At 45.3% G+C, this 125,219-nt stretch overlaps 1 protein-coding gene and 1 pseudogene across 2 annotated transcripts; both read left to right on the forward strand.

The window, feature by feature from the left end:
- Positions 1-13,020: 13,020 nt before the first annotated feature.
- Positions 13,021-121,377, forward strand: LOC311220860 (ceramide transfer protein-like; the record flags this gene model as incomplete). Its single annotated transcript, XM_084304500.1, has 11 exons — positions 13,021-13,086; positions 23,375-23,491; positions 41,940-42,047; positions 42,873-43,011; positions 44,627-44,710; positions 87,114-87,271; positions 113,041-113,133; positions 114,585-114,671; positions 115,714-115,806; positions 116,393-116,467; positions 121,276-121,377. The coding sequence occupies 11 exons, from the start codon at positions 13,021-13,023 to the stop codon at positions 121,375-121,377; spliced, it is 1,122 nt and encodes a 373-aa protein (XP_084160626.1).
- LOC311220837 (very low-density lipoprotein receptor-like) lies at positions 71,008-73,595 on the forward strand (annotated as a pseudogene). Its single transcript has 2 exons — positions 71,008-72,230; positions 73,460-73,595. The product of its transcript is annotated as a very low-density lipoprotein receptor-like (transcript).
- Positions 121,378-125,219: the final 3,842 nt, after the last annotated feature.

Raw genomic sequence — 125,219 nt, forward strand, 5'->3', positions numbered from 1 at the left:
TTATATGGATGACATTCTGTTTTGTAGGCCAGAATGCTTCCAGGATTGAGATTTAAAGTTTATTCAGAATACGCTGGAAGCAAAAGGGTTGAAGATAGCCCCAAAGAAAGTTCAACAGAAACTGCCATGGCTATACTTAGGATGGAAAATATCAGACTCTACCATTCGTCCACAGAAAGCTGATATATCTACGGTGTTACATAATTTGACAGATGTACAAACATTCCTGGGTAATATTCAGTGGGTTCAGCACATTGTAGGGATTACTAATGACGACTTAGCTATATTATTACCTTTATTGCGAGGAAGAAGTGCAGAGCAGGAGGTTAAATTAACCAATGAGCAACGGCAGGCTCCTTCACAAATAGTTTCTAAGGTTGCAGCTGGCGCTGCTTGCAGACATATAACAGAAGTTGCACTCTCCTTACTAGTTAGCAATCGTGTCTCATCCATTTGCGGTGCTTGGTCAGTGGCAAAAAGAAAAGGGGGAGAGTAAGGGGAGACAAAGACAGAAACAGTATCAGGAAGATGCCACTGACGTTAACAGCACTGGTAATAGGAATAGCATAAGTGAAACAGGAGATAGCAAGAGCAGAATGATAGGACAGGATTTTTGAGTCCTAGAGTGGATTTTCCTGCCGATTCAGCCAAAAACGAGTGTTCAAACATGGGCGGAAGCTATCACGGAGTTAGTACGTAAGGGTTGCTCTCGGAGTATTGAGATCAGCGGGCAGGAACCAAGAGACATTAGTCTGCCGATGGCTCGGAATCATTTGGAATGGTGTTTACAGCAGTCCATACTGCTACAAGAAGCTGTGTTAGGTTACCCACGATTGGTACATTCCCGAACTCCAAAGGGGCCTCTCTAGCACGTTATAAGATCATATAAATGGCAGGTAGTACCACGACTCTCATCCCGACCAGTGGTGGGCTGTACTGTGTACACTGATGCAGGTGCAGCAAGTGGGAAGTTGCTGATGGTGATTCTAATACTGCCATCAGGGCTTGCGCTCATGACAAAGTTCGAGCCGCGACGAAATCTGTGGGTGACATGGGCTAATCAGACTGGTATATCAGAATTTTGTCTGTCCGTGGCATCGTCCACGGATCCATTCAGGACTTGCCTCATAGGTATATTTGTGTATGACCCTTCTGAGTTTGGCCAGTATGCTACCAACAATTGCTGCAGTGCCTCATCTGTAGCTGCATGTTCAGCGAAATTGATAAATTCGCTTAATGTCTCGTTGCCCTGGGATCCACAAGAGTTACAGTTACTTGGGTCTCAGAGGATCTGGAACACATCACAGAACTGGACTCAAACATGTTTTGTGTTCGGAAATTTACAGCAAAAACTGAATCATTTCAAAAAACACAATCTAATAGGGTGGGGTGGACAAATGTGACTTCAGAAGGCCCATACAGGTACAGAAATACAAATAACACCTGTGGTTGCAATGACACTGCTAGGCAGGGTTTGGGGGCCTATGGCGCGGAGACAAGGGGTAACAACTATAGCATTTGGAATAATTGTACAGCTATGGCACTACCTCCTGATGTTTTTCTTATTTGCAGGGATAGGGTCTGGCAAGGTATAATGCAAATGCTATCGGAGGTCCATGTTACTTAGGTAAACTTACTATATTTGCTCCTAGCTTGTCACAGTTGCGTAAGATCACTAGACATAAACGGGCATCGCTCACACCAGATTGCAATGATAATGTGGAGTTGCTTGGGGTTGCGGCTAGAGCGGCATTAGCACTTTTCATGCCAGGAGCAGCAGCTGCGGACGCGCTTAATAATTTAGAAAAATTGACATGCTGTGCCGAGAAGCAAGCTAATGCCACAACAGAAATACTTGAGATGTTACTAGATCAAAATAGTCTGTGACATGCACTTTTACAGAATCGAGATGCTATTGACTTTTTGCTTTTGGCTCAAGGACATGGGTGTGAGGACTTTGAGGGTATGTGCTATATGAACCTTTCTGAACACAGTGAGTCAATTCACAAATCCATTACTTTCTTGAAGGAGCACATGGGAAAGATTCAACACAATATTAGTCCTTTCGATCAATGGCTCACTGACTTGTTTGGGACGATGCCTAGATGGTTACAGGGATTAATCAAAGAGGGATTAAGGCTTCTGTTTATTGTGGTGTTAATTATCACTGCATGTTGTATTGTGATAAATGTGGTTAAAAAGTTACTTGCAAAACTGTTACATCAGGCTTGGTTTGCTCAAAAAGAGAAAGGGGGAATGGTTGAGGAATTTTTGAAACAGCAAGGAGGCCATGACTTGCTGCAGCTGAGCAAACCAAGCTACCAGGACGACTATGAGGAGTTGCCATAATGATGTTCCCTTATCGCCCAACTGAGGAATTAAAAATATTGTTGCAAGCAGCTGGCACTTCCTTCAAGGACGGGATCTACGTGACTGCTAACCACAAGGGGGTTGTTTTCTTGCAGGTGGGATTGTTTTCTTGTTGTTGTTTGTCTGAGTGCTTTTGACCAATAATCTTTTGTGAGACACTATCTGCCCCTGCTAGATTGCTATAAGAATCAGTCTATTCGTGTAATAAGGAGAGCATGATCTAACCGTATTGGTTTATGTCATGACTTCGGCTGTTCTTTTGACGACACAGCTATACTATTTTTTTCTTTCTTGTATTGAAAAAAATATTGGCATCTCAAAACCAATAAAAAATATGTCAGAGCTTCAGGGGTAGTTTTGTACTGCTGAATTAAGTGAACACAATGTTTGTCTTCACTAGGTTTGTATATACTATAGTGTATAACACTGTTGTATTGCAAGCTGCAATTATCTTCATAGCAGTACAAAGCATTGTTTTGTTAATAACTGTGAATCAGTGATGCTTAGATAGATAACAGCCTCATACTTATGTCACATTTATGGTAGTGACGTTACTGTCTGAGAGAGAACTAAAGAAAGGTGATTATTATTTTCTGTGGGCCTGTATTGGTTGTCTAATCATAGAATCACAGAACTGTTTAGGGCGTGTTATAAATTCGCTCAGTCCCAAAGTAGGATTAAATAAAAAATAGGATTTATTAAAGGAATAGAGGTAAGCAAACAGCGCTGGGTGCACCGGGAGTCTCCGCTCCACCAGGACGCACACCAGCCACATCAAGTAGCTGATTTTTATACTCCTAGGCTGATACATATTCGTTACTACTTCTAAAAAAAATAGGTTATTATAATTAGCTTCTGGGGTCCAGTCCCTCCTACTGGAGCATGTGCATCAGTCTCCAGTGGTCCCTCTGGGGGTCTCTTTCATGCTGAAGGCTCATAGTCTTCCTCCAAGTTTTTTTCTTGTCCTTCCCCTTTGTACTCCTTGGCAGCATGTCAAGCTTACACAGCGCCCCCTGCAAGTTTTGTCTCCTAGCCGTCCTTCAGCTTCTTTTTTTTCTCTCCTTAATCTCTTGGCCACCTGGCCAGATATCAGAGGCTTGCATAGTATCCCATAACAGTCACTAGTTGTTATCAGTTGTTCTGAAACCCCCAGACATCAAAGACTTCATACAAACACAAATAGCTTTCTTATTGACACTTCACGAGTAATTAAAACATTCCTCACCAGCCATTCACAGGGACAGTCACACCTATAGCAGTGTTATAGCACTTGCAGGGCAAGCAGGTGATCAGGCCCAGTCAGCATGGGTTTATGAAAGGCAGATCCTGCTTGACGAACCTGATCTCCTTCTATGACAAAGTGACGCGCTGGGTGGACGAGGGAAAGGCTGTGGATGTGGTCTACCTTGACTTCAGCAAGGCTTTTGACACCGTCTCCCACAGCATTCTCCTCAAGAAACTGGCTGCTCTTGGCTTGGACTGGCGCACGCTTCTTTGGGTTAGAAACTGGCTGGATAGCCGGGCCCAAAGAGTCGTGGTGAATGGAGCCAAGTCCAGTTGGAGGCCAGTCACTAGTGGCGTCCCCCAGGGCTCGGTGCTGGGGCCAGTCCTCTTTAATATCTTCATCAATGATCTGGACGAGGGCATTGAGTGCACCCTCAGTAAGTTTGCAGATGACACCAAGTTAGGTGCATGTGTCGATCTGCTTGAGAGTAGGAAAGCTCTGCAGGAGGATCTGGATAGGCTGGACCAATGGGCTGAGGTCAACTGCATGAAGTTCAACAAGGCCAAGTGCCGGGTCCTGCACCTGGGGCGTAATAACCCCAAGCAGAGCTACAGGCTGGGAGAGGAATGGTTGGAGAGCTGCCTGGCAGAGAAGGACCTGGGAGTGATGGTGGATAGTCGGCTGAATATGAGCTAGCAGTGTGTGTTCAGGTGGCCAAGAAGGCCAACGGCATCCTGGCTTGTATCAGGAACAGTGTGACCAGCAGGGCTAGGGAGGTGATCGTCCCCCTGTACTCGGCTCTGGTGAGGCCGCACCTCGAGTACTGTGTTCAGTTTTGGGCCCCTTGCTACAAGAAGGACATCGAGGTGCTTGAGCGGGTGCAGAGAAGGGCGACGAAGCTGGTGAGGGGCCTGGAGAACAAGTCCTACGAGGAGCGGCTGAGGGAGCTGGGCTTGTTCAGCCTCGAGAAGAGGAGGCTCAGGGGCGACCTTATCGCTCTTTATAGGTACCTCAAGGGAGGCTGTAGCGAGGTGGGGGTTGGTCTGTTCTCCCACGTGCCTTGTGACAGGACGAGGGGGAATGGGCTTAAGTTGAGCCAGGGGAGTTTTAGGTTAGATGTTAGGAAGAACTTCTTTACTGAAAGGGTTGTGAGGCACTGGAACAGGCTGCCCAGGGAAGTGGTGGAGTCACCATCCCTAGAAGTCTTCAAAAGACGTTTAGATGTAGAGCTTAGGGATATGGTTTAGTGGGGACTGCTAGCGTTAGGTCAGAGGTTGGACTCGATGATCTTGAGGTCTCTTCCAACCTAGAAATTCTGTGATTCTGTGATTCTGTTAAGTCAATCTCGAAGAAGACAAAAAAAAAGGCTGTAACTGTTAGAAATAGGAGTTCAGAATAACAAAAGCAAACAGGTTCATAGATTTGAGGAATATTTTCTGACACAAATTCCTTTGCAAGGTACAAGAACTATATACATTAACCATTCTGTTATTCTTAGACTTGTGGTTATACAAGGGTATGTAAGACAAAAGGTCACATTCATCATACCATGCGGCCCTAGCACTGTTCCATACTGACACGAATCAGATGAACATATATAACAGGTGGAAGGGACCTCTGGAGGTCATTTGGTAAAACCCCCCTGCTCAAGCAGGGACACCTAGAGCAGGTTGCCCAGGACGATGTCCAGGTGGCTTTTGAAGGAGCGAGACTCCACAACCTCTCTGGGCAACCTATTCCAGTGCTTTGCCACCCACACGGTAAAGAAGTGCTTCCTGATGTTTAGACAGAACCTCTTGTGTTCCAGTTTGTGCCCATTGCTTCTTGTCCTGGCACTGGGCACCACTGAAAAGAGCCTGTCTCTGTCTTCATTGCACCTTCCCCTCAGGTTTTTGTAGACATTTATTAAGATCCTCCCTGAGCCTACTCTCTTCTGGGCTGAACAGTCTCAACTCTCTCAGACTCTCCTCATAGGAGAGGCGCTCCAGTCCCTTGTTAATCCTGGTGGCCCTTTGTTGGACTCTTTCTAGTATGTCCATGTCCCTCTTGTACTGGGGGCCCCAGAACTGGACACAGCACTCCAGGTGCAGCCTCACCAATTCTGAGTAGAGCAGAAGGATCACTTCCCTCGACCTGCTGGCAATACTTTGCCTAATGCAGCCAAGAATACTGTTAGCCTTCTTGGCAGCAAGGGCACATTGCTGACTCATGTTCAACTTGGTGCCCACCAGGACCCCCAGGTCCTTTTCCACAGAGCTGCTTTTCAGCTGGCTGGACCCAGCATGTACCAGGTGTACTGGGTCTGGCTGGGATGTTAACTTTCCCTGCAGCAGCCCATACAGTGCTGTGCTCTGCACTTATAGCTAGAACAGCACTGGTATCACACCAGTGTTGTGTCTGCTGCTGAGCAGTGCTGGCACAGCATCAGGACTCTCTCTAACCCTCCTAGGGGGTGGGCAAAAAAGTGAGAAAGGAACTTCACCAGGGCAGCTGACCTAAACCAACCAAAGGGATATTCTATACCATATGATGTCACACTTAGAAATAAAAGGTGGAAAAAGGAAGAAGAGGGGAGGGGTGGACTCTCGTTGCGAAAATGTCTGTCCTCCTGAACAACAGCTACGTGCATTGAGGCCCTGCTTCAAGGATGTGGTCAAGCATCGCTCATTTGGGGGAAGTATGAGATTTTTGTCAGCTTACCTTTCCAGCCTGTCAGGGTCCCTCTGGATGGCTGCGCAGTCCTCTGGTGAGTCAGCCACTCCCCCCAGTTTCATGTCATCCATGGATTTATTGAGGGTGCACTTTGCCCCATCATCCAGATCGTTAATGAAGATGTTAAACAAGACTGGACCCAGTATTGACCCCTGGGGTACTCTCCTAGTTCCTGGTATTCAACTAGACTTAGCACCACTGATCACTATCCTCTGTGTCGGTGCCTTGAGACAGTTTTTGATCCACCTCACTATCTTCTCATCCAGCCCATACATCAACAGCTTCTCTATGAGGATCTTATGGGAGACAGTGTCAAAGACCTTCCTGAAGTCCAACAAGACAATATCCACTGCTCCCCCCTCATCCAACAGGCTGGTGATTTCATTGTAGAAGCTTATCAGGTTGGTCAGGCATGATATCCCCTCAGTGAATCCATGCTGACAGCTCCTGGTGATTTTCTTGTCCTTCATGGGCCTGGAAATGGTCACGAGGTGTTCTGTTAAAGGGTAAGGAAGTTTGGCAGGACCTAAACCCCCTTGCGTTCCAGCTTGTCCTCAGATATCAGAGGGGCTGGGGGTGGCTGGTGTTAGGTTCTGAGTGATGCCCAATTCAGCATTAAAGTCTGGTCTCATTCAATTTATATTATTTCCATGATCACAGATGCACAAATAGCGCAATACACCTTCAGTTGATTGATGACTAATCACTAGATTAATGACTGGTGTAGTTTATTGAAGCAACAGGAGTACAGGTTCTTTTGGATTGCCAGTGATAAATACACTGTCTGCAAAGCACGTGCAAATACCAAGAATATGACTAACACAACCAACTACAAAAAAGTTAACTTATGAAACAACTATATAGAGAATGTTAGGTTTCCCAGGGAAGCACTCAGTATAATCGAGGGTTTGAATCTCACCGAACAGGCATCCCTATGGGAGATTCAGTGTGTACCAAGGTTCAACCTTCATTCCCCAAGGTCAGCAATGTCCTCCCAACTTGTCTGCAATGGTATCTTCCTTAAACTTTTTCCTCTCCTGATCCATTACTATTTTCTAATTTTTAGGTGGAGCTGGAGTGACCCTAGTCATACGTATCTTCATTATGATTGATTGTCGTGGTTTAACCCGGCTGGCAGCTAAACACCACGCAGCCGTTCGCTCACCCTCCCCCCTCCCTCTCTGGGACGGGGGAGAGAAATGGAAAGTGAAGCTCGTGAGTTGAGATAAAGACAGTTTAATAAGACAGGAAAATAATAATAATAATAATAATAATAATAATACAATGATGATAATAGTACTACTAATAATAATATGTACAAACAAGTGATGCACAATGCAATTGCTCACCACCCGCTGACCGATGCCCAGCTTAACCCTGAGCAGTCCCGCTCCCTCCCCCCGGCTAGCCACCCCTATATATTGTTTAGCATGACGTCAGATGGTATGGAATACCCCTTTGGCTAGTTCGGGTCACCTGTCCTGGGTCTGTCCCCTCCCAGCTCTTACTGCACCCCCAGCCTGCCTGTTGGCAGGACAGAGCAAAAGTCTGAGGTGTCCTTGGCTTGGTATAAGCACTGCTCTGCAACAATTAAAACATTGGGGTGTTATCAGCACTCTTCTCATCCTAAGCCAAAACACAGCATTCCACCAGCTACTAGGAAGAAAATTAATTCTGTTCTAACTGAAACCAGGACATCTATCCACCCCTTATTCCATACCATTTATGTCATGCTCAGGTTACACTCTTTTCCATACATTCTAATTAGTCACCTATAGTAGTCATGGTAGTGGTAACATACAGTATTATATAGCAATTAACATGGTACAATTCAGTTCATGGGCTATTCTCACCCAGTATTAAATCTCCTTGAGGTACACACCGGACCTCTCCGTTCTTTTGCATCACCCACCAAGTGTATCCAGGTCCCTGAGCGAAAACAATTCCACGAATGGGTTTGCCTTTTCCTGAGGCAGGAGTAGCCCAGACTGTTTTACCCAGCATATTTTTTACATGCACTACAGGAACTTTATCCCCATCTACAGTACGTAACAGGTTTGATTGGGCAGGTCCAGCTCGGTTGGCAGATCCCCTAGTATTGACTAACCAGGTGGCCTTTGCCAAATGCGTATCCCAGTTTTTGAATGTCCCAGCGCCCATTGCTTTCAATGTAGTCTTTAACAGTCCATTGTATCGTTCAACTTTCCCGGAGGCTGGTGCATGATAGGGGATGTGATACACCCACTCAATACCATGTTCTTTGGCCCAAGTGTCTATAAGGTTGTTTCGGAAATGAGTTCCATTGTCTGACTCTATTCTTTCTGGGGTACCATGTCGCCATAGGACTTGCTTTTCAAGGCCCAGGATAGTGTTCCGGGCGGTGGCATGAGGCACAGGATATGTTTCCAGCCATCCGGTGGTTGCTTCCACCATTGTAAGTACGTGGCGCTTGCCATTGCGAGTTTGAGGGAGTGTGATGTAATCAATCTGCCAGGCCTCTCCATATTTATATTTCAGCCATTGTCCTCCATACCAAAGAGGCTTTGACCGTTTGGCTTGCTTGATTGCAGCACATGTTTCACAGTCATGAATAACCTGTGCTATAGCGTCCATGGTCAGGTCCACCCCTCGATCACGAGCCCATCTGTATGTTGCATCTCTACCTTGATGGCCTGAGGTGTCATGGGCCCATCGGGCTATAAATAATTCACCTTTATGCTGCCAATCCAGATCCACCTGAGCTACTTCAGTCTTAGCAGCCTGATCCACCTGCTGGTTGTTCTGATGTTCTTCAGTAGCCCGATTCTTGGGCACATGAGCATCTACGTGACGTACTTTCACAGCCAGGTTCTCTACCCGAGCAGCAATATCTTGCCACAATGCAGCAGCCCAGATGGGTTTGCCCCTACGCTGCCAGTTGTTTTGCTTCCATTGCTGTAACCATCCCCACAGGGCATTTGCTACCATCCATGAATCGGTGTAGAGATAGAGAACTGGCCATTTTTCTCGTTCAGCAATGTCTAAAGCCAGCTGAATGGCCTTCACTTCTGCAAACTGACTCGATTCACCTTCTCCCTCAGCAGCTTCTGCAACTCGTCGTGTAGGACTCCATACAGTAGCCTTCCATCTTCGATGCTTCCCCACAATACGACAGGACCCATCAGTGAACAGGGCATATTTCTTTTCATTCTCTGGTAACTGGTTGTACAGTGGAGCTTCTTCAGCACGACCCACCTCCTCCTCGGATGATATCCCAAAGTATTTACCTTCTGGCCAGTCCATAATCACTTCCAATATTCCTGGGCGACTGGGGTTTCCTATTCGAGCCCGCTGAGTAATTAGTGCAATCCACTTGCTCCATGTAGCATCAGTTGCATGATGCGTAGAAGAGACCCTTCCCTTGAACATCCAGCCTAGTACTGGCAATCGGGGTGCTAGGAGGAGCTGCGCTTCAGTACCGACCACCTCTGAAGCAGATCGAACTCCTTCATATGCTGCCAGTATCTCCTTTTCAGTTGGAGTATAGCGGGCCTCAGACCCTCTGTATCCCCGGCTCCAAAACCCCAGGGGCCGACCTCGAGTTTCCCCAGGTTCTTTCTGCCAGAGGCTCCAGGTGGGGCCGTTCTCCCCGGCTGCAGTGTAGAGCACATTCTTTACATCTGGTCCTGTTCGAACTGGCCCAAGGGCTACTGCATGGACTATTTCCTGCTTGATTTGTTCAAAGGCTTGTCGTTGTTCAGGGCCCCATTCAAACTCATTCTTCTTACGGGTTACTTGGTAGAGCGGGTTTACAATCAGACTGTAATTTGGGATGTGCATTCTCCAAAACCCCACAACACCTAGGAAAGTCTGTGTTTCTTTTTTGTTAGTTGGTGGAGACATAGCTGTTATTTTGTTGATCACATCCATTGGGATTTGACGACGTCCATCTTGCCATTTTATTCCTAAAAACTGGATCTCTCGTGCAGGTCCTTTGACTTTATTTTGTTTTATGGCAAAACCGGCTTTCAGAAGGATTTGGACTATTTTCTTCCCTTTCTCGAAAACTTCCTCTGCTGTGTCACCCCACACAATAATGTCATCGATGTACTGCAGGTGTTCAGGAGCTTCCCCCTGCTCTAGTGCAGACTGGATCAGTCCATGGCAAATAGTAGGGCTGTGTTTCCACCCCTGGGGCAGCCGATTCCAAGTATATTGGACTCCCCTCCAAGTGAAAGCAAACTGTGGCCTGCACTCTGCTGCTAGAGGGATGGAGAAAAATGCATTAGCGATATCAATTGTGGCATACCACTTGGCTGCCTTCGATTCAAGTTCGTACTGAAGTTCCAGCATGTCCGGCACTGCAGCACTCAGTGGTGGCGTCACTTCGTTCAGGCCACAATAGTCCACTGTTAGTCTCCACTCGCCATTAGACTTTCGCACTGGCCATATGGGACTATTGAAAGGTGAATGAGTCTTGCTGATCACTCCTTGGCTCTCCAATTGACGAATTAGCTTATGGATGGGAATCAGGGAGTCCCGGTTAGTGCGATATTGCCGCCGGTGCACAGTTGTGGTAGCGATTGGCACTTGCTGTTCTTCGACCCTCAGCAACCCCACAACAGAGGGGTCCTCTGAGAGACCAGGCAAGGTAGATAATTGTTTAATGCCCTCTGTCTCTAAGGCAGCTATACCAAAAGCCCACCGGAACCCTTTTGGGTCCTTGCAATATCCTCTTCTGAGATAGTCTATGCCAAGGATACATGGAGCATCCGGGCCAGTCACAATACGGTGCTTTTCCCACTCATTCCCAGTCAGACTCACTTCAGCCTCCAATACAGTCAACTGCTGAGATCCCCCTGTCACTCCACAAATATAGATGGGCTCTGGTCCTTTATAGCTCGATGGCATTAAAAAACCCGGAACTCCACGAACTGCTCCCTCTCCGTCTTCACCCACTCGGGCTCGTCGGTGTCACCGTCGTGGCTGTACATGTCACCGATGTACTCCTCCAGGTCGAGTATTGGACATGCTGGTCTGAGTATCCCAAGGATATTCAATATCTTGGAGAGCTATTGTAATAAACTCGGAGGATAAGAGGGTGGTGAAGGAGGAAGGGAGAGTGATCAAGGAGGGTACAGGGGTGGTGAAGGAGAAAGGGAGAGTGATCAAGTAAGAAAAATTATCTTCCCCTTTCCCCTCCACAGATTGACTCCCTAATGAAAAAAGGCAACAGATACAATTGCTAATAGTTTCCAAAATACAGTTTCCAAAGTATAGAATCGAAGATGTTACTGAGTACAAATACCAGGTTAGAGTCATGGCCAGATATTTCATCATCTCATAAGCCACTGATACAACACACAGTACCATAATGGTCTGAAACCAGGGCCCGGAGAGGATAAACAACATGACAGAGAGCACATACGGAAAATAACGTGCTATAATACTCAATTTGGAAAACAGGCGCAGCACAGTTGAGATTAAAGCAATCAGCATTATGACAAGTGACTATTAAGCAGGTCTAATACTTATACCAATTTTAGTTTAACACACTCTGGTCAGATCTGCCGTTATCTCAACCTTTCGTGCCCCACGTTGGGCGCCAAAAAGACTGTCGTGGTTTAACCCGGCTGGCAGCTAAACACCACGCAGCCGTTCGCTCACCCTCCCCCCTCCCTCTCTGGGACGGGGGAGAGAAATGGAAAGTGAAGCTCGTGAGTTGAGATAAAGACAGTTTAATAAGACAGGAAAATAATAATAATAATAATAATAATAATAATAATAATAATAATAATAATAATAATAATAATAATAATAATAATAATAATAATAATAATACAATGATGATAATAGTACTACTAATAATAATATGTACAAACAAGTGATGCACAATGCAATTGCTCACCACCCGCTGACCGATGCCCAGCTTAACCCTGAGCAGTCCCGCTCCCTCCCCCCGGCTAGCCACCCCTATATATTGTTTAGCATGACGTCAGATGGTATGGAATACCCCTTTGGCTAGTTCGGGTCACCTGTCCTGGGTCTGTCCCCTCCCAGCTCTTACTGCACCCCCAGCCTGCCTGTTGGCAGGACAGAGCAAAAGTCTGAGGTGTCCTTGGCTTGGTATAAGCACTGCTCTGCAACAATTAAAACATCGGGGTGTTATCAGCACTCTTCTCATCCTAAGCCAAAACACAGCATTCCACCAGCTACTAGGAAGAAAATTAATTCTGTTCTAACTGAAACCAGGACATCTATATAAAATTTTCTGGCTTTTGCTTTAAAGGTATAGGCTCAGAGAAATTCAGAGCGCATGCTCAGTGAGGGGTGGTCGCACCTTGGAGGCAGGTAGCCTTTGGGATGAAGGTATATTTTGGCTTTATAATGCGATTATAATGAGAAAAGTTTACTCAGAGGACATGATTTTATTATCAGTTCTGCTCAGAGCTGGCCATGCAATCTGTCAGTTCCATAGTACCATCAAGTTCTCCATCCGTGCAGCGATATCACAGAGTGTGGCTGCGGTGTCTTCACTCTGCTCCACCCTCTGTGCTATTTCTCTCAGAGTCAGCACACCAAGATTCCCTGGTGTTGCCAAAATCTAAGGTTGCAGGTTGAGTTGCCGAGGGAACTATCATGGAACAGATTCCTTGCATATCTGCCGCAACTCACCCTGGAAGCTTCCTCAACGCTGAACCTTCTCTTAAGATGTTGACATACCTTTAGTCTCAATGAGTCACCTCCAGCAATTATTCCACACCAGGATTAGCTGCTCCATCACCTTCCTAGGGATCAAGGTGAGTCTGATGGGCCTGTAGATCCCTGGGTCTTCCTTCTTGCCCTAGGAGGGACATTTGCTTTCCTCCAGTCTTTGAGCACTTCTCTCAGTTTCCATGATCAAGCAAAACATATAGAAAGTTTCCTTGCAATCACATTTGCCAGCTCCCTCAGCACTTGTGGGTACATCCTATCAGGGTCCATGGACTTGCAAATGTCCAGTTTGCTTAAGTATTCTGTGACCTGGTCCTCTTCTACTTGCTCTAGCCATTCAGCCTGGTCTCTCGAACCTGGTATTCCTGAAGGGTTTTGTTCCATGGTGCCTTCAAATCATGTATGCATGCTGCTTCAGGCTGCTGGGGCTTGGAAGCAGGGGAGGGAAGCAGCCTAAGTTCTCCTTTTATTTGCTCTTGGTAAAATGCATATTAGAGAACTTGACTTTCACGTTCAGTGAATTCTAAACCAGGTCCTAGAGTGTTCTGTCTTTAAAAATAAATAAATAAATAAACATTTAAAAAATAGGGAAACATCTGACACATACGCCATTTAGTGTGCAACTAATAAACTTGTTAAGAATAATTGGCTGGAAAACAAAGACAAGAGTATTCTAATGTGAACTGTCTGTGAACTATCCTCATTATAATAGTAAAAAACACGTCCCTAGGCTGAGAGACCCCTTCTCCTCTGAGGATGCACAAAATGATTCTGTCATGTCAGCAGTATGCTAACTATGTAACCAATTAGAAGTTAGAGGACTGTACTAACATGTAAATGTAGTGATAAGAGATTGTATAAAGTGTGGTGTGAAAAATCTTTAGGTGTGCCAGCTTACCAGGAAACCACATGCTACCCAGATTGTGCAATTCTGAAATAACCAATATCTCAACCTAGTGTGCAAATTGGTGTATTGCACAACAGATAATGAATCTGAACTTGTTACAGGCAACAATATCTGTTGGAGGGACAGCACACCAGGGCACAGGCAATCCTGGAATGCACTAATGATGACTTCTTTCTCCAAGTGACAGAGGAGCCAACGAGGAGAGGTCCTGTGCTGGCCCTCATTCTCACCAACAAGGAGGGGCTGGTGGGGAATGTGAAGCTCAAGGGTAGTGCTGGCTGCAGTAACCATGAAATGGTGCAGTTTGTGATCCTGAGAGCACCGAGGAGGGAGAATAGCAAGCTCACTACCCTGGACTTCAGGAGAGCAGACTTTGGCCTCCTCAGGGATCTGCTTGTGTCCCAGTTTCGTCTAGGATAGAGTTAATTTTCCTCCTAGTAGCTTGTAGGGTGCTATGTTTTGGATTAGGATGAGAAGATAACTTCCTGGAAGCTATCCAGGAAGCTACCCTGAACTGGTGGAAGGGGATGGGGAGCAGAATGTGGCCCTCACTAACCCTGAGGAAATGGTTGGCGACCTGCTATGGCACTTGGATGTGCACAAGTTGATGGGGCTGGATGGGATCCACCTGAGGATACTGAGAAAACTGGCGGAGGAGCTGGCCAAGCCGCTTACCATCATTTATCAACAGTCCTGGCTATCGGGGCAGGTCCCAGTCGACTGATGGCTAGCAAACGTGATGCCCATCTACAAGAAGGGCCGGAGGGTAGACCCAGGAAACTATAGGCCTGTCAGTTTGATCTCAGTGCCAGGGAAGCTCATGGAGCAGATTATCTTGAGTGTCATCACGCGGCACTTGCAGGGCAACCAGATGATCAGGCCCAGTCAGCATGGCTTTATGAAAGGCAGGTCCTGCTTGACGAACCTGATCTCCTTCCATGACAAAGTGATGCGCTTGTTGGATGAGGGAAAGGCTGTGGATGTGGTCTACCTTGACTTCAGCAAGGCTTTTGACACCGCTTCCCACAGCATTCTCCTCAAGAAACTGCTCATGGCTTGGACTGGCGTACACTTCGTTGGATTAAAAACTGGCTGGATAGCCAGGCCCACTAGTGGCATTCCCCAGGGCTCGGTACTGGGGCCAGTCCTCTTTAATAACTTTATCGATGATCTGGATGAGGGGATCAAGTGCACCCTCAGTAAGTTGTTGTTGTTGTTGTTATTATTATTATTTTCCTTTCTTTTCTGTCCTAATAAACTGTCTTTATCTCAACCCACAGGCTTTCATTTCTTTCTGATTCTCTCCCCAGTCCGAGAGAGGGAGGGGGGAGGGTGAGCCAGCAGCTGTGTGGTGCTTAGCTGCTGGCCAGGTTAAACCACAACAGCTTGGTAGAGTCTCAAGGGGCAAAGCCCTGGAGGGCCCATGCAGCAAGGCCAAGTGCAAGGTCCTGCACCTGGGCCAGGGCAATCCCAAGCACAAATAGAAGCTGGGTGGAGAATGGATTGAGACCAGCTCTGAGGAGAAGGACTTGGGGATGTTGGTTGATAAGAAGCTCAACATGAGCCAGCAACGTGTGCTTGCAGCCCAGAAAGCCAACCATATCGGGCTGCATCAAAAGAAGCATGACCATCAGATCGAGGGAGGTGATTTTCCCCCTCTGCTCTCATGAAACCCTACCTGGAGTACTGTATCAGCTCTGGGATCCCCAACACAAGAAGGTCATGGACCTCTTAATTGTTCAGGACACTGGTAGGGAGGGTCCCTTGGGAGCCAGGGCTGATGGGCAGCAGGGTCCAGGAAGGCTGGATGTTCCTCAAGAAGGAAGTTTTAAAGGCACAGGAGCAGGTTGTCCCCATGTACTGTAAGATGAGCCAGCAGGGAAGAAGACCCATGTGACTGAACAGGGAACTTTTGCTGAGTGTCTGGGAGAAAAAGAGTGTCTGGTGGAAGAAGGGACAGGCAACCTGGGGAGAGTACAAGGAAGTTGCCAGCACATGCAGAGAAAAAAATCAGGAAGGCTAAAGCCCAGTATGAGCTCAACCTGGCCACTATGGTTAAGGATTACAAAAAATGTTTTTATAAATATATTAACAGCAAGAGGAGGACCAAGGAGAAGCTCCATCCTTTGCTGGACTCAGGGGGGAACATGACTATTGAGGATAAGGAAAAGCAGAAGAACCACCCCCCCTCCAATTCAGGTGGAAGCAGTTAGAGACCTGCTGCTCCACCTGGACTGTCACAAGTCCTTGGGGCCAGAGGGGATCCACCCGAGGGTGCTGAGGGAGCTGGCGGATGTGATTGCTGGGCCACTTTCCATCATCTATCATCCATCATCTGTCTTCCTTCAGAGGGGGGAGATTGTTGGGTGTAAATTGGAACAACAGAGTACCATCTATGTCCTTTTGCAGTTTAGACATTTTAATACTACCCACAGTAATCGTCATGATTTCATTATTGAGTGCACCCTCAGTAAGTTTGCAGACAATACCAGGTTTGGGGGAAAGGTCAATCTGCCAGAGGGTAGGAAGGTCCTGCAGAGGGACCTGAACAGGTTGGATCAATGGGCAGAGGCCAATGGGATGAGGTTCAACATGGCTAAGTGCTGGGTCCTGCACTTTGGTCACAACAACCCCATGCAATGCTACAGGCTTGGGGCAGAGTGGCTTGAAAGCTGTGCAGAGGAAAAGGCTCTGGGGGGTGCCGATTGATGCTCGCTTGAACATGAGCCAGCAGCGTGCCCAGGTGGCCAAGAAGGCCAATGGCATCCTGGCTTGTATCAGGAATAGTGTAGCCAGCAGGACCAGGGCAGTGATCGTTCCCCTGTACTCTGCTGTGGTGAGGCCGCACCTTGAGTACTGTGTTCATTTTTGGGTCCCTCACTACAAAAAGGACATCAAGGCCTTGGAGCGTGTCCAGAGAAGGGTTACAAAGCTGGTGAAGGGCCTGGAACAAAAGTCTTATGAGGAGCGTCTGAGGGAAATGGGGTTGTTTAGTCTGGAGGAGGCCTAGGGGAGACCTTATTGCTCTGTACAATAAGTAGTCAGGCATTGGAAGGGGTTGCCCATGGAAGTGGTGGTGTCACTGTCCCTGGGGGTGTTCAAGGCGAGGTTGGACGTGGTGCTTAGGGACATGGTTTAGTGGGTGACATTGGTAGTAGGGTGATGGTTGGACCAGATGATCTTGGAGGTCTTTTCCAACCTTAATGATTCTATGAAGCTGTCTGTTCTATTAGAGTGAGTCCAGATGAGGGCCATGAGGTTGGAACACCTCTCCTATGAAGACAGGCTGAAGGAGTTGGGGTTGTTCAGCCTAGAGGAGAGAAGGTTTTGGGGAGACCTTATAGCAGTCTTCCAGCACCTAAAGGGGGTGTACAAAAAAGCAAGAGAGGGACTCTTTATCAGAGAGGTAATGATAGGACGAGGTGTAATGGCTTTCAACTTGAAGAGTGTAGATTTAGATTAGATATAAGGAAAAAATTCTTTACTATGAGGGTGGTGAGACACTGGAACAAGTTGTCCAGAGAAGCTGTTAATGCCCCATCCCTGGCAGTTTTCAAGGCCAGGTTTGATGGGGCTTTGAGCAACTTGGTCTAGTGGGAGGTATCCCTACCCATGGCAGGGAGGTTGGAACTAGATGATCTTTAAGGTGTCTTCCAACACAAACCATTCTATGATTCCATGATTATAAGTGTGGAATCAGGAATACCTCAGTCTTTTAGGATCAGTTTTGGCAAGGCTTTCTAACTGGAATGACCATGTAATTGCTTTTAACTCCTCCCAAAGTGCTTCAGAGACAGAGAGAGATATGAAGAATACTTTCACAGCATGAAAAACTTTGATAGCTAATTCCTCTGTATGTCTTTTTGTGAGGTTTCTGGAAGAAACTTTGTTGTGGTTTAACCCCAGTAAAAAGCTAAGCACCACATAGCTGCCCGCCCCCCCCCCCCCCACACACACACACCAGCAGAGGATGGAAGGAAGAGAATTTTAAGTGCAAAAGATAGAAATGGGTTGAGATAGCTTGAGTGAAGCAAAGTAAAGTGAAGCAAAGTAAGCAAAGTAAAAGAAGGAATTCATTCACTACTTCCTATCAGAAGGCAGATGTTCAGCCATTTCCAGGAAAGCAGGGCTCCATCACACGTAATGGTTTCTTGGGAAGACAAAGTCATTACTCCAAACATCCCTCCTTCCTTCTTCTTTCCCCCCATCTTTTATTGATGAGCATGATGTCATATGGTATGGAATATCCCTTTGGTCCGCTTGGGACTTAACATTGCAATGAACTCCTCACCTCACCCCTGCTCCAGCCTGGGCTTGTCCATTGGTCACAGTCCCTTAGAGGTGTACTAGTTCTGGCCTGGCCTTATTCATGAACCACATTCTACCTTCTGTGTTGTGGACATATCCACAACCACTTCAGTGTGTACCTGCTCTGACATGACCTTTTCCATCAGCCCCAGTCCCTTCAGGAGTTCCTTTCCAACACCTGCTGTGTCATGGACATAGCTATGAGCACTTTGAGGTATTCCCACAAGGCCTTATCCATGATCACTGCAAGATGTGACTGCTGTGGCACGCTTCTCCACAACCTCTCTGGGACACTTGTGCCAGTGCTCAGTCAACCACACAGTAAAAATGTGCTTTCTGATGTTCAGATGGAGCCTCTTGTGTTCTGGGTTGTGCCCATTGACTCTTGTCCTGGCTCTGGGCACCACTGAGAAGAGCCTGGCTCCATCTTCTTTGTGGAAATCCTTTGAAGATAATTCTCACTCAGCATCGTGGAATCTTGCCTGACCCAAAGGACTAGACTTGTTTTTAGGTTTTCTTTTGCAGAGTGTTGAATGTGTGATTCACAGTGCTTTAGCTGTCTGCAAGATGAACATATCACATACTGTGGTGGTTTTACCTCGCTGGGCAGCTGAACTCCACCACAACCACTCTCTCACTTCCTCTCCTCCTCAGAAGAGGGGGGAGAGGAAAGTATGCCTGAAAGAAAAAAAAAAAAGAAAGAAAAAAGGCTTATGGGTTGAGATTATGGGTTGAGATAAAGATAATTTAATTAAAGGGAAAAGAAAGAGAAAAACAAAACAACACAACCAAAAAAAAAACAACAAAACAAAACAAAAAAACACAAGCAAAGGCCACGCGGAAGCACAGAAAGAGAAAAACTATTCTCTACTTCCCATCAATGACTGATGTTCAGCCACATCCCTGACGCAGGGCCTCAATACGCATAGTAGTTGTTTGGGAGGACAGACATCTTCATAACAAGAGTCCCTCCTTCTCCATCCCATTTCCCAGTTTCCCACTGTAGTGGTTTTACCTGGGCGGCAGCTAAGCACCACTCAGCCATTCACTCACCCTCTCACTGTGGTGGTTTTACTCAGGAGGGCAGCTGAGCTCCACCACAGCTGCTGTCTCCCTCCCTCCCTCAAAGTAAAAGGGGGAGAAAAATACAATGAAAAGGGTTCAAGGGTTGAGATAAGGGCAGGGAAATCACTCAGCAATTATCATCACGGGCAGAACAGACTCAGAGTAGGGAGACAGTAAGATTTATTGCTTGTTACTAACAATCTAGAGAAGTGAGAAACAGAGGCAAGATCCTGGCAGATAACTGACAGAGATAGATAACTGGCAGAGAAGATAACTGACAGACTAGAACAGTGAGGAACTAAAATCAAACTCAAAACTTCCTCCTCCCCATCCACCCATCCTCTACATCCTGCCCTGAGCAGCGTAGGGGAATAGGGGCTGTGGTCAGTCCATAAAACTTCATCTCTGCCACTCCTTCACGGTCACCCTCTTCCCCTACTCCAATGTGGGGTCCCTCCCATAGGATGCAGTCCTTCACAAACTGATCCTGCGTGGGCTTGCCAGAGGCAGCAGCTCTTCAAGAACTGCTCCAGATATGGGTCCATACCACAGGGTCCATCCATAAGGAGAAAGCTGCTCCAATCAGGGTCCCCCACTGGCAGCAGCTCCTGCCAGGTCACCTGCTCCTGTTGCGTGGTCCCCTCTCAGTGGGCTACAGGTCCGGCCCAGAATCTGTTCCTGTGGGTGTTCTTCGCAAGACACAGCCTCCTTCAGGGCAGATCCACCTGCTCCACCGTGGTCTCCTCCACGGGCTGCAGCGTGGAAACCTGCTCCACTCCGGTACACCATGGGCTGCAGGGGGACAACCTGCTTCACCATGGTCCTCTCCACAGACTGCAGGGGAACTTCTGCTTCAGTGCCTGGAGCACCTCCTCCCCTTCCTTCTTTACTGACCTTGGTGTCTGCAAGGCTGCTTCTCACTCCTCATTCTCCCAGCTGCTGTTTTTCAGTTTTATTTTTATTTTTTTCTCTTAAATCTGCTCTCACAGAGGCACAAACAACATCACTTATTAGTTCGGCTCTTGCCAGTGGCTGGCCCCTTATCTAACATGGGGTAACTTCTGGATTCTTTTCACAGAAGCTACCTGCAGCCCCCTGCTACCAAAGCCTTGCCACATAAACCCACTACACCCCCCCCCCCCCCCCCCCCGTGGGATGGATGAAAGAACTGAAAAATAAAATAAAATGAAAGCTTGTGGGTTGAGATAAGAGACAGTTTATTAGGACAGAAAAGAAAGGAAAATAATTAAATAATTATAATACTACTAATAATAATAATGTGTACTAAACAAGTGACGCACGATGAAATTGCTCACCACCCGCTGACCAATGCCCAGCCTATCCCCAAGCAGCCGGCCCCCCTGCCCTGGCCAGCCCCCCCATATTAATTGTTCAGCATGATGTCATATGGTATGGAATACCCCTTTGGCCAGTTTGGGTCAGCTGTCCTGGGTCTGTCCCCTCCCAGCTCCTGCTGCACCCCTAGCCTGCCCGCTTGCAGGACAGTGTGAGAAGCTGGAAAGTCCTTGGCTTAGTGTCAGCACTGCTCTGCAACAATTAAAACATCAGTGTGATATCAACACTCTTCTCATCCTAATCCAAAACACAGAACCATACCTGCTACTAGGAGGAAAATTAACTTTATCCTAGCTGAAACCGGGACAACCACCTTCTGTTGCTGAGCGTGATGTCATATGGTATGGAATATCCCCTTGGTTTGTTTAGGTCAGCTGCCCTGGTGATGTCCCCTCCCTACCTCTTGCCCACCCCCAGCCTGATGGCTTTTGGGGGCACGGTTTGAAGGGAGCCCTGTTGCTGTGCCAGTCTATTGCGTTTTATTTATTTCTCATCAATAAACAAAACATGGGTATTGTTATAAGTTAGACCACACAATTTACTGGTCTATTGAAATTATTTTATTAATCAAATAAGCAGACACAAGCAAAACAGCGCTGGGTGGCTGGGGAGTCTCCGCTCCACCATGGCACGCAGCTTCCCCTTTCCAGTGTCGCTGTTTTATAGCATTGAAGTTCCGGCTTGTCGAGACTTGTTGAGACCTGTCGAGACCTGTCGACTTGTCGACTTGTCGAGACCTGTCCTGAGACTGCGCAGTCTGTTGTTGGGGGTCGTTATTCTTCCTCCAGTGATCATGCGTTGTGCTTGTGTTCAGGTGGGGGCAAAACAGGATGTCTTGCGGTGGGTGGGTGGTATCTTACAAAATCTTTGTTTTAACAAGGATGTTCACCCAACCCCCCTTCCCCATTTGTCCCCATGTTACAGTGCCGTGAGTTGTGAAACCTTATCTCCTCAGTAGATTCTTTAAAGTCTCAAGGACAATGAACAAACCCCTACTAATTTATCACAGGTATATTACCAATGCTGTTCCAACTACAAGTGCAGAGCACAGCACTGTATGGGCTCCTGCAGGGAAAGTTACACATACCAGTACCGGTACACAGACCAGTTCTTATATTTCCAAAGATATTATTAAAATATTATAAATTAGTTTTTGTGGCCCTTCAGATTGCGTAATTTTTCTTAACCTTAAAGCTTGTTAACGTCCTGCAGTAACTTCTACATTTAATATTTATTGTATGTAGCAGAAAATTAAAAAATATATTCAGGTATACTTTTGTTATGTTTCTTTAAGAATTGTTTTCAATATAAAGGTAAACAGTTGTGCTTTGTGTTGGAGGTTTCTAAGGGACTAACTTTGAACTGGCGGTGTCATGGCACAGAGGAGATTAGATTTTTTGTTTTGTTTTGTTTTCCCCTTATACTTTTCTTACCATCTTCGTCATAATGCTAGTAAAAGGTTTTTAGTATTATATCTGAAGTATGTGAACTGAAAGTTAGATGCATTCAAGTGGTTATATGGGGAAGGATTGAATGTACCTCCCAGTTATCTGACATTCTTGTAGATGGTTGTCCTGGTTTCAGTTAGAACAGAATTAATTTTCTTCCTAGTAGCTGGTGGAATGCTGTGTTTTGGCTTAGGATGAGAAGAGTGCTGATAACACCCCGATGTTTTAATTGTTGCAGAGCAGTGCTTATACCAAGCCAAGGACATCTCAGCCTTTTGCTCTGTCCTGCCAACAGGCAGGCTGGGGGTGCAGTAAGAGCTGGGAGGGGACAGACCCAGGACAGGTGACCCAAACTAGCCAAAGGGGTATTCCATACCATCTGACGTCATGCTAAACAATATATAGGGGTGGCTAGCCGGGGGAAGGGGGCCGGACTGCTCGGGGTTAGGCTGGGCATCGGTCAGCGGGTGGTGAGCAATTGTATTGTGCATCACTTGTTTGTACATATTATTATTATTTTCCTATTATCACCATTGTATCATTATTATTATTATTGTTATTATTATTTTTGTTATTATTATTTTCCTGTCTTATTAAACTGTCTTTATCTCAACTCACGGGCTTCACTTTCCATTTCTCTCCCCCGTCCCAGAGAGGGAGGGGGGAGGGTGAGCGAACGGCTGCGTGGTGTTTAGCTGCCGGCCGGGTTAAACCACAACAATGGTAAAAGTAGTTGGAGGCAGAGGGTGCCACAGCTTCCTTTAGTTCCGTGTCTTCCTTGTTGCTTTGCTATGGTTTGATTTTATGGTTCTATCTTGGTACTTTTTGCTATGATGTATGCATTCCTTCCATGTAAAATCAATTCTAATAGCAGTTAACCTTAATCACTTTCTTGCTTTGAAGTTAAAAATAATTATTATTATTATTGTATTGATGTACTTTCCTAGCTGTGTGAACTAGTTGCTAAAGGATTAACTTGGAAGTGTGAAGTTTTTGTCAATGTTTGCGTGGAACTTTTTCATGATAATTTTGTTTAATAAGAATGTATTAAACAGTTTGGTTTTGTATTTGAAAAGTCTGGCATTTTTCATTATGAAACTGTATGTTACTTCATTATTTGAGACCACTACAGAACATGAAATTTACAATCTAGGTTGAATTCAAGGCAATATAGAAGAATTTTTTCTATAATGACAGTATTTTAGAGTGTCAAAATATTCTGGAAAAAAAAGAAAAAAGAGTTGATCATTTTGCTAATTCTAGCTCTTCTTTCACTCTTTTCTTTCACAGCCACATGACTTTGATGAATGCAGATTTGATATCAGCGTAAATGGTAGTGTTTGGTACCTCCGAGCTCAGGACCCAGGCCACAGACAACAGTGGGTAGATGCAATAGAACAACACAAGGTATGTTTTTTTTTCTGATTTCCTTTCACACTCATTAGATTTGGTGGTTGTAGAGAGTTGTAAGCTTCACTGTACAGTCATTAAATACTCAAAGTATATATGACAGATAAAAGTTGTGAGATTGAAGCACTGTGATAAATATGTTCTAAAGGAATTAATTTGCTTATCCTTCATTGCTAAAATTGTAGAGAACTGGGAGCTAAAAACTGTAAACCTTTCTTGAGTTCTCTAGCATGAAAAAGAAAAGGCTTGCATTAGTGGCTTTGTGTAATGGCTTTATCCATCCTTTCTCACTGACTGTTGATATTAAACTTGTTAGTCTTTGATTCCATTCTCCTAGGTTATTCTGTTTTTAGAACAAGAATCATCATTTAGAAGAACAAAATCATCATTTAGGAGTTGGACTAAAATCATCATTTAGAGGTTGGACTAAAATCATCATTTAGAGGTTGGACTCGATGATCTTGAGGTCTCTTCCAACCTAGAAATTCTGTGATTCTGTGATCTGTTCCATTATTTGGCTGCTTTTACTGCATCTGATTACTGGCTCGTCTCCTTGTCTTCTAAGATTGATTAGTATTTTGGCTCAGTTTTCTTGATCTATGCTTTATCTCTTCCAATTGATACCAGTAGATAGTTAACTCTGTTATGTGTAAAAAAGATAAAAAATATGTACTTTGAGGAAAGGTCAAGATGACCCAGGCCTTGGAGATGTCTAAAGGATGATTAACTGAGATACTGCTAACCAGGAAGATCATTACGTTGACATTCTTGAGGGAAACATCCTGACTATGCCTTTGAATATGTCACCAATCAACTTAATGTGAATAGTTAGTTGTATTGGGTTTATGTGGTAAGGTTTTGGTAGCGGGGGGCTGCAGGGGTGGTCTCTGTGAGAAGAATCCAGAAGCTGCCCCATGTTAGATAAGGGCCTTGCTGCTGGCTAGAGCCGAGACAATAAGTGATGTTGTTTGTGCCTCTGTGAGAGCAGATCTAAGAAAGGGAAAAAATTGCTGCACATCAGCAGCTGGGAGAGTGAGGAGTGAGGAACAGCCTTGCAGACACCAAGGTCAGTGAAGAAGGAGGGGGAGGAGGTGCTCCAGGCGCCGGAGCAGAAGTTCCCCTGCAGCCTGTGGAGAGGACCATGGTGAAGCAGGTTGTCCCCCTACAGACTAATTCTTGTGGTTACTTGAAGGGATGAAAGACATGGACTCCTGATGGCTCTTGAACAGGAGACATTTATTGCTATTTTTCTCCACTACATATACTTGCCCCATATGCTGTCCACATGCCTGAATCGGTCATACAATTGGTTAGAGACCCTCAGACACGTGTCTCAAGCCAGCCAGCAATTGGACACTGCACAAAGCTCATATTTAACACTGCAGCCAAGTTATTTATCTTGACCTTGCTCAAATTTTTGTTTCTACCACTTACTTCCTCATTATATCTAGTTCAGGGACGTGTGAAACAGCGCAAGGCTATTTGCGAATTCCTTCCCCTCAGTTACTTGTAGCTTCCAGTCTTTGTAACAGATGCTTGCTGCTAGAGCATTTGTGATGATAAGGTGAATCATACAATCATAGAACAGCTTTGGTTAGAAGGGACCTTAAAGAACATCTAGTTCCAAACCCCACTGCCATAGGCAGGGACACCACCCACTAGCTCAGGTTGCCCAGGGCCTCATCTAACCTGATCTTGAACACCTCCAGGGATGAGGCATCCGCTACTTCTCTGGACAACCTGTTCCAGTTCGCCACCCTCCAAGAGAAGAATTTCTTCCTGACATCTAATCTAACATCTCCCCTCTTTTAGTTTAAAACCATTCCTGTCATTGTCTAACTGAGCAAAAAGTTGCTCTCCGTCTTTTTTATAAGCCCCCCTTAAGTACTGAAAATCTGCAATAAGGTCACAGAATTGTTATAAATGAAGTCTCAACTCAATCTGAATTTAATAATCTTTATAAAAGAATATTTATAAAAGGTTTAAAAGGCAAGTAAACAGTGCTGGGTGTGCGGGGAGTCTACACTCCACTAACACGCACACACGAACATCAAACATTCTAAATATACAGAACATTGCTTTTACATACTAAACCCAAGTATGCCTATACAATCAGAAAAGGTAACAAACAATCCTTTAAGTTCCATGACTTACTAAACTCGAGTACGCCTATACATTTGTAGAATCAGAAAAGGTAAACAATCCTTTAAGTTCCATGACTTAACAGTCTCCGTTTTCCATTCCTTTTCAACAAGGCTCCCCTCTTATACCCTTCTCCCCACAGCAGTCCTTTTCAAAAACAACTTTTCATTTGTCAAACAACTTTGAATGTAACAACAACAGCAAACACCCAGAAACTTCCATGCCTTAATGGCTGGAGAACAAGCAACCCAAGACTGCATGGAGTCTCCTGAATCACCCTTCTTTGTTCCCTCTAAACTCTTTTACATTCCTGATGGCCTCATCGTTAAGAGTCTGATGTTGTCATCAACCACGGGGCTTTCCAACCCCCATGGCCACACTCCCACATCTCCCCCTTCTTTATTAATATCAACCATTTTCTCAACACGAATTACCACTCCATATATAACAGAATCATAGAATATCCAAATTGGAAGGGACCCACAAGGATCATCATGTCAAACTCCTGGCACCACACAGGTCTATCAAAAAAAAAAAATCAGATCAAGTGTCTGAGAGCATTGTCCAAATGCTTCTGGAAATGCAGGCTCATTGCAGTGACCACTTCCCTGGGGAGCCTGTTCCAGTGCATGACCACCCTCTCAGTGAAGAACCTTTTCCTGATATCCAGTCTGAACCTCCCCTGTCGCATTTTCAAGCCGTTCCCTCATGTCCTATTGCTGGTAACCAAAGAGAAGAGATTAGTCCCTGTCTCTCTGCTCCCCCTTGTGAGGAAGTTGTAGATTGCAATGTGGTCTCCCTTCAGTCTTCAGGCTGAACAGACCAAGTGACTTCAGCCACTTCTCATATGTCTTCCCCTCTAGACCCTTTACCATCTTTGTTGCTCCCCATTGGACACTCTCTAACAGTTTAATATCTTTCTCGGCACACAGTACTCAAGGTGAGGCTGCACCAGCACAGAGCAGAGCAGGATAATCACTTCGGTTGGCTGGCTAGCAGTGCCGTTCTTAATGCACCTCAGGATACAGTTGGCCCTCCTTGCCATGACGGCACACTGCTGGATCATGTTGTAGTGGTTTTCCATGGCAAGGTTTTGGTAGCGGGGTGGACCATAGGGGTGGCTTCTGTGAGAATAATCCAGAAGCTGCCCCATGATAGATAAGGGGCCTTCTGCTGCCCAGAGCCGAGCCAATAAGTGATGTTGTTTACACCTCTGTGAGAGCAGATTTAAGAAAGGGAGAAAAATGCTGCACAACAACAGCTGGGAGAGCAAGGAGTGAGAAACAGCCTTCCAGACACCAAGGTCAGTGAAGAAGGAGGGGGAGGAGGTGTTCCAGGCACTGGAACTTAAGTTCCCCTGCGGCCTCTGGAGAAGACCATGGTGTGGTGGTTTTACTTGGGTGGGCAGCCAAGCTCCACCACAGCCACTCTCTCACTCCCACTTCTCAAAGGGGAAGGGGGAGAAAATGTGACACAAAGGGCTCAAGGTTTGAGATAAGGATGATTTAATTAAAGGGAAAAGGAAGAGGGGAAAAAAATAAAGTTTGTCTTTATGAAGGCCTCGTGGAAGTACAGAGAGAAAAGCAATTCCTCTCTATTTCCCATCAAACAGTGATGTTCGGCCATGTCCTGGGAAGCAGGGCCTCAATACACGTAGCGGTTGTTTGGGAGGACAGATGTTTCCATGAAGAGAGCACACCCTTCCTTCCCCTTTCCTACCTTTTATTGCTGAGCATGACATCTTTGATTGGTTTAGGTCAACTTCCCTGGTGATGACCTCTCACCGACTCTTGCCCACATCCAGTCTGCTGGAGTCCTGATGCTGTGCCAGTATTGTGCAGCAATAGACAAAACACTGGGGTGATACCAATGCTGTTCCAGCTACAAGTGCAGAGCACAGCACTCTATGCGCTACTGCAGGGAAAGTTAACTCCATCCCAGCCAAACCCAGCACACGTGGTGGAGCACGTTGTCCTCCTGCAGCCCATGGTGTAACATGGCAGAGCAGATTTCCATGCTTCAGCCCATGGAGAAGACCACCGTGGGGCAGGTTGACCTGCACTGAAGGAGGCTGCAGCCTGTGGTGGACCCCTGCTGGAGGAGATTCCAGGCTGGACCTGTAGCCCGTGGAGAGGGGACCCCACAGGAGCAGTTGACCTGGCAGGAGCTGCTGCCCATGGGGGACCCCAGTTGGAGCAGTGTGCTCCTGATGGATGGACCCTGTGGTCGGACCCATATTTGGAGCAGTTCTTGAACAGCTGCTGCCTGTGGGAAGCCCACGCAGGATCAATTTGGGAACGACTGCATCCCGTGGGAGGGACCCCACGTTGGAACAGTAGAAGAGAGTGATTGAAAAGGAGCGGTGGAGATGAAGTGCTATACAATGAGTGCAACCCCATTCCCTGTTCCCCTGCGCTGCTCAGGGGGAGGAGGTGGAAGAGGGTAGATGGGGGGAAGGTGTTTTTGGTTTCTTTCCTTTGTTTCTCACTTGTCTACCTTGTTAGTGAGAAAAATCTCAATTTTCTTCAGACGGGATCTTCTGTGAAGCTATTTAATTCACAACTGCAATGTCAGACATCCTGCCAATTAGGAGCACATTTTAGTAAACATATCATAACCTTTTATTCCCTACTAACCGACACCTGATCACCTCCCCTGTTTCCTCATTGGCTGAGTACTACAGATTCACAAGCTACTTGACTCTCCTCTATACCATATATGTACAATTTTTTTGATCCACCTTTTAATTACTCCTGTTTCCTTTTTTTTTTTCCCTCCTTTCATATGTTTAGAGAACTTGTGATCTTTGTTTTTTTTTTTTTTTTTTTTTTCTGTTGTCACACTGCTCATCCTGTTTTTCTCAGTCTTCTGCCTTATTCTGGAACAGTGAAGCCTCCTACTGTCCACTTATCTACTTAGCATTTCTCTTTGTTATGACTACACAACTACCTTTGAATACAGAAGGTTAGTTTTCTACTGCAAAAACACACTCTATTTCCAAAAGATGTTAGACTGCAAAAACACAACTTATTTTCTCACAGTAATAGGCAATAAATTTTACTAATCTCCCTATGCCGAGTCTGTTTTGCCCATGACAATAATTGTTGAGTTATCTCTCTGTCCTTATTTCAACCCTTGAGCCCTTTTCATCATATTTTCCTTAGCTGATGTCATCGCAGGAACTCTCTCAATTATTTTTCAATGGTCTTGTGAATCTGGAGAGGTCTCAGTTGACTAGAAGCTGGCAAATGTACCAATTTTCAAGAAGGGAAGATGTAGTGGGTTTACGTGGCAAGGTTTTGGTAGCAGGGAGCCATAGGGGTGGTTTCTGTGAGAAAGATCTAGAAGCTGCCCCATGTTTGGGAAGGGCCCCATTGTTTTCCAGATCCGAGCCAATAAGCGATGTTGTTTTGCGCCTCTGTGAGAGCATATTTAAGACAGGGAAAAAACGCTGCGCCACACAGCAGCCGGGAGATTCTGGAAGGGGAGTGAGAGAACAGCCTTGCACCAAGGTCAGTGTAGAAGGAGGGGGAGAGGTGCTCCAGGCGCCGGAGCAGAAGTCCCCTGCGGCCTGTGGTGAGGACCATGGTGAAGCAGGATGTCCCCCTGCAGCCCATGGAGTACCACGGTGGAGCTGGGTTCCACGCTGCAGCCCGTGGAGGAGACCACGGTGGAGCAGGTGGCCCTGCACTGACGGAGGCTGCCGCCTGTGGAAGACCCCTGCCGGAGCAGATTCCGGGCCGGACCTGTAGCCCGTGGAGAGGAGCCCACGCAGGAGCAGGTGACCCGGCAGGAGCTGCTGCCCGTAGGGGAGCCAGGTTGGAGCAGTTTTCTCCTGAGGGATGGACCCCGTGGTACGGACCCATATCTGGAGCAGTTCTGGAAGAGCTGCTGCCTGTGGGAAGCCCACGCCGGATCAGTTCATCAAGGACTGCATCCCGTGGGTGGGACCCCACAGCACAGGGGACGAGAGTGACCGAGAAGGAGCGGCAGAGAAGAAGCGCTGTAGACTGACCATAACCCCCATTCCCCCGTTCCCCTGCGCCGCTCGGGGGGAGGAGGTGGAAGAGGGTGGATGGGGGGGAAGGTGCTTTTGGTTTTTTTTTCCTTTGTTTTCTCACTTCTCTCGCTTGTTAGTTGTAGGCAATAAATCTTACTATCTCCTTATGCCGAGTCTGTTTTGCCCGTTACAATAATTATTGCGTGATTTTCTCGTCCTTATCTCAATCCTTGAGCCCTTTTCACATATTTTCTCCCCATTCCTCTTTGAGGAGGGGGAGTGAGAGAGCGGCTGTGGTGGAGCTCGGCTGCCCACTCGAGCGGAACCACGACAGAAGAAAGAAGATCCTGACAATTACAGGACTGTCAGTCTCCCTTCAGTGCCTGGTAAAATTATGAAGAAGATTATTCTGGGAGTTACTGAAAAACACCTGAAGGACAACGCAGTCATTGGTCAGAGACAACATGGGTTCACAAGGCAAAAGTCATGTTTAACAAACTTTATTTCCTTCTATGACAAGATCACCCAGATAGCTGACCAAAGAAAGCTAGTCGATGTAATCTTTCTGGATTTCAGTAAAGCTTTTGATACTGTCTCTCACAGTATCCTTCTGGACAAAATGACCAGAATGCAGTTAGATAAAAGCATGATAAGATGGGTGAACAATTGGCTGGTGGGTTGGGCCCAGAGAGCCTAATGGGGTTACATCAGGCTGGCAACCCGTCACTGGTAGGGTTCCCCAGGTCACTCCGGAGCCTACTCTTCTGTAGGCTAAACAGCCCCAGCTTTGTCAGCCTTTCTTCATAGGAGAGGTGCTCCAGCCCCTTGATCATCTTTGTAGCCCTCCACTGGACCCGTTCTAACAGGTCCACATCTTTCTTGTGCTGGGGGCCCCAGACTTCAATGCAGTACTCCAAGTGGGGCCTTACAAGGGCAGAGTAGAGGGGGACAACCACCTCCCTTGACCCTGCAGCCGCTCCAGCTCCTGCAGCCGCTCCAGTTGCAGCTCCTGCAGCTGCTCCATCTCCTGTAACTGGGTCAAATAAACGAGCTGTAGCAGTGCAAATTGCCCCTGTAGACAAGGTGAAAAAATGGTATAGAGATTCAGGTCGTTTAGAACGCAGAGGCTTCTGCTAGGCCTAAGTATAGAGAAGACGATGCTGGGCCATCAGGGATTCAGGAGGAGGAAGATGAGCATGTTGAAAAAGCAACAGTAATCACCCGAAAACCCGAAACCTATACCAACGTGAGCTATGAGATGTGCGAAAAGATTTTGTTCGCTTCATAGGTGAGCAGCTTGTCACCTGCCTGCTCCAGTGCTGGGACTCTGGAGCCAATTGTGTGGAATTAGAGGGCAGGGAAGCCAGGCGACTGGGATCCCTTGTTAGAGATGCAGGCATTGACAAACCAATTGGAGATGGAGCACAATTTCACAGCCTCTGGAGGCGTCTCCTCTCAGCTGTGAGGGAAAGGTATCCCTTCAAGGAAGAACATGTAAGTCTACCAGGCAAGTGGACCACTATGGAGAAGGGAATCCAGTACCTGAGGGAATTAGCCGTATGGGAGGTGATTTATGAGGACCCAGACCATGGACAAACATCCACAGATCCAGATGAAGTCAGGTGTACACGACCCATGTGGCGGAAGTTTGTATGGAGTGCACCATCATCGCGTGCCAGCTCATTGGCAATAATGGCCTGGAAAGAGGATGAGGAACCCACAGTGGATGAAGTGGCTAAACAACTCCGGCAGTACGAAGAAATTCTCTCTTCTTCCTTACAGGCCTGCGTCTCAGCTGTGAAGAAACTTTCTGAAGAGTTCCACCAACTTAAAGAGAATTTATCTTGATCCCCACCTGAACCAACCAGTGTCCACCGACCAAAAGAGAACACTGTGGAGAAACTTTCTGAAAAGTTCCACCAACTTGAAGAGAGATTATTCTCCTCCGCACCTGTACAAACCAGTGTCTCAGCTACCAGGGGTAAGCGTTCGTCCGCACAAGGAAGACGATATGGTAGGTACTCACCCCATGCCACCCTGTGGTTTTACCTACGAGACCATGGAGAGGACATGAGAAAATGGGATGGAAAATCTACTGCGACCCTAGAGGCACAGGTACGTGAGTTGCAAAAGAAAACAATCAGGAAAAAGGGGTTATTTGAGAAGCTTGCTGCTCCAACTTCCAGCAGGCAGTCCTTCAAACACAGAAACAAAGAAGATTCTGACCAGGACTAGAGGGGCCCTGCCTCCAGCCAGGGGGAGGAAAGGGACAATCGAGTTTATTGGACTGTTTGGATTCGATGGCCTGGCACGTCAGACGCACAAAAGTATAAGGCTTCAGTAGACACCGGTGCACAATGTACTCTAATGCCATCGAACTATAAAGGGCCAGAACCCATCTGTATTTATGGGGTGATGGGGGGATCCCAGCAGTTAATTGTATTGGAGGCTGAAGTGAGTCTGACTGGGAATGAGTGGCAAAAGAACCGTACTGTGACTGGCTCAGATGCTCCGTGCATCCTTGTCATAGACTACCTCAAGAAAGGGTACTTCAAGGATCCGAAAAGAAGAGCATATTTCAAGGACCCAAAAGGATTTCGGTGGGCTTTTGGCATAGCTGCCTTAGAGACAGAGGACATTAAACACTTGTCTACCTTGATTGGTCTCTCAGAGGACCCCTCTGTTGTGGGGTTGTTGTGGGTTGAAGAACAGCAAGTGCCGATCGCTACCACAACTCAGCACCGGCAGCAATATTGCACCAACAGAGACTCCCTGATTCCCATCCATAAGCTAATTCGTCAATTGGAGAGCCAAGGAGTGATCAGCAAGACTCATTCACCTTTCAATAGTCCCATATGGCCAGTGCGAAAGTCTAATGGCGAGTGGAGACTAACAGTGGACTATCGTGGCCTGAACGAAGTGACGCCACCACTGAGTGCTGCAGTGCCAGACATGCTGGAACTCCAGTACGAACTGGAATCAAAGGCAGCCAAGTGGTATGCCACAATTGATATCACTAATGCATTTTTCTCCATCCCTCTAGCAGCAGAGTGCAGGCCGCAGTTTGCTTTCACTTGGAGGGGAGTTCAATATACTTGGAATCAGTTGCCCCATGGGTGGAAACACAGCCCTACCATTTGCCGTGGACTGATCCAGTCTGCTCTGGAGCAGGGGGAAGCTCCTGAACAAATGCAGTATATCGATGACATCATCGTTTGGGATGACACAGCAGAGGAAGTTTTCGAGAAAGGGAAGAAAATAGTCCAAATCCTTTGGAAGGCCGTTTTTACCATAAAACAAAATAAAGTCAAAGGACCTGCACGAGAGATCCAGTTTTTAGGAATAAAATGGCAGGATAGACGCGTCAAATCCCAATGGATGTGATCAACAAAATAACAGCTATGTCTCCACCAACTAGCAAAAAAGAATCACAAACTTTCCTATGTGTTGTGGGGTTTTGGAGAACACATATTCCAAATTACAGTGTGATTGTAAACCTGCTTTACCAAGTAACCCGTAAGAAGAATGAATTTGAATGGGGCCCTGAGTAACGACAAGCCTTTGAACAAATCAAGCAGGAAATAGTTCATGCAGTAGCCCTTGGGCCAGTCCGAACAGGACCAGATGTAAAGAATGTGCTCTACACCGCAGCCTGTTGTGGTATAACCCCGCTGGCAGGCAGCTAAATACCTCACAGCCGTTCGCTCACCCTCCCCCCTCCCGCTCTGGGATGGGGGAGAGAAACGGGAAAGTGAAGCCTGTGAGTTGAGATAAAGACAGTTTATTAAGACAGAGAAAATAATAACAATAGTACTATTGCTTTTTTCGTCAGGGAGCCAATCTGTGGAGGGGAAAGGGGAAGATATTTTTTCCTACTTGTTCACTCTCTCTTTCTCCTTTACCGCCCTCTTATCCTCCGAGCTTGTTACGATAGTTCTCGAAGATGTTGAATATCCTTGGGATACTCAGACCAGCATGTTCTTGTTGTTATGTCTGCTGAATGCACTTCAAGTTTTGTTTAAGGTTAAACAACTACTTAGGAATGCCATCCAGAGATCTGTCCTGAGGCAGGATAGTTGTGAATGGCAGGGAGTGTGGGAGGATATGGGCAGGTTTCTAGAGCAGTGGGTACCTCCAGTGCTTTGAAAATTCACCTCTGAACAACTGCAAAATCCTAAAAACCTGGTAGAATGCTTGAAAAAGGGGTGTCATCACTCTGGCAATTCCAAAGAGACACAAACGACTACAACTTGCTGGAAATTGGCCTATGCTTACTGGGCCACAATCAATACCACTCCAACCCCTGTGTTGGACCCTGCATCCATTACAACCCCTGTGACAGGCCCTGCAGTCATTCCAACCTGTGTGACAGGCCCCAAGGCTGGGCCAGGGAAACAGACTGTACCAATGTCAGTTGCATCCATAACCAAGATGAAACAGTGGATGAGAAGGTCAGGTCTCTTAGAAAGCAGAGGAACTCCTACTCAGACTGGGGAGAAAGAAGACGAGGCAGGCTACTCTGAAGTGGCTGGGCCATTAGAGGAACAGGAATATGAAGAAGAAGGTATCATAAAAGCATCAGCAACTACCCGAGGCCTATCCTAGTGTGAGCTACAATAGTTTTTGCAAAAAGATTTCAGTTGTCATCCAGGTGAGCACCTTGTCACCTGACTGCTCTGGTGCTGGGATAGCAGGTCCAATAGCCTGGAATTACTGGGCAGGGAAGCCAGACAGCTGGGATCCTTTGCTAGGGAAGGGGACATTGACAAAGCAGATGGAAAAGGTGCACAAATCTTTACCCTCTGGAGGCATATCTGTATCTGAGACTAGGTGTTATATCTAAACATCTGAAGTGTTAAGTTAATTCATCACTTTAGCATTCTGTTTTTGTTAGACTCATTCTTGGTCCACAGGCTAATATGAAAATTATAGAATTGAGTAGTGCTAGTCTTTGTGAACCAATTCTTGTTTTCCTTTAACTTTTAAAAAATGTTAGTACATCTATTGTGTATTGGGTATATTGGGTATTTGACTGAAGATCTTAAAAATGTTTCCTAATGTATGAGCTTTTTTCTCCTTGTTATGCAGAACATATATATAGTTTGCTTATATAGTTATTCTTTCAGAACTTTCATTGATACTTGCTAGTATGTTAATCTTTTGGAAAAAAAAAAAAAAAGAAATTGCTATCTGACAGAATTACTGCTTGGTTAGTTTGTGCTTAATCTGTACTTTGCCAATTTGATGTATGATTGGAAATGGGAGTAAGGCTATCCTGCAAGATGGCAGGATTCTGTGTGCATAAAGAGCTTCTAAACCAGACCAGGCTTCATTTCTAAACAAATTTTGACATAAACAGAAGAACTATTTCTATGAAACTTCTACCCTGGCCAACTTCAGTAATCTGAAGTTATGTCAGGAACATGACAAAAAGATGAATGTCCTAAGTAGTCCCTTATTTCATATAACCATTTTTGTTCAATTCTAATGGGTGCAGTGAGCCTTTCTTGGTATTTGGGGAGTTTTGAGGGAAGTGGGTGTTAAGATTGATAAAAACAAAGGCTATAGCAAAAAGGAAATGGGAAGAATATGGAATAGGATTTGAAAGCCAAGTAAAATGTGTTAGATTTTAAGATATAAAAGATATATGGGATTTAATATATAAAATAAGCACTGTGTTTGTGTCGTGGTTTAACCCGGCTGGCAGCTAAATACCACGCAGCCGTTCGCTCACCCTCCCCCCTCCCTCTCTGGGACGGGGGAGAGAAATGGAAAGTGAAGCCCGTGAGTTGAGATAAAGACAGTTTAATAAGACAGGAAAATAATAATAACAAAATAATAATAACAATAATAACAATAATGTTACAATGGTGATAATAGGAAAATAATAATAATATGTACAAACAAGTGATGCACAATGCAATTGCTCACCACCCGCTGACCGATGCCCAGCCTAACCCCGAGCAGTCCGGCCCCCTTCCCCCGGCTAGCCACCCCTATATATTGTTTAGCATGACGTCAGATGGTATGGAATACCCCTTTGGCTAGTTTGGGTCACCTGTCCTGGGTCTGTCCCCTCCCAGCTCTTACTGCACCCCCAGCCTGCCTGTTGGCAGGACAGAGCAAAAGGCTGAGATGTCCTTGGCTTGGTATAAGCACTGCTCTGCAACAATTAAAACATCGGGGTGTTATCAGCACTCTTCTCATCCTAAGCCAAAACACAGCATTCCACCAGCTACTAGGAAGAAAATTAATTCTGTTCTAACTGAAACCAGGACAGTTTGAAATAAAACTCACTCCTCATCCCCCCACACACACACCTTTTCTAAATTACTGTTGTAAAATGGCAATTTAAACTGAATAATATGTTTTCCTTTAGGTATAGGGTCAATTTTTCTTAAATTCTCTGTCAAACATAATATGGACTTTCCCATCTTTGACAATTCCAACTTTCTTCATCCTCCAGTGCTTGCTACCTACTGCATACTCTGGGGCATGTGGGCATGTCAAGCAATTAATAGGGATTTCTATTCTGATGACTAGGTAAATGTCTGAGGAGTGAGTAAAGGAAAAAAAATCTGTTCCTGTGTGTGGCAATGACAAGGTAACTGTTAACTGAAGTAGATAAATGACAGATTTAATAATTTTTGTGTTTTTTTTTTTTCTTTCCCCAGAAGCATTTGCTTTGATAGTTTATCTGCTTATTGATAAACATGCTGATCCCTATGCATATCAATGGATTTGGTCTGTGTTGCTGTAAAGCTTTTTGTAGTCTATTTCTTCCTGATGGGTATATGACTGCATAAATAATAATGTCGTCTTCACCTGAATTGAAGGAGGCCACTGTACTTTATATTCTAGGGTTTTCTGATGTAAAAATGTTTCTTCTGAATGAGCAAAATGTAGGCTTCTCAACTCCAAGCCTGAAACTGGCTCAGACTTGCAACATTTATCATTGTAGGGGGAGAAATATATCTAAATTTCTTTACCTGTTTTTGCAGTTGCAAAGAAAGGTCATGTTAAAACCATTTTTAGCTTTTTTTGCTTTCTAAATAGCCTCCTGCACTGAGCTTGGGAAGGCTGTAGTCAGGGCAATCATTATCCATCTGCTGTGACCTGGACTGGGAAAACCCTGTCTCTGCTTTCCTGCTGACTAACCACTTCGCTTTTGAAACCTTAAATTTCCATTGTTAGAGCCTGTAGAACAATTGATAAAGCAGACCTGCAGACACATGTTAATTGTATTTTTAACTTCAGTCTACAGAAATGCATCCTGAAGTACCCTACTTGTTGTGGCTGCATTCTTCTTACTATCTGTAGCCATCCCTAGGTAGTTCACCCTTGGCTCACATTAGCAGTGCCCTTTCTTTCTTCAAGTATATATTGAAATGTTTGCAGTGAGTTTAAAAATCACCCTTGGAACATGGGTGTTCAACAGACCTCTTCTGCTTAGTCTCCACAAAGTCCAGCTTTTCCAGTACCTTCCAGCTCTTCTGCTGTGTTTTTGTTTTTATTTACTTGTTTTCTATTACACTCTTGTTTTTATAAGATACTGTGTTGTGATCTCTTAAATGTTTTAGTAGGATTTTTTTTTCACAAATACTGCAGAGAATGTGATTAGAGTTATAGTGAGAGAGGGAGTTAGGAGAATCTTATCAAGTAGAGAGAGAGTGCTGACCATTAAACTAGTGGATGCTACTTAGTGTCTTTGCTATCTATTGTGCATTGTGCAAACTAATTAAAGCAAGAAGCCTTGGGCCCTTTACCAAGGTCAGTCTCTTGATAAGAATGTGACCCTATCTTAAAGAAACTGGCAGAAACTGTGGATGGACAAGAGCCAAGGAGCAACTGAGTCTGCACAAAGACAAGAGGTCAACTAGTGGTGACAAGGAAGAGTCATCAGTCTTCATCCCCACGACCCCCGATGACCACCACCAGAATACACTGCGCAAGTGCAGATGGGAGGAGTTTATGGAAATGACTTTGGAACTAATTTTAATACGAAACAGGGATGGGTTATGAATATGTATAGGCATATTGTGAGACTTGCAACTTGCCGAGGCGATCTGCTCTGGGGCAGACGCATTCTGCAGCTGAGCGGAGGATCGGGACAGGTAGGGCTTTTCTTCCAGTATCGAGGCCGCTCGAGGCAGCCAAAGGAGCCGCAAGGACCCAGCAGCCCTCACAAGGGAGGCTGACGAGGCGTAGGCGGAGCTAGCAATGCCCCTCTACCCTGATGTTCAAAAGCAGATGGGCAAACAGGGTGTGGTGTGACAGAAGGGCGGGGCGCGGCAGTTTGCGCAGCAGTGCATGCGGGCAGGGCACGCTCAGGCAGGGAAGAGCGTTCCCCCCCTCCCATAAGAACAACTCATCTAATGGCTATCTACCACTAGCTAGGCCACAATGGTCTACATTAGGCAGAGAGCTCTCTCTAGAAAGTCTGTAACCACACAGACTGCCCACTCCAAAATGCGGCAGTTCAGGTCTCCGGATGCAGGGAGTATCTGAGCCTGTTGCTGCCATCTGAGGGAGGCAGAGATACTCTGTGTGTGAGGTGCGAGCAAGTGGATGAACTGGTCCAGCCTGGTGGCAGAGCTCAAGGAGGAGGTGGAGAGGTTGAGGGCCATCAGGGAGTGTGAGCGGGAGATAGACTGTTTGAGCAACTCCCTGCAAGGCCTGAAGGAGAGGTACCGGGGTGAGACACCCCAAATGGGGCTGGACCCCCTGCCCTGTCGCTCTCGGGCAGAGGGAGGGGACCTAGGAGATGAGGAGGAATGGACACAGGTCCCTGCTCGACCTCACAGACAACGCCCCCCCCCGCCAGCCCTTACACAACAGATTTGAGGCCCTGGAGCTTGAGAGACCAGTGGGTAAGGATGAGGTGAAAAGTCTACTCGTGGAGGATGCCTAGGGTGAGGAAGTTGACTCCACGTCTCAAGACTGCCTCCACCAAGAAAGAAAGAAGGGTAATCGTTGTAGGCGACTCCCTTCTCAGGGGAACAGAGAGCCCTATTTTTTGGCCTGACCCTACCTGTGGGGAAGTCTGCTGCTTCCCTGGGGCCAGGGTCAGGGATGTTGCCAGAAAGCTTCCCAACCTGGTTTGCCCCTCTGATTACTATCAGATAGTCCAGGCTGGCAGTGATGATATTGAAGAGAGAAGCCTGAAGGCTATCAAATGAGACTTTAGGGGACTGGGACGGTTAGTGGATGGAGCAGGAGTACAGGTGGTATTTTCGTCTATCCCTACGGTGTCAGGGAGGGGTACAGAGAGGACACGGAAAGCCCACCTGATAAACACATGGCTCAGAGGCTGGTGCCAACACAGAAAGTTTGTTTTTTTTTTTGACCATGGGGCGCTTTACTTGGCACCCGGCCTAATGGCTGCAGACGGGTCCCACCTATCTCTAAGGGGAAAATGGATCCTAGGCCAGGAGCTGGCGGGGCTCATTGAGAGGGCTTTAAACTAGGTAAGAAGGTTGATGGGGCTGAAATAAGGTTTGTTGGAGGTGTGCTGGGGGAGCAATGGCAAGGCAATGAAGAAGAGAAGGCAATGGCCAATGAATGAGAAGGCAATGGCCCAACTGAAGTGCATCTACACTAATGCACGCAGCATGGGTAACAAACGGTAGGAGCTGGAAGACATCATGTGGCAGGCTACGACTTGGTTGCCATCATGGAAATGTGTTAGGACCACTCTCATGACTGGAGTGCTGCAATGTCTGGCTATAGGCTCTTCAGAAGGGACAGGCAGTACGGAAGGGGTGGTGGTGTGGCTCTATATCAGAGAGAGTTTTGATGTCGTGGAACTTGAGTCTGGGAATGATAAGGTTGAGTCCCTATGGGTTAGGATCAGTGGGAAGGCCAACAAGGCAAGCATCCTGGCGGGGGTCTGTTATAGACTGCCGAACCAGGATGAGGAGACGGATGAGAAGTTCTACAGGCAGCTGGCAGAAGTTGTGAAATTGTCAGCGCTTGTTCTCGTGGGGGACTTCAGCTTCCCAGACATATCCTGGAAGCACAACACAGCCCAGAGAAAGCAGTCTAGGAGGTTTCTGGAGAGCGTGGAAGATAGCTTCCTGACGCAGCTGGTTAGTGAGCCTACCAGGGGTGGTGCCCCGCTAGACCTTCTCTTCACAAACAGAGAAGGACTGGTGGGAGATGTGGTGGTCAGGAGCGGTCTTGGGCAGAGTAACGACAAAATGGTAGAGTTCTCCATTCTTGGCCAAGTCAGGAAGGGGACCAGTAAAACCGCTGTATTGGACTTCCGGAGGGCTGACTTTGAGCTGTTCAGGACACTGGTTGGCAGAGTCCCTTGGGAGGCGGTTCTGAAGGGCAGAGGAGTCCAGGAAGGCTGGGCACTCTTCAAGAAGGAAATCTTAATGGCGCAGAAGCGGTCTGTCCCCACGTGCCCAAAGATGAGCCGGCGTGGAAGAAGACTGGCCTGGCTGAACAGAGAGTTGTGGCTTGAGCTTAGGAGAAAAAAGAGGGTTTATGACCTTTGGAAAAGAGGGCGGGCCACTCAGGAGTACTATAAGGATGTTGTAAGTCTGTGCAGGGACAAAATTAAAAAAGCCAAATTTCATCTGGAGCTCAATCTGGCTACTGCCATTGAAGATAACAAAAAATGTTTTTATAAATGCATCAACACAAAAAGGAGGACTACGGAGAATCTCCATCCTTTACTGGATGTGGGGGAAACTAAGTGACAAGAGATGAGGAAAAGGCTGAGGTGCTTAATGCCTTCTTTGCCTCAGTCTTCATCAGCAAGACCAGTTGTTCTTTGCATACCCAGTCCCCTGAGCTGGTGGAAGGGGATGGGGAGCAGAATGTGACCTTCATAATCCACGAGGAAATGGTTGGCAACCTGCTACAGCACTTGGATGTACACAATTTGATGGGGCCGGATGGGATCCACCCGAGGATACTGAGAGAACTGGCGGAGGAGCTGGCCAAGCCACTTTCCATCATTTATCGGCAGTCCTGGCTGTCAGGGGAGGTCCAGGCGACTGACGTCTAGCAAAAGTGACGCCCATCTACAAGAAGGGCCAGAGGGTAGACCTGGGGGAACTATAGGCCTGTTAGTTTGACCTCAGTGCCAGGGAAGCTCATGGAGCAGATTATCTTGAGTGTCATCACTCAGCACTTGCAGGGCAACCAGGCGATCAGGCCGAGTCAGCGTGGGTTAATGAAAGGCAGGTCCTGCTTGAAGAACCTGATCTCCTTCTATGACAAAGTGACGCACTTAGTGGATGAGGGAAAGGCTGTGGATGTGGTCTACCTTGACTTCAGCAAGGCTTTTGACACCGTCTCCCACAGCATTCTCCTCAAGAAACTAGCTGCTTATGGCTTGGACTGGCGTACACTTTGTTGGGTTAAAAATTGGCTGGATAGCCAGTGGTTGGAAAGCTGCCTTGCGGAGAAGGACCTGGGAGTATTGGTTGATAGTCGGCTGAATATGAGCCAGCAGTGTGCTCAGGTGGCCAAGAAGGCCAACAGCATCCTGGCTTGCATAAGAAGCAGCGTGGCCAGCAGATCTAGGGAAGTGATCGTCCCCCTGTACCCTGCTCTAGTGAGGCCACACCTCGAGTACTGTGTTCAGTTTTGGGCCCCTCGCTACAAGAAGGACATCGAGGTGCTTGAGCGGGTCCAGAGAAGGGCGACGAAGCTGGTGAGAGGCCTGGAGAACAAGTCCTACGAGGAGCGGTTGAGGGAGCTGGGCTTGTTCAGCCTGGAGAAGAGGAGGCTCAGGGGCGACCTTATCGCTCTCTATAGGTACCTCAAGGGAGGCTGTAGCGAGGTGGGGGTTGGTCTGTTCTCCCATGTGCCTGGTGACAGGATGAGGGGGAATGGGCTTAAGTTGCGCCAGGGGAGTTTTAGGTTAGATGTTAGGAAGAACTTCTTTACCGAAAGAGTTGTTAGGCATTGGAACAGGCTGCCCAGGGAAGTGGTGGAGTCACCATCCCTGGAAATCTTCAAAAGACATTTAGATGTACAGCTTAGGGATATGGTTTAGTGGGGATTGTTAGCGTTAGGTCAGAGGTTGGACTCGATGATCTTGAGGTCTCTTCCAACCTAGAAATTCTGTGATTCTGTGAAATAAAATTAGATCAATACTTATTTATCAGAAGAAATGTAAAATAAATGTTTCTTTAAAACTGATGCAGAGACAGCAGGCACATGCATACAGCTTAAGATAAACAGTGAAACCATGCATTATGTAAATCACTACCATTCTACTACCATTTTGTGTGGTTAGTTTGTTTTTTGGTGTTTATTGTTGATGTTTTTGTTTGTTTGTTTTAGACTGAATCTGGCTATGGATCAGAGTCAAGTTTACGACGTCATGGCTCCGTGGTGTCTCTTGTTTCTGGAGCAAGTGGATACTCTGCAACATCTACTTCTTCGTTCAAGGTTAGTAAATAACATTTTCTTAGCATTGGTGTGAAAATAAGACGCTTATGCAACTGGAAAGAAGATAAGCTATGTGAAGACTCATTCACACAATTAAAGGAAAAAGTACTAAATCTTTGGTTTACTATAAGCAATAATTCAGCATGTGAGGATGAATAGATCATATAGGAAGCTTTCATGTGCCTCTGTGCACTTATCCCTTTCAGACTACAGTGTCATCTTCTAATAACGAGAAAATCAGACTTGTGAGAGGATTTACTAACCTTTCTTAGTGTACTCCTGAGAATATCAGGGCTTCTAAATGAAAAGGAATGTTGAGCCTGTGACCTAAAACATTTGATTAATCCTGATTGACAAATTATGGCTTTCCTTGTTTCATGCATATAAATATTTAACATTTGAACTTGGGTGGGTTGTACTTCTGGGAGAGCACAAAAGGACCAACACAAAAAAGGGGAGTAAAGATTAGAACCAAGATCTTAAACTAGCACTGACTATTTTCAGGTAAATAGGCACAAACCTGTTAGTATGCAAGATCGCATTTTTAATAAGCTTTTGTTGAATTCTTTAAAGTAGCACATACAGTCAAGAAGAAAAACTGAGACCAGCGGACAAAATGAGTAAGGAATACTTATATATGGTTTCCTATAACCATATTCTTCTAATATTAACATTACTTCATAGCTACTGATATCTGAAATGTCCTTAGTGTACCTGAAAAATTTCTTCTTCATACCTGAAGAAATCATTTATTTTTTTATTTAGGCATTGAACTGTTGTTGAGTATGTAAAAGCATTTGAGGCTTTTTTCTCTTGCATTTTCAGAAGGGACATAGCTTACGTGAGAAGCTTGCTGAAATGGAAACCTTTAGAGACATCTTGTGTAGACAAGTCGATACTTTACAGAAATACTTTCATGCTTGTGCAGATGCAGTTTCTAAAGATGAACTCCAGAGAGATAAAGGTAAAACTGTAATTGAAAACTCCTAACTTAATAGAATCTAAATTTTTACACAGTAAGCAATCGCCCTTGAAATAGTTACTATAGCATTTGATGCCATATAAAGGAAATATGTATCTTAAGCATAGTATAGTGATTAATCATAGATATTTCTGCATAAACAGTGTTAACTATTGTCACTTCGGAAATTGGATTCCCATAAAAATCTGGTTAACTTTGGCAGCTACAGGTTAGTATCAACCTTACTAGAATAAATGGTCTTTTAAGAACTTGATGTTATAGAACAGTAATCATTTACTCCCATAAGATGAAGTCAAATTAGTTTACTGCTGGAAAACAAACAAACAGAAGTTTAATGACTTGATTTATTATAGGAAAAAAAATTAAAAAAATTGCTAAATCAGTGTATTGGGTTTATGTGGCAAGGATTTGTTAGGGGGGGCCTGCAGGGGTGGCCTCTGTGAGGAGTCCAGAAGCTGCCCCATGTTAGATAAGGGCCAGTTTCAGCCGGCTCCAAAGGGACCCACTGCTGCCCAGAACTGAGCCAATAAGTGATGTTGGTTGCACTTCTCTGAGAGCAGATTTTAAAAAGGGAAAAAGCTGCTGCACAACAGCAGCTGGGAGAGCGAGGAGTGAGAAACAGCCTTGCAGAAACCAAGGTCAGTGAAGAAGGAGGGGGAGGAGGTACTCTAGGCTCCGGAGCAGATGTTCCCCTGCAGCCTGTGGAGAGGACCATGGTGAAGCAGGCCGTCTCCCTGCAAGGCATGGTGTACCATGGTGGAGCAGATTTCCACACTGCAGCTTGTGGAGGAAACCACAGTGAAGCAGGTGGATCTGACCCGAAGGAGGCTGCAGCCTATGGAGAGCCCCCGCCAGAGCAGACTCCAGGCCAGACCTGTAGCCTGTGGAGAGGAGACCATGCAGGAGCAGGTGACCTGGCAGGAACTGCTGCCCGTGGGGGACCCATGTTGGAACAGTGTGCTCCTGACAGATGGACCCCCATGGTACAGATCCATGTTGGAGCAGTTCTTGAACAGCTGCTGCCTGTGGGAAGCCCACGCAGGATCAGTTTGGGAAGAACTGCATCCCATGGGAGGGACCCCATGTTGGAGCAGGGGCAGTGGGTGACAGTGAAGGACCAGAGTAGATGAAGCATTATGGACTGACTGCAACCACCATTCCGTGTTCCCCTGTGCCGCTCGGGAAGAGGAGGTGGAAGAGGGTGGATGGGTGGAATGTGGTTTTAGTTTTGTTTGTTTGTTTTTGTTTCTTTTTTTTTGTTGTTGTTGTTTTGTTTTTTAGTTTCTCACTGCTCTAGCTTGTTAGTAATAGTTAACAAATTACATTAATCTCCCTATGCCGAGTCTGTTTTGCCTGTGACGATAATTGTTGAGTGATCTCCCTGTCCTTAGCTCAACCCTTGAACCCTTTTCATCATATTGTCTCCCCCTTTCCCTTTGACGAGGGGGAGTGAGAGAGTGGTTGTGGTGGAGCTCAGCTGCCCAGCTGAGTAAAGTCACCACAGCCATGAAGATGACCTTAAATCTTTCTTGCTTAATAAAGAATTGGAAAAAAATTCTCACTCCCATAACATAATCTCTCTCTCTCTCAAATTTAGTGGTGGAAGATGATGAAGATGATTTCCCTACGATACGTTCTGATGGGGATTTTTTACATAGCAGTAACAGCAGTAAGGAAAAATGTAGGTGTGTCTAAACTTCTTCAATGAAAATTCATGTGTGATATAAAATTCATGTCTGATATAAGACTGATATTTATGCTCTTTTCTAAGCAGAAAACTACAAGAATATTTATTTAAATGTGTGACAGGAAGCTCTCATTCATGCTCAGATTATCATACGTTGATTGCTTTTCACGATTCTCTGAGTTGTACTTAATTTAATTCACACAAATATTTAATGCAAAATTGTCAAGATGGAATTTCCTATTCTGTTTCCAAAGCTGTTTCCACTACAAACTTCTGTTGAAATGGCTGTATCATATTGCGAACTGAAATTTGTGATAGGTAATTGTATTTTTTTCTTGCACGTGTTATCTGTTTTAGGAGTATGGTGGAACACAATGCTTTTCCAGTTAGGTGTGCCCCAGTATTGTTTTTTCCAAGTTCTATGGCTACTTAATGGTTAAGTCAACATTATGTTGCTGATTTTCACTTATCATAATTTTAGCGCTTTTTTTTTTTTAAACCATTTTTTTCAATGGTACGATGATTTTTATTCTTACCTTAAATGATCTGGTTATAGTCATTGTACTTGCTGCATCCATGCAGTAAATATAAAGAACTCGTGCAAGTCCTGCTATTTGAGAAATCTTGATGCTTTTTCTATATGCATTTAAAATCTATTTGCATTCTTTGTAGACTGGTTCACAAAACTTTGAAGTTGTACTGGCCTCCAGTTTCAAATCTGATGGAATCTCAAAAAGAAGTACTTACAAAAAGTGTTTTATTAAATGTAAATACTTCAATTAAGGACCAGAAAATATATGGGAAAAATAATCCTTTTCTGTGTCTCCCATTTTCTTATAATGGCCTCTAGTCCCCATATCTGGCATCTTTCCTTGCTGTATTTAATTGTTCTTTCTAGATGTTATAAATTCCAAGTCAATTTAGCTTTATAAGGTTTATTTATGGGGTCAATAAAAGGCAAGTAAACAGCGCTGGGTGCGCGGGGAGTCTGGGCTCCTCCAACATGCACACACATTACATCAGGCGGCTGATTTTTATACTCCTAGGCTAATACATATTCATTGATACTTCTAGAAAAGTCAGGGTTATTATAATTAGTTCCCGGAATCCGAACCCTCCCACTGGCACATGCGTATCAGTCTCCAGTGGTCCCTCTGTGGGTCTCTCATGCTGAAGGCTTGTAGTCTTCCTCCCAGGCTTTGTCCTTGTCCTTCTCTTTTGTCCATCTTGGCCAGATGTCAGAGACTTGTGCAGCGTCCCATGCAAGTTTTGTCTTTAGTTGTCCTTCAGCTTCCCCTTTCTCTTTAATCTCTTGGCTGGATATCAGAGACTCAAGGTTTACCCTTCAAGCCCTCTATTGACATGAATTGCTGGAACATTCCTTACAATTCCTCATCTTCTTTTTAATATTCTCAATTAGTATCTCTTCTTCAACTTTTGCCAGTAACAACTGGATTTCATCAGTCGGTTCTTGGGGGGTCCATTTCTTAAGCATCATTATTGACACATCACCTTTCTTCTCTACCGAAGTTATCACAAATTGGGTACTATTTATTATTCGGAATATCAATAATGTAAAGCAAGGTATCATACAAGGTATAAACAATAACATCATTACACCACATAAAAGTAAAAATAACATCCTTTTAACCCATGGTCCACTGGGCAGCCATGAAAACAAATCCCAATCCATACCCTTCCAAGTTTCCACATGGGCTAATTTCCTAATTTCCTTTGTTGTCTGTTTAACCACTTTTCCATTATCATCAATTTGTAAACAACAATTAGAAATATTCAGTTTTCCACACACTCCCCCTTCTTCTGCTAGTAAATAGTCTAAGACCATTCTATGTTGAAAGATAGCATTCCTCATCTGGATGGACTGATCAGCCAAAAGATCCAAAGCCGTCACTGTTTGATTGGTTACAATTTTGAGGACAGCTTGCAACCTAATTATTCAATTCAAATTATAAATAGGTTCTTGGGCCCCTGATACTACCTCATTCGGGTTCCAGGTAACTGGTCCATAATACTGTATGATTCCTTCAGGAGGCCATTCATTATCTCCACATTTTTGGGCACTACTCCCTGTTGCAGGAAGAACGGCTGAAAACACGACAGACACCAGTATGGTCAGATCATGCTCTCTCTTTATTACCTGAATAGCTTGACTTTTATAGCAAACTTAACAGGGGCGGATAGTGTCTTCCACAAGATTACTGGTTGAAAGCACTCAGACAAACAACTGCAAGAAAACAACCCCACCTGCAAGAAAACAACCCCCTTGTGATTAGCAGTCACATAGACCTTGTCCTTGAAGCCAGCTGCTGGCAACAAAATTTTTCTGAATTCCTCAATTGGGCGATGTGGGAACACTGTCATGGGAACTTTTCATAGTCGTCCTGGTAGCTTGGTTTGCTCAGTCATGTCCTCCTTGCTGTTTCAAAAATCCCTCAACAATTCCCCCTTTTTCTTTTTGAGCAAACCAAGCCTGAATTAACACTTTTACAAGTAACTTTTTAACCACATTTATTACAATACGACATGCAATGATGATTAACACCACAACAAACAGAATCCTTAATCCCTTTTTGACTAATCCCAGTAACCATTTATGCATTGTTCCAAACAAATCAGTGAGCCATTGATAGAAAGGATTGATATCATATTGAATCTTTCTCATGTGCTCTTTCAGGAAAGTAATGGATTTGTGAATTGACTCATTATGATCAGAAAGGTTTAAACAGCACATTCCCTCAAAGTCCTCACACCCATGCCTTTGAGCCAAAAGCAAGAAGTCAATAGCAGCTCGATCCTGTAAGAGCGCACGTCACAGACTATTTTGATCTGGTAACATCTCTGTCGTGGCATGGGCTTGCTTCTCAGCCCAGCATACCAATGTTTCTAAGTTATTAAGTGTGGCCACAGATGCCACTCCTGCCACTAAAATTGCCAATGCTGCTCTAGCTGCAACACCAAGCAATTCAACATTATCATTGCAATCGTGTGAGCAATGCCCATTTATGTCTAGTGATCTCATGCAACTGCGACAAGCTAGGAGCACATATAGTAAGTTTACCTAAGTAACATGGACCTCCGATAGCATTTGCAGGGATACCTTGCCAGGCCCTATCCCCGCAAATCAGAAAAACATCAGGAGGTAAGACCATTGCTGTACGATTGTTCCAAATGCTATAGTTGTTACCCCTTGTCTCCGTGCCATAAGCCCCTACACCCTGCCTAGCAGTGTCATTGCAACCACAGGTGTTATTTGTATTTCTGTACCCATATGGCCCTTTCCAAGTTCCTGTAGCAGGATCTCGGTAATTCATTCTTATTTGTGGTAACACATTTGGTGCTGCTATATTTATTGTTTGAAAATGAATACTCGCAGGATGGTCTTCTCGGTTACTAGTCAAACATAAGTGATTCAAGACAACCAATGCCTCGGACAATTGCTCATCGATGTTCTCGATCTCTTTTAATCTCACTAAGTGTTCCGTTAAAACCTGGTGTGATCATTCAACCATCACTTGGCCCGTGGGAGAATATGGAACACCTGTGATATGCTTTACTCCCCACATTTTCATAAATTTTCTAACCCTTTTGCTGACATACGCTGGACCATCGTCCATCTTGACCTGCTGTGGCACTCTAATAAAGGCAACACCATCAGATGTCTATACACAAGGTGTGCTTTTTCTCCCCCCTTCACCGTTGCCCGTTGCCCATATGAATCTTGAAAAAGTATCAATACTCACCAACTTGTCTGCTTGTGAATTACCTTCTGCTAACCCAATCAAGAACTGATGACTATGCATATGGATAACACAGTAAGGTGTAGTTCTCCCCTGAATGGCATCTTGAAGCTGCAGAAATAATGACAACAATCTGTCCCTCTTAGTTTGCTGTATCACGGCATCCTCTATCTGTTTTACCACGTTAACAACATACAGAGAGTCTGAGACAAAATTAATCAGCTCATGCATCCAGCACTGATAAGCCCAAACAACAGCAGACAATGCCAATGTTTGTAATGAGTCCCCTGTCTCCCCCGGAATTATGTATTTCTCCCAACTTCTGTTCTTGTACCACACACACACACAGCCTTCCTACTTGCCACACCTGCATCAGTGTATACAGTGCGACCCACCACTGGTCGGGACGAAAGCCGTGGTACTATCTGCCATTTATATGATCTTATAACTTGCCAGAGAGGCCCCTTTGGAGTTCGGGAATGTACCAATCCCGGGTAATCTAACACAGCTTCTTGTAATGGTATGGATTGCTGTAAACACCATTCCAAATGATCCTGAGTAGATCCTGGCAGACCTCCTGGTTCCTGCCTGCTGATCTCAATACTCTGAGAGCAACCCTCACGTACTAACTCTGCGATAGCTTCTGCCCATGTTTGAACACTCGTTTTTGGCTGAATCTGCAGGAAAATCCATTCCAGAACTCGAAAATGCTGCCCTATCATTCCACCCTTGCCATCACCTGTAGTGGGTTTACGTGGCAAGGTTTTGGTAGCAGGGAGCCATAGGGGTGGTTTCTGTGAGAAAGATCTAGAAGCTGCCCCATGTTTGGGAAGGGCCCCATTGTTTTCCAGATCCGAGCCAATAAGCGATGTTGTTTTTCGCCTCTGTGAGAGCATATTTAAGACAGGGAAAAAACGCTGCGCCACACAGCAGCCGGGAGAGTGAGAGGAGTGAGGAACAGCCTTGCGCCAAGGTCAGTGTAGAAGGAGGGGGAGAGGTGCTCCAGGCGCCGGAGCAGAAGTCCCCTGCGGCCTGTGGTGAGGACCATGGTGAAGCAGGATGTCCCCCTGCAGCCCATGGAGTACCACGGTGGAGCAGGGTTCCACGCTGCAGCCCGTGGAGGAGACCACGGTGGAGCAGGTGGCCCTGCACCGATGGAGGCTGCCGCCTGTGGAAGACCCCTGCCGGAGCAGATTCTGGGCCGGACCTGTAGCCCGTGGAGAGGAGCCCACGCAGGAGCAGGTGATCTGGCAGGAGCTGCTGCCCGTAGGGGAGCCAGGTTGGAGCAGTTTTCTCCGGAGGGATGGACCCCGTGGTACGGACCCATATCTGGAGCAGTTCTGGAAGAGCTGCTGCCTGTGGGAAGCCCACGCCGGATCAGTTCATCAAGGACTGCATCCCGTGGGTGGGACCCCACAGCACAGGGGACGAGAGTGACCGAGAAGGAGCGGCAGAGAAGAAGTGCTGTAGACTGACCATAACCCCCATTCCCCGTTCCCCTGCGCCGCTCGGGGGGAGGAGGTGGAAGAGGGTGGATGGGGGGGAAGGTGCTTTTGTTTTTTTTCCTTTGTTTTCTCACTTCTCTTGCTTGTTAGTTGTAGGCAATAAATCTTACTATCTCCTTATGCCGAGTCTGTTTTGCCCGTTACAATAATTATTGCGTGATTTTCTCGTCCTTATCTCAATCCTTGAGCCCTTTTCACATATTTTCTCCCCATTCCTCTTTGAGGAGGGGGAGTGAGAGAGCGGCTGTGGTGGAGCTCGGCTGCCCACTCGAGCGGAACCACGACAGTCTTTTTTGGCGCCCAACGTGGGGCTCGAGGAATTTGAGATAAGGATGATAGTTAGTAGAAGTAACGGGCAAAAATATGTGCAGGATGATTGTTAGGAATGTACAAGTTGTGAAGAATTTAAGAAAGCAGTAACTGTGATATGTTAGTGTGGTGAAGGGACGAGGGGTGGTGTGTGTGTGTAAAATGTCCACCTTGTCGGTGCTGTGATGATGTTATGTTTATTTTGGTGTGGTGAATTCTTTTTCTTTTTGATGTAAGTGAAGTTTGTGAAGGTTGTTGTGATAATTGTAAAGTAAGAGTATGTTGTGAGCAGTCTTAAATATGCTTTTAACAGAGGCGAGGGGTGGAATGTAGTGGGTTTACGTGGCAAGGTTTTGGTAGCAGGGAGCCATAGGGGTGGTTTCTGTGAGAAAGATCTAGAAGCTGCCCCATGTTTGGGAAGGGCCCCATTGTTTTCCAGATCCGAGCCAATAAGCGATGTTGTTTTTCGCCTCTGTGAGAGCATATTTAAGACAGGGAAAAAACGCTGCGCCACACAGCAGCCGGGAGAGTGAGAGGAGTGAGGAACAGCCTTGCGCCAAGGTCAGTGTAGAAGGAGGGGGAGAGGTGCTCCAGGCGCCGGAGCAGAAGTCCCCTGCGGCCTGTGGTGAGGACCATGGTGAAGCAGGATGTCCCCCTGCAGCCCATGGAGTACCACGGTGGAGCAGGGTTCCACGCTGCAGCCCGTGGAGGAGACCACGGTGGAGCAGGTGGCCCTGCACCGATGGAGGCTGCCGCCTGTGGAAGACCCCTGCCGGAGCAGATTCTGGGCCGGACCTGTAGCCCGTGGAGAGGAGCCCACGCAGGAGCAGGTGATCTGGCAGGAGCTGCTGCCCGTAGGGGAGCCAGGTTGGAGCAGTTTTCTCCGGAGGGATGGACCCCGTGGTACGGACCCATATCTGGAGCAGTTCTGGAAGAGCTGCTGCCTGTGGGAAGCCCACGCCGGATCAGTTCATCAAGGACTGCATCCCGTGGGTGGGACCCCACAGCACAGGGGACGAGAGTGACCGAGAAGGAGCGGCAGAGAAGAAGTGCTGTAGACTGACCATAACCCCCATTCCCCGTTCCCCTGCGCCGCTCGGGGGGAGGAGGTGGAAGAGGGTGGATGGGGGGAAGGTGCTTTTGTTTTTTTTCCTTTGTTTTCTCACTTCTCTTGCTTGTTAGTTGTAGGCAATAAATCTTACTATCTCCTTATGCCGAGTCTGTTTTGCCCGTTACAATAATTATTGCGTGATTTTCTCGTCCTTATCTCAATCCTTGAGCCCTTTTCACATATTTTCTCCCCATTCCTCTTTGAGGAGGGGGAGTGAGAGAGCGGCTGTGGTGGAGCTCGGCTGCCCACTCGAGCGGAACCACGACAGTCACTTATACTACTCCTATTACCCGTGCTGTTAGTGTCAGTGGCATCCTTCTGATACTGTTTCTGTCTTTGTCTCCCCTTACTCTCCCCCTTTTCTCTTTGCCACTGACCAATCACTGCAAATGGATGAGACACATGATTGCTAATTAGGAAAGAGAGTGCAACATCTGCTATACATCTGCAAGCAGTGCCAGCTGCAACCTTAGAAGCTATTTGTGAAAGAGCCTGCCGGTGGTCATTTGTTAGTGTAATCTGCAGCTCTGCACTCCTGCACCGCAATAAAGGTAATAATATAGCTAAGTCGTCATTAGGAATCCATACAATGTGGCAACCCCACTGAATATTATCCAGGAACATTTGTACATTTATCAATTTATGTAACACCATAGTTATATCACCTATCTGGGGACGAATAGTAGAGTCTGATATTTGCCATCCCAAGTATAACCATGGCTGTTTCTGTTGAACCTTCTCTGGGGCTATCTTCAACCCTTTTGCTTCCAAAGTATCCCAAATAAACTTTAAATATGAATCCTGGAAGCATTCTGGCCTACCAAACCGAATGTTATCCATATAATGGTAAATAATTATGTCACACCACGCTGTCCGAATTGGTTGTAGTGCCCAGGCCACATATAATTGACATAATGTAGGGGACTTCCTCATCCCTTGTAGAAGCACTAGCCATTCATAGTGCTTTGCCTGTTTGTTAATGGAGGGTACCGTACAAGAAAATCTTTGACAGTTCTGTGCCACCACATCTGGTTGCCTGGACTGATCGATAAATTTAGCATATGGTTCCCCAGGGGCCTGTTCTACAGATGTGAATGGAGGTACTTTCTTTTCCCCTGGGAGACTAAGAAGAGCCCTCAGTGCGAGCTGCGCAGCTGTTTGATGAATAATCGCAGGGAACTGCAACTGAATCTGGGTATTGAGGTAAGTACCCGTTCCCTTTAACATCTCTGCAGTAATCCCATACAGAGGGTCCCCCGGTTGACTCAGTTGACCCACTTCCCCCTGTGCTAACTGCAACCATTCCCTTTCAAACAATAACAATGGGGAAGGAGTTAACAATAAGCGCGCCAAGTTTCAACAGTCAAGTGGACACATTGGTTTTGCCTGGAAAATCCATTGAATTATCTGTCGAGCCGCCTGGGATTGTAATCCATAGTCCAAAACCATTTTTCGAGCTTGTTGTAGAAGCTTGCAGTCATGTGGCTGCCACAACCCGGTGCCTTGCACAGGGTCGATAATAATAGGGCAGGCCAAGGATGTAGCATGCCTATGCCCCTCTATGATGGCATCACGTATGATGTCAGAGCACCTGTCCCTACTTCGTGCCGACGGTGTTGTAGCGAGGGATAATGAGGGAGTCGGCTCTGGTGGGGCAGACAAGAGAGGAAGCTGCTCTGAATCTGTAATTTTTAAGTTCTTGAGTTTCACTAGCAGTTTTTGGAACAACTCCTCCAGTGAAGGTCGATTTTCGCAAGCTGCTGCTGCACCTCTCATTGGTGAAGCATCCCGAGTGGATTTATTGCTGCCTGGCAGCGGCACAGATGCTGGCAGCACAGCTTTATCAAGATTTTCGGGCGCGGGGGGTGGGGAGGTCAGCCCCCACTCTGCTCCAACAGTCCCTTAGTTATTTCTGCCGCTGATTGATTTATTGGAGAGGTAATACCCCGAACCGGGGTGGGTGCAGGAACCGACGATAAAGTTCGTGTCTGCCGCATTCCTGAGGTCTCAGGTTTCATACTTGGTGGTCTGTCGGTGCCAGACTGTACTGACAAAGCTTGCACCACCGCCATAGCCAGCTGCCATTTCCACAGACGCCTCCGATCTCCCGTAGCAACTCGACTCTGGATGTCCTGCATCTCACCGCAATACGTCACTTTTCCACGTCTCACCGCGATTCCTCTGTTCCCGCGTCTCACCACGATCTGTATCAATCAATCAATCTCTGCATCTCACCACAATCTCTGTATCAATCTCCGCGTCTCACCGCAATCTCTATCAATCTCCGCATCTCACCACGATCTCTGTATCAATCAATCTCCACATCTCACCGCAATCTCTGTATCAATCTCCACGTCTCACTGTGATCTCTGTATCAGTCAATCTCCACGTCTCACTGCGATCTCTCTGTTCGGGTCTGTGCTCGGAGTCTCTCAGCGTCTCTCAGGTCTCTCAGTGTCTCTCAGGTCTCTCAGCGTCTCTCAGGTCTCTCAGCATCTCTCAGCATCTGCGGGTCTCAGCCTGTTCGGGCACCAGATGTCGCAGGAAGAATGGCCGAAAATACGACAGACACTAGTATGGTCAGATCACGCTCTCTCTTTATTACCCGAATAGCCTGACTTTTATAGCAAACTTAACAGGGGCAGATAGTGTCTCACACAAGATTATTGGTCAAAAGCACTCAGACAAACAACAAATGCAAGAAAACAACCCCACCTGCAAGAAAACAACCCCCTTGTGATTAGCAGTCACGTAGACCTTGCCCTTGAAGCCAGCTGCTGGCAACAATATTTTTCTAAATTCCTCAATCGGGCGATGTGGGAACACTGTCATGGGAACTTCTCATAGTCATCCTGGTAGCTTGGTTTGCTCAGCTGCAGCAAGCCATGGGATCTTTGCTGTTTCAAAAATCCCTCAACAAATGACCATATAATTTTATTCCTAAATGATTTCCTTGTATTTGTGACAATAAAAGAACAAGGGTCTTATGTACCCCCACATAGCATATTCCCGACCAGTTTTCGGGTAGCCTCTTGTAGGCATGTTTGCCACACATCCAATAATATCCCTTTAGGGCCCACTTCCCTTTTAGAAAAGGACCATCCCATCCTTCTTTATTCTTTGGAGCGTGAAAATAGTGTTCTTATCACTGAGTGGTCCTGTTATAATGTCTGCCCCATTTGTACTCGTAAATGCATACCTCCAAGCTCCCGCATTGGATTCCCATTTACAATTACAATCAAGTTTTCCTTGGCGACCTGTCATATTATGAGCTGACCAGAAATGCTTAAAGAACACTCGTCTCCCATTCTCATCTTGCCACCTCCAGCGGTAGACCCTTACCACATGCTGCTCCCTAGTGGTATTATTACGCTGACAGCTCAAGATCTGACCGTCAAATTGCCCCCCCCCGCTTGTGCTCTTGCCACGGTTTCACATCCAGATCCAAAAAATTCCCTATATGAGCATTTCATCCAAGTCCCGTTTCTCAGCTGGACTTTTATGGCGTTCCATTTCCCACTACATGCTGTACAGTTTATAGGTCCACATTCAGGATCAGTACAATCATATCTGGGAGACAGAGTCCAATTACAAATGCTTTTTCCTACCGCTACCGTTCTTGTTCTGTTTAAACAGTATATACCCCGATCCAATGAATGCAATTGCCATGGGCCTCCTTCCTCTTTCCAAAATTGTGTCCCATTATGAACTTCACTCAAATTACTAACCCACCACTTGGGTTCGACCAGGCCAGCTACCCAGGGCCAACTTTCAGTTCCCCTCGGTCCTCCACAAACCCAGCAGTTACTAAGGTTAAAGGCCTTGGCCACTTCCTCCCCCAAAATGAAAAAGTTATTCCTCCATTCTTGCTCATGGCTCAATTGCCCCTGTAAAAATACCAGGAAGTATAGCATTTCTTATCCTTCTGTGCTGTCCAATCTTGAGGGTGTGGGAAATGCCTTCAATTAAGGGGTTGGGCCCACTTTCAGGGTCAATTTGGGCTTGTGTTACCGTTCAGCCTTTCGGGGTGATCCAGCTCCTGGAAAATTAATCACAATTTTATATGGGTTTAAAAACAGGTTCTTATGTTATTTTCTCGGGACAACCTGACCTTAGTGCGGGAGAAGTCTGGTCGAGGCCCTCTTACTCGGTGGTCAATACCCATAGGGGTTGCCTCCCTCGGTAGACCATACACACCACAGTGTATGGTCTTGCCTTCTCCCTTTCCTCCCTTCAGGCTTGTCCCCTTTATCTGGTGCCCTTGATTCATGTAGAGCCTCGTTGCCAGAATATTGGTCCCTCTTTAGCCTTAGTTTCAGTTCCCCAGGAGTGGACTCAACCCTCCAAGTAGGGTATTATTATAACCCTCCAATAGAGTATTGCCAAAACTGTTATGAGGAAGGAAGAGGAAAGGCAATGGGAAGGAGCTTTCAGCATTCTTCCAGAATGAATCGTAGAAGTAGATATTTCAATGATATAAAGTGCTTGCTCTGATAAGGATTAATTGTACTGCTGATGTCAGAGATTAAGTAGTTTAACAGCAGCTACTGCTTTTAAAGAAAATAAAAGATGTATTTATAAATACATTAGCAACAAAAAGAGGACTAAGGAAAGTCTCCGTCCTTTATTGCATGTTGGGGGAAACATAGTGACAATAAATGAGGAAAAGGCTGAGGTACTTAATGCCTTCTTTGTCTCAGTCTTTAGCAGCAAGACCAGTTGTTCTCCAGGTATCCAGGCACCTGAGCTCATAGATAGGGACAGGGAGCAGAATGAAGCCATCATAATCTACAAGAAAATGGTTAGCAACCTGCTAAACCACTTAGATGTATGCAAGTCTATGGGGCCAGATGGGATCCAGACGAGGATACTGAGGGAGTTGGCAGAAGTGCCAAGCCACTTTCCACCATTTATCAGCAGTCCTGGTGTAATATATGGCTCAGTCTTCAAAATAGGACTATAATCAAAGTTTACAATTTATTAAAGGAATAGAGGTAAGCAAACAGCGCTGGGTGTGCCATCAGTCTCTGGTGGTCCCTCTGGGGGTCTCTCATGCTGAAGGCTCATAGTCTTCCTCCCTCTTGTCCTTCTCCTTTGTCCAACTTGGCTGTATGTCAGAGACTTGTGCAGCGTCCCCTGCAAGCTTTGTCTTTTAGTTGTTCTTCAGCTCTTCCCGTCTCCTTAATCTCCTGGCCAGATATCAGAGACTTGCATAGTGTCCCATGCAATAGTCATAATAGTTAGCAGTTATTCTGAACCCCCTCAGATATCAGAAACTTCAAGGAAAAGCCTACAAATACATTTCCCTTCAAGCTCTCTATTGACACGAATTGCTAAAACATTCCTTTGCAAGATACAGGAACTATATACATTAACCACTCTGTTTTTCTTAGACTTGTGGTTATACAAGGGTATGTAAGACAGAAGGTCACATTCATCATACCATGCGGCCCTAGCATTATTCCATACTGACACAAATCAGATGAACATATCTCACACTGGCTATCAGGGGAAGTCCCAGTCAACTGGCAACTAGCAAGTGTGATGCCCATCTACAAGAAGGGCTGGAAGGAGGATTCAGGGATCTACAGGCCTGTCAGTCTGACTTTGGTGCTGGGGAAGCTCATGGAGCAGATTATCTTGAGTACCATCATGCAGCAGTTACAGGGCAACCAGGTAATCAGGCCCAGTCAGCATGGGTTTATCAAAGGCAGGTCCTGCTTGACTAACCTGATGTCCTTCTACGACAAGGTGACTTTCAGTGAATGAGGGAAAAGCTGTGGATGTGTTCTACCTAGACTTCAGTAAGGCTTTTGACACTATTTCCCACAGCATTCTCCTCAAGAAACTGGCTGCTCGTGGCTTGGATTGGTGTACACTTTGTTAGGTTAAAAGCTGGCTGGGTGGCCCGGCTCAAAAAGTTGTGAATGGAGATAATCCAGTTGGAGGTTGGTCACTAGTGGTGTCCCCCAGGGCTCAGTACTGGGGCCAGTTCTCTTCTGTATCTTTTTCAATGATCTAGACAAGGAGATCAAGTGCACCCTCAGTAAGTTTGCAGGTGACACCAAGTTAGGCACAAGCATTGATCTACTTGAGCATAGGTAGGCTCTGCAGAGGGATCTAGATAGGCTGTACCGATGGGCTGAAGCCAACTGTATGAGGCTGAACAAGGCTAAGTGCCGGGTCCTGCACTTAGGGCACAACAACCCCATGCAATGCTACACACTGGGGGAAGAGTGGCTGGAAAGCTGCCAGGTAGAAAGGGACCTGGGGGTATTGGTCGATAGCTGGCTGAAAATGAGCCAACAGTGTGTGAGACCACAGCTTGAATACTGTGTTCAGTTTTGGGCCCCTCACTACAAGAAGGATATTGAGGTGCTGGACCATGTCCAAAGAAGGACAACAAAGCTGGTGAAGGGTCTAGAGAACAAGTCTTATGAGGAGCGGCTGAGGGAGCTGGGGGAGACCTTATTGTACTCTAACAATTACCTTAAAGGAGCCTATAGGGAGGTGGGGATCGGTCTCTTCTCCCAAGCACCAAGCACTAAGACTAGAGGGAATGGCCTCAGGTTGCTCTAGGGGAGGTTTAGGTTGGATAATAGGAAAAAATTATTCGCTGAAAGGGTTATGCGGCATTGGAATAAGCTGCCCAGGGAAGTGGTTGAGTCACCATCCTTGGAGGTCTTCAAGAAATGTGTAGATGTAGTGCTTAGTGACATTGTTTAGTGGTGGACTTGGCAATGCTAGGTTAAAGGTTGGACTGGATGATCTTAGAGGTGTTTTCCAACCTAAATTATTCTATGATTCTATATAACTGAAATTTTAAATAAATCTTTTGTGCATCTTGTCAGCAAAGATAAGCAAGCTTGCAACATTCCCTTATAAACAAGTTTAACAGTTCCACTAATCCCATTTTTATATAAAAATCTACGTTTGAAGACTAAATCATTAGAACAAATTTCAAAAAAATGAAAATGCTTTTTTTAAAAAAAAAAAAAAAAAGTTGAGTATTTAATTTCACTGAATGATTCAATTTGAAAGAGCAGTCTTTGTCAAACAGTTCTTGGTGGATGAGGTAGGAGCTTCAGCTTAATTTACTTTTAGGACATTTCTTTGTATCTACATTCTTCTGGTGTATCTGCTATATATACACATTCAATATGTGAAATGTCATTAGGGAAGTTTGTATTTTTAGTACATCTGGTCATCTTAAAACACTTAAATGAAAAGTGACTTCCTTCATTTTCTTCATTCCTCATGCCTCCTCATTCTTCATCTTCCTTATAAGCCCCCTTTAGGTATTGAAAGGTTGCAATAAGGTCCCCCCAGAGCCTTCTCTTCTTCAGGCTGAACAACCTCAACTCACTCAGTGTGTCTTCATAGGAGAGGTGTTCCAGACCTCTGAGCATCCTCGTGACCCTCCTCTGGACCTGCTCTAACAGGTCCATGTCCTTTTTGTGTTGGGGGCCCCAGAGCTGGATGCAGTACTCCAGGTGGGGTCTCATGAGATTGGAGTAGAGGGGGGAGAATCACCTCCCTAGACCTGCTAGCTATACTTTTGATGCAGTCCAGGTTACAATTGGCTTTCTGGGCTACAAGTGCACACTGCCAGCTTATATTCAGTTTTTCATCCACTAATACCCCCATAGCCTTCTCTTTATGGCTGTCCTTGATCTGCTCATTGTCCAGCTTGTATTCAGGTTTGGGATTCCCCCAGCCCAGGTGCAGAACCTTGAATTTGGCCTTTTTGAACCTCATGAGGTTTGCATTGGCTCACCTCTCAAGCCTGTCACAGTCCCCCTGGATGGCATTCTTTCTATATTCCTCTTGTAAAAAGTTCTGTACCAAGTCTTTAGGAACTTCTCTGCTAAGAGATTGCTATATATTACAGGTACCTGTACATGAACTCATTGTAGGTCAAGGTCAGTACACAAAATAATTTATGCAACCCTTTGCTTTTTGTAGAACTACTTTCTGTCTAAATGCCCTTAGTAGGTGATTGCTGCGAAGCTTGACTAGAATAAATAAATAAAACTAGAATCTATGTCCTAAAGTGGAATCATATGTCTTAAGTCATGCAGAGAAGTAGGTATCTCATGGTTGAGACAGCCATGCCCATGTATTGGGCAGAAACATTGATTTATCAGGTTTCAGGGTCCCTTCCTGATTTTTTTTATGCAGTCTTGGGAACTCTGGAACTATCTGTAGCTGAGAAATGGTTGTCTGTCTATTCTAAACATGGGACTGTTGTGCAGTCACTGATCGAGGAAATGGGAAGCATGAGTTCAACCTCTTATTTAGTCTACTGTGATAAGGAGTGTTGAGCCTGACACATGGAAACAAACTTTACAACTCGAGGAGAGTTATAAAGCAGGTATGTTTATTGCAGCGCTGGGTGCAAGGAGGATCACTCCTCCTAACTTGCCCAACAAAGGTTATTACCAGGGTGCTTATATTGATGGGATATACACATATTCATTTCACTGAAGAATCATTAACATAGGTTCCTATAGGTTCCTTTAGCATGTGCGCTAGAGTTCTCTGGGTGGTCATCCAGTGTACTCTGTTGGTCTTTTGATGAAGGCCAGAAGTCTTCCTTGCTGTTAAACTTTTGGCCCTTCCTCTCATTTACAGACTTCAGCAGGCCAAGCCAGTTTCTATTATCTGTGTGTATGGAGTCTTTTCTTCCCTTATCTTGCTGATATAAAGTCTTTTCTTCACTTATCTTTTAGGGTCTTTGTGTTGATATTCCCTACCTCAGGTAAGTACCCTACCTATTCCTGTCCTTGTGATTGATTTACAGTATACATCTGTGTTACCTAAAACTTGCAAAATCAGCATTGAGTGACTTCTCTAGATCTGCTATAGTTCTACAGTTAACCCTTTAGCATCTATTTCTTACTTCAAGCCTACTGTTCAAACTTCTAGTGCTCAAACCACTAGATTTAAGATTTTTTTTAAGGGGACCATTTTCATATTGTCTTTTAAAATTTTCATTCTGCATCTTCCTTGGGTAGGAGGAGAAAGTTAGCATGACTGTAGAGATTTGTGTACTGCACTGAAGATGATGTTTTGAATCGGGAGTTTTTTTCTTTTCTGTGCTTCTTAGGATTTTCAAGTGAAGAGTCAGAGTACTATGGAGGCATTTAAATTTACTGCTTGCTTTCCAATTAGAAAATCTGATAACTGAGGCAATGAGCATTTATATAAAGAACCAAAGGAGGCACTGGCTAATGCATATTTATGTATTGGGATCTTATATTCTAAGAATGTAGAATCTTGATCAGGAAGTAATCAGATCCATCTTCTCAGGAAAATGAGTGGATGTGGTGGTTTTACCGTGCTGGGCAGCTAAACCCCACAACCGCTCTCTCACTCCCCCTCCTTTAGATAAGGAGGGGGCACTCCCCCTCCTTTAGATAAGGAGGGGGAGAAGTAAAGCAAAGAACAACTCACGGGTTGAGATAAGGATAATTTAATTAAAGGGAAATAATTATAATAATTAAATAAAGACTACCATGAACTAAACAATTTAACTAAGGGGAAATAAAAGGGAAAAGGGGAAAAAGGGAGGAAAACAAACAAACAAAATAAATGAAAGCTATATGGAAGTGCAGAGGAAAGAAATTACTCTCTACTTCCCACAAATGAGCGATGATTGACCACGTCCTTGAAGCAAGGCCTCAACGCACGCAGCCGGTGTTCGAGAGGAGGACCGACGTCTTCTCAACGAGAGCCCACCCCTCCCCTCTTCTTCTTGTTTCCACCTTTTATTGCTGAGTGTGACACCACATGGTATGGAATATCCCTTTGATTGGTTTAGGTCAGCTGCCCTAGTGATGTTTCTCTCCTCACTTTTTGCCCACCCCCTAGGAGGGTTAGAGAAAGGCCCAATGCTGTGCCACTGCTGCTCAGCAGTAGACACAACACTGGTGTGATAACACTGCTGTTCCAGCTACAAGTACAGAGTACGGCACTGAATGGGCTGCTGCCGGGAAAGTTAACATTCCAGCCAGACCCAGTACAGTGGATTTGGGCTTAAATGATGTAAGAGTAAGATGAATGGATGAAACTTACTTAACAAACCTCTTTGAAGTTGGAAGGTATTTCTGTACTGGAACTGTAAAGATGGAAATGATCCAGCGCTTGGAGGAGAGAAAACTGATACACAGTGGGATTTGTGGTGGATTTTTGTGCTTTGAATGGAGGAGGAATATTCACCAACATATTGCTGAAATAATTAGGTTGTTCTTAGCAAGAAACTAGTCATATTGATACTACTGCTATCCATAGAAGATTAATAACAGTAGGCATCAATAAATGGGTCATGCACCCACCCAATTCTTTTTCATTTATAATTAGCATACTGCCATAAGATGTAAAAGTGACTTGTGGAAAACAGACTCCACAACCTGTAAAGTTGCAAAGTAGGTATATTTATTCAGCACTGGGCAGCACGGGGGGTAGTTCCACCACAGTCATGCGCACCCACCACAGTAGTTCATCTTGTATTTATACAGAAGGGGTTTCACAGGTAAGGGATCGCCTATACATATTCATAACCTTTCCCCGAAAGGGTGGTCTTTATTACAGTGAGTTCTGGGAAATCATTTCCATTGTCTCAGTCCTGTCCTGATTAGTTCACAATACCTATAGAAATCCCTTATCTTCTGGAGCCCTCCTGTCTCAGTCCTGATTAGTTTACAGTACCTATAGAAATCCCTTTAGCACCAATTTCTTACTTCAATCCCCCCTTTTCTATCTACTTTAGGAAATTCTTTTCCCTCTTCCCTACTAACTTATTTTTATCCCCTGGTCCCTGAAAAAAATACTCTCCATTTTCTACTTTCTGCCTCAAACTGTGTTTTTTCCATTTTTCATAGTCCTGTGTGGCATCTTGCAGTCCTGTGAGCGTCACAATTGTAGCCACAATCCTCCAGCTGGTTTTGACGTCCATCCTGACGTGAGAGCTTTCTTAACTCAAGAATGGTGAATCCAGGCAGGTTGGTCTTTAATTTTGATTGCAGTAAAAGTTGTCAGGAGTACCTGGAATGGTCCTTCCCATCGTGGCTCTAGGGTCTTTTCTGCAAGAGACTTTATATACACATAATCCTCAGGTTGTATATCATGCACTGGACTATCCAAACCCCTACTTCAAGTCCCAGCCACGTGTTTCTCAATTTTACTGAGTTGTTTGCCCAATGCCACCATATAAGAGGTCATGATTTCATCCCCAGCCTGTGTGGACATTGCTTTCTGTATTCTATAAGGTCGTCCATACAAGATCTCAAAAGGGCTTAGTCCTTCCTTTGCTCTTGGCTTAGTTCATATGTGCAAGAGAGACAAGGGAAGGGACTGAGGCCAGGTCAAGCTAGTCTCTTGCCCCAACCTCACAATCTGCTGTTTAATTAAGTGTTTCATTTTTTTTACTTGGCCACTAGACTGAGGGCAATATGGAGTATGAAGTTGCCAGTCTATGCCCAAATCGCAACTGATTTCCTGTACCATTTTTGAGATAAAGTGTGGTCCTCGATCAGAAGACATGGTTGCTGGAACCCCAAAATGCGGTATTATCTCTTGTAATAATATCTTAACTACCTCCCGAGCCTTGGCTGTCCTGGTGGGAAATGCCTCTGGCCAACCTGAAAAGGTATCAGTTAATACTAATAAACATCGATACCCCCATTTTCTTGGAAGTTCTGTAAAATCAATCATTGTTGCCCAGGCCCATTGCCCTTCCCAATTTGGCCCATTTCCGGTTTGGGGGTGCTCTTGGGATTAGTCTGGAGACAAAGATCACACTGCCGAGTCACTTGTCTCACAGTGGTGTATAAACTTCTAGCTACAATGTCTCTAGTCAGGTGCTTATACATGTATAGGGACTCTGCCCCCCATGCCTCTTCCTATGTTCTTCCCTTATCAGGGGTCATGTTAAATAGGAGGAAATAATCAGTTTCCCTTGTGGAGTGTGAGCCCACCCTTCTTTATTATATGATCCTGTGATAAGCTTTTGATCTTCCTTAGTGTATTCTGGATTATCTTCTAGAGAGATTCGCCCATCAGGGATCAAAGCCCCTTCTGTTTTTACCTTTACCTTTGCTACCTGTTTTGCCTCTCTGTCTGCCAGCTCATTTCCTCTTTCCAACTCTGAGTTCACTTTCTGTTGTGCCTTAATGTGCATAATCATCACTTTCTAAGGGAGCTGGACTGCCTCCAATAGTTTCAGGATGTCCTCTGCATGCCTGATATTTTTCCTTGTGAGTTCAATAATCCTCTCTCTTTCCAGATTGCTCCATGTGCATGTATGACCCCAAAAGCATATCTTGAATTGGTATAGATATTCACAACTTTGCCTCGGGCCAATTCCAAGGTGCGGGTCAGTGCAATTATTTCTGCCTTTTGTGCCAAGGTGTTTATGGGCAAAGGTCCCGACTCTATCACTTCCCAGCTAGTGGTGATGACATATCTAGCATGCCTTTTACTGCTTAGGACATAGCTGCTTCCGTCAGTGAACCTGTTTTCTGTATTCTCCATAGGGCTGTCTCTCAGGTCTGAATGACTCGAATATGCTGCCTTGATGGTTTCCAGACTGTCATGATGCACTGGTTCTCCTAGGTTTCTGCTGAGGAAAGAGGTTGGATTGACAATGTTAGTGACTACTATCTCCACATCATCCTGTTCTACCATTATAACCTGGTATCTCAAGAACTTTTGTGGGGAAAGCCAGTGTCCACCTTTTGCTTCCAATACTGCAGATACTGTATGGGACACCAACACAGTCATTTTCTGGCCCAGGGTGAATTTTTGAGCTTCCTGGATGTTTAGCACTACAGCCACAACTGCTCGCAAACATCCAGATCAATCTTTTGCAGTTGCATCCAGCTGCTTGGAAAAGTAGGAAACTGCTTGTTGATACAGGCCGAGATCTTGTGCCAGTATTCCCAGGGCAATCCCCTTCTTCTCATGGGAAAAAAGGAAAAACGGCTTACTCACATCTGGAAGTCCTAGGGCTGGGGCCGACATCAAGGCATTTTTTAGCATCTCAAAGGCTTGTGTGGTTTCCTTATCCCATTCGAGGTGTTTCTGTTCGGTGTTTGTTAGTGCATATAGAGATTTAACAAGCAACCCATAGTTATAGATCCATAGTCGGCACTACCCAGTCATTCCCAGGAATGTTCGTAACTCCTTTATTGTTTGCGGTCTCAGAGTTTGGCATATTGCTTCTTTCCAGGCCTGTCCTAAAGTCCTTTGTCCTGCACTGATTTCATAGCCCAGATAAATCACTTCACACTGCATCACTTGAGCCTTCATTTTGGATACCCGGTATCCCTGGTCCCAAAAAGTTCAACAGACTCACCGTCCAAGTCATACAATCATCCTTTGTCTTGCTGGCAATCAGGATATGGTCCACATATTGTAACTGCTTCCCTTCCCCAGGCAGGGCTCCCCAGGATTCAAGATCCTTTGCAAGTTGAGTACCAAATATGGTAGGGCTGTTTTTGAACCCCTGTGGTAATACCGTCCAAGTGAGCTGGGTTTTACGCCCACTTTTAGGATTTTCCCATTCAAATGCAAATATTTTCTGGCTGGCTTTATGGAGAGGGAAGCAAAAGAAGGCATCCTTCATGTCTAAAGCAGTAAACCAGGTTAGATCAGGTGTCAATACAGTCAGCAAACTGTATGGATTTGCCACTACTGGGTAAATGTCTTCAGTTATTTTATTTATAGTCTTGGACTACACGGTATGACCCATCAGGTTTATGGACAGGTAATATGGGAGTGTTAAAATTGGACTCACATTCCTTTAGTAACCCCAGTAGTAAAAATTTTTCTATTAACAGTCAAATTCCTTCCCTATCTTCCTTCCTCAGGGAATAACTGTTAGATTCTTATCAGCTGTTGTCCTTCCTTAAGTTTGACCTCGACAGATGGAGCATTTTTTGCTTTCCCTGGTACATCGGTGGCCCATACCCCAGGACATACCTGGTTTATAATTTCTTTGCTGATTCTTCCTTCCATAGGAGCACTTGCTAAGGACAAACTCATTATTTGGATATACCACTGATCATTGACCTCAAGAGTAATCTCTCCTTTTTCAAATTTAATTGTTGCACCCAATTGTTCTAATAAATCTCTCCCCAATAGTGCTTTCAGGGAGTTGGGCATGTACAGAAAGCTGTGGATGCCCCATTGTTTTCCCAATTTATATCTCAAAGGTTCACAAAAATATACCTTCTCACTTTGGCCAGTTGCCCCTTTTACCACGTTATAATAATTTCTCAGGGGCATCAAGGCTTGGTTTAAGACTGAATACATTGCCCCTGTATCAACCAAAAATTCTACCTCCTCTTGCTTCTTCTCTAGCTTCATTATAACCGGTGGATTCCCCAGGTCCCCGTCAGTCTTCCTTCACATAGGCCACTGTTCTTCCTTTCTGGTTGTTTCATCCTTTCCCTTTGCCTTTCCGTTTTTCTGGCCATTCATTTTTCCAGTGGCCATATCTTTTGCATATCGCACACTGGTCCCTGCCTAATCAAAACAGTCCTTGTCTAGGTTTCCTCTCTTCATCCTCTCTAACAACCGCCGCCACCCTTCATTGTCCTTGTCTATAATTCTCTTCTCTATTACTGAACATTCTCCATGCCTCATCTAGCAATACTTCTAGGTTTCTGCTTTCTGTGGGACACAGCCTCTGAAGCTTGCACCTAATATCACTTGTAGACTGTCCCCAAAACAAAGAGACTAACTATTGTATTCCTACCTCTGACCCAGGATCCAGCGGTGTGTTCGGTGCATCACATCCCTTAGTCGATCTAAGAATTTGGATGGTGACTTGGAGGGACCTTGTTTGATTGCATATAGTGCTGACCAATTTATGGTTTTGGGAATGGCTCTCTCCATTCCTTTTGAAATCCACTCCGATATGCCTGTAACCTCTCCATAACTGCAGATCTATTTGCATTCGATTTTGGATCCTGAAGAGGAAAATATTCCTTAACATCCCCTCCAGTAGTTGCATATTAATTCTCAGCCAAATCTCCTGCAGTTTTTAAAGTTAGTTGCTTCTCCATCTCAGTCATGTAGTCTAATAATAACTGCACATCACTCCAATCAGGATTATGCTGTTTTATAATAAACTGAAAATGTTTGGCTACACTTACCAAATCATTTCTGTAATCCTTAGCAAACCTTCTCCATGCTTCTAAATTGGTGGTGGAAAATGGTACCTTAATTAGCATCGTCCCACCATCTGACCCTACCGCCTCCAGGAGAGGTGATCGTAAGACTGCTAGAGCTGTTTTTTTCCTGGTACAGGAGGATACAGGGCTATCCAGGGGAGTGGAGGTTCTATCTGAGTCCGCATCCTGTTCCTGTGATCGAGAGGGAGGCTTAAGCAAATCAGTTAGATCTTATTCTGATGCCTGGCAGGCTTTATTTATTTTAGTACATCTTTGTCCAACGCTACATGCTGAGCAGCACCGCTTCAAATTACCTTTAAGTTCTTTATTATTTTCTCGCTCAAGGGCGAGTAACATAGGGTCCTGTGGTGGCACCATTCCACAGTCCCTTTGCCACTCCAGATGATTTTGGAGGGTGAAAAACATCTGCGTACGACACTTCATCCCATTTTCCTTCTCTCCTCAAAAACAACATTAATTGCAGGATACTGTTGTTATAAATGAGGTCTCAACTCAATCTGAATTTTGTAATATTTATAAAACAAATATTTCTAAAAGGTATAAAAGCTATAAAAGTTATAAAAGGCAAGTAAACAGCGCTGGGTGCACGGGGAGTCTACGCTCCACCAACACACACAAAAGAACATCAAACATTCTAAATATACAGAACATTGCTTTACATACTAAACTCGAGTACACCTAAACATATGTACAATCAGAAAAGGTAACAAACAATCCTTTAAGTTCAATGACTTTACAGTCTCCATTTTCCACTCCTTTTCTTGATTACATACAAGTCTCCATTTTCCATTCCTTTTGAACAATATGTCTCGCTTTAAGTTGTCAAGCAACTCGGTCTTCAGGCCTTATGTATCCCGTTCTTCCCAGATCGAAGAAAAGCATATCCATCTCCTTTTCAAGGCCAATAGGCCTGGGTCAAAAGGCACGTTCAGGTCAACAGGGGGCGTAACAGCAAAAGCCTTTGATGGCTGTAGCAGCAGAGGGGCCCATGGCGTAGCAGTCGGATCAGTAAAGGAGCCCACAACTCCTTCACTATCTGGCAAACCACACATTTCTGACTGTGGTCCCACATGGCTCTTTAAGGCCTCAGAGACTGCTCGCCAGGTGCCGAGCAATCCCACTGCAACCTTGTCGTTTCTAGTTGCAGAGTCCCACACCTTGACCTTAGTTTAGTCCCATATTTCAGACTCATCAACTGTCCAATTGTTAATAAGGAGAATAAGCTGTAAGGTTACTAGGACAGTCTTTGTTCCTAAGGACGTATGATTCCCCATAATGCGCAACTGCTTACCAGCGAGAGGCAGTTGTGTGCACAGGTCCGCTTCTCTCAGCTCGAGCTTCTCTCCAGCTCCAGTTTGCCTATTTCCAGCGACTTTCTGTACAAGCTTCTCTGAGCGGTTTGCTGAGTTTGGCCGAACCTATCTTCATGAGGCAATCAAATTGCCTGTTCCCGTCCTGGTCTCCATTCTGACAGCCTGTTCCTCCTCACTTCTTTTTCCTGCTTCTTTATTGATGTAACTTCATTGTGTTGCCTTTTTTATCTTGAGGGTAGGCTCCCCTCTTATACCCTTCTCTCCACAGCAGTTCTTTTCAAAACAACTTTTCATTGGTCAAACAACTTTGAATGTAACAACAACAGCAAACACCCAGAAACTTCCATGCCTTAACGACTGGAGAACAAGAAACCAGCTGGAGAACAAGAAACCGGCTGGAGAACAAGAAACCGGCTGGAGAACAAGAAACCAGCTGGAGAACAAGAAATCCCAGACTGCATGGAGTCTCCTGAATCACCCTTCTTTGTTCCCTCTAAACTCTTTTATATTCCTGATGGCCTCGTCGTTAAGAGTCTAATGTTATCTCAACCACGGGGCTTTCCAACCCCCATGGCCACATTCCCAAATCTCCCCCTTCTTTATTAATATCAACCATTTTCTCGACACGAATTACCCCTCCATATATAACACTGTTATAATGTTATAATCAATTGATCCATAGAGTGGCCATTTAGCTCCATTCTCAAGCTTATATAGTGGCTTCCATTGATTGCCATACTTAATGAGAGTTCTGTTACTTTCTGTGTTCAGAGTTCCAACAATATCCTTCCAGTGTGCCAATATGCAACCAACAGGGCTTTTCTTTAAAACACCTTTGTTCTGAACATTACCCATTCCTTTTTATTTATTTATTTATTTTTTACAATCCTCCTAAATAAATTTGCTCTCCCCCCATTTTACCAAATTCCCAGGACTCAAGCCCAAACTACCAAAGAAGTGAGTCTCTCCGTTCTACCACTTTGATGATCAGTCAGGCCCCCCCTCCGATGACCAAACACCAATATATCAAAACTTCTAAACTGTTACTTAGATAACACTCCTGCCTTCCTCTTTGTCATGCTCAAAATGTTTAAGAACAAAATAGGATTACAAGATACACCACCGGGCCCATATATTGGGCACCACCAATCAACAACCGAATAAAACTGCACTTCCTTTTTGATCTGTCACGCTGAAGGGTTAATGACTTCTTCATCCTTTTGTGTTAAAGTGTATAATTTAATCTTCAATTTGTCGCATTGGCTCTGAATGCTCAAGTTTAATTTCAAAATCAAATCCCTTCCTAGTAAATTGTACTCTGCTTCAGGGAGCAAAAGTAAATCATTAAGACAAATTTTCTCCTCTGTTTCTGCTTCCACATCTTTCAAGACAGGTAACTTAAAAGGCTCTCCTTTTGCCCCTACTACTGACATATAAGTCTTCCCTTCTTCTATTCCTTTTGGAAGTTTTTGAATAATGGATTTTTCAGCCCCTGTGTCCACTAAAAATAAAACTTCCTCTTTATGGGGACCAATTAATAGTTTTATCAAGGGCTCCGTTGATGTTGAAGTTGTTATATATGGAGTGGTAATTCGTGTCAGAAAAATGGTTGATATTAATAAAGAAGGGGGAGATGTGGGAGTGTGGCGATGGGGGTTGGAAAGCCTCGTGTTTGGTGATAACATCACTCTTAACGATGAGGTCATCAGGTGTTGAGGGATTTCTTGAAACAGCAAAAATCCCATGGCTTGCTGTAGCTGAGCAAACCAAGCTACCAGGGCAACTATGAGAAGTTCCCATGACAGTGTTCCCACATCGCCCAACTGAGGAATTCAGGAAAATATTGTTACCAGTAGCTGGCCTCAAGGACAAGGTCTATGTGACTGCTAATCACAAGGGGGTTGTTTTCTTGCAGGTGGGGTTGTTTTCTTGTAGCTGTTTGGCTGAGTGCTTTTGACCAATAATCTTGTGTGAAACACTGTCCACCCCTGTTAAGTTCTCTATAAAAGTTAGGCTATTCGGGCAATAAAATGGAGCATGATCTGACTCTACTGGTGTCTGTCGTGCTTTCGGCCGTGCTTCCTGCAACATATGGCGCCCGAACAGGCTGAGACCCGAACAGGCTGAGGCCGGGACATCGGAGCGGCGCCGGGACATCGGAGCGGCGCCGGGACAGAGATCCGAGGCACACGGCAAGCCGACCACCGCACAGAGAGAAGCATTGAAACACCCTACTAACTGACCTGGGCAACGGCCTCGGGGTGAGAAAAGGAATCGCAGAGAGACGCGGAAAAAGGAATCGCGGTGAGACGCGGAATCGCGGAGAGACGCGGAAAAAGGAATCGCGGAGAGACGCGGAATCGCGGTGAGACGCGGAATCGCGGAGAGACGCGGAAAAGGGAATCGCGGAGAGACGCGGAATCACGGAGAGACGCAGAAAAAGGAATCGCGGTGAGACGCGGAATCGCGGGGGGACGCGGGAAATTTGAAGTAATCGCATGAAATTTAAGTAATCGCAGTGCGATACGGGCCATCCGAGATCGAGTTGCTACGGGAGACCAGAGGCGTCAGTGGACAATGGCGGCCGACCCTCACCGTGTGGCGAGTCGGCACAGAGCAGAGGGGCGGAGATCAGGACCCTGCAGCCTGTCTGACGTAACCATGGAGACAGCGGCAGCAGCGGCTTTGCTGCTTCTCTCTGGCATTCTTTTTATAAGAAGTCATCTTGCAATGCAAAAAAAGACTATTCGTCCCCAGATCGGTGTTATAACTATGTTTCTGGATAACATTCCGTGGGGTTGCCACATTCTACAGACTATTAATGACGATTTAGCTCTATTGCAGGGCAGGAGAGCAGAGACGCAGATTACACCGCCAAATGACCACCGTCAGTCAGGCTCGTTCACAAACAGCTTCTAGGGTTGCAGCTGGCACGGCCTGCAGCCGTATAGCAGACGTTACACTCTCTTTCCTAACTAGTAATCATGTGTCTCATCCATTTGTGGTGAATGGTCAGTGGTAAAAAAGAAAAGGGGGAGAGTAAGGGGCGACAAAGACAGAAACGGTACCAGGAGGATGCCACTGACACTAACAGCATGGGTAATAGGAGCAGTATAAGTGACACAGGTGCAGGGCGGCGGTGGGTGCTGCCGCGCTGCGGGGCACTCTGCCTGCTGCTCGCCCTCGCCGGCCTGTGCACTGCTGCCGACGGTGCTAGAGCAAAATGTGAAGACTGCTTAGATGGCAGTGATGAGAGTGCTTGTGTGAAGAAGACGTGTGCTGAATCTGACTTTGTGTGCAACAGTGGTCAGTGTGTGCCAAATAGATGGCAGTGTGATGGGGATCCGGACTGTGAAAATGGGTCTGATGAGAGTGCTGAGCTGTGTCATATGAGAACATGCCGGGTAAATGAAATCAGCTGTGGTCCTCAGTCAACCCAGTGTATCCCAGTGTCCTGGAAATGTGATGGTGAAAAGGACTGCAACAGTGGAGAAGATGAAGAGAATTGTGGCATTGTGACTTGTAGTGCAGCAGAATTCACATGCAGTAGTGGGCAATGTATTTCCAAAAGCTTTGTCTGCAATGTTCAAGATGACTGCAGTGATGGTAGTGATGAGCTGGAGTGTGCACCTCCTACCTGTGGTGTTCATGAGTTTCAGTGCAAGAGTTCTACCTGCATCCCTATCAGCTGGGTGTGTGTTGATGATGCTGACTGCTCCGACCACTCGGATGAATCTTTGGAGCAGTGTGTCCGCCAGCCTGCACCTCCAGTGAAGTGTTCTACGAGTGAGGTGCAGTGCGGCTCAGGTGAATGTATCCACAAGAAGTGGTGATGTGATGGAGATCCTGATTGCAAGGATGGAAGTGATGAAATTAACTGCCCTTCTCGGACCTGCAGGCCAGACCAGTTCAGATGTGAAGATGGGAACTGTGTCCATGGGAGTAGGCAGTGCAGTGGTGTGAGAGACTGTCTGGATGGCACTGATGAAGCAAACTGTAACAATGTTATTCAGTGCTCTGGACCTGGCAAATTCAAGTGCAGAAGTGGAGAATGCATAGATATCAATAAAGTGTGTAACCAGCAGAGACACTGCAAGGACTGGGGTGATGAGCCCTTGGAGGAATGCATCATAAATGAATGTGACTGTCCAGCTGGGTTTGAGTTTATAGACAAGAGAAACTGTGGAGACATTGATGAATGTCAAAACCTTGGTATCTGTAGTCAAATGTGTATCAACCTGAAAGGTGGCTACAAAAGTGAACGTAGCTGTGGATATCAGATGATTCCTGCTACAGGAACCTGGAAAAGGCCATACTGGTACAAAGACACAAATAACACCTGTGATTGCAATGACGCTGCTAAGCAGGGTTTAGGGGTTTATAGCATGGAGACAAGGGGTAACAACTACAGTGTTTGGAACAATTGTACAGCTTTGGCCTTACCTCCTGATGTGCTTCTGATTTGTGGGGATGGGGCCTGGCAAGGTATCCCTGCAAATGCTATCAGATGTCCATGTTACATAGATAAACTCATTGTATTTGCTCCTAGCTTGTTACAGTTGCGTGAGATCACCAGACATGACAATGGACATTGCTTGCATTGGATTGCAATGATAATGTTGAATTGTGTGGGGTTGCAGCTAGAGCGGCATTAGCAATTTCAGTGCCTGGAGTGGCATCTGCGGCCACATGTAACAACTTAGAAAAATTGGTATGCTGGGCCGAGAGGCAAGCCTATGCCACAACAGAGATACTTGAGGAGATGTTACCAGATCAAAATAGTCTGCGACATCTGCTTTTACAGGATCAAGCTGCTATTGACATCTTGCTTTTGGCTCAAAGGAATGGGTGTGAGGACTTTAAGGGAATGTACTGTTTAAACCTTTCTGATCATAATGAGTCAATTCACAAATCCATTACTTTCCTGAAAGAGCACATGAGAAAGATTCAATATGGTATCAATCCTTTCAATCAATGGTTCACTGACTTGTTTGAAACAAAGTGTAGATGGTTGCTGGGTTTAATCACAAGGGGATTAAGGATTTGGTTTATGGTGGTGGTAATCATCGTTGTGTGTTGTAAGTATAGCTAAAGAGTTACTTGTAAAACTGCTGTGTCGGGCTTGGTTTGCTCAAAAGAAGAAGGGGGAATTGTTGAGGGATTTCTTGAAACAGCAAAAATCCCATGGCTTGCTGTAGCTGAGCAAACCAAGCTACCAGGGCAACTATGAGAAGTTCCCATGACAGTGTTCCCACATCGCCCAATTGAGGAATTCAGGAAAATATCGTTACCAGTAGCTGGCCTCAAGGACAAGGTCTATGTGACTGCTAATCACAAGGGGGTTGTTTTCTTGCAGGTGGGGTTGTTTTCTTGTAGCTGTTTGGCTGAGTGCTTTTGACCAATAATCTTGTGTGAAACACTGTCCACCCCTGTTAAGTTCTCTATAAAAGTTAGGCTATTCGGGCAATAAAATGGAGCATGATCTGACTCTACTGGTGTCTGTCGTGCTTTCGGCCGTGCTTCCTGCAACATATGGCGCCCGAACAGGCTGAGACCCGAACAGGCTGAGGCCGGGACATCGGAGCGGCGCCGGGACATCGGAGCGGCGCCGGGACAGAGATCCGAGGCACACGGCAAGCCGACCACCGCACAGAGAGAAGCATTGAAACACCCTACTAACTGACCTGGGCAACGGCCTCGGGGTGAGAAAAGGAATCGCGGAGAGACGCGGAAAAGGGAATCGCGGTGAGACGCGGAATCGCGGAGAGACGCGGAAAAAGGAATCGCGGTGAGACGCGGAATCGCGGGGGGACGCGGGAAATTTGAAGTAATCGCATGAAATTTAAGTGGCCCCTGTGTTTCATGATCCGATTCCAGTTCTCCTGGATTAGCTAATTCGGGGAGTCCATTAAGGACGGGAGCCGTTGGTGCGGGCGGTGGAATATAGGGCGGGGGCAGTGTCGGGACTTCTAAGTCCTATCTCTTTTTATCCCGCCCTCCTTTTTATTTTAGAGGATATAGATGCGTCCTTGTATCTGAATTTATCCAGAGGTGTGCATACTTACTTTCTTCCAGACTAAAGGGTTCCTTTGAGTTTACATAAATATTTAGACCTGACAAACCCAATCTTCAAAAGACCCAAATACAGGTCAGTAAAGGTGGTCTCCTCGAATCTGTTTACCACCCCAAACTTCAACACAATAACGTATCATTTTTACTTTATTCCTTCCCCGCCTAAAAGGGGAATCCTGCCAATTTTTAATCATTAATCCTGGGGTAACCTAACATCAGACGTTACCCCACCCATGGGACCAGAAGGCTTACTCTTCTTCTGTCCCATCTTCCGGAACACCTTCACACACACACACATGGATCGCTTCCCCCTTTTCGTGGCCCAGTCCCTCGCGGGATGTGGGAACCGCACTACCGAGGGGTCCACACTCGCTTCGTCCGCAATTGGACGTCTCGTTTGTTGTGTTCCGGGATACCCAACCCCAACCGAACGGATCACCGGCCTATACTTACCCACCCCGTGGGTCTTTGTTCGGGCTTCGTGCACAAAGGTTGCCTGGGGTTTACCGGTTTTATTTGCCTGTGTCTAATTTTGGGTTCGTCGGTGAAGGATTTGAATGAAAGTAGTCCTAGCAAAGGCCGCTGAAATCAGCGGGGCGCCCCCTCCAAAGGTCTTTCAATCAGATTGCCTTCATCCGAGTCACGGCACCAAATTGTTATAAGTTAGACCACACAATTTACTGGTCTATTGAAATTATTTTATTAATCAAGTAAGCAGACACAAGCAAAACAGCGCTGGGCGGCTGGGGAGTCTCCGCTCCACCACGGCACGCAACTTCCCCTTTCCAGTGTCGCTGTTTTATAGCATTGAAGTTCCGGCTTGTCGAGACTTGTCGAGACCTGTCGAGACCTGTCGACTTGTCGACTTGTCGAGACCTGTCCTGAGACTGCGCAGTCTGTTGTTGGGGGTCGTTATTCTTCCTCCGGTGATCATGCGTTGTGCTTGTGTTCAGGTGGGGGCAAAACAGGATGTCTTGCTTTGTCCCCATGTTACAATGCCGTGAGTTGTGAAACCTTATCTCCTCAGTAGATTCTTTAAATTCTCAAGGACAATGAACAAACCCCTACTAATTTATCACAATTCCTCCTTTTTCTTTTTCTAACATATTTTGTTCATTGAATTTTTGCAATATCTGCTTGCTGAGCATCAAAGTTTCTGCGTTGTCCTCCTCCTGCTCAAGAGATTCATACTTAGCACGCACAAGCATAAGATGAGCAGCTTCTAATCGACTTTTCACAATTGCGATTACTTGATTGAATATCACAGAATCACAGAATCACAGAATTTCTAGGTTGGAAGAGACCTCAAGGTCATTGAGTCCAACCTCCAACCTAACGCTAACAGCCCTCCACTAAACCATATCCCTAAGCTCTACATCTAAACGTCTTTTGAAGACTTCCAGGGATGGTGACTCCACCACTTCCCTGGGCAGCCTGTTCCAGTGCCTCACAACCCTTTCAGTGAAGAAGTTCTTCCTAACATCTAACCTAAAACTCCCCTGGCTCAACTTAAGCCCATTCCCCCTCGTCCTGTCACCAGGCACGTGGGAGAACAGGCCAACCCCCACCTCGCTACAGCCTCCCTTGAGGTACCTAAAAAGAGCGATAAGGTCACCCCTGAGCCTCCTCTTCTCCAGGCTGAACAAGCCCAGCTCCCTCAGCCGCTCCTCGTAGGACTTGTTCTCCAGGCCCCTCACCAGCTTCGTCGCCCTTCTCTGGACCCGCTCAAGCACCTCGATGTCCTTCTTGTAGCGAGGGGCCCAAAACTGAACACAGTACTCGAGGTGCGGCCTCACCAGAGCTGAGTACAGGGGGACGATCACCTCCCTAGCCCTGCTGGTCACGCTGTTCCTGATACAAGCCAGGATGCCGTTGGCCTTCTTGGCTACCTGAGCACACTGCTGGCTCATATTCAGCCGACTATCCACCATCACTCCCAGGTCCTTCTCTGCCTGGAAGCTCTCCAACCATTCCTCTCCCAGCCTGTAGCTCTGCTTGGGGTTATTGCGCCCCAGGTGCAGGACCCGGCACTTGGCCTTGTTGAACTTCATGCAGTTGACCTCAGCCCATCGGTGCAGCCTATCCAGATCCTCCTGCAGAGCTTTCCTACCCTCAAGCAGATCGACACACGCACCTAACTTGGTCCATATACATGGTCCAAAAGTCAGTGTTAATATAAGTAACAACAAGGGGGCCCTGCTATGGTTGATAGCAGGGTAGCAAGCCAAGGTGAGTAATTATACCAGGATTCATACCAATTCTGACGAGTCTCATTTTCCCTTTTGCGTTTTTCTAATCCTTCCGGCAATTTAGTCATTGTATCCCTTACCACCCCAGTATGATCTTTACCAGATGGTATTCAGCCACTGTGTGATGGGTATACATATACTCTTCATTGTGGTATAGAATCCTTGTGACCACCTGAACACAAAAATCATGAGATGTGTTAAACAATTTTAAAGATAGGCAAGGAGTGACTCCCAACAATGAACATACCCACCTAGTGTTATTTACAGGAATTAACCATTTGTGTGTTTGGTACATTTTTTTTTTTTTCAGTGGCATGGCACAGATCATTTTTATCTCTTGGAACTGTGCCGATACATCTACCTTTTCCCATAACTTGGGTCAAAGTTATCCCGATTTCCTGACCCCAACTGCACTTGGAAGAATTTGAATATGGGGGCTTAACACTTACACATAGCCAACACCCTTCAGTTATCTCCTCAGGTACAACCCCTTTCTTTTTTCACAATGCTTGGAAGCAGTGTGGGAAAGGATAACTCTGTCAACTTATTAGAAAACACTGTAGTAGGTTGGGCAGTCCCAGGTATCTTTACAGTCTGGACAACCAAACCTTCCCCTATTAACTCTTTATTAGGCCCGACTACCTTGGAAGTCTCGGGTTTTTCCTTCTTTATTAGTATGAGTCCTCCCCTATCTGTTCCGTGTTCGTAAAATCTGACATTTTTCCTAGTACCCAGCTAGTATCATCCAAGTTTGTTATATTTATATATAGAACCTTGCATATTTCTTTATTTCTGTGGAAGGTTCCTGTATACCCTATACCATGCCCTCACCACCTGTAACAAGGATCCAATTGTTGGTTACAACCTTGCAGCCCATATCCTACTTGTAAGAATTTATCCCGACCAGCCCCGAGTGTCCAGTCTGTAGCAATGGTTTCACACCCCCGGTATGCACAATAATACACGTTCAGGCATTTACAGTACCCCTTTCCCGGGTTAGAACTTGGGCAGAAATAAAATCCCATATATTCCCAGCATCGGGGCCTCGAGATCAGCTGACATAGTGTAGAAGTAAAGCTTAGCCCCCCCGATGTTATCTGGGTTGCAATAACCTGTTGATCTTCGAATCGACTTAAAGTCCATTTAAAAGGTTATTGGGGGTGGTGTTGAGTCGCTATTGTAGTGGGTTTACGTGGCAAGGTTTTGGTAGCAGGGAGCCATAGGGGTGGTTTCTGTGAGAAAGATCTAGAAGCTGCCCCATGTTTGGGAAGGGCCCCATTGTTTTCCAGATCCGAGCCAATAAGCGATGTTGTTTTGCGCCTCTGTGAGAGCATATTTAAGACAGGGAAAAAACGCTGCGCCACACAGCAGCCGGGAGAGTCAAGGGAGCGAGAGAACAGCCTTGCACCAAGGTCAGTGTAGAGGGAGGGGGAGAGGTGCTCCAGGCGCCGGAGCAGAAGTCCCCTGTGGCCTGTGGTGAGGACCATGGTGAAGCAGGATGTCCCCCTGCAGCCCATGGAGTACCACGGTGGAGCAGGGTTCCACGCTGCAGCCCGTGGAGGAGACCACGGTGGAGCAGGTGGCCCTGCACCGACGGAGGCTGCCGCCTGTGGAAGACCCCTGCTGGAGCAGATTCTGGGCCGGACCTGTAGCCCGTGGAGAGGAGCCCACGCAGGAGCAGGTGATCTGGCAGGAGCTGCTGCCCGTAGGGGAGCCAGGTTGGAGCAGTTTTCTCCTGAGGGATGGACCCCGTGGTACAGACCCATATCTGGAGCAGTTCTGGAAGAGCTGCTGCCTGTGGGAAGCCCACGCCGGATCAGTTCATCAAGGACTGCATCCCGTGGGTGGGACCCCACAGCACAGGGGACGAGAGTGACCGAGAAGGAGCGGCAAAGAAGAAGTGCTGTAGACTGACCATAACCCCCATTCCCCCGTTCCCCTGCGCCGCTCGGGGGGAGGAGGTGGAAGAGGGTGGATGGGGGGGAAGGTGCTTTTGGTTTGTTTTTTCCTTCGTTTTCTCACTTCTCTGGCTTGTTAGTAATAGGCAATAAATCTTACTATCTCCTTATGCCGAGTCTGTTTTGCCCATTACAATAATTATTGCGTGATTTTCTCATCCTTATCTCAACCCTTGAGCCCTTTTCACATATTTTCTCCCCATTCCTCTTTGAGGAGGGGGAGTGAGAGAGCGGCTGTGGTGGAGCTCGGCTGCCCACTCGAGCGGAACCACGACAGCTATGCAGGATGAAATCACTGCGAGAACCCCCAAATACCGATAGGAATGGCTGAGGCCCATTTCTTTCCCCACTTATTCACTCCTCTGCCTCACTCGTCAGTTGGGTTGCAGCCAACTACGAGGTTTTAGTTCTTCTCGGCAGCAGTAGTGTTCTTCAGGGGAGAGCCTCTACCTTAACCCACGGTACCTATCGAGTTTGTCGCAATGTGAGCTCCAGGTCTTTGTTTCCTGGAGCGATCTCCCACTTCTCGTCACAGATGGGTCCTTTAACACGGCTGGCATGTGTCCATCCTTTCTCCGCAGTCCGGACGGCTGTTTCTGTAGTAAGCAAAACAACATAGGGGCCTTCCCCATCGTGGTGTTAAAAAAAAAAGTCTCTTTCCAAGTCTTAATTAGAATTGAGGGTGATCAAGTGGCAATTCCAAATCATAGGGCATACCATATAGCATTTCAAAAGGAGAAATTCCTACATCAGTTCTGGACTGCATCCATATGTTTAACAGTGCAAGGGGTAAGCATTTTACCCAAGAAGCCTTAGTTTCCAGCATAAGTTTTGTTAGTTGTTTCTTAATTTCACCATTCATTCGCTCTACCTTCCCAGAAGAGGAGGGGTGCCAGGGGCTGTGAAAATCCCACTCAATCTCTAAGGCCTGCTTTAATCCTTGCAGTAAAGCTTTACACCCATTCAGTCACGTGGTCAATTAGGACAAACAAGTAACTCAGTAAAGTCTACCTGTATACTTTGGAAAGGTCAAAGCCCTGGCTCCCGTCCCCCTCTAGAAAGGTTACAGAAGACCTTTTTATTTACCCTTTGACATACAGTACATCTTCTGCATGTGTGCTTCCCTAAAGTATATATTTCTACACAGACATGCTTTCTTAGAACAACATCACACATTGCTTGCACCTCCCAATTACTCTTCTGATGTAAAACAGTTAATATTTGCCTCATTATCACTTTATTCAGCATTTCTCTTCCATCAGGGAGTATCGATTTTCCTTAAAATGATCCACATATTTGTAACATTAATACCTTCTTGGGAGGTTGTAATTGCTCCAAAATCTTTTTTTTTTTTAGAATTTACCCAAATAGATAGGTGGCCCTGTAAACCCCTGAGGTAAAATTGTCCACCTATATTGTTGCTTCCGCCCCCATTTCAGGGTCTTTCCAGTCAGAGGTGAATATACATGTATGTTTGCTCTCAGGGCCTGAGAGCACTCCATTCATAACACTGTTATTCCAGTCTATCAATTTACTATTTGAATGCCCAATTTAATCATCAAATCCCTTCCCAACAAGTTAGTATCCGCCTTGGATACATACAACAATTGCCCAGTGATCATTTTATCCCCTGGTCTCAGCTTAGTATTCCCCAAAAGTGGCACTGTTATCCCAGTACCTTCTACCCCCATCACATTTAGGGTTTCATTAGTTAATTTAATCCCTGATGCTTTACAAGTCAGTAATGACTTAACTGCCCCAGTGTATTGGGTTTGATGGCAGGGTTCGGGGGGTGTGAGGGGTGTGGGAGTGGGAAACTGCAGTGGCAGCCCCCATGAGAAAAACCCAGAAACCTCCCCGTGGTAGATAAGGGGCAATTTGATCTGGCCCCAAAGGGGCCCACTGCTGCCCAGAGCCAAGCCATGAGCAATACAGTCCGTGCCTCTGTGAGAGCACATCCACGAAAACAAACAAACAAAGAAACAAACAAAAACCTGCTGCTCAACAGCAGTTGGGAGAGCGAGAAACCTCCCCGCAGACACCAAAGTCAGTGCAGAAGGAGGGGGAGGAGGCGCTCCAGGTGCTGGAACCGAAGCCCCCCTGCGGCTGCTGGAGAGGCCCCTGGTGGAGCAGGCTGTTCCCCCCTCCCCGATGCTTGGGAAACTGAACAAACAGCACAGCAAATATGCAAATACACCAAAACTTCTAGACTGTTACTTAGATAATGCCTACATCACCTTTCCCTGCTCATTCAATTTCAAACAGCTCTGTTAAATACTACATACCACACCTTTTAACACCTTCAGCAACCCTTTTAAAACTTCCTTTATCTTTCTCCAGCCAGTGCTTTTCTAATACCAGCACCAAAGGCTCAGTCAGAGTCCAACTTAATTCCATACCTTTTCCCTCCCAGATACTGAAACAACATATCAATCAATATACCATATTTCATCCAATTTTCCTTCTTTCCACAAAAACAACATTGACTGTAATATGGTGTTTTAATTAATAGTTCCATTTAGGGGCCACTCCGCTCCATCCTCTAGTTTATAAAGTGGCCACCATTGATTACAATATTTGATAAGAGTTCTTTTACTTTCTGTACCCTCTCACCCCACTATATCCCTCCAATATGTTAGTATACATCCTAGAGGGCTTTTCCTCGGGATTTCTTTGCTTTGAACTTTTCCTATTGTAATCTACAGTGGTTAATATTCCACTGTTTTCCTAGAAGCTCTTTACTAGTCAATCCCAATCCCTCCAAAATCCACAATATATAGATACACAAGTAAAATCAGACCACTGTAAATTAACTGCCTGTTGATAATTATACTGAGGACATTTAAACCTGATGAGCCGATAATATGCCTGGGCAAATTTCTTTCCCTTAGACATACACCTCAATGGCAGTTTTTATATTTACATATTTACATATTAACATATGAATAAAAGAATACTTTAACAAAAATGCCCGGGCTTTTATATATACAATATACAATGTACAGTTATTATTCCAGTTAGAATTATTCCTCAGCAGCTGCAAACATTATGCCAGTTGCCCTTAAAGCTCGCTTACCCTCCTTCTGTCCTTTTCTTAAAATCTCGGACAACCCCGGAGTTAATGGGGATGGCCACATATCCTGTTCCTGGCTGGGGTCCCCCCTTTGCTATTTCTCGTAGGGGATATAATCCCTCCCTTAAAGCAGATTTCTGATTTCTTGCCCTGCTTCTGGTTACTGACCCCTGTGTTTCATGATCCGATTCCAGTTCTCCTGGATTAGCTAATTCGGGGAGTCCATTAAGGACGGGAGCCGTTGGTGCGGGCGGTGGAATATAGGGCGGGGGCAGTGTTGGGACTTCTAAGTCCTATCTCTTTTTATCCCGCCCTCCTTTTTATTTTAGAGGATATAGATGCGTCCTTGTATCTGAATTTATCCAGAGGTGTGCATACTTACTTTCTTCCAGACTAAAGGGTTCCTTTGAGTTTACATAAATATTTAGACCTGACAAACCCAATCTTCAAAAGACCCAAATACAGGTCAGTAAAGGTGGTCTCCTCGAATCTGTTTACCACCCCAAACTTCAACACAATAACGTATCATTTTTACTTTATTCCTTCCCCGCCTAAAAGGGGAATCCTGCCAATTTTTAATCATTAATCCTGGGGTAACCTAACATCAGACGTTACCCCACCCATGGGACCAGAAGGCTTACTCTTCTTCTGTCCCATCTTCCGGAACACCTTCACACACACACACATGGATCGCTTCCCCCTTTTCGTGGCCCAGTCCCTCGCGGGATGTGGGAACCGCACTACCGAGGGGTCCACACTCGCTTCATCCGCAATTGGACGTCTCGTTTGTTGTGTTCCGGGATACCCAACCCCAACCGAACGGATCACCGGCCTATACTTACCCACCCCGTGGGTCTTTGTTCGGGCTTCGTGCACAAAGGTTGCCTGGGGTTTACCGGTTTTATTTGCCTGTGTCTAATTTTGGGTTCGTCGGTGAAGGATTTGAATGAAAGTAGTCCTAGCAAAGGCCGCTGAAATCAGCGGGGCGCCCCCTCCAAAGGTCTTTCAATCAGATTGCCTTCATCCGAGTCACGGCACCAAATTGTTATAAGTTAGACCACACAATTTACTGGTCTATTGAAATTATTTTATTAATCAAGTAAGCAGACACAAGCAAAACAGCGCTGGGCGGCTGGGGAGTCTCCGCTCCACCACGGCACGCAACTTCCCCTTTCCAGTGTCGCTGTTTTATAGCATTGAAGTTCTGGCTTGTCGAGACTTGTCGAGACCTGTCGAGACCTGTCGACTTGTCGACTTGTCGAGACCTGTCCTGAGACTGCGCAGTCTGTTGTTGGGGGTCGTTATTCTTCCTCCGGTGATCATGCGTTGTGCTTGTGTTCAGGTGGGGGCAAAACAGGATGTCTTGCTTTGTCCCCATGTTACAATGCCGTGAGTTGTGAAACCTTATCTCCTCAGTAGATTCTTTAAATTCTCAAGGACAATGAACAAACCCCTACTAATTTATCACATTATATGATAATAATATTATTAGTGTGGTTTCAAGGGTTAACGAAATGCGGGAAAAGCAATCATGTTTTGTTGCTTTCGGGAACCTTGTGGAGGGCAGAGCACGTGCAGAAGAAGAGGGAGACAGTCGAAACTGCTCCTGCAGTCTGGAGCAAAAGGTTGCTAATGGTGATGGAGAAACCCTGAGCCTTTCACCCACAACGACCACCACAAAGAGAATTATAATATGAAGCGGGGATAGGATATCCATATGTATAGGCGTACTCGGGTTTCTTGTAAATATGTAACAGCAATGTCCTCTATATATTTGGAAAGTTCAACGGTTGGGTGTGCGTGTTGGTAGAGCATAGACTCCCCGCGCACCCAGCGCTGTTTACTTGCCTTTTATAAATATTCTTTTATGTTACTAAATTCAGAGGGAGTTGAGACTTCATTTATAACAAAGTCCTCAGAAGATATAGCCCCTGACACTCCTATTCTTCTTTGAATATTTTCTCATCTTGTTCCCGCTTACGACAGTTCCTCTGAACATGTCCCTTCTTGTTGCAATAGTAACAGGCGGGAATTGTCTATTTCCCTCGACAAGGCTGACCCCTAGGGGTTTTCTCTATTCTTTTTTGTTCTCCTCTCTCCGGACAAGGTCTTTTTCTGACTTTCTTTTACTACTGCTACAAAGATCTTGGCTTTTGCTTTTTGTTTTTCCTCATCTCTCCTAACATATACTTTCTGTGCTTCCCTAAGTAATTCTTCTAATCCTCTCTCTTGCCAGTCTTCTAGCTTTTCTAATTTTCTTCTTATGTCCCCCCAGGATTTAGCTACAAACTGTGTTCTAAGGAGTGTGGTTCCAACCACTGTATTCGGGTCAATTCCTGAATACATTTGTAGGCTTTTCCTTAATCTCTCCAACCATTCTGTTGGAGATTCATCTTTCCCTTGTTGTTCATTAAATGCTTTATTAATGTTTTGTCCTCGGGGAACCGCTTCCCTTATTCCCTGTATGATTAATGTTCTCAAATCCCTCATATTCTGTCTTCCTTGGGGTTGTTGATGATCCCAGTGGGGATCCACATTTGGCCATTTTTGGTCTCCTGGAGGTCCTGCTTGATTCCGTCTTTCCCAAATCCTCATTCCAGCTTGCCTAATCATTCCCTTTTCCTCAGCAGTAAATAAGATTCTTAAAATGGACTGCATTTCTTCCCAGGTATAAGTATTGGGGCCTAGGAATTGGTCCAGGTTTTCAGCTACTCCGAGGGGGTCATTTAATAGGGTCCCCATTTCTTTCTTGAAATTCCTTACATCTGTGGTATTTAATGGGACTGCCACAAACCCGATGCCTCCCTGATAGCCTCTGAGGGGTACCTCTCTTAAGGGATATAGAGAAGCTCTCTCAGATATGGCAGTCCTACTTCTCATACATGCAGACGGAGGTCGGTCTAATTCCGGTGCTGTTGGTGGTGGAGGCAGGGGCAACGGTGGTACTGGGGGAGATACCACAGCCACTGGAGTGGGAGCCACCGGGGGTGGATTGTTAGGATATGGAGGTGGTAGGTTATCCAACAGCTCCCATTTATCATCTTTTTCTTTTTCCTGTTTTTCTTATTCTTCTTCAAATTTCTCGTCTGCTTTTAGCGTAAATATTGAGGCTGGAAAAGGACGTGAAGTCCTGATCCATAATCCTGCATAATCACTTTCCTCCTGGCTAAAAGGTTCCTTTGAATTAACATGTATATTTAAGGCCTGGCAAATCCAGTCCTCAAAGGATTCAAAAACAGGCCAAAAGACATGTGGTCTTAAAAGCTCCTTTGGCCATTCTATCATACAATACTGGACCATTTTTTACTGGACCATTAGTTTACATTACCTATAGAAATCCCTTTAGCATCCTTTTCTTACTTCAAAATTGGCATTAAATGGAAAAGATAAAGGAACTTCAGTTTTCTACTTTTGAAAATAATCTTCCATTTAATTGGAAAACAAATTTGATCAAACATGATGTTTGAGACATTTGGGAAGTGTTACAAACAGCAGTTTAGGAACAAGAAGGAAAAACTGATCTAACAGACTAGAGGTGTAGGAGAGAAAGGCTGAAGAGCTATTGAAGGATAAAATGTGGTACGAAAAATCCATTACTGTGAAAGGAAAGAGAAAATTTAGAAATAAAGGAAAATACTTAAAAGTCAGGATAATTAAAAAGGAACCATTTGATTCAAGATGCTGAAATTGAAGTTAAAGTAGGAGAAAAATCATACTGCTCCTTTTTTTCAGTTGGCTATGTTCAGCTTGATCACCAAGCTAGAACAGTTGCAATAAGAACACTTTTCCAATTAGACTTTAACTTGAACCTGTAGATCTCCTGATGCAACGTTTCAGTTTGAAATAATCAATCTTATAGTTTACATTAAAAAAACAAACAAACATGTAAATAAAGGAATAGGAAAGATGTTTGGGTTCTTTAAATAGAAAGTCTTCTTAAAAATACTTCTAATGTGCTGAAGCTCAACTGTTGCTGAGACAGGGCTTGAGGTAGCTTTCTGACATGTTCTGGGAAGACAAATGTCTCCTGTGATTAGGAGTGAATCAAAGTACTTCCATCCACAATAAGGAATCTCTTGAGTGGTCCTTTTTTTAAAGAAATAGGCTTTGCACCTTTTTGCAACAAGTTCATTTTTGTCCAGGATTATAATGGCTGAAAGGAACAATAGGCACAGGCTTCAAAACTGCAAGCTGTGTACACATCACTGCTACTTTGAGAATAAACATTAAAGAAAGAATGTATGATGACCAAAACTGTATGGCAGACCAAACTGTTTCAGGAAATTAGTCTGTTGCTGAATCCCCCTTATGATCTACTATAGAGATTTCTGAAATTATTTTATACTGTTGCAGCTAGTGGTAGTTTCTTCAGCCTGTCTATCATGTGTGCTTAAGGAAAATAAATAAATAAATCACATCTATAAGCAGCATAGCTGTGCTGGTAAGCCTGCACATGAACATGGTCTACACCACTAGGAGAAATTACTGGTATAAGCTTCATTTTTTTTAGTAGCGAAGTGTGTTATGGGTAAATCTTTTGTCTAATTTTTATTATTCTCAGTGAATCCACTGCATCACCACTTTATCAGCTTGTACTACTTTCAGTTTCAGTCTCTTCTGTGTTCTCTCTGCAGCTATTAGGGGGAGGAAGAGCTCTTCTGCTCATTATTGTTTCTGAAACATATTTTTCTTTCTCTTTATTTTTTGCTCCAACCCCCACTATCTCTATCTTTTAAGGAATATTCTTGACTAACATGAAACAAAAAATAAGTTGTATTCTACCATAGCATATATGTTTGTTGAGGTATTTGAAGGAGTATGTGGTCAGTAATCATTTGTTTGAAAAATAGTTTGATTGCTTGTGAAAGGAGGGCATATAAAACCTCTGAAGACTTAAACCATGCCTTAATACCGTAGGACTCTTGCTTTCTGTTCCCTAGGTGTAGATACTGTGTCATTAGAGAACAGCAATTGCATTTCTCTCCCCTATAAGAACTGAGCTGCTTGAAAGCTCTATTTCACCTTTGCAGACAGATATTGGATAAACTTACACAAATATTTATTTGGACTTCTTAAACCATAAGTGGCAGATTGACAAACTGACAGACTCTATTAAAAACAAAAACAAACAAAAACCCTTGGTGATAAGTCATTTTCTTGCTCCATGGCATAGCAGGAGTTACTTTAACATGCTGGCCTCAGTCAGCTTCAACATGGGTGTTACTTCTGCTTTCTAATATTTTATGACATTAATATGTACTGTTTGAGTTGTTATTCTATAATCATACATACAAGTTTGACATATAATAGGTACTTTTTTGTCACACATTTTAAGTGACTTTTTAAAATAGCCTTAGCAACACATGGCTTGGTTGACTTCATGAAGTAGTTATTTGAACTGCAAAACCCACAGTACTTGGATAATTCAACACATTTGATACTTTGATAAATACTTTTTACTTTGAGGTCTTAAAATTACATGCTTAAACAGCCTTGAATTTTGAGTTTAATTGCATTTTGAAATTGTTCTTTTCTTAGTACTGTATTAGCACTTCAAGCTGTCAAACTGCTATTGTTATGAAGTATTACCAATCATGTGTTTTGCATACTTATACAGCATCACAGCAGACTTGAAATACAGTATAGGAAGCTGAAGGAATGTATTCCTCCTTTTGAATCTCTTTCCTTATTCTATGGATAGCTGAAAACTATTAGCGCTTTTGAATTTTATTTTTAAATTTACTTCCTAGCCAGTATATTTTCTTCAAATAGTTGTAATGTAAAGCATACGTGTAAAATGCTCGTTTGAGTTAAAGGCAGCTATCAGTGAATGATTTGTGGTTTTTTAGTGTTTCCCCATGTGACACCCAAAGGAGTTAATGGCATAGACTTTAAAGGAGAAGCTCTAACTTTCAAGGCAACTACTGCTGGAATCCTTGCTACACTCTCTCATTGTATTGAACTCATGGTAAAACGTGAAGAAAGCTGGCAAAAAAGACTAGATAAGGTAAGATCATTTTCCTTTTACTTGTGTTGAAAAAATGTCTTTAACTTGTATTGTGGTTTAACCTGGCAGACAGAATGCCTAGCACCACACAGGCATTCATTGTGTCTGATGTGGGGCAGCCCCTGACCTTCTCCCATGGAGGCCCTCCTGCAACCGCCCCACTACCAACACCTTGCCACCTATGTACACCCTGCAAAAGAACTTAAAGACAGCAGGTATTTAGACCTCTAGTAACATTATTTCTTCCACTTTAGTTGTGGGGCTTCTTTTGGCTTTTCACCTTGTTTCTCTAGTGGCTAAACATTTCTTTGTAAAAGTCTCTTCTGTAAGTAGGGCCTGAGCAAAGAACATGGTTCTGTCATCTGATAAATAGATGTAGGCATAGAAGGGCCTAAAGATGCATGGATAGATTTGTCTGCTGAACTTCAAGCAAATCTATTTGAAAATTATAACTGTCCTAAAATATTTTGAATGTTAAAGTTCAGCAGAATTTGTTAAATACAGAGGTGATTAGAGTTTGAATATAGTGTTATAATGAAGTGTGCCTTTCTCTATAAACCATATTGTAAATAAATGAAAGGTTTTTAAATTACATTCTAAAGGTTGAAAGCTTCATGAGCTTTATTGGTCTTACTAATTGAAATTAATGTGCAAACTTATTTTCTAAACATTTACTTTAAGATTAATGTGTTTGTTAGGTATTTTATTTTGTTCACCCATGACAACTGTAAATTAAATGTCTCATTAAATTTTCCATAATCTTAATAATGCCAGTAACTCTTCTGCTCTGCAATCAAGCAATTTCACAATTTCTGCATTAATAAATGCTGTTTACAAGAGAAGCTGGCAGATTTGGAATGCAGAGTTGTCTTTTTTGACACATCTGAATTATCAATAATTTGCAGATTAAAGTAAAGAAAAAGTGGTGGTTTTTTTTTAGGGGGTGGATTTTTTTGGCATTTTTGTGGGTTTTGTTTTTTCATTCCAGTGAAACTTCTATGCTTTCTCTCAATGACTTATAAATAAGTCATGCTTTATATATTTTCAGGGCTCTCCAGTTACTTTCAAAATAGGTAAACTTGCAAAATTTCATGAAACATTTTTATTGATAATCACCAGTTTTTGATAGTTTCAGGAAGAGAAAAAACTACATTCACAGATAAAGGCTGTTTTCATGTAAATGTTGCTTTTTTCTAAGAATTTTTTGGAAAACTATGCTACCTTGTTTTTTCAACACATCAAAACTGTTGCTTTACTTTTCAAATTTTACTTTAGAAACTGTAAAATAAATGTTTCAGAGTGAATGCTACCACGAAATTCCCAGTTGGTAAACTCAGCCTTTCAGTCTTTGACAGTTTTCCACTGAATCTTTAAAGTTCAATTTAGGTTGCTAAATGATCACAGAATATCCTGAGTTGGAAGGGACCCATAAGGATTGTCGAGTACACACAGGTCTACCCAAATATTCAGACCATATGACTAAGAGTACAGTCCAAATGCATCTTGAACTCCAACATGCTTGCTGCCATGACTATGTCCCTGGGGAGCCTGTTCCAGTGCACAACAACCCTCTCAGTGAAGAACCTCTTCCTGATGTTCAGTCAGAAGCTCCCCTGTTGCAGCTTGACACGATTCCCACGGGTCCTATCACTGGTCACTAAAGAGAATAGATCAGCACCTGCCCCTCTGCTACCCATCGCAAGGAAGCTGTAGACTGCAATAAGGTCTCCTCTCAGCCTCCTCTTTTCCAGGCTGAACAGGCCAAGTGACCTCAGCTGCTCCTCATACCTCTTCCCCTCTAGACCCTTCACCATCTTTGTAGCCTTCCTCTGGACACTCCAATAGTTTCACATCCTTTTTGTACTGTGGTGCCCAGAACTGCACACAGTACTCGAGGTGAGGCTGCACCAGCACAGAGTAGAGCAGGACAATCCCTTCCCTCGACCGACTAGCAATGCCGTGCTTGATGCACCCCGGGATACAGTTGGCCCTCCTGGCTGCCAGGGCACACTGCTGGCTCATATTCTGCTTGCTATCAACCACAACCCCCAGATCCCTCTCTGTGGGGCTGCTCTCCAGCATCTCGTCGCCCAGCCTGTACATATAGCCAGGGTTGCCCCGTCCCAGATGCAGGACCCGGCATTTCCTCTTGTTAAACTTCATGCAGTTGGTGATTGCCCAGCTTTCCAATCTGTCCAGATCTCTCTGCCAAGGCCTTTCCACCCTCAACAGAGTCTACAGTTCCTCCAAGTTTAGTGTCATCATCAAATTTGTTCAAACACCTTCTAGTCCTACATCCAAATCATTTATAAAAGCATTGAAGAGGACTGGCCATAAAATGGAGCCTTGAGGCTTGACAGAGTGACCGTCCACCAGCCTAATGTGGCCCCATTTACCACAACCCTTTGAGCCCTGTCCATCAGCCAATTGCTCACCTATCGGATGATATTTTTGTCTAGCTGTGTGCTGGACATTTTGTCCAGTAGAATCCTATGGGAAACTGTGTCAAAAGCTTTACTGAAATACAAACAGATCACATCAGCTACTTTCCCTTAATCGATTAGATGGGTGATCTTATCATAAATGGAAATGAAGTTAGTCAAACAGGACAAACCACTCATGAAGCCATGTTGCCTGTGAATAATGACTGCATTGTCCCCCAGGTGTGCTTCAGTAACTCCAGGATAATCTTCTCCATAATTTTACCAAGCACTGATGTGAGACTGACAGGCCTGGAATTGCCAGGGCTTTCTTGACTGTAGCACATTTCACATTCACGGATAACCTGTGCTATAGTGTTTATGGTCAGGTCCACCCCTCGATCACGAGCATATCTGTATGCTGCATCTCTACCTTGATGGCCTGAGGTGTCATGGGCCCATTGGGCTATAAATAATTCACCTTTATGGCTGCCAATCCAGGTCCACCTGAGCCACTTCAATCTTAGCAGCCTGATCCACCTGCTGGTTGTTTTGATGTTCTTCAGCAGCCTGATTCTTGGGCACATGAGCATCTACGTGGCGTACGTTTACAACCAGGTTCTCCACCCGAACAGCAATATCTTGTCACAATGCAGCAGCCCAGGTGGGTTTACCCCTGCGCTGCCAGTTGCTCTTCTTCCATTGATGTAACCACCACCACAGGGCATTTGTTACCATCCATGAATCAGTATACAGATAGAGAACTGGCCACTTTTATCGTTCAGCAATGTCTAAAGCCAGCTGAATGGCCTTCACTTCTGCAAACTGACTCGATTCACCTTCTCCCTCAGCAGCTTCTGCAACTCGTCGTGTAGGACTCCATACAGCAGCCTTGCATCTCCGATGCTTCCCCACAATACGACAGGACCCATCAGTGAACAGGGCGTTTTTCTTCTCATTTTCTGGTAGCTTGTTGTACAGTGGGGCTTCTTCAGCACAGACCATCTCCTCCTCTGATGACATCCCAAAGTATTTGCCTTCTGGCCAGTCCATAATCACTTCCAAGATTCCTGGGTGACTAGGTTTTCCTATTCGAGCCCGCTGAGTAATCAGTGCAACCCACTTGCTCCACGTAGCATCAGTTGCATGATGTGTAAAGGGGGACCCTTCCTTTGAACATCCAGCCCAGTACCAGCAGTCGGGGTGCCAGGAGGAGCTGCGCTTCACTACTGACCAACTCCGAAGCAGATCAAACTCCCTCATACATTGTCAATATCTCTTTTTCGTTTGGACTGTAGCAGGCCTCAGATCCTCTGTACCCCTGACTCCAAAACCCGAAGGGTAGAACTCGAGTTTCCCTAGGCTCTTTCTGCCAGAGGCTCCAGGTGGGGCCATTCTCCCTGGCTGCGCTGTAGAGCACATTCTTTACATATTGTCCTGCTTGGACTGGCCCAAGGGCTACTGCATGAACCATCTCCCATTTAATACATTCAAAGGCTTGTCATTGCTCAGGGCCCCATTTGAAATCATTGTTCTTACCTGATAGAGCGGGCTTACAATCAGACTGTAATTTGGAATGTGCATTCTCCAAAACCCCACGACACCTAGGAAAGTTTGCATTTCTTTTTTGTTATTTGGTGGAGACATAGCTGTTATTTTGTTGATCACATCCATTGTTATTTGACGACATCCATCTTGCCATTATATTCCTAAAAACTGGATCTCTCGTGCAGGTCCTTTGACTTTATTTTGTTTTATGGCAAAACCGGCCTTCAGAAGGATTTGGACTGTTTTCTTCCCTTTCTCAAAAACATCAGCTGCTGTGTCACCCACCTCATATGATGATGTCATTAATGTGCTGCAGGTGTTCAGGAGCTTCCCCCTGTGAAATATGTTCATTTGATTCGTGTCAATATGGAACAGCGCTAGGGCCTCATAATGAAATGTGACCTTCTGTCTTACATACCCTTGTATAAATAACCACAAGTCCAAGAGAAACAGAGTGGTTAGTGTATATAGCTCTTGCATCTTGCAAAAGAATGGTCTAGCAGTTCGTGTCGATAGAGGGTTTGAAGGGTAAACCTTGAGACTCGGGTCTGGGAGATAAGAGAATAGGGGGGAGTTTTTTGAGATAACTGCTGACTATTGCATGAGACACAACTTTCTGACATCTGGCCCAGAGACTACTAAATAAGGAGAGGGGGGAAGCTGAAGAACAACCAAAGGACAAAGCCTGGGAGGAAGACTACGAGCCTCTACGAGCGACCCCCAGAGGGCCCACCAGAGACTGATACGCATGCATCCGTGGGATGGTTCGGGTCCCGGGAAACTAATTATAATAACCCTGCCTTTTCCAAAAGTGGTGATGAATATGTATTAGCCTAGGAGCATAAAAACCAGCCGCCTGATGTAATTGCTGTGTGTCTTAGTGGAGCAGAGACTCCCGGCGCACCCAGCGCTGTTTGCTTACCTCTATTCGTTTAATAAATTGTAAACTTTGATTGTAACCCTATTTGGGACTCAGTCATTTATTACACCCCTGTTCCAGCGCAGACTGGATCAGTCCATGGCAAATGGTAGGGCTGTGTTTCCCCCCCAGGACAGCCAATTCCAGGTGTATTGGACACCCCTCCAAGAAAAAGCAAACTGTAGCCTGCACTCTCCTGCTAGAAGGATGGAGAAAAATGCATTAGTGATACTGACTGTGGCGTACCACTTGGCTGCTTTTGACTCCAGTTTGTACTGGAGTTCTAGCATGTCTGGCACTGTATCACTCAGTGGTGGCGTGACTTCGTTCAGGCCACGATAGTCCACTGTTAGCCTCCACTCGCCGTTAGAATTTCGCACTGGCCACAGGGGACTACTGAAAGGTGAATGAGTCTTGCTGATCACTCCTTGGCTCTCCAGTTGACGAATTAGCTTATGGATGGGAATTGGGGGAGTCTTGCCACCAGTGCACAGTTGTGCACAGTTGTGGTAGCGATTGGCACCTACTGTTCTTTGACCCTCAGCAACCCCACAACAGAAGGGTCCTCCGAGATACCAGGCAAGGTAGACAACTGTTTAATGTCCTCTGTCTCTAAGGCAGCTATACCAAAAGCCCACCGGAACCCTTTTGCGTCCTTGAAATATCCTCTCCTGAGGCAGTCTATGCCAAGGATGCATGGAGTATCTGGGCCAGTCATAATACAGTGCTTTTGCCACTCATTCCCAGTTAAACTCACTTCAGCCTCCAATACAATTAACTGCTGGGATCCCCCCGTCACCTCATACATACAGACAGGTTCTGGCACCAGTGTCTACTAAAGCCTTATACTTTTGTGCGCCTGACGTGCCAGGCCATCGAATCCACGTGGTCCAATAAACTCGATTGTCCCTTTCCTCCCCCTGGCTGGAGGCTGGGCCCCTCTAATCCTGGTCAGAATCTTCATTTCTGCATCTGGAGGACTGCCTGCAGGAAGTTGGAGCAGCAAGCTTCTCAAAGAACCCCTTTTTCCCGATTTTTTTTTCCTTGCAACTCACATACCCGTGCCTCTAGGGTCGAGGTAGATTTTCCATCCCATTTTCCTATGTCCTCTCCATGGTCACGTAGGTAAAAACACAGGGTACCACGGGGTGTGTACCCACTGTATCGTCTTCCTTGCACGGATGGACGCTTACGCCTGATAGGTGAGACACTGGTTTGTACAGGTGGGGAGGAAAATAAATTCTCTTTAAGTTGGTAGAACTCTTCAGAAAGTTTCTCCACAGCTGAGACGCAGGCCTGTAAGGAAGAAGAGAGACGAGGAGAGACTTTCTTCGTACTGCTGGAGTTGTTTAGTCAATTCATCCACTGTGGGTTCCTCATGTTCTTTCCAGGCCGATATTGCCAATGAGCTGGCATATGATGATGGTGCACTCCATACAAACTTCCGCCACATGGGTCGTGTACACTTGACTTCATCTGGATCTGTGGATATTTGTTTCGTTGTCTAGGTCCCCATAAATCACCTTCCGTACAGCTAATTCCCTCAGGTACTGGATTCCCTTCTCCATAGTGGTCCACTTGCCTGGTAGACATACAAGTTCTTCCTTGAAGGGATACCTTGAAGATGCACTGTGCTCTCAGCCTTACAACAAATCTAGTTTAAATATTGTAATTTAAAATGACTCAGTGACACCAGTACTCCATATGTTGATATTGGTGCTGTAGCTGAACTGGTGTTTAACAATAATAATTTGTTTTAGTGAAGCAAAATGAGTGAGATGTTACGTACCAGTTTCAATACTTTAGCACTTCTCAAATACTGAAGCAGCAGCTTCCCTTAAGCTGCTAACTTAGCAATTAACATGAGCCAAACCCATCATGAAAATTTAAAAAATCATTCTAAATTCTTACTAAAATCATAGAATCATTAAGGTTGGAAAAGGCCTCCAAGATCATCTGGTCCAACCGTCCCCCTACCACCAAAATTACCCATTAAACCATATGTCCCTAAGTACCACATCTACACTTTCCTTAAACGCTCCCAAGGGACGGTGACTCCACCACCTCCCTGGGCAACCCGTTTCAATGCCTAACCACTCTTTCTAAGAAGAAATTTCTCCTACTTTCCAACCTGTACTTGTAGAAGCCCTTCCTGTTGTCCTTGACATCCCTGGCCAGATTCAATTCCATTTGGACTTTAGCTGTTCTAACTTCATTCCTGGGTGCTCGGACAATGTCTCTGTATTCCTCCCAGGTTACCCGCCCTTGCTTCCACTCTCTGCATGCCTCCCTTTTGTGTTTGAGTTTTGCCAGGAGCCCCTTGTTCATCCATACAGGCCTCCCGGCATTTTTTCCTGACTTCCTCTTTATTGAGATGCACAGCTTGGAAGAGGTGACCCTTGAATATTAACTATTTTTCTTGAGCCCCTCTTCCCTCCAGGGCCTTATCCCACAGGACTCTTCCAAGCACCTCTTTGAAGAGGCCACAGTCTGCTCTCCTGAAGTCCAGGGCTGTGAGCTTGCTTTTTACCCTGCTCCCTCCCCTCAGGATCCTGAACTACACCATCTCAAGGTCACTGCAGCCAAGGTTGCCCTTGACCTTTGTATTCCAAACAAGACCCTCCTTGGTGGTGAGAATGAGGTCCAGCAGAGCCCCGCTCCTTGATGGTTGCTCTATCACTTGGAGGAGGAAGTTATCATCAACACATTCCAGGAACCTCCTGGATTGCTTATGCCCTGCTGCGCTGTCCCTCTAACAGATATCGGGGTTGTTGAAGTCCCCCGTGAGGACCAGGGCCTGTGAATGTGAAGCTGCTTCTATTTGTCTGTGGAGGGCCTCATCCGCTTGCTCTTCCTGGTCAGGTGGTCTATAGCAGACACCCACTACAATGTCACCCTTACCTGTCCTCTCTTTTAATCTTTACCCATAAACTCTCACTTGGCTCATCATCCATCCCCAGGCAGAGCTCTGTGCACTCCAGCTGGTCATTGGCATAGAGGGCGACACCCCCTCCTCCTCTCAACAGCCTGTCCTTCCTAAAGCGCCTGCATCCTTATATTGCAATACTCCAGTCATGGAAGCCATTCCACCAAATCTCCACGATCCCAATAAGATCGCAGCCCTGCAACCATACACACGTCTCTAACTCATCTTGTTTATTCCCCATACTGCATGCATTAGTGTCCAGACACTTTGGAGGGGCACCCCAGCATGTTGGGTTCCTAGAAAGCATTTGGGGGATTTTGCTATAATGTTGCCTGGTAGGCATTACCTTGTTAACCTGCAAGCGCTGGAGGTGACCCTGCTTAATTCCCATTTAATTGATTTTGTGATCCCTCCCTGTCACATCACCCAATGCCCTTTTCTCAGCAACCCTGTCAGTCACTCTTTCAGTGTATTGCTTGTTACCCTCTCCTTCCCCCGTCACTCCTAGTTTAAAGCCCTCCTTATGAGGTCAGCGATCCTATTGGCAAAAATAGATGCCCTGCATCCATATGGCAAATAGGATGCCCCGCTTAGAGAGGTGCAATCCATCTATCCAAAGCAGATGATTGTCAGACAGGGTCCCATGGTCTTAGAACCCAGAACCCTGTCACTGACACCAGCTCCACAGCCAATTATTGACCTGTCTTATCAGTGCTCCTCTTCTCACATCTTTTCCACTCACCATCAGGATTGAGGAGACCACCACCTAGGCCCCCATGCCCTTGACTACTTCCCCCAGAGTTCTGTAGTCCCTTTTGATACTGTCCAGGTTTCCCCTTGCAGTATCATTTGCACCCACGTGGAGTAAGAGCAGGGGGCAGTAGTCAGAGGGCCGGACCAGCTTCGGCAGTGACTCCACAACATCCCAGATCCAAGCCCATGGCAGGTAGCAAACTTCCCTAGTCAGTAAATCAGGCTGACACTTTCTCCTCTTCACTACCATCTGAATAGGAGAAAGGGGACTCGGCTGTCTATATTTGTTTTATGTGAATCCTATATGTAGGTGCTGTTGAAGGCAATGCCTTGTCTGTGGCAATCTGTGTGACTGGCTGTGTCCGTGTTCTGTGTGTGTCTGTGTGTCTCTGGGATACGTGCTCAGCTTTGCTACTGGTTGAACCTACAAACACAGAAGCGGCAGCCATGTCCCTCAGCTCGGGTAGAGATCCTGGGTTCCCAGGCTGGGCAGAATGGAGTCTTGGACTGGAAGAGGAAGCCACACTCTTAACATCCATTAATATTAAGGGATCACCATATTACTTTGAATGAAATCCAGGAAATTAAAAATCCTTAAGCCAGTCAGGCTCCAAATCTCACAGTTGAGATGCCAGTTTCCAGATGTGTTCTCTTATTACCACTACTTCCCTATTTATACAAGTTATATAATTATTATGAGAAATCCTGTCACACTTAAGGTCACAATAAGTTTCCCTTGAGAAAAATAGAAATAGGAACTATACACCTTTTATTTCCTCTATTTCTTTACAGCAAGGTTCTTATGAAAATGCTCACCAACATTGTGGGACCTGGTCCTTACAGTTCACACACACACAAAATCTAATTGCTGCCTTACTAAATACATGATGAATCCACTAAGCGTGATTTAATAGCAGAAAACTGATGTCTTTTTTTCTGAAACTTAATTCACTGATGACAACTGATGGCATTTCTTAGAATTTTCAGAGCTGCATCCCTAAAAACCTCCTACTTAAATGCTGTGTTGTATTTGTTCATTAGTCCACTCTGCTGAAACCCAATAGCAACAGTAATAATCATAATATCAACCACATCCATCTGCGCTTGCCCTGTATTACTGATCATTATCCTTGATCATTTACTGGAGATCTAATAATTGCTGAGGTTTTAGTGGTACAAATAAATAAATATGCACCAATACCAGATAGCAAAAGAAACAAACAAAAAACAAACCAAGCCAAAAAAAAAACAACAAACCACCCAAACAAACAAACCAACCAACACAACCAGCCTCACCCTTCTAAACTGTGCCATCATATACATGAAAGTAGCAAAATTCAACCTTTGCTTATCACAAATATTAGCAGACCAAATATCTAAAGAGTGAATTTCTTTCCCTGTTAAAAAAAAAAAAAAAAAAAGAGCTTACTATCAAAAGCAACAAAAAACCACACACCACCACTGATGGACTACAAATTCTATCCTTGAAAATCTGGCCTACAGTCAGAAAGTCCTCAAAAAGCATCTTTGGATAGTCATACCTAAGGATTAAATGTCAATTATTTTTGCTTAGACTAGAATCATGAAGGTTTATAATCCATAATATTTTCTTCCTCGGTAACATTACGCTTTTTATCAACTACAATAAGACTCCAGTATAGAGTTTTATGAATGCCTAGGCTAAATCTTTATCACAAAAGCTAGATTTAACACTTAAAAATATATATAATCACCTTCAAGGATGAAAAAAATCTGTCCTTTATCACAAGCTTGGAACAAAGATATAGCAATAGCAATGCTGCAGGCCAATCCACAGTTAAACAAATACGCTTCATTTTCATAGGTATAGAGCATACAACACTGTCCTGTTCTAACTAAAACCAGGACAAACACCTTCTGAAATCCATGGCAGGTGTCTAGAATCGTGAATTTAGGCTTTATATATTAAAGTTAGAGCTGCAGACAAGAGCGTACCAAATTTGAGAACACAGAATCTCGTGTTCCAGGCACAGAATAGGCATTGCTAGTTGGTCGAGGGAAGGAATTGTCCTGCTCTACTCTGCACTGGTGCGGCCTCACCTCGAGTACTGTGTGCAGTTCTGGGCACCACAGTACAAAAAGGACGTAAAACTATTCGAGAGTGTCCAAAGGAGGGCTACAAAGATGGTGAAGGGCCTAGAGGGGAAGACGTACGAGGAGCGGCTGAGGTCACTTGGCCTGTTCAGCCTGGAGAAAAGGAGGTTGAGGGGGGACCTCATCGTGGTCTACAGCTTCCTCGCGAGGGGGAGTGGAGGGGCAGGCACGAACCTATTCTCCTTAATCACCAGTGATAGGACCCGTGGGAATGGTGTCAAGCTGAGGCAAGGGAGGTTTAAGCTAGCCATCAGGAAGAGGTTCTTCACTGAGAGGGTGGTCGCACACTGGAACAGGCTCCCCAGGGAAGTAGTTGTTGCAGGAAGAATGGCCGAAAGCACGACAGACACCAGTATGGTCAGATCATGCTCCATTTATTACCCCAAATAGCCTGACTTTTATAGTGAACTTAACAGGGGCGGACAGTGTCTCACACAAGATTATTGGTCAAAAGCACTCAGACAAACAACTGCACGAAAACAACCCCACCTGCAAGAAAACAACCCCCTTGTGATTAGCAGTCACGTAGACCTTGCCCTTGAAGCCAGCTGCTGGCACCAATATTTCTCTAAATTCCTCAATTGGGCGATGTGGGAACACTGTCATGGGAACTCCTCATAGTCGTCCTGGTAGCTTGGTTTGCTCAGCTGCAGCAAGCCATGGGATCTTTGCTGTTTCAAAAATCCCTCAACAAGTAGACACTGCACCAAGCCTGTCTGAATTTAAGAAGCGATTGGACTGTGCACTTTGTCACATGGTCTAAACTTTTGGGTAGACCTGTGCGGTGCCAGGCGTTGGACTTAATGATCCTTATGGGTCCCTTCCAACTCGGGATATTCTATGATTCTATAATATATCACTGACATCAAGTGGTGCAAATCAGAATTACAATACAATGTCACCAGAGTAGGGCATCCAAATGCAGAATGTCTAATGGCCATCTCTGTTGAAAAATCACAAAATTTAAAGAACAATCTAGAAACAAATCTAGAAAATGACAAAACTTGTAGCATCTCTATGTTAAATTATGATCTTACACTGTTATACTGAGTCTGTCTGGGATGGAGGTAACTTTCCCTGCAACAGCCCATACATACAGTGTTGTGCTCTGTACTTGTAGCTAGAACAACATTGGTATCGCACCAATGTTTTGTCTATTGCTGAGCAATGCAGCCTTAGCATCAAGGCTCTCTCTCCAACCCTCCCCATCCCCCGCCCAAGCCAGTAGGCTGGGGGTGGTCAAGAAGTGGGGAGGGAACAGAGAATCATAAAATCATTAAGGTTGGAAAAGACCTCTGAGATCATCTGGTCCAACCGTCCCCCTACCACCAATATTGCCCACTAAACCATGTCCCTAAGTACCGCATCTACACTTGAACACCCCCGGGGATGATGACTCCACCACCTCCCTGGGCAACCTCTTCCAATGCCTGACTACTCTTTCTGAGAATAAATTTTCCCTCATATCCAACCTGAACTTCCTCTGGCGCAACTTGAGGCCATTCCCTCTTGTCATATGACCAGTTATCTGTGAGAAGAGGCTGACCCCCAGCTCCCCACAACTTCCTTTCAGTTAGCTAGAGAGAGCAATAAGGTCTCCCCTGAGCCTCCTTTTCTCCAGACTAAACAAGCCCAGTTCCCTCAGCCGCTCCTCATAGGACTTGTGTTCCAGGCCCTTCACCAGCTTCGTAGCCCTTCTCTGGACATGCTCCAGGGCCTCGGTGTCTTTCTTGTAGTGAGGGGCTCAAATCTGAATACAGTACTCAAGGTGCGACCTCACCAGAGCTGAGTACAGGAGTGTGAGAAACAAAGTTGTGTTTTTGCAGTGGAAAATTCCACTAACCTTGCATATTCAAAAGTGATTGTGCAGGCATGACAGTTGCATAGCAGTGGGGAGTATGTTAAGAAGCTAAGGGGAAGGTCCCACTGTCCCAAAATAAGGAGGATAGCTAAGAAAACAGGAAAAGGAATATGAAATCAGTAAAAACAAAAATAGCTTCACAGAAGACCCTGTCTGAAAAAAATATTGAGATATTTCTCACAATTTGGGGGCTTGTCTGGGATCTTGTCACTTACCAAAGAGTTGTTGCCACCACAGATAGGAAGGTGCACCCCACTGATTTCAGTGGTCCTGTCAGGATGGCTGACAAGGAACTGAGACTGTTAAACTAAAGACAGGCTCTGTGAAGCACTGGGGAAAAGGGAGGCATAACACAGGCACAGCACAAGCACAGGCATAATTGCTGATGACCTGGATACGGTAATTCTGTGCATGGACCAAGGTAAGACAAGCTTTACTGTATTGCCTTGAGGGGGTTGGGGAGACTCCCGTGTGTGGTGGGACTACCCCCCGTGCTGCCCAGTGCTGAATAAATGGATGGATGCCCAGTGCTGAATAAATGGGGGATGTCAGTCTTGAGTATGTTATTCACTGGAGAAGAATGTTTAAGAGGGGAATGAATCGGCAGGCAGCTATGCAAGAATGGGAAAGAACTAACTTCCCTCGGACTGGGAGTAATTCTGGTAGAGCAGAAATATCTGCTTATCCAACTGGGATAATAATAACCCACAACACAGAAATCATACGAGAGACTTGAGGTCAGAATGAGAACGTACTTGGGGATGAATCCTGAGGACCTGGTATCCCAAGGCCTCTTGAAAGTTCATTTTGTGATTAAAGCCTGGCCAGATACACAGGAAAAGCTCCAGAAGGTGGGAGGATGGAGTTAACAGTCACTGGAGGCCCTCCTGTGGGAGGCCCTGAAGGTGTACATCAGGAGGGGATATGAGAAGGTGTACTGGGTCTGGCTGGAATGTTAACTTTCCCTGCAGCAGCCCATACAGTGCTGTGCTCTGCACTTGTAGCTGGAACGCCAGTGCTATCACACCAATGTTGGGGTCCCAAAGTCTATCATTGCCATTGAAGATAGAGGCAAAGAAGGCTTTAATGCCTTTAATGCATTTAATTGTCTCTGCTTTGCCCATGTCCTTGTTCGTGAGGTGACCTTCCCCTTCAAGTAGTGGACCTATGTTTTCTCTGGTCCTCTTTTTTCTATTCACATATTTAAAAAAAAACTTTTCATTGTCTCCCACAGACCCGGCAAGCTTCAACTCTAATTGGGCTTTGGCCACACAAATTTTCTCCCTGCAAAGGCAAACAGTGTCCCTGTAGTCCTTCCATGTTGCCTGACCCTGCTTCCAGCAGCCATACACTTTCTTTTTATGCCCAAGCTCCAGAAGACCCGTGGTCAGCCAAGCCAGCTGTCTGCCCCGCCTGCCTGACTTCCAATATTTTGGAATTGCCTGATCCTGTGCTTTTAGGAGGCAGTGCTTAAAGACTAACCAGCACTGATGGACACCAATGCCTTCAAAAGCAGTTTCCCAGGGGATCTTGCTAACTAGTTCCCTGAGCAGCCTGAAGTCTGCTCTCCCCATATCCAGGGCTGAAGTTGTGGTGGCAGTTTTCTTCCTGTCACCAAAACTTTTAAACTCAACTGCTTCATGGTCACCATGACCAAGACGGTCGCCAATTGACACATCCCCCACAAGACCCTCTCTGTTCTCCAGCAACAGATCTAGGAGGGCACCTTTCTTAGTTGGATCCCTTAGCACCTGTACTAAGAAGTTATTATCGAGGTGCTTTAGGAACCTCCTGGACCTGCTTATGTCGGCTGTGTGATATTCCCAGTTAACGTCTGGCAAGTTGAAGTTCCCCATAAGGACAAAGGCAGCTGATCTTTAGGTATCGCTTAGTTCCTCAAAGAATAATTAATCGGTGTCATCATCCTGGCTGGGTGGTCTGTAATAGACTCCCATGATGACATCCCCTTCATTTGTTTGTCCCTTAATCCTTACCCAAATACTCTCAACTTTGCCATTGCCAACTGCAGTCTCCACACAGTCCAGCCCCTCCTTTACATACAGCACCACCCCACCGCTTCACCTGCCCTGCCTATCCCTACTGAGGAGCCTGTAACCATCTGTTGTGACATACCAGTCACAGGACTCATCCCACCAGGTTTCACTTATGCCAATGATATTGTAGCTCTGGGACTGGGCCAATATTTCTAGCTCATCCAGTTCATTTCTCATACTGTGTGTGTTGGTGTAGAAGCACTTCAAATGTGCCTCATTGTACACAGCACCTTGTGGAGCAGACCAAAAGACCCCACCAGCACACAGTCCCTCTGATTCTGGCATGCCATCTCTTAGCTTATCACCGGCTTTAGGGTTTTATCCCTTTCCCCCTTCAACTCTAGTTTAAAGCCACATCTATCAGCCCTGCCAACTCCTAAGCAAAAATCCTTTTCCCCCCTGTGAGAGAGGCACATCCCATTTGGTTCCAGCAGGCCTGGTGTTGCATAGACCTTCCCATAATCAAGAAACCCAAAGTTCTTCTGGTTGCACCAGCCTTGAAGACACATGTTAATAAGACGAGTCTGCTTGTCAACATTGATCCCTCCTATCAGAAAGACAGAGGCAAACACAGCCCGTGCCCCTGATCCTTTAACCAGTCGCCCCAAAGCCCTAAAGTCCCTTTTGATTGTTCTCGAACTTCTCGTTGCTACCTCGTCATTACCAGCCTGAAAAAACAGTAGCGGGTAGTAGTCGGTGGGCCGTACCAGGCGAGTGACTTTCCTGGCAATGTCTCTTACCTGAGCCCCAGGGAAGCAGCAGATTTCCCTGTGAGTTGGGTCCAGACGGCAAATCGGGCCCTCTGTCCCTTTCAGAAGGGAGTCCTCTATGACGATAACCCTTCTTTCTTTCTTGATAGAAGGGGGCTAGGTTGCCTTGCCTTAGGCACCCCTTCCAACTGGGATGGGCTTTCATCTACATCGTCATTTGCTTGACTGTCAAGTTCTAGAGCCTCATACTTGTTGCGTAATGGTAGCTGTGAAGGTGATTCCATACCATATAAAGTCATGCTGAGCAATTAATATGGAGTGGCTGGCCAGTGCGGGTGGGACTGCTGCTCAGGGATAGGATGGGCTTCCGGGATGCTGCTCAGGGATGGGATGGGTTGGAGTGGCCGTTGGGCCTGTCACAGGACTTGGAGTGGCTGCAGGGTCTGTCACTTGGGTTATAGTGGAATTGACTGCAGCTCAGTAAGCATAGGGCAAGCCCCAGCACACTGCAGTGATTTGTGTATCTCTGGAATTGCTAGGGTGATGACACACCTTTTTCAAGCATTCTACCAGTTTTTTAGGATTTTGTGGTTTTTCAGGGGTGAATTTCCAAGGCACTGGAGGTGCCCACTGCTCTAGATGCCTGCCCATATCCTTCCACACTCCCTGCCACTCACAACTATCCCGCCTCAGGACAGATCTCTGGATGGCATTCCTAAGTAGTTGTTTAACCTTAAACAAAATCTAAAGTATATTCATGAGTAATAACAATAAGAACATGCTGGTCTGAACATCCCAAGGATATTCAAAGTCTTGAAAAGCTATTGTAACTCGCCTGGAGGAGAAGAAGGGGGTAAAGGAGAAAGGGAGGGTGAATGAGTGGGAAAAAAACATCTCCCCCAGTCCCTTCCATAGATTGGCTCCCTGAAGAAAAAAGGTAAAAGGTGTAATTGTTAATAGTTTCTGAGATATGGTTTCCAAAGTATGGAGTTGACGGCAATGTTGAGTACAAATACCAGATTACTTTCATGACAGTAATTTTATCATATCATAAGCCAGAGTTATACAGTACAGTAAAAGAATAACCTTAAACCAGCCCCCAGAAAGGATAAACAGCACGACAGGGAACGCATACAGTAAGTAATGTGCTATATAACTCAATTTGCAAAACAGGCACAGCAGACCTGAGATCAAAAAAATCAGTATTGTGATGAGCAACTATTAAACTGATCTAACACTTATAAGAATTTTGTTTTAACACGCTCTGGTCAGATCTGTCGTTATCTCAATCCTTCATGCCCCACGTTCAGTGCCAAAAGGACTGTTGTGTTTTAACCCATCTGGCAGCTAAGCACCACACAGCTGTTTGCTCACCCTCCCCCCCAAAGTGGAATGGAGGAGAGAATCAGGAAAATGAAGCCTGTGGGTTGAGATAAAGACAGTTTGTTAGGACAGAAAACAAAGGAAAATAAAAATAATGAATAGTACTACTACTAATAATGTGTACAAACAAGTGATGCACAATGCAATTGTTCACCACCCGCTGACCGATGCCCAGCTTAACCCCGAGCAGTCCGGCCCCCTCCCCCTGGCTAGCCACCCCTATATATTGTTTAGCATGACGTCAGACAGTATGGAATACCCCTTTGGCTAGTTTGGGTCACCTGTGCTGGGTCTGTCCCCTCCCAGCTCTTACTGCACCCCCAGCCTGCCTGTTGGCAGGACAGAGCAAAAGGCTGAGATGTCCTTGGCTTGGTATAAGCACTGCTCTGCAACAATTAAAACATCAGGGTGTTATCAGCACTCTTCTCATCCTAAGCCAAAACACAGCATTCCACCAGCTACTAGGAAGAAAATTAATTCTGTTCTAACTGAAACCAGGACAAGTGATTACTGGTATCTACAATTGTATTATCTATGACTATGGAATCACAATGGGTTCTCATGCAAACACAACCTTTCCCGATATATACAAGTACAGTTTCAAGGGTTTCATTAGGATGTATCTCAAAGTGGCAAAAATTTTGTTCAGTGTCAAGACAAATGTCTTGGGTTTCCAGCATGTTACTTTCACAGATGAAGCCTTTTTGTTCACGCACTATACATGCATTTAAATCAATTGTTTGCCACTTTCCTCCCTTTTGATGGGCCCATACTTCATGCTCCTTAGGATAAAGTATAGTTCCATTATGATTGAGTCCTAATGCAATGATTTGATATGCACTGTAAACGGTGGCATTACTTATGGTAAGTATAAAGTTGACTACTTGCCACCATGCTTGAAACTCTTTCTCAAATTCCGAAGCATTATCCCAAATCAGTTTTCGAATTTCAGTGGGCAAAGTTCCTCCTTCTCCCTCTCTAATGATAGCTGCTGCTACAGATTGTATCCATAACTGCACTTGGATGCATCTCAAGGCAAGGGAGGTATTGCCTTGGGTTTTTCCAAGGGAATTTACAATTAATTGATGATCATTTTCCTCAGTTTGTTCCCAATGTGGTAAAACATCAGATAGAAGCCAAAAAGGGATTCTCTGAAAAGTTTGCTGCTCCAACTTCCAGCAGACAGTCCTTCAAACACAGAAAGGAAGAAGATTCTGACCAGGATTAGGGGGGCCCTGCCTCCAGCCAGGGGGAGGAAAGGGACAATCGAGTTTATTGGACTGTGTGGATTCGATGGCCTGGCACGTCAGACGCACAGAAGTATAAGGCTTTAGTAGACACCGGTGCACAATGTACTATAATGCCATTGAACTATAAAGGACCAGAGCCCATCTGTATTTGTGGAGTGACAGGGGGATCTCAGCAGTTGACTGTATTGGAGGCTGAAGTGAGTCTGACTGGGAATGAGTGGCAAAAGCACCGCATTGTGACTGGCCCGGATGCTCCATGTATCCTTGGCATAGACTATCTTAGAAGAGGATATTGCAAGGACCCAAAAGGGTTCCGGTGGGCTTTCGGTATAGCTGCCTTAGAGACAGAAGGCATTAAACAATTCTCTACCTTGCCTGGTCTCTCAGAGGACCCCTCTGTTGTGGGGTTGCTGAGGGTCGAAGAACAGCAAGTGCCAATCGCTACCACAACTGTGCACCGGCGGCAATATCGCACTAACCGGGACTCCCTGATTCCCATCCATAAGCTAATTCGTCAATTGGAGAGCCAAGGAGTGATCAGCAAGACTCATTCACCTTTCAATAGTCCCATATGGCCAGTGCGAAAGTCTAATGGCGAGTGGAGACTAACAGTGGACTATCGTGGCCTGAACGAAGTGACGCCACCACTGAGTGCTGCAGTGCCGGACATGCTGGAACTTCAGTACGAACTTGAATCGAAGGCAGCCAAGTTGTACGCCACAATTGATATCGCTAATGCATTTTTCTCCATCCCTCTAGCAGCAGAGTGCAGGCCACAATTTGCCTTCACTTGGAGGGGAGTCCAATATGCTTGGAATCGGCTGCCCCAGGGGTGGAAACACAGCCCTACCGTTTGCCATGGACTGATCCAGTCTGCACTAGAGCAGGGGGGAAGCTCCTGAACATGTGCAGTACATCGATGACATTATTGTGTGGGGTGACACAGCAGAGGAAGTTTTTGAGAAAGGGAAGAAAATAGTCCAAATCCTTCTGAAAGCCGGTTTTGCCATAAAACAAAATAAAGTCAAAGGACCTGCACGAGAGATCCAGTTTTTAGGAATAAAATGGCAAGATGGACGTCGTCAAATCCCAATGGATGTGATCAACAAAATAACAGCTATGTCTCCACCAACTAACAAAAAAGAAACAAACTTTCCTAGGTGTTGTGGGGTTTTGGAGAATGCACATCCCAAATTACAGTCTGATTGTAAACCCGCTCTACCAAGTAACCCGTAAGAAGAATGAGTTTGAATGGGGCCCTGAACAACGACAAGCCTTTGAACAAATCAAGCAGGAAATAGTCCATGCAGTAGCCCTTGGGCCAGTTCGAACAGGACCAGATGTAAAGAATGTGCTCTACACTGCAGCCGGGGAGAACGGCCCCACCTGGAGCCTCTGGCAGAAAGAACCTGGGAAACTCGAGGTCGGCCCCTGGGGTTTTGGAGTCGGGGATAGAGAGGATCTGAGGCGCGCTATACTCCAACTGAAAAGGAGATATTGGCAGCATATGAAGGAGTTCGATCTGCTTCGGAGGTGGTCGGTACTGAAGCGCAGCTCCTCCTAGCACCCCGATTGCCGGTACTAGGCTGGATGTTCAAGGGAAGGGTCTCTTCTACGCATCATGCAACTGATGCTACATGGAGCAAGTGGGTTGCACTGATTACTCAGCGGGCTCGAATAGGAAACCCCAGTCGCCCAGGAATATTGGAAGTGATTATGGACTGGCCAGAAGGCAAATACTTTGGGATATCATCAGAGGAGGAGGTGGGTCGTGCTGAAGAAGCCCCACTGTACAACCAGTTACCAGAGAATGAAAAGAAATATGCCCTGTTCACTGATGGGTCCTGTCGTATTGTGGGGAAGCATCGGAGATGGAAGGCTGCTGTATGGAGTCCTACACGACGAGTTGCAGAAGCTGCTGAGGGAGAAGGTGAATCGAGTCAGTTTGCAGAAGTGAAAGCCATTCAGCTGGCTTTAGACATTGCTGAACGAGAAAAATGGCCAGTCCTCTATCTCTACACCGATTCATGGATGGTAGCAAATGCCCTGTGGGGATGGTTACAGCAATGGAAGCAAAACAACTGGCAGCGTAGGGGCAAACCCATCTGGGCTGCTGCATTGTGGCAAGATATTGCTGCTCGGGTAGAGAACCTGGCTGTGAAAGTACGTCACGTAGATGCTCATGTGCCCAAGAATCGGGCTACTGAAGAACATCAAAACAACCAGCAGGTGGATCAGGCTGCTAAGATTGAAGTAGCTCAGGTGGACCTGGATTGGCAGCATAAAGGTGAATTATTTATAGCCCGATGGGCCCATGACACCTCAGGCCATCAAGGTAGAGATGCAACATACAGATGGGCTCGTGATCGAGGGGTGGACCTGACCATGGATGCTATAGCACAGGTTATTCATGACTGTGAAACGTGCTGCAATCAAGCAAGCCAAACGGTCAAAGCCTCTTTGGTATGGAGGACGATGGCTGAAATATAAATATGGAGAGGCCTGGCAGATTGATTACATCACACTCCCTCAAACTCGCAATGGCAAGCGCCACGTACTTACAATGGTGGAAGCAACCACCGGATGGCTGGAAACATATCCTGTGCCTCATGCCACCGCCCGGAACACTATCCTGGGCCTTGAAAAGCAAGTCCTATGGCGACATGGTACCCCAGAAAGAATAGAGTCAGACAATGGAACTCATTTCCGAAACAACCTTATAGACACTTGGGCCAAAGAACATGGTATTGAGTGAGTGTATCACATCCCCTATCATGCACCAGCCTCCGGGAAAGTTGAACGATACAATGGACTGTTAAAGACTACATTGAAAGCAATGGGCGCTGGGACATTCAAAAACTGGGATACGCACTTGGCAAAGGCCACCTGGTTAGTCAATACTAGGGGATCTGCCAACCGAGCTGGACCTGCCCAATCAAACCTGTTACGTCCTGTAGATGGGGATAAAGTTCCTGTAGTGCGTGTAAGAAATATGCTGGGTAAAACAGTCTGGGCTAATCCCGCCTCAGGAAAAGGTAAACCTATTCATGGAATTGTTTTCGCTCAGGGACCTGGATACACTTGGTGGGTGATGCAAAAGAACGGAGAGGTCCGGTGTGTACCTGAAGGAGATTTAATACTGGGTGAGAATAGCCCATGAACTGAATTGTACCATGTTAATTACTATATAATATGTTATATATAATATAAATGTATGTTACCACTACCATGACTACTATAGGTGACTAATTAGAATGTATGGAAAAGAGTGTAACCTGAGCATGACATAAATGGTATGGAATAAGGGGTGGATAGATGTCCTGGTTTCAGTTAGAACAGAATTAATTTTCTTCCTAGTAGCTGGTGGAATGCTGTGTTTTGGCTTAGGATGAGAAGAATGCTGATAACACCCCGATGTTTTAATTGTTGCAGAGCAGTGCTTATACCAAGCCAAGGACATCTCAGCCTTTTGCTCTGTCCTGCCAACAGGCAGGCTGGGGGTGCAGTAAGAGCTGGGAGGGGACAGACCCAGGACAGGTGACCCAAACTAGCCAAAGGGGTATTCCATACCATCTGACGTCATGCTAAACAATATATAGGGGTGTCTAGCCGGGGGAAGGGGGCCGGACTGCTCGGGGTTAGGCTGGGCATCGGTCAGCGGGTGGTGAGCAATTGCATTGTGCATCACTTGTTTGTACATATTATTATTATTTTCCTATTATCGCCATTGTATTATTATTATTATTATTGTTATTATTATTTTGTTATTATTATTTTCCTGTCTTATTAAACTGTCTTTATCTCAACTCACGGGCTTCACTTTCCATTTCTCTCCCCTGTCCCAGAGAGGAAGGGGGGAGGGTGAGCGAATGGCTGCGTGGTATTTAGCTGCCAGCCGGGTTAAACCACGACACTCAAATTCCGAAGCATTATCCCAAATCAGTTTTCGAATTTCAGTGGGCAAAGTTCCTCCTTCTCCCTCTCTAATGATAGCTGCTGCTACAGATTGTATCCATAACTGCACTTGGATGCAGCTCAAGGCAAGGGAGGTATTGCCTTGGGTTTTTCCAAGGGCATTTACAATTAATTGATGATCATTTTCCTCAGTTTGTTCCCAATGTGGTAAAACATCAGATATAAGCCATTGATTTGCTCCTAAAGCCAATAAGGATGATTTTATTGGTCATTCCAGTTTCCTTAGGACCTCTGTAGTAGCCGTTATTCTACTCATTAGGACCTCAGCATCAATGCTATTTAATATACCTAATATTCCCAATAACCCAGTTGCATCCCGTGGCATGTGCCAAGATTGTTTCAGAGAACGTCCGTGTAACCGTGCTCACCAGCTGGTGTAAGCAGTTCTCAAAAAGGTGGTACATTTTGAGTTGATTTCGGAGATATTAATGTGCAGCGCTAGCTCTACCCTTTTTAGGGACCAACTAGGGTTAAAGAGAATTTGTTGTTGTCCCGCATTTTTAATTATATAAGGACCTGTGTTGAAGATTGTTGAGGGATTTTTGAAACATCAAGGAGACCATGACTTGCTTCAGCTGAGCAAAGCAAGCTACCAGGATGACTACGAGGAGTTCCCATGATGATGTTCCCTTGTTGCCCCATTGAGAAATTAAAAAATATTGTTGCCAGCAGCTGGCTTCAAGGACAAGATCTATGTGACTGCTAATCACAAGGGGGTTGTTTTATTGCAGTTGTTTGTTTGAGTGCTTTCGACCAATAATCTTGTGTGAGACACTATCCGCCCCTGCTAAATTTGCTATAAAAGTCAGGCTATTCGGGTAATGAAGAGAGACTATGATCTGACCATATTGGTGTGCGCCATGTTTTCTGACGTTCTTCCTTCAACAGAAGATGGAAGGAGTTAGACCAATGGGAGGCCAAGTTGGTTCATTTTCAAATACCTGCAGGGGCAGAGGCTTCTTATCCTTTGCAGTCGATGATGTTTCTGTATTAACCATAAATTCAAATAGTAATTCTCTGCTTCTGTAACCCCAAAGACAGTACACAATTATAGGTTTGGTGAAAGTAAAATTGTACCAGCAACCAAAATTTGGTTCAGTTATTTTGGTACAATCAGTACTATAATTTTGTGTTCTGGTAGAATCAGCATAAACTGCCTTAATTTCAGTCGACCTATTGTGAGTGGATCCATTAGTTATTCGGCAACCGATTTGTATTTTGTATTGTCTGGCCAGACATGGCTTGAAGTTCAGCCATTCTTAGAGAATTGTTCCAACTCCATTCATCTTTTGAAAATATTTTGTTTCCATGTAGAACTAAAGTAGAGAGATTTAGATCCTTTTTGTTCTGAGGTGTTCCAGTGATTATGCTATACTGTGACAATACATGGTTAGATGCCATGGTGAAACACCTCAGCTCCATGCACAACCACAGTAGCGAAGTTTCCTTTAAGGTTTGTAATTGCATCAAGGTCAGGGTAAAGCATATCATTATTAATCCAAACTGTTGATTTGTCATCCTCCAGCTGTCCATACACAGTTCACTCAGGATTCCTGTGAACACAAAAGAAAATAAAATATGCTCGGTTGTATTCAACCGGCAGGGTTAGAAAGAGGGCGAAATAGCAAGCTTTGACTTCCCATGCATAGAGATATTTGGGAGTAATTAGCACCATTGTTATTGTTAGATGCACAGATGGCTTTCACTATCTCTGCCATGTTTGGAACTGCGGCAGTCAAAGGTGTAGTGTTAGCATTCAACTGTCTGTAATCCACCGTAAAAGGCCATTGCCTGATTGGTTTCTTTACCGGCCACACTGGTGAATTGTAAGGTGAATGAGTCCTTTTAATAATGCCTCTTTCTTCCAATTCTGTTACCACCCCGTCAATTCCCATAAGTGCTATTGCCGAACATTAATGATTTTAGCGGGGGATAAGGGTATGGATGTTTGTAACAGGCTCAGTTTTACTGTGTCTGAATCCCTTTGATATGTCGTGAAACTCCACACAGTTCCATCAGGGAGTTTCCACATATGACCATGCAGTATGTCGAATCCTGAAATATTAGTATATGCAGCACCAACTAATACTTCTACCCTGGTTAATTTTTGTTCCTCTGGCAACCAGAGTGAAATTTTTGCAGTGGGCCATTGTTTTTCCACACCGTCGATTCCCGTGAATTTAACCCTGCATCGAGCAGGTGTTATGCCCAGGGTTTGTGTTGTCTCATGTGTAATTACTGACATTTGGGTCCCGGTGTCAATAAGAAAATTTACCAATATTTTGGGGGTTCAACAGGAATGGCAATGATAGGGTCAGAGTGTTCATTAGAGAGCCATTGAATTGCTAATACCCACTGAGCAGGGTGGCTCACTGCCCTCCCCGGGGATAGGAGTTTTTGTGCTGAGCTTCTGCCTCCTCAATTGGGCTCGGTGCAGAAGTTGCAGTTTCCTTATGGGTTGGGGGTTTTCCAGTAAGGCAATTTTCCCCAGCTGGAATATTTTTCTTACACAGAAGTTGGACTAATGTACGGAGGTCCTCCATAGAGGCACCACACAAGAATGGTCGGGGTACACCCAAACCTAGGGCCTTACACCACAACTCACCCCGGTCCCTATTAGGTTTGAACCTCTCTTTGAATTTGGGGTATCTGGGATTTTGAGTGTGGATTTGGCGGACTTGCCAAGAGGTTTCCCCAGTGCGATAGCATCTAAGGTTGGAAGCCTAGGGAACGCTCAGGTAATGCAGCTACGCCTGACCTTGAAAGCCTCTTCAATGCTGTACATTTTCTTTAAATTATGAATGTTAGTTTTATTTTCCTAGTTACTTCAGGCAATTGCACTACAACTGGTGTGATACCACTGCTGTTCCAGCTACAAGTACAGAGCACAGCACTGTACAAAGAATAATCATCAACCATTGTCCTGGTTTCAGTTAGGACAGAATTAATTTTCCTTCTAGTAGCTGGTAGGGTGCTATGTTTTGGATTAGGATGGGAAGAGTTCTGATAACATGCCGATGTTTTAATTGTTGCAGAGCAGTGCTTACACTAAGCCAAGGACTTTTCAGCTCCTTGCTCTGTCCTGCCAGCGAGCAGGCCAGGCATGCAGCAGGAGCTGGGAGGGGACAGACCCAGGACAGCTGACCCAAACTAGCCAAAGGGGTATTCCATACCATCTGACATCATGGTAAACAATATATAGGGGTGGCTAGCCGGGATGGGGGGGACTGGCTGCTTGGGGATAGGCTGGACATTGGTCAGCGGGTGGTGAGCAACTACATTGTGCATCACTTGTTTTGTACACATTATTAGTAGTAGCACTATTATCATTATTAGTATTATTATTTTCCTTTTGTTTCTGTCGTAATAAAATGTCTTTATCTCAACCCGCAAGGTTTCACTTTTTTTCGATTCTCTCCCCCATCCCACTGCAGGGGGGGAGGGTGAGCAAAGGGCTGAGTGGTGCTTCGCTGCTGGCCCTGTTAAACCACAACAGTCAAGGAGATTTATATAAACTGTCAGTCAGATACCAAGTCTGACCCTCAACAAACCATGAATAGCTATGTTTAAACTAGGTACCAGTTTTTGCTTGCTGATCTGGTTTCTTCCACATGACCTTAAAAAAGCTATCCTCAAGACAAGTAGCTTTCCAAGCTTTGTATTATATACGCGTTTATATGGGCACACGTCATGCATTCATGCAAATAAAATCTGCAGGTTTGTAATCTTTCCTTAGGAAAAAAAACCCTATACTGGTTATTCCATTTATTGGCTGGCATATTTACTATTATCAGCCAGTTCATTCTTGCTGCATTACATGGTTGTGTAATTTTGCAGGACATGGAGAAGAGGAGAAGAATAGAAGAAGCATACAAAAATGCTTTGACAGAACTAAAGAAAAAGTCCCACTTTGGAGGGCTGGACTATGAGGTAGAAATTCTGCTTGGATAATTTAAAAAATGCTAAGGCGTTTAATGACTGGTTTATTTCTCAAAAGTGGTGTGTGTGTGTTTTTGTGTGTGTGTTTGTAAATCAAGGTGTTAGGTGTTCATACCACTTTTATTTTTCTACCTTGGAAACGGAAACTGGATGAAGAATCTCAGTCCTTAACTTCTTGAGAATAGAAGTCTGTATTTACCCCAGATTTTCTTGTTATGCTTTTGTCTAGAGCATTTTTCTTACAGTTATTTCTAATTACTTGTGATTTTTTTGTTGTTGTTGTTGCTCTATCCATATGCAATAGTTTTGTATGTTTGCTTTTTAATGGGTTAGCTGTATAGTATGTAATACAAATATGAAAACCCTGACTACGGAGGTAGTCCTAGAATCTGAAGTTTAACTTAAATTGATTTTTAACTTGTCACTGCCACTTTAAATGTGTTCATAAATTCAATCATTTTAAGTCCTGCTTCAGCTGACAAATTGCATATTTCAGCAGCTTCCTCCTCAGGTATTTAGTAAAATTCTAAGATATATTCTTCTTCAGAAGGTAGTTTAAGCTAATGCATCTATATTGTAGTTTCTGTAATTTGCAAGAACTTGACCCTCTCATGTAGATTAATCAAGCACTTGTTTCTGTTTACAAATCATAGCCTGAGAAATAGTAGTAATGCGTTGAGATATTTAAAAGATAGTTGTGCTTAGGTTCTCTGCTATGACATAGGCATGCAATGTAAAAGAAGAAGATGGATAGGAAGTTGGACTTTGTCTACCTGATTATGAACCCAGCTGCTTCTCCCAGATATCCCTGTTGTAGTTTTATGAAATTTGCTAGACTGGTTTGTTTTACAATACAATAAAAGCAGCAAACCTAGTCTTCTTAAATTACCATTTTTTGTATTTAGACTTAAGTTTTTAATACTTGACTCAGCTCTACCTGCTGTTTAGTGCTAAACTGTTCTTTCCAAGAATTCTTAAGAGATTCCCAGGATTTTATCTTGTATCGTTATGTTTTGAGTACATATCTGAAATTTACCCTAAGACACTGGAATGAATATTCAGAAGAAGTCTAACTGCACAACTATGATAATATGCTTACTTTTCTGACACACTTTAAACACTTTTAAGAGGAGATATGTTAATAAAAGCTTAAATCTGATGTCAAAGTGTATTGCCACTTCCTCAATCCTCAGTTTCCTGTTTGTTTTTACTTGTTTATATAACTACCACTAAATTGTAGTTAGAGGGAATAACTTCCTTTAACAAGTAGGGTTTTCAGTTGAATTGTAATCTAAGAATATTGGTGAAAATATTTGAGGTCTGTGGAGGAATTTCCTTCTCTCAGTTATATGCATAATATATACATATATATTTCCAATATTAAACTTAGCTGGAGCTCTTGTCTCCAAAAATTTAAACTAGTTTTGTTTCTTATGCTCTAGGAGGGTCCTAATAGTCTGATTAATGAAGAAGAATTCTTTGATGCTGTTGAAGCTGCTCTCGATAGACAGGATAAAATGGAAGAACGGGTATCGATGCTTGAAAAATGTTAATGATGGGCACTTCATAGAAGACTTTTGTGACTTAAACTCAATCCTGGGGTGCATCTCCTGAAACTCTAGATATTTTATACTGACACTTATAATTGGAATTTAGTTCTTAATTTTTGTATGGTTGAATACTGTTGCTTAACACTAATTTTGAGAATGTGACTTCACAGTTCACATAGAAAAGGACAGTATAAGTGTTAACCTAATGGAATATCTCTGGTTTCTAATTCTTAAATAAGTATATTAGGGTCCTGTATAAAACTTATCTTTGTATTTGTGAGAAAATTTAATTATCACATACGTAACTAATGCCCTGTGCAAGTAAGAATATCAAACACTGCAGCTATTTCTCGAATCCTAATTACTGCCCTGAAGTTTCTTTTGGTGATAGCGGTATGTGAAATAGGAAAGATATAGTTCTACTGATGTTTCTTTTTTATTTAAAAAAAATGTGTAGGCTCTAGCTACTTCTCTAACTCATTTCTTGAATACACTTCTGTGGCAAGGATGAAAAAAAGATGAAAAAGAGATAAAATGCATGGGATTAAATATACAGTATATGGGAACATATAGTAGTGTATAAAATGAGAGGGAATAACAAAGTGGTACATCCTTTGTCTTAAGCATTTAGGCTTGTGAATACAGTGACTTGGTTAAGAATTATAAGACTTACCAGTAGACATACAGTATGCAACAGAATTTACCTATGGTGGGGTCTCTTAATGGCAAGTAAAAGTTTTGAGTGATTGTTACTACTACACTGATGCAACATCCTTAATGCTGTTGATCAATTTTCCTTAACCCAGAAACATACCTTGAAGTATAGATGAATGGGTAATTCAGTCTCCAGGCCCATTCGCTTAACTGAGAAGTCCAGCAGGACACCAACTTAATGCCTGTCAGGGACAGCGTTAGTTCTTGTTTTAATGTGGTAGCCACTATATAGATTGAGGATGACTCACTGCTTAATAGTCTACCCAGTAATATCTGACTACCAATAATTAAACCTATCTTGTTGCAGTCTCAAAGTGAAAAGGTCAGATTACACTGGCCAATATCCTTACCTTCTGGAGATGCATATTCTGCTGTGGAGGCTCATCGATTTGTTCCAAAGGTAATATATTTTCCATGGTCACCTCAGACTAATGGGATGACATGATATTTTCTATATAATTTGTATGGGTAGCTGAGACTGATTTTCTGTAGATATTTCTAGTAACTTTTAATGGTTTACTCATTTTCAACTGAAGTAGCTAGAATTGGAGAAGAACTCTTCTGTCTTGGCTCAAAAAAATACTTATCTGAGCATCTATTTACAATACTCTTGATTTGTATCAAGATTGTCAGAGATATTAAAGCGAAAAAAACCAGTTTGCTAACCGCTCAGTGGTTTTTAAGATTCCTTCACCAAAATTCATTGAATTGAATAAAGCACAATAAAATCCAGTCTCTTGCATCATGCTCAGTTGACTTTTTTTTACTCTTACTGGAAACACTATGCTCCTCAGAGGGCTATGCTGGGACTATAATACGTAATAGTTGCATGAAATCAGTATTCACTGCTATCTTGATGCTTATGGTGCTTTTGTTTTCATTTTCTTCCATATCTTGTGCTTGCAAGTTGGTCTGGAATGATCTGTTGCATCTTTGGTTAGATTACCTGCGATTTTTTTATTATTATTATTTTTTGTCTTTGCTAGTACTTCAGTAGCTCTTCTTCCGTGTCTTCCATTGATCTAGTCAGTGCCTCTGATGTTCACAGATTCAGCACCCAGGTACTGTATTAGCATAGAATCGTAGAATGGCACAGGTTGGAAGGGACCTCAAAGATCATCTAGTTTCAACCTCCCTGCCATAGGCAGGAACGCCACCCACTAGACAGGTTGTTCAGGGCCTCATCTAACCTGGTCTTGAGCACTTCCAGGGACGGGGCATCCACAACCTCTCTGGGCAACCTGTTCCAGTGCCTCCTTCACCACCCTCTGAGTGAAGAATTTCCTTCTAGCATCTAATCAAAATCTCCCCTCTTTTAGTTTAAAACCATTCCCCCTCGTCCTGTCATTATCTGTTTGAGCAGAGTTGCTCTCCATCTTTTTTATAAGTCCCCTGTAAGTACTGAAAAGCCACAATGAGATCACCCCAGAGCCTTCAATGCTGTAGGCTGAAGAGCCCCAGCTCTCTCAGCCTTTCTTCATAGGAGAGGTGCTCTAGCCCTCTGATCAACTTTGTGGCCCTCCTCTGGACCCATTCTAACAGATCCACATCCTTCCTGTGCTGGGGGCTCCAGGCCTGGACGCAGTACTCCAAGTGGGTCCTCGCAAGGGCAGAGTAGAGTGGAACAATCACCTCCCTTGACCTTCTGGCCATGCCTCTGTTGATGCAGCCCAGTTGGCCTTCTGGGCAGCAAGCATGCACTGCTGGCTCGTGTCAAGCTTTTTGTCCACCAGAACCCTCAAGTTCTTCTCTGAAGGGCTGCTCGCAATGAGTTCTTCTCCCAGTCTGTACTCATGCCTGGGATTGCTCCAACCCAGATGCAGCACCTTGCACTTGGACGTGTTGAACCTCATTAGGTTCACGTGGGCCCACTTCTCAAGCTTGTCCAGGTCCCTTTGGATGGCATCCCTTCCTTCTATTGTATCAACCGCACCACTCAGCTTGGTGTCATCTGCAAACTTGCTGAGGGTGCACTCGATCCCACCGTCTATGTCATTGATGAAGGTATTAAACGGTACCGGTCCCAGGACAGACCCCTGAGGGACAACACTCATCACCAGCTTCCACCTGGACATAGAGCCATTGACCACCACTCTCTGGGTGCAGCCTTCAAGCCAATTCTTTATCCACTGAATGGACCACCCATCAAATCCATCTCTCTCCAATTTAGAGATCGGGATGTCACGAGGGACCGTGTCAAAGGCCTTACAGAAGTCCAGGTAGATGACATCGGTCGGTCTTCCCTTGTCAACTGATGCAGTCACTCCGTTCTAGAAAGCCACCAGATTGGTCAGGCACAATTTACCCTTGGTGAAGCCATGCTGGTTGTCTCGGATCACCTTGTCTTGCATGTGCCTTGACATTGCTTCCAGGAGGATCTGTTCCATGACCTTGCCAGGCATAGAGGTGAAGCTCATCGGTCTGTAGTTCCCCAGGTTCTCCTTTCTGCCCTTTTTCAAAATGAGAGAATTATAGAATGGCTTGGGTTGGAAGGGATCTCAAATATCATCTAGTTCCAACCCTCCTGCCTTGGGTGGGGGTGCTAGCTACTAGAGCATGTTGCCCAGGGCCTCATCCAACCTGGTCTTGAACACCTCCAGGGATAGAGCATCCACAACTTCTCTTGGCAAGCTCCTTATCACAATAAGGCAAGCTGAGGTTAAAGATCAGTGGCAAAGGGAATGGAATATGACATCAGATTATTGCTTTATTTTTAGCTCCTGCATGGATTATGCTAAGTAGAAGGTACTACCCAGTTCCTTAGATTGTTTGAAGTTAACTGACTCCTCACTACAGAAAGGATGATCTTGTTAATTTGCAACAAGCTACCCCCTTCCCCTTCACAAATATATTTTCCCTGGAACAAATGTTTGCCAGATTAACAAGTCAGTCCACCTGCTCTGGAGCCTCATTGCTAGTGGAGAAACAGGTGAAAGACAACTGAGAGCATGAAGATAAAAGCAGCGCACCTTTTGGTGACAACTTGATCTGGACCATATCAATATAAAATTGGCCTCCATCCCCTGGTTGGGGATTTGGCTTTTGGAAAGGCAAGCTAATATCTTGATTCTGAATAAACATGACTTGTTCCTAGACAAGGGAATATTGTTATCAATGAAATGTCAAGTAAAAATGTGCAGCTTTGTTTTTAAAATGGAAATAAAATTTGTTAAACAGTACCTCCCCGTCGTGAACCCATGTTGGCTGGGACCAATGACTGCATTGTCCCCCAGGTGCGCTTCAATAACTTCAAGAATCATCTCCATAATTTTACCAGGCAATGAAGTGAGACTGACAGGCCTGTATTTGCTAGGGTCTTCTTTCTTGCCCTTCTTGAAAATTGGCACATTTGCCAGCTTGCAGTCTATTGGGACCTCTCCAGATTCCCAAGATCGTTGAAAAATAATTGAGAGAGGTCCCACAATGATGTCAGCCAGCTCTCTGAGCACCCTGGGATGGATCCCATCCGGACCCATGGACTTGTATGGATCCAGGTGGAGCAGCAAATCCCGCACACGTTCAGGGTCGGTTGGGAGTTTGTCATTCCCACCGTCATGGTCCTCCAGCTCAGGGCACCCAGGATCCCGAAGCCCATCATCAGCACTGAAGACAGAGGTGAAGAAGGCATTAAACGTCTCTGCTTTGCCTATGTCCTTGTCTGTGAGGAGACCTTCCCCGTCAAGTAGCGGACCTATGTTTTCTTTGGTTCTCCTTTTTCTGTTCACATATCTAAAAAACACTTTTTTATTGTCTCTCACAGACATGGCCAGCTTCAACTGTAGTTGGGCTTTGGCCACACGAATTTTCTCCCTACAAACATGGACAGCATCCCTGTATTCCTTCCTCGTCACCTGACCCTCCTTCCAGCAGCCATACACTTTCTTTTTCCATCTAGGCTCCAGTAGAAGATCCCTGGTCAGCCAGGCTGGCTGGCTGTGCCACCTGCCTGTCTTCCGATATTTTGGAATTGCCTGATCTTGTGCTTTTAGGAGGCAGTGCTTAAAGACTAACCAGCACTGATGGATGCCAACGCCTTCAAAAGCAGCTTCCCAGGGGGCCTTGCTGACTAGTTCCCTGAGCAGCCTGAAGTCTGCTTTCCCAATATCCAGGGCTGAAGTTTTGGTGGCAGTTTTCCTTCTGTCACCATAAATTCTAAATTCAACCACTTCATGGTCAATATGGCAGAGATGGCTGCCAATTGCCACGTCCCCCACAAGACCCTCTCTGTTCTCCAGCAACAGATCTAGGAGGGCACCTTTCCTAGTGGGATTCCTTAGCACCTGCATCAAGAAGTTATCATCTAGGTGCTTTAGGAACCTTCTGGACTTGCTCGTGTCAGCCGTGTGGTGATCCCAGTTGACGTCTGGCAAGTTGAAATCCCCTGTAAGGACAAGGGAAGTTGACCTCGAGGCATCTCGTAGTTCTGCAAAGAATAATTCATCGGCATTGTCGTCCTGGCCAGGTGGTTTGTAATAGATTCCCACAACGACATCCCCTTTATTTGTTCGTCCCTTAATCCTTACCCAGAGGCTCTCAACTTTGCCATCGCCAACTTGAAGTTCCATGCAGTCCAGCCCATGCTTCACATACATCGCCACCCCGCCACCTCGCCTACTCTGCCTGTCCCTCCTGAAGAGCCCGTAACCATCTATTGCAGCACACCAGCTACAGGACTCATCCTACCAGGCTTCGCTTATGCCAACGATGTTGTAGCTGTGGGACTGGGCCAAGATTTCTATCTCATCCATTTTATTCCTCATACTGCGTGCATTTGTGTAGAAGCACTTCAAATGCGCTTCCCTACACACAGCACCTTGTGGAGCCGACCGAAGGACCTCTCTGGCACACAGTCCCTCTGATTCTAGCGCACCATCCCTTAGCTCATCACCGGCGTGCCTGATTTTATCCCCTTCCCCCTTCAACTCTAGTTTAAAGCCCTAACTACCAGCCCCGCCAACTCCTGAGCCAAAATCCTTATCCCTCTCTGAGAGAGGTGCATCCCATCTGGTGACAGCAGGCCTGGCGTCACATAGACCTTCCCATGATCAAAAAACCTGAAGTTCTGTCGGTTGCACCAGTCCCGAAGCCACATGTTAATGTGGTAAGCCCGCTTGTCAGCATCGATCCCCCCTATCAGAAGGACAGAGGCAAATACAACCTGTGCCCCTAAACCTTTGACTAGTCGCCCCAAAGCCCTAAAGTCCCTTTTGATCGCTCTTGAACTTCTCGTTGCTACCTCATCATTACCAGCCTGAAAGACCAGTAGCAGGTAGTAGTCGGTGGGCTGTACCAGGTGCTTGACTTTCTTAGCTAAGTCTCTCACCCGAGCCCCGGGGAGGCAGCAGACTTCCCTGTCGGTTGGGTCCAGTCGGCGTATCAGGCCCTCTGTCCCTTTCAAAAGGGAGTCCCCCATGCCAATAACCCCTCTGTCTTTCTTGACAGACAATGTAGCAATGCGGAGGGTAGGTTGCCTTGCCTTAGGCACCCTCTCCAACTGGGATGGGCTTTCGTCTACTTCATTGTTCTATGGTGTTCTAGAGCGTCATACCTGTTACATAAGGGTAGATGGGAAGGTGAGGTGGGCAGGGACAGGTCTGACCTACCACCCCAAACAGGAACCTGCCTCCATTCCCCCCCTTGGCCTAGGTCCCCTCTTACTGCCTGGTGGGATGAGGGGACTTTTGCCTTCTGCGCAGCAGGAGGCACCTGTGCTGCGGCAGGCTCCTGAGTCTGTCTCAGGGAGGGTAGAGTACACCTCCACCAGTCAATTTCCCTCTCTGACTCCCTGATGCTCCTGAGCCTGCTCACCTCCTCCCGAAGTTCCGCTACCTGTTTGAGCAGCTCTTCAACCTGGGCACACCTCCCACAGGCATACCCCTCGCTGCTGCTGTCTGATAGGGACAGAAGACTTGGGCACACCCTGCAGCCCAAGACCTGGATGGAGGTGTGTTTCCCCGAGCTCTCCATCTGAGTGGCCACATTGGTGACCGCGGCTGAAGAGGCTGCAAGAGATGAGGAGGCCATGTTTTTCTGCCTGGTTGATACCATGGCCAGGTTTCTCGCAAGCAGGCTACCAGTACCAGTACCGAAGCGAAAGACCGCTGCAAGAGAGCTGCGAGGGGCCCTCCCTGCACGAACTGCCGCACAAACTGCTGCTCCACTCCCTTCTGATGCGTCACGCCCTGTTTGCCCGCCCTGCTCGACGTGCTCCTGGTAGCTCGTGCTCCCTAGGGGCTGCTTTAGAACGTCCGGGGAGGGGGCGCTGCTGGCTCCACCTATGCCTTGTCAGCCTCCCTCGTGAGGGCTGCCGGGTCCTGGCGGCTTCCTTGGCTGCTTCGAGTGGACTCGATGCCAAAAAAAAGCCCTGCCCGTCTCGATCCCCTGCTCCATGGCAGAACGCGTCTGCCCCGGAGCCGATCACCTTGGCAAGAAATAAAACCTTACTTAAAGTAAGTTCATGAGGAAAAAAAAGTACTAAAAATGTCTTTCAAATTTTCAGAGGAAGTCAGGGGGTTCAATGAGCAATTCAAAAAGCCTCAAACTCTTTGAAGTGAGTTCCTGTGGAGGCCTCCTTCTTTTCTTTCCTTGCCGTTTCCCGTCTTCCCTCTAGATTTGGCATAAAGCAAAAAAGCAGCAAAATACAAAAGCAAATACGTAAAAGTCAGTTTAGTCCTTAATAGATCAGGCCCTAGAGAATAAGAGAAATAGGAATGTGAAGGTAATTGCAGGTAAAGGTTGGGAGCATGATGAAGATTCCTTTCTGACAGAAGTGTGACCTAGAGCTAGTAAATTGATTACCTAAATAGTACATATACAAATAGTACTTACTTGGCTTAGACTATATTGCTATTGTGTCACTGGAAAAAAATAAGAGTGCTTTGTAGGAAACTTGTTAGTAACTGGTAGGAAAAGATGACCTGTATAAAAACAAACACAGATCTTGATGGTTTCTTTTAGTTCATAATATCTTAAAAACAAACAAAAAAAAAAGTGCATTGCCCAAGAAGTACATCGTACAAGCAAAGCTACTGCTTTTAATTTAAAGTAAATAACGTAGAATCACAGAATATCCGGAGCTGGAAAGGACCCAAAAGGATCATCGATTCCAACTCCTGGCACCACACAGGTCTACCCAAAAATTCAGACCATATAACAAAGTGCACAGTCCAAACGCTTCTTAAACTCCAACAGGCTTGGTGCAGTGACTAAATACCTGGGGAGCCTGTTCCAGTGCACGACAACCCTCTTCAGGCTGGACATCAGGAAGAACCTCCCCTGAACCTCCCCTGTCACAGCTTGACACCATTCCCACGGGTCCTATCATTGCTCACTAAAGAGAATAGATTGGCGCCTGCCCCTCTGCTCCCCATCGTGAGGAAGCTGTAGACTGCGATGAGGTCTCCCCTCAGCCTCCTCTTCTCCAGGCTGACCAAAGCAAGAGACTTCAACCGCTCCTCATATGTCTACCCCTCTAGACCCTTCACCATCTTTGTAACCCTCCTTTGTACATTCTCTAATAGTTTCATGTCTTTCTTATACTGTGGTGCCCAGAACTGCACACAGTACTCGAGGTGAGGCCAGCACAGAGTGGAGTGGGACAGTCACTTCCCTCAACTGGCTAGCAATGTCGTACTGGATGCACCCCAGGATATGGTTGGCCCTTTTGGCTACCAGGGAACACCACTGACTCATACTTAACTTGCCATTAGCAGAACTCCCCGATCCATTTCTGCGGAGCTGCTCTCCAGCCTCTCGTCCCGCGGTGTATACATATATACAGGATTGCTCCATCTCAGGTGCAGATCCCAGCACTTGCTCTTGTTAAACTTCATATTGTTGGTGATTGCCCAGCCCTCTAACTTGTCAAGATGTCTCTGCAAGGCCTCTCCACCTGTGTGGGAGTCCACAGCTCCTCTCAATTTAGTGTTATCCACAAACTTGCTTTGCACACCTTACAGTCCTGCATCCAAAAAATGGTGCCCTGCAGAACCCTATTAATGACTGGCTGCCAGCCTGATGTAACCCCATTTACTATAAGCCTTTGAGCCCAACCCGTCTGCCAAATGTTAACCCGTCTTTTTATGTATTTGTCTAGCTGTAAACTGAACATTTTGTCCAGAAGGATACTGTGAGAAACAGTATTGAAAGCTTTGCTGAAATCCAAAAAGATCACATCAACTGGCTTCCCTTGGTCAACTAGATGGGTGACCTTGTCATAAAAGGAAATTAAGTTTGTTAAACAGGGCTTTTCATTTGTTGGCCTGTGTTGGCTGCGTCCAATGACTGTGTTGTCTTTCAAGTGTTTTTCAGAATAATCTTCTCCATAATTTTACCAGGCGCTGAAGTGAGACTGACAGGCTTGCAATTACCAGGGTCTTCACAGACCGGACCCAGCACCGACCCCTGGGGAACACCGCTAGTCACAGGGCTCCAGCCGGACTCTGCACCACTGATCACCAACCTCTGAGCTCGGCCAGTCAGACAGTTCTCAACCCACCTTACTGTCCACTCATCTATCCCACAGGGAGGCTCAGTCTGCCTCCCTGCCAGGAGCTCTTGCTGCAGTCAATCCACACCAGGTCCTCACTAAAAATAAAGTTCTTTCTTGTCCTTGAAAATCGGGACAGCATTTTCCACCTTCCGGTTGACTGGGACCTCTCCAGATTCCCACAGCTGTTTAAAAATAATTGAGAGAGGTCTCGTGAAGACATCAGCCAGCTCTCTGAGTACCCTGCGATGAACCCCATTGGGCCTTATATGCATTCAGCTGGAGCAGCAGATCCCGCACAAGTTTGGAGTTGGCTGAGAGTTCATCATTACCAGTGACAGTCCTCCCCAACTCAGGGCTCTGGGGGTTCCAGGGCCCATCACTGGTGTTAGCGGTGTTTCCCAGGGGTCAGTGCTGGGTCCAGTCTTGTTCAACATCTTCATCGACGACCTTGATGAGGGAATAGTGTCCACCCTCAGCAAGTACGCCGATGGCACAAAGCTGAGAGGAGTGGCCAACACGCCAGAAGGCTGTGCTGCCATTCAGCGAGACCTGGACAAGCTGGAGAGCTGGACAGGAAGAAACCAAATGAGATTTAATAAGAGCAAGTGTAGAGTCCTGCACCCGAGAAGGAACAACCACTTGTACAGGCTGGGGGATGACCTGCTGGAGAGGAGCTCTGTGGAGAAGGACCTGGGGGTCCTGGTGGACGACAGGTTGACCATGAGCCAGCAGTGTGCCCTGGTGGCCAAGAAGGCCAATGGGATCCTAGGCGTGCGTTAAAAGGAGTGTGGCCAGCACGTCAAGGGAGGTGATTCTCCCCCTCTACTCTGCCCTGGTCAGGCCTCACCTGGAGTACTGTGTCCAGTTCTGGGCTCCCCGGTACAAAAAAGACAGGGATCTCCTGGAAAGAGTCCAGTGGAGGGCCACAAAGATGATATGGGGCCTGGAGCATCTTCCTTATGAGGAAAGGCTGAGAGACCTGGGTCTGATCAGCCTGGAGAAAAGAAGACTGAGAGGGGATCTTATTAATGTTTACAAATATCTTAACTGTGGGAGACAGAGGGATTTGGCCAACCTCTTTTCAGTGGATTGTGGGGACAGGACAAGGGGAAATGGCCAAAAAATGGATCACAGGAAGTTCCGCACCAACATGCGAAAGAACTTCTTCACGGGGAGGGTGACAGAGCACTGGGACAGGCTGCCCAGGGAGGTTGTGGAGTCTCCTTCTCTGGAGATATTCAAGGCCCGTCTGGACGCCTACCTGGGCAGCCTGCTCTAGGGAACCTGCTTTGGCAGGGGGGTTGGACCCGATGATCTCTTGA

This window comes from Netta rufina, assembly GCF_964035555.1.
Source record: "Netta rufina genome assembly, chromosome: W".
Taxonomy (NCBI): Eukaryota; Metazoa; Chordata; class Aves; order Anseriformes; family Anatidae; genus Netta; species Netta rufina.